The following is a 144,179-nucleotide window of genomic DNA, read 5'->3' as shown; positions in this document are numbered from 1 at the left end:
AGGAGTCCCCGGTGGAAGGGGTTTAGCAGGGACGCGATGCGCTCGTTCAATGACAAATGCTGTCGAGAATGTGGCGTCCGGAAAAGATTCCTGAAGCCAGGTAGTGATAAATGCGCACGGATTATTACCCTCCGCCTTCTCGGGCAAGCCGATGATCCGCAGGTTGTTGCGACGCGTGCGGTTCTCATAATCGTCACATTTCTGCTGCCAGAAGTTCACCTTTTGCTCCAGTTCCTGCACTTTTGTGGGGAGCGGCTGCAGGCGATCTTCCACATCGGAGATTCTATTCTCGGTCTCTTAACTCGATCCCGAATGGCCTGCATGTCATGGCGGAGCAAGCCTATGTCCACCTTCACTTCCTCCAATTTGCCCACCATAGACGTGCGGCAGACAGATATGGCTGTTAGTAACTGTTCAGTCACTTGCTTGAGAGACGGTTCGCTGGTCGACTGCTCTGCCTCCCCAGTTCCAGCTTCCTCTCCCGTCCTCTCTGCCGACGGCGAACGAGATCCGGCGCCATCTTGGTCTTCCACGCGGGCAAACTCCTTGAGTCTGTCCGCTGCAGATTGCGCTCTATTTCGAGCCATATTTGTGTTTCGGGTTTTTCCCGACCTCCTGCCGGCTCGAGAGGTAATGTTTGCGGCAATGAATTCACAGGATAATGTAGAAGTTAGGGGATTTGGGTCCGGAGCTCTCTCACACGCGTCCTCACATATCAACTTCCGGCCACGCCCCCGACACAGCTTTATTTATCTTTTTTAACCATTTTCTTCACCAAAAACACCAAACTCTTATCACCAGAAACCACTTCCAGGAATATGAGAAGCGATATGCCCCACGAAAACCACAGTGGGGAAGTCCGCCTTCTCCTCCGGTCTTAGTAATTTATTTTCACCGACCTCCAGCTGTGACTTAAACCATGACAACTGTAACAGAAAGAAATGTAAGAAAAACCATCATAGAGAAAACAATAAAAGGGGCGGGAGGGTGGGAAAATTCCTGTTGAAGGTGCCGGTGAAAAGAGACAGAGATGTGATAAGCCCTCCTGATTATTAAATCTAGGGGGAGGGACAGGAGAGACCATCTGATCTGAACCTGAGAAAAAGGAGGGGGGAATAAGAGAGTGAACCAAATACTCAAACAGGCAGGCACCATGCTAAAGGAAACACCCCCCCTCTTCAGGATAAACCACAATGCCGGCAGAAGACATGAGAGATTTAACACATGAGCTGCCAACAGTATCTGCAGTCAAAAACGCCCTCGCTATATGCTGTGGCGTTAACTGTACTGCAGATAACTAAAACCCAACCGCTTAACATGTCTTCCCCGCCTAAACTAAATAACGACAGAGGCACATGTTTTGTGGAGTGAGGATCGGTCACAGCTTTATTTATCTTTTTTTAACTATTTTCTTCACCAAAAACACCAAACTCTTATCACCAGAAACCACTTCCAGGAGTATGAGAAGCGATATGCCCCACGAAAACCACAGTTGGCATGTCCGCCTTCTCCTCCGGTCTTAGTAATTTATTTCCACCAACCTCCACGGAGGAGCCCGTGTACTTCTACACGGCGCTCCGACCCCCACCCAACAAAACAAGGCCTGTCATAGCTTTTTGAAGTCTGGAAAGAAAAATGTCCAGGCCAATTCAGGTTGCATAAGGTGTTGGTCGTCCTTCCAGCTGATAAAACCACACACTTACCACCGAATAATATCATTACCACATAACGAACAAAGTGAGAAATCCTCGCATGAACTGTGTGCCATACCCTCTCATTAGCACCTCGGTCTCTGGCACCCTGCCAAGTAACTCTATAGATCAGACCAGACCAGAATAGCTTCCTGAAAGAAAGTAGGGAATCTTTCCCGATTGTCTCTAATGGGGGTTATAAGATCCGCCACCGTTAGCATGCAGAGGTCAATTACCCCAGCGTGAGTTACTAAAACAACCAAGGATCGTATCACTGTACTGACATTAACAGCCTCCGGCGGGACTGGCGACCAACGAAGACCGCGAATGCCACGCCACATGACCTCAAACAGCCGGGAAACCAGGCTTCGTCCACCAGGCCTGAAATCCACTCTGCCCAGCCCAGAGAATGTAGGAATGCCCTAGAAAACAAACCGTGTGGCTATGAGAATCTGTGAAGAAAATAACTATAATATCTCAGGGTAAACATAATAGACAAAGCATGCTGACTTCCACTTACCAATTCATTGTACCTCAGAATCCGGTAAAGCCGCCCTGGCAGCCTCCATGCCTGCCCCAATACGAAACGAATGAGAGCCATACTCTGCGACAGGCATACCCAATGATTTGAGGCAACGGCAGAAAACGAAGCAAGACTGGAAACAGGTGAGGGGGGAGGCATGGCATAAAAACGGAGTGCTATCTACACGAGAGCAATGAACTCTGCAACAGCGCGGACAGGGCAAACTGGACCGAAATACAGTGCAAAGAAAACCCGGCCCATGAGCAAAAACATCGGTTTCTGAACGACTGATACAAACTCACACAGACGAAACGGAAAAAGAGACATCAGCAAGAGCAAGGCCACCTGGGCGGTACCTCAGCTTGCCAATTCTAAACGCGCCAAAAAAAGGCGAGGCAGAAAGCGGCATGAAAAGTAAAACCTCAGCAGGAGAGGAGCAGACCTTGACTAATGACTGGACTAACTGGGTGAGAAGCTGATAAGAAACGGGGCGCCTTACGTTCCTTTCGAAGATATTCTTTCCGCCACCCTCTAAGGGCTTGGCAAACTATGAAAATGTTGTGACGCCCGACCAGCCCCGAAGACTAAAGTGGAAACCAATACCCGACAACCTGTGCTGGGCAACCACCGCTGAAACCCCTGCGGCCCGTAATTGCAACATATAATCAATAATAACTTGAAGCCTATCAGCAACAGAAGTGTGAGCTGGATGGTCAGCCGACAACGCTGCCAGTCCGCCCAAGCCTTACCATAACCAGACCAGGTCCGCGGCGCCACTGAAGCTTGAATAAGGGGCATCAGCTGTTCATTGGTATGTGCCACAGGTGAGTAGAGCACTGAAAAACCCTCCGGTGCCACGTTTGGCACCAATTTATGGATATACGCTGCCAGTGCCCACCCGACCGCAGGAGGCAGGAGACTGGGCGGGCGGGCACTGGCAGCGTAACTTCCTACGTCACGTGCCTGCTCTGCCAACTTTATGAATGAAGCAGGCGGCACGGGCACGTGACATAGTGAGTTACGCTGCTAGTGCCCGCCCGCCCATCCTCCTGCCTGCTATGGTCGTAAGTACAGGCTGCTGGATCGAACATATTCTATAGTTAAACATTGCCTGCAGTTACCGTAGTTACGATTAATACAGTGAGCGGGGCCTGGTGCAATAGAATACAATGACTGCACGGGGCCCCCGCTGCCATTAAAAAACTAGTGTAGATGCCAGCCCCCACCCCCTGTACTGGGGGTCATTCACAGTGGCTGACACTGTTATGGGGAGGATCTGTGGATGACAAATAGCATAAGATGCTATTTATCTGTCATCCACAGATCCCCCTATAGCAGTGTCATGCCATCCACAGATCCCCCTATAGCAGTGTCATGCCATCCACAGATGCCCCCATAACAGTGTCAGCCACAGACCCCCATAACAGTGTCAGCCACAGACCCCCATAACAGTGTCAGCCACAGACCCCCATAACAGTGTCAGCCACAGACCCCTATAACAGTACCATCCACAGACCCCTATAACAGTGTCATCCACAGATCCCCCATAACAGTGCCATCCACAGACCCCTATAACAGTGTCATCCACAGATCCCCCATAATAGTGTCAGCCATAGACCCCTAAAACAGTGCCATCCACAAACCCCTATAACAGTGTCATCCACAGATCCCTCATAACAGTGCCATCCACAGACCCCTATAACAGTGTCATCCACAGATCCCCCATAACAGTGTCATCCACAGATAACCCATAATAGTATCATTCACAGACTACCATTAGTTCAAAGCCCACCAAAAGCACACCTTTTGGTTCAAAATATTTGTTTTCTTATTTTCCTCCTCAGAAACCTAGGTGCGTCTTATGGGCCGGTGCGCCTTATAGGGTGAAAAATACAGTATCTGTATCCGTGAGATAAAATTCAATGCATATTGGTTTTCCAGGATCTCTTCAGGTTTTTTTCTTCTATGTAAATTCATTTTACACAATTAGGTTAACAGGTTTCTTTTAACAATTAGAGCAGAATATATATTAGGACTTTTTTAAATGGAGTTACATTGAACTTAGAATCCCAAAGATAGGGCAGATTAGTAAACCCTGGGAATGATCTAGTCCATTTTACTTCCTATACCTGCAGTTTAAACCCGATCACTGTACCACAATGGGGGCAGGTAAATCTAATTTCTTGGTGCTGTATTACTGAAGTGCAATACATAGTACTGTTGCACACTCCACCTGTGCCTGAAGTAGATGTTCCTTTAGCTACCAGGATGATGTACACCATATATGAATGTTACAAAATTCTGAAGAAGCTGAAGAAGAAAGTGATTCTCTATCTCCCATCAGCTCTGACGTTAATACATAGGACTTGTTTTATCTATTTTAGTTATCTGCTTACTTGTGATTAAAAATGTGATTAAAAGAAAACCTGCCTCTAATTTAAACAGAGATCACCATCAGGATCTACAGCCAGCACTCAAAACTGCTACCAATCTTGCTACACCACTCCGGTTACTAAAATCGAAACCCGGAGGTCTTAACATGAGCTTGCCACAAGAATGGACTTGGCTTCTAGGGTCCCAGGTTGTGTCTGTGGAGTACCACAACAGAAAGCCAGAGAGCTCACAGGTAGTAGACCATTCCAGATGACCAAAAGGAATACCGAAGAGCAGTCAGGTCAAAACCAGAAAATCAGTCTGACAAGAGGTTAATCAGAAGCCAAGTCAAGGTCGATACACCGAGGATATCTATACAAGAATAGGAGATGAGCACTAAGCATAGTAGGACAAAAACCAACCAGAAGACATACAAATCACAGGCAGTGACCAAGAGTCAATGCCTGATTTCAATCCACAGCCAGGGGCGGACTGACCATTCGGGCACTTGGGCATGGACTGAGGGCCTGCGACAGAGGCAAAGGGGGAGGGGGCGCGGTGCGCACTCACACACCTGGCAGCTCTTGTCTCAGCCTGCCAGGCTGTTGTTTCCTGCTGGCCACACATCGCGCTGCTGGCAGTGCGATGTGAGTGTGGGAGCGCGTCATCAGGAAAAAGGTAAGTGTTTTCTATTTTTTTTTTATAAAGCTGCAGACTGGGGGCAACAACTACTGTGAGGGGGCTGTGGGCATAACTAATTTGAGAGGGCACATATCTGTCTTAACTACTGTGAGGGGGCACATAATCTGGCATAACCACTGTGAGGGAGCACATATCTGGGCATATCTACTGCGAGAGGCACATAATCTAGCATAACTACTGTGAAGAGCACATAATTTGGCATAACTACTGTGAGGAGGCACATAATCTGGCATAACTACTGTGAGGGGGCACATAATCTGGCATAACTACTGTGAGGGGGCACATATCTGGGCATATCTACTGTGAGGGGCATATATCTGGCATAACTACTGTAAGGGAGGACCATATCTAGGCATAACTACTGTGAGGAGCACATAATCTGGCATAACTACTGTGGTGGGGCACATAATCTGACATAACCATTGTGAGGGGGCGCATAATCTGACATAACTACTGTGAGGGGGCACATATCTGGACATAACTACTGTGAGGGGCACATATCTGGCCTAACTACTGAGAGGAGGCACATAATCTGGCATATTTACCTAAAGGGGGCACATATCTGAGCATATCTACTGTGAGGGGCACATAATCTGGCGACTGAGAGGCATAATGGGGGCTGAGAGGCATAATGGGGGCTGATGAGAGGCATAAGGGCTGATAATGGGGGCTAATGAGAGGCATGGGGCTCTCATCTGAGGTCTGATTGGGGGTAATTTACATTGGGGTCTGAGCTGAGGTCTGATTTGAGGTTTTATTGGGGTCTTATTTACATTGGGGGTCTGATCGGGGCTGTCAGCTGAGGTCTGATTAACATTGGGGGTCTGATTGGGGGTCTGATTGGGGGTCTGACCTGAGGTGTAATAAAATATATATTTTTTCTTATTGTCCCCCTTAAAATCCAGGTGCGTCTTATAGGTCTCCTGAACTGCAGAGTGGTGCCCACTTCCAGCCCTGAGCCCAGCTGCCCACTGCCCAGAGCACTGATCCTGAGCTGGAGTCTTCAAAACTGAAAGTATTTACAGTAATTCACTGTAAGCTATATTATATATATTACTTTTTTTTTATATGAGTAAGGGTGCTGGGTGGTTAAAGAAAGTGGGGGGGATGGTAAAGAGAAATTCTGTACCAAGTGTAGGTGATGTGGGCAGCGCAATATGTGGGTGTGGCTGTGTGTGGGTTTGACTTGAGGGTGGGCGGGACACAGGGGCCCATAATCTCTTATTGCCCCCATGAGTTGTCAGTCCGCCCCTGTCCACAGCTTAGCCCTCTGATTGGATGCCAAGCCAGAGACCTGACTAGCTGGGTGTCCTGTCTCTCCGATAGGCAAACCAACCAGCTCTTGTATGGTTGGCATGAGAACTTTCCAGAAATGGCCGTGCGACTGGTGCATGTTCCGATCCTGATCTCCTGAGCACCACTGCACGGACTGGAGTGGGAGATGCTGGGTGGAGAGGCAGACACCACAGGATTGGGCCAGGTAATTGACATTGTCATCAGATTATACCCCAATAAAGTATTCCCACCACATTCTTGGACACATTAACAACTTTCTAAATGTCTATTTGTCCTGCAAATGCATATCATGAGTGAGGAAATTCTAAGAAAGATGCAAGAAATATAACTTATGAAAGGCAGAATAGATCAAAAATGCAGGGATTTCTATTTACAGGTGAACTCTTCATATTAAAAGGGAAAGGTTTTACCGAATTGGATATTACCGCAAATAGAAAGTGTTGGTTACTATGACAACTGCACACACATCAATTACCCCCCAAAAAAGACATAAACAGACCGCATAATACATAGCAATAATAATGAGTGAGAGAGATGAACAACGACATGGAAGAATTATCTGAATGTAGTGTCCTTGATGTTTAGCCAATGACATTCATTTTATTTTTGCAATTTGCAAGGTTCCCACAGAGTAACACGCCTGTAATTACTCAGTCAATTGAGTCTTTGATTAGAACAATTCTTGCAGGATTATAAAGACACTTGTCAATGAAAAACTAAACTGGCAGAGCTGCATCTACTGCACAACACGAAGAACATATCTTCAGTATCTTGGGCCTGGGACATGGTTATATCAAACATTTTATCTTCTTTTTTTATAAATTAATGTGTAGAATAGAACTGATGGGGTTAAGTGACATATAGTAACAATTGCATTTTAATGTGTAATATGTAATCTATTAGTGGGGAGTTCTTATTTGTTTCATGTTTTGATGGCGACATATGCAAAATACTTCTGAATGTCCCTTTTCTAGATATATATATATATATATATATATATATAAAAAAGAAAAAACAACAGGCGGCACCACCCTCCAATTTATAGCGTAAAAAATGGGTGCAAAATCCAAGTACGGCAGCAGGTGCTTACCCAGTAATGAAGATACAAAAATCGGACTGCACTCCAAGAAATTCTTTGAAAATCTGTGTTTATTCACCCATCAATGGCAAAGCAACGTTTCGGCTCCAACTGAGCCTTTCTCAAGCATTGGTGAACAGTAAATGGCAGGTATATAAAGGTGTATCACATATACAATCAATTAATCCACATGATTGATACTTTACAAATGGTATCTGTATACAATACATAAGTGAGCAAAAAACGCAAATCATTCATATTACATAAAGTGACATGTGCTTAATCTATTGACAAAATTCCAAATTGTGTCATGTTACATATAAAAATACCGACTGGTACATAATTGGTTGCACCTGTGGCTTATCACCATATCGTTTGAATATCAGCTGCAATAGTAACCATGTGCAAAAAATACAAGGGATTAATGAATTTTAACCTGATAGACGGATGGGGCCCACGTATACTGTAGCGCCGATCGGCGCGTCCTGTGTAATCCAGTGCGCATGTACCAGCCTGTCAGCGTCATCAGCAGGGGACATGTCCAAGTGCCAAGTCGCCACCTACTGATGACATCAGCCGCACCTTGGTAACGCCCATCGATGACAGCAGAAGGCCGCGTCTGCGCAATGACCTAATTGCAGTCCAGCCGCCATGTTGCTTAAGGGAGTCCTCTGTGGGAAATAATTATATTCCTTATCTAAGTGGCCAGGCATCGTTCTACAGTGTCAGTTGCTGTGGTCGCTTACCACTGTATTGCCGGAGGGCAGCGCCACCATCTTTTTCAAAATGATAGACGCAGCTCCAATGTTCCCACAAACAGCCACCGGCACGTCAGTGTCGCTGGCGCCGTGGGAGCATACCCGACTTCACTATGCAACTGCGAGGGTACTCCTCATTATAATAGAACGATGCCCACATGAGGACAATAGCCGGCCACATAGAAGGATGGTTAAGTCGCTCCCCCTTTTTTTTAATATATTGCAGCTGGATGGAACATACGTCTGGATTCCACAAAAATAAAAATAAAAATGTACGTCACAAAACAGAGTCATTTTTCTGGGGCTTGTCATCCACTTTCAGGTTCATCAATCTTCCAGAGTACCTTCGGTATAAGATTTATCTACAGAAACAATAAACAGTGTGTTAGTGACTGTGTGAATCAAAAATTGTGTTTAAATATTACAATATTTCTTTTTTCTCTTTTTTCTATCAATACCGAAGGTACTCTGGAAGATTGATGAACCTGAAAGTGGATGACAAGCCCCAGAAAAATGACTCTGTTTTGTGACGTACATTTTTATTTTTATTTTTGTGGAATCCAGACGTATGTTCCATCCAGCTGCAATATATTAAAAAAAAGGGGGAGCGACTTAACCATCCTTCTATGTGGCCGGCTATTGTCCTCATGTGGGCATCGTTCTATTATAATGAGGAGTACCCTCGCAGTTGCATAGTGAAGTCGGGTATGCTCCCACGGCGCCAGCGACACTGACGTGCCGGTGGCTGTTTGTGGGAACATTGGAGCTGCGTCTATCATTTTGAAAAAGATGGTGGCGCTGCCCTCCGGCAATACAGTGGTAAGCGACCACAGCAACTGACACTGTAGAACGATGCCTGGCCACTTAGATAAGGAATATAATTATTTCCCACAGAGGACTCCCTTAAGCAACATGGCGGCTGGACTGCAATGAGGTCATTGCGCAGACGCGGCCTTCTGCTGTCATCGATGGGCGTTACCAAGGTGCGGCTGATGTCATCAGTAGGTGGCGACTTGGCACTTGGACATGTCCCCTGCTGATGACGCTGACAGGCTGGTACATGCGCACTGGATTACACAGGACGTGCCGATCGGCGCTACAGTATACGTGGGCCCCATCCGTCTATCAGGTTAAAATTCATTAATCCCTTGTATTTTTTGCACATGGTTACTATTGCAGCTGATATTCAAACGATATGGTGATAAGCCACAGGTGCAACCAATTATGTACCAGTCGGTATTTTTATATGTAACATGACACAATTTGGAATTTTGTCAATAGATTAAGCACATGTCACTTTATGTAATATGAATGATTTGCGTTTTTTGCACACTTATGTATTGTATACAGATACCATTTGTAAAGTATCAATCATGTGGATTAATTGATTGTATATGTGATACACCTTTATATACCTGCCATTTACTGTTCACCAATGCTTGAGAAAGGCTCAGTTGGAGCCGAAACGTTGCTTTGCCATTGATGGGTGAATAAACACAGATTTTCAAAGAATTTCTTGGAGTGCAGTCCGATTTTTGTATCTATATATATATATATATATATATATATATATATATATATATACCATTGTTATATATATTCTGTATCAAACAGGTGACTATTCCTTGTTAATATTTAATTGCAGGATAAATAATATACTAAAGACTATTCCTATCCTGGCAACTCAACGCCACTTTGTGGAAGCATTGTGGATTGATGGCAGCCCCACCAGCTTACCAATTCATTAGCAATAGTCAAGTTGGACAATGGATGCCATACACTCCACAGGATACCATAATGGGGTATACAACCTGCAGTCGGGGGTCACATTACCTTCTGTGCAGCCCTCAACCATCTGGTATCACAGACATGCTTACACATGTATTCTCCATATCAGAAAAAAGAAGGGTGGCACATAGTGTGGGAGGAGGGACAAGTAAGTACTAATGGTGCACTGTGTGGCCATCTCTGGGACCCATATACAGTGGAGGAAATAATTATTTGACCCCTCACTGATTTTGTAAGTTTGTCCAATGACAAAGAAATGAAAAGTCTCAGAACAGTATCATTTCAATGGTAGGTTTATTGTAACAGTGGCAGATAGCACATCAAAAGGAAAATCGAAAAAATAACTTCTAAATAAAAGATAGCAACTGATTTGCATTTCATTGAGTGAAATAAGTATTTGAACCCCTACCAACCATTAAGAGTTCTGGCTCCCACAGAGTGGTTAGACACTTCTACTCAATTAGTCACCCTCATTAAGGACACCTGTCTTAACTAGTCACCTGTATAAAAGACACCTGTTCACAGAATCAATCAATCAAGCAGACTCCAAACTCTCCAACATGGGAAAGACCAAAGAGCTGTCCAAGGATGTCAGAGACAAAATTGTAGACCTGCACAAGGCTGGAATGGGCTACAAAACCATTAGCAAGAAGCTGGGAGAGAAGGTGACAACTGTTGGTGCGATTGTTCGAAAATGGAAGGAGCACAAAATGACCATCAATCGACCTCGCTCTGGGGCTCCACGCAAGATCTCACCTCGTGGGGTGTCAATGGTTCTGAGAAAGGTGAAAAAGCATCCTAGAACTACACGGGAGGAGTTAGTTAATGACCTCAAATTAGCAGGGACCACAGTCACCAAGGAAAACCATTGGAAACACATTACACCGCAATGGATTAAAATCCTGCAGGGCTCGCAAGGTCCCCCTGCTCAGGAAGGCACATGTGCAGGCCCGTCTAAAGTTTGCCAATGAACACCTGAATGATTCAGAGAGTGACTGGGAGAAGGTGCTGTGGTCTGATGAGACCAAAATAGAGCTCTTTGGCATTAACTCAACTCGCTGTGTTTGGAGGAAGAAAAATGCTGCCTATGACCCCCAAAACACCGTCCCCACCGTCAAGCATGGGGGTGGAAACATTTTGCTTTGGGGGTGTTTTTCTGCTAAGGGCACAGGACAACTTATTCGCATAAACGGGAAAATGGACGGAGCCATGTATCGTGAAATCCTGAGCGACAACCTCCTTCCCTCTGCCAGGAAACTGAAAATGGGTCGTGGATGGGTGTTCCAGCACGACAATGACCCAAAACATACAGCAAAGGCAACAAAGGAGTGGCTCAAGAAGAAGCACATTAAGGTCATGGAGTGGCCTAGTCAGTCTCCGGACCTTAATCCAATCGAAAACCTATGGAGGGAGCTCAAGCTCAGAGTTGCACAGAGACAGCCTCGAAACCTTAGGGATTTAGAGATGATCTGCAAAGAGGAGTGGACCAACATTCCTCCTAAAATGTGCGCAAACTTGGTCATCAATTACAAGAAACGTTTGACCTCTGTGCTTGCAAACAAGGGTTTTTCCACCAAGTATTAAGTCTTTTTTTGTTAGAGGGTTCAAATACTTATTTCACTCAATGAAATGCAAATCAGTTGCTATCTTTTATTTAAAGTTATTTTTTCGATTTTCCTTTTGATGTGCTATCTGCCACTGTTACAATAAACCTACCATTGAAATGATACTGTTCTGAGACTTTTCATTTCTTTGTCATTGGACAAACTTACAAAATCAGTGAGGGGTCAAATAATTATTTCCGCCACTGTATAGTGGCAGAATGGGGGTCTTTTAGTAGCAGAATGGGGGTCTTTTGATCCCAGTGTAGCACTCCAGTAAGGAGTAGATGAAGTGCAGAGGTAACCACTGACCATGCATGAGTGCAGCTATATTGTAGTTAATGGAAGTAGGAAAACTCTCATCTGTCTAACGAATAGGTGGGAATCCCATAGTTGGAGCCATAATCTATCAGACATGCTATTAAAGAGGTTGTCCCATTACTGTAACTTATCCCCTATCGATACATCCAATTGCTGTTGGCCCCGCTGATTATTATGAATATGGGGGCCATGTTTTCCAGTTGGAATGAAGCAGGGAACATGCATGCTGCTGAGGCTTCAGTCAACTGGGGCTGCTAGAGATAGCTGAGTGCTTGTACTTGACTATCTCAGGCAGTACCACACAGCTGAATGGAATGGTGGACACTCGTATGTTTCTGCCGCTCCATTAAACTTTGGATCAGTGGTGGACCCAGCAGCTTTGTTTTTTTTAGAAATAAATGAGACATGTTCCACCACTTTGACAAATTACTGAGGCATGCTGACCCAGAAGCATTGGTTTTGGGGAGACTATAGTGGCATAAACCAGCACCATACTATTGCACAAGGAGTGCCAAAGAGTTGCAGAAGCGAATGTGGATGTGCTGTGTCACTTGAACAAATTTCGCTTGGGGCTACTCCTAAGGGTGTTATCTAAGTGGCCCCCAGATCACCATGCTTTAAACCCTGTATTAGGATCTGGACTTTGCTGCAGGGGAACCACCAGGATGTTACTTCTTGTAGTAGTCTATGTTTAAGTGAATGCCAAGAGACACTGGTGCAGAGCATTGAGGAATAGGTCAAAACCATAGTCAGACCAAGGTCTAGGCAGGCAGAGTTTGTGCTATTTGATAAACAATCCAAGGTCAATGGGCAGCTCAGGGCCAGAACGGAGATCAGGCAGAAGTTAGACAGTGAATGGGTCAAATCCGGAAAACAGGCAGAAGTAGGTACATGAGCGGGCAAACCTAGAAACAGAACACCTTTGCAGAACGCTAGTGAACTAGAACCTATGGCTCAGGAACCTTCTCACAGGAAAAGGTGCCTAAAGTACCCCAGGCATAGCCAGCCATTGGCTGGGGAAGATCGTGGTGCTTGAATGCTGTCCCATCAAGAGCCAAAGGAAGCAGCTGTGTGTGCCCTACAGAAAGTGAGACGAATTGTGAGATAAAGAAGGAGTCTCAGTTTGCACAGAAGGCGAACAGCGCTGCTCCGGCAGGCAAGCCCAAGAGAGGGACCAGAGCCCTAAAGAACCTTCAGCTATGACCCCCGGAGGAAGTGGAGTGGCAGTGGGCATAGATGGCTGCCATAATGTGAAGGCTTTTTATTACAGAACTGTATTGACTGGACTGTAATATAGGCTCTGTGCACATGGATCTCATCCATGTGTAAGCTGAAATTAATCATTTAGATCCTGACATGTTATTGGATTTAACGCACCCAGTGGTGAGCTGCTATAAAAGGTTATATCACCATTAATGTTGACAGTACGTTGATTAGATTGTTTGATTAGGGGAATCTCATCGATTCTGAGAAAAAAAGGAACCTTTGCTTTTTTATTCAATACTGCACAACACTTGACCACTCATTCAGATAGTTTTACTAATGCTGTGCAATATTTAGGACTGGACAGTGGCTCACATTAACCACCTCCGGACCTCCTAACGCAGATGTGCGGTCCGGAGGTGGCAGCCCTGCGCACGACGACGCATATACGCGTCATCTCGCGAGGGCCGGGATTTCCTGTGAACCCGCGCACACAGGCGCGCGCGCTCACAGGAACGGAAGGTAAGCGAGTGGATCTCCAGCCTAACAGCGGCGATCGCTCGCTGGCAGGCTGGAGATCCGAATTTTTTAACCCCTAACAGGTATATTAGACGCTGTTTTCATAACAGCGTCTAATATACCTCCTACCTGGTCCTCTGGTGGTCCCTTTTGTTAGGATCGACCACCAGAGGACTCAGGTAGGTCAGTACAGTCGCACCAAACACCACACTACACTACACCCGTCACTTATTAACCCCTTATAAACCCCTGATCACCCATGATCACCCCATATAAACTCCCTGATCACCCCCCTGTCATTGATCACCGCCCTGTCATTGATCACCCCCCTGTCAGGCTCCGTTCAGACGTCCGTATGATTTTTACAGATCCACGGATACATGGATCGGATCCGCAAAAAGCATACGGACGTCTGAATGGAGCCTTACAGGGGGGTGATCAATGACAGGCGGGTGATCACCCATATACACTCCCTGATCACCCCCTGTCATTGATCACCCCCCTGTCATTGATCACTCCCCTGTAAGGCTCCATTCAGACGTCCGCATGATTTTTACGGATCCATGGATACATGGATCGGATCCGCAAAACACATGCGGACGTCTGAATGGAGCCTTACAGGGGGTGATCAATGACAGGCGGGTGATCACCCATATACACTCCCTGATCACCCCCCTGTCATTGATAACCCCCCTGTTAGGCTCCATTCAGACGTTCGCATGCGTTTTGTGGATCCGATCCATGTATCCATGGATCCGTAAAAAATCATGCGGATGTCTGAATGGAGCCTTACAGGGGGGGTGATCAGTGACAGGGGGGTGATCACCCTGATTACCCTGATCACCCCCTGTCATTGATAACCCCCCTGTAAGGCTCCATTCAGACGTCCACATGCGTTTTGTGGATCCGATCCATGTATCCATGGATCCGTAAAAAAAAAAATCATGCGGATGTCTGAATGGAGCCTTACAGGGGGGGTGATCAGTGACAGGGGGGTGATCACCCTGATTACCCTGATCACCCCCTGTCATTGATAACCCCCCTGTAAGGCTCCATTCAGACGTCCACATGCGTTTTGTGGATCCGATCCATGTATCCATGGATCCGTAAAAAATCATGCGGATGTCTGAATGGAGCCTTACAGGGGGGGTGATCAGTGACAGGGGGGTGATCACCCTGATTACCCTGATCACCCCCTGTCATTGATAACCCCCCTGTAAGGCTCCATTCAGACGTCCACATGCGTTTTGTGGATCCGATCCATGTATCCATGGATCCGTAAAAAATCATGCGGATGTCTGAATGGAGCCTTACAGGGGGGGTGATCAGTGACAGGGGGGTGATCACCCTAATTACCCTGATCACCCCCTGTCATTGATAACCCCCCTGTAAGGCTCCATTCAGACGTCCGCATGCGTTTTGTGGATCCGATCCATGTATCCATGGATCCGTAAAAAATCATGCGGATGTCTGAATGGAGCCTTACAGGGGGGGTGATCAGTGACAGGGGGGTGATCACCCTGATTACCCTGATCACCCCCTGTCATTGATAACCCCCCTGTAAGGCTCCATTCAGACGTCCACATGCGTTTTGTGGATCCGATCCATGTATCCATGGATCCGTAAAAAATCATGCGGATGTCTGAATGGAGCCTTACAGGGGGGGTGATCAGTGACAGGGGGGTGATCACCCTGATTACCCTGATCACCCCCTGTCATTGATAACCCCCCTGTAAGGCTCCATTCAGACGTCCGCATGCGTTTTGTGGATCCGATCCATGTATCCATGGATCCGTAAAAAATCATGCGGATGTCTGAATGGAGCCTTACAGGGGGGGTGATCAGTGACAGGGGGGTGATCACCCTGATTACCCTGATCACCCCCTGTCATTGATAACCCCCCTGTAAGGCTCCATTCAGACGTCCGCATGTGTTTTGTGGATCCGATCCATGTATCCATGGATCCGTAAAAAATCATGCGGATGTCTGAATGGAGCCTTACAGGGGGGGTGATCAATGACAGGGGGGTGATCAGGGAGTCTATATGGGTGATCACCCCCCTGTCATTGATCACCCCCCTGTCATTGATCACCCCCCCTGTTATTGATCACCCCCCCCCCCCCCGGTAAGGCTCCATTCAGACATTTTTTTTGGCACAAGTTAGCGGAAATTTTTTGTTTGTTTTTGTTTTTGTTTTTTCTTACAAAGTCTCATATTCTACTAACTTGTGTCAAAAAATAAAATCTCACATGGACGCACCATACCCCTCACGGAATCCAAATGCGTAAACACTTTCTTAGACATTTATATTCCAGACTTCTTCTCACGCTTTAGGGCCCCTAAAAAGCCAGGGCAGTATAAATACCCCACATGTGACCCCATTTCGGAAAGAAGACACCCCAAGGTATTCCGTGAGGGGCATATTGAGTCCATGAAAGATTGAAATTTTTGTCCTAAGTTAGCGGAAAGTGAGACTTTGTGAGAAAAAAACTAAAAAAATCAATATCCGCTAACTTATGCAAAAAAAAAATAATGTCTAGGAACTCGCCAGGCCCCTCATTGAATACCTTGGGGTGTCTTCTTTCCAAAGTGGGGTCACATGTGGGGTATTTATACTGCCCTGGCTTTTTAGGGGCCCGAAAGTGTGAGAAGAAGTCTGGGATCCAAATGTCTAAAAATGCCCTCCTAAAAGGAATTTGGGCCCCTTTGCGCATCTAGGCTGCAAAAAAGTGTCACACATGTGGTATCGCCGTACTCAGGAGAAGTTGGGGAATGTGTTTTGGGGTGTCATTTTACATATACCCATGCTGGGTGAGAAAAATATCTTGGTCAAATGCCAACTTTGTATAAAAAAATGGGAAAAGTTGTCTTTTGCCAAGATATTTCTCTCACCCAGCATGGGTATATGTAAAATGGCACCCCAAAACACATTCCCCAACTTCTCCTGAGTACGGCGATACCAGATGTGTCACACTTTATTGCAGCCTAGGTGGGCAAAGGGGCACACATTCCAAAGTGCACCTTTCGGATTTCGCAGGCCATTTTTTACACATTTTGATTCCAAAATGGGGTCACTTGTGGCGTAGTTATACTGCCCTGGCAATTTAGGGGCCCAAATGTGTGAGAAGTACCTTGCAATCAAAATGTGTAAAAAATGGCCTGCGAAATCTGAAAGGTGCACTTTGGAATATGTGCCCCTTTGCCCACCTTGGCAGCAAAAAAGTGTGACACATCTGGTATCGCCGTACTCAGGAGAAGTTGGGGAATGTGTTTTGAGGTGTCATTTTACATATACCCATGCTGGGTGAGAAAAATATCTTGGCAAAAGACAACTTTTCCCATTTTTTTATACAAAGTTGGCATTTGACCAAGATATTTTTCTCACCCAGCATGGTTATATGTAAAATGACACCCCAAAACACATTCCCCAACTTCTCCTGAGTACGGCGATACCAGATGTGTGACACTTTTTTGCTGCCAAGGTGGGCAAAGGGGCACATATTCCAAAGTGCACCTTTTGGATTTCACCGGTCATTTTTTACACATTTTGATTGCAAAGTTCTTCTCACACATTTGGGCCCCTAAATTGCCAGGGCAGTATAACTACCCCACAAGTGACCCCATTTTGGAAAGAAGACACCCCAAGGTATTCTGTGAGGGGCATGGTGAGTTCCTAGAATTTTTTATTTTTTGTCGCAAGTTAGTGGAATATGAGACTTTGTAAGAAAAAATAAAAAAAATAAAATCATCATCATTTTCCGCTAACTTGTGACAAAAAATAAAAAGTTCTATGAACTCACTATGCCCATCAGCGAATACCTTAGGGTGTCTACTTTCCGAAATGGGGTCATTTGTGGGGGTTTTCTACTGTTTGGGCATTGTAGAACCTCAGGAAACATGACAGGTGCTCAGAAAATCAGAGCTGTTTCAAAAAGCGGAAATTCACATTTTTGTACCATAGTTTGTAAACGCTATAACTTTTACCCAAACCATTTTTTTTTTTGCCCAAACATTTTTTTTTTATCAAAGACATGTAGAACAATAAATTTGGCGAAAAATTTATATATGGATGTCGTTTTTTTTGCAAAATTTTACAGCTGAAAGTGAAAAATGTCATTTTTTTGCAAAAAAATCATTACATTTTGATTAATAACAAAAAAAGTAAAAATGTCAGCAGCAATAAAATACCACCAAATGAAAGCTCCATTAGTGAGAAGAAAAGGAGGTAAAATTCATTTCGGTGGTAAGTTGCATGACCGAGCGATAAACGGTGAAAGGAGTGTAGTGCCGAAGTGTAAAAAGTGCTCTGGTCATGAAGGGGGTTTCACCTAGCGGGGCTGAAGTGGTTAAATCATAAATTTGGTTCACCCATAGACATGTGTATCTAACTTTACACCAAGATTAAACTCTATGAAATAAATCATAATCATAGCTGCTAATTGATGCAGTGCCTCAGTTATTTCTTTAAAGCTACCAAGTGGCCTGTCATGATTTATTTGACCATGGAGTGTTTCCTGTCCTTCTTCAAGTCAACTTTATAATATTATATTGTAGCTAATTAAAATCTCTGTTCTGTCTTCATACACATTCCCACAGTGGGCAGTCTGACATTCAGCATAAACCATTTCCTGTCTTCCAAATAAGAGGACTGTTTTCTGTAGTCTAACTTGTTTATTGATCAACAGGATTGTGAATTGGTAAAACTACAAGAATACACCAGTTTCTGACTTGCTTCACCCTGTAACAAACTAGTATTGTATCCCTGTCTTAATTGCTTCACATTTTGTACAGACTCGCTTGTGTACCACTGTACAAACTCTCTTACTGCACCATTGTTTTTGTATACCATTATCTTTGTTACAAAATCAATAAAAAAGATTTTAAAAAGAAAGAAAGAATAGAAATGGCTTGTATAAGTATAAGGCATAACATGTATCATCAGAAAGCATAGAACAGCATGTATTATAACATTTGCATAACACTGAGCATATATCCAAAATGGCTGCCTATACATAGATTGCATGGCTAGCTAAGAGAAATAACTCCCTAAGTAACACTACAACTACTGTACTTAAAGGGAACCTGTCGTGGATATTTGATTATAATCTAACTAATTATATACAATCATTAACTACTAAAAAGTGCCTTAGGGCTCTTTCACACCTGCGTTCTTGTCTTCCGGCATAGAGTTCCGTCGTCGGGGCTCTATGCCGGAAGAATCCTGATCAGTTTTATCCTAATGCATTCTGAATGGAGAGAAATCCGTTCAGGATGCATCAGGATGTCTTCAGTTCAGGACCGGAACGTTTTTTGGCCGGAGAAAATACTGCAGCATGCTGCGCTTTTTGCTCCGGCCAAAAATCCTGAAGACTTGCCGCAAGGCCGGATCCGGAATTAATGCCCATTGAAAGGCATTGATCCGGATCTGGCCTTAAGCTAAACGTCGTTTCGGCGCATTGCCGGATCCGACGTTTAGCTTTTTCTGAATGGTTACCATGGCTGCCGGGACGCTAAAGTCCTGGCAGCCATGGTAAAGTGTAGTGGGGAGCGGGGGAGCAGTATACTTACCGTCCGTGCGGCTCCCGGGGCGCTCCAGAGTGACGTGAGGGCGCCCCAAGCGCATGGATCACGTGATCGCATGGCACGTCATTCATGCGCATGGGGCACTCTGACGTCATTCTGAAGCCCCCCGGGAGCCGCACGGACGGTAAGTATACCGCTCTCCTGCTCCCCACTACTACTATGGCAACCAGGACTTTAATAGCGTCCTGGCTGCCATAGTAACACTGAAAGCATTTTGAAGACGGATCCATCTTCAAATGCTTTCAGTTCACTTGCGTTTTTCCGGATCCGGCGTGTAATTCCGGCAAGTGGAGTACACGCCGGATCCGGACAACGCAAGTGTGAAAGAGGCCTTAGATGTATTCACTTACTGGTGTGACAGATGGTTACCTCATAATATACACACAAAGATGCTGCATGCTAACGAGCTGATTCGAGTCCGGCGTGAGGTCATCGAGTCCAGCGTATATTTAATTCAGAGCTATAGCCACTCCCCTGCCCACCTGCTGCTGATTCCTATGGAAACAAACTGTCATCCAGCAGCAGGTGGGCGGGGAGAGTCAGGAGCTCATGAATATTCATGACTCATCATTATCAGCTGGAGCTTTTCAATACAAGATGTTGGCAGATTGACTGGGTCAATTAAAGAAAGTGACCCAGCATTTTGCTAAGTGAATCAGTCACTTATTTATGTTGCCCTTAGTTAGGACACCATAAAACTGGTGACAGGTTCCCTTTAAACAGCTCTGCATAACATACTGTCCCTGAAACATGAATAAAGGTAGATGTCACTAACCAGATATACTTGCACAAAGATGGTGGAGTTTAACCTCTTAGGGACCGGGCTCATTTTCACCTTAAGGACCAGGCCATTTTTTGCAAATGTGACCAGTGTCACTTTATGTGTGAATAACTTTAAAACGCTTTGACTTATCCAGGCCATTCACATATTGTACTTCATGACACTGGTAAAATGGAGAAAAAAAAAATCTTTATTATTTATAAAAAAATACCAAGATTGCCAAAAATTTAGAAAAATTTGCAAATTTCAAAGTTTCAATTTCTCTACTTCTATAATACATAGTAATACCTACAAAAATAGTTATTACTTTACATTCCCCATATGTCTACTTCATGTTTGGATCATTTTAGGAATCACATTTATTTTTTGGGGATGTTACAAGACTTAGAAGTTTAGAAGTAAATCTTGAAATTTTTCAAAAATTTTCAAAAAACCACTTTTCAAGGACCAGTTCAGGTCTGAAGTCACTTTGTGAGGCTTACCTAATAGAAACCACCCAAAAATGACCCCATTCTAGAAACTACACCCCTCAAGGTATTCAAAACTGATTTTACAAACTTTGTTAACCCTTTAGGTGTTTTCCACAAGAAGTAATGGAAAATAGAGATACAATTTCAAAATTTCATTTTTTCCAGTTACTGATTTTCCATTTTAATATCTTTTTTTCCAGTTACAAAGCAAGGGTTAACAGCCAAACAAAACTCAATATTTATGGCTCTGATTCTGTAGTTTACAGAAACACCCCATATGTGGTCGTAAACCGCTGTACGGGCACATGGCAGGGCGCAGAAGGAAAGGAATGCCATACGGTTTTTGGAAGGCAGATTTTGCTAGACTGTTTTTTTGACACCATGTCCCATTTGAAGCCCCCCTGATGCACCCCTAGAGTAGAAACTCCAAAAAAGTGACCCCATTCTAGAAACTACACCCCTCAAGGTATTCAAAACTGATTTTACAAACTTTGTTAACCCTTTAGGTGTTCCACAACAGTTAATGGCAAATGGAAATTAAATTTCCAAATTTCTATTTTTTAGCAAATTTTCCATTTTAATTCATTTTTTCCAGTTCCAAAGCAAGGGTTAATAGCCAAACAAAACTCAATATTTATGGCTCTGATTCTGTAGTTTACAGAAACATCCCATATGTGGTCATAAACCGCTGTACGGGAACACAGCAGGGCGCAGAAGGAAAGGAATGCCAAACGGTTTTTGGAAGGCAGATTCCTGCTTAGCAACAAAATCTACAAACACCACGAAGAGGGGGGGGGGGGGGGGGGGTGGTACATGATGAAACCATTTATACTGCTAACCATGTGTGATCCATTTCTGTAGATTATAAGGGAGTTTTTGGACAATCGGATTGACACCTCTAGCGGTATCCAGAAATGCTAGCCCTGGCAGATCATCTGTCTGAGCAACCTGTACCTCTATCAACAAGTCACTGAGTTCCCTGAGCTTCTGGTAACCCCTACCCACTATTCTGGAAAAATTATCAATTCTCTTATATAAATCATTTTCTATAGCTTCTATGGACCCATAACACTCATCAAGTCTTTCCCACACCATCTTTAGGCCTTCGCCCGGATAGTTTATGTTAATGTCTCAGATTCTTTTGGTGTGTTCAGCAGGCTCGCTTCCAAGCCACTTTACCAAGAGATCCAACTCCTCACTACAGGAAAGATCTAAGTCTCCTATGGCGTTTGGAAGGAGGCTCGCCATGCCCTGTAGTTCTCGGGGCAATCTGTGAACTTTATAAGTCCTTTGGTAACCAGCTCCCGTTTAGCAAAGAACTTAGCGAAGTCCATGGCGGCCTGGTTAGCACCAATACTACCTGGTGTGTTGTTGTTATGCTGCATGTGTGATGTATATCCATACCTTTTAGGGGTTTCTGGCTTAGGGAAGTCTGTATAATACCATTTTGATGTGAAGGGTGTCCCTTTAAGTCAAAGCAAAAGTTGTAGCTTCTGTTCTGCAGGGCGGCAGTTGTGTTCAGCATCGTATTGTCGCATACCGTCCTGCTGGACGTACTGTGGTTCAAAGTAGGATCTTTCACACTGTATAAGCTGGCTGATATACTGGAATATAGTTGTCATCTGTCTTGGGATGCTGATGGACATAGTCTGAGATGCGCTGTGTTGGATCTTGTTCATCTAGGTCTGGCCCAAGTACTTGGCTGTGTTTCTCGGATTCACTGAACTCTAAAGCTTCTAGGATCTCTGCTTTGACCACTGTGGCTGCCGCTTCTTTCTCTGTGGCAAGTTTTTCCAGTGACACTTCCAGGAGTACTCTCTTCTTTTCCGTTGACGCTTGACGGCATACTCTCTCTTCTTCCAGTGCTGCTCTTTCTTTTGATGCTTGCAGGCGTGCTGTCTCTTCTTCTAATGACGCTTGCAGGCGTGCTCTCTCTTTTTCCATTGACGCATGCATGCAAGCTCTTTCTGTTTCTTGATCTGCTTGCTTTAGCTTTAGTTGCATCTCTTGTGTGGCAAACGAAGACCTTACTTTTGCAGCCTCATCTTCTGCACCAGCGAGAGCAGCCTTTTCTATTATTGAGGACTTGCTAGAGCAGCTTTCTCGAGACTTGGTCCTGTATGATGATGCCTGGCTAGCGGACCTTCTGTATCTTTTCTGGGTGCTTAATGTCTCTGTGGAGACTCAGTCTATGTAGAAACAGACTTGAGAGTGGTCTGGATCGTGCTGCACTTGTTGGGGGCTGCACTCTTACTTCTTGTGACTGTATGGCAGCCGCTGCAATCTTTTACGCAGGACCGTGTGTGTGATGGCGGCTCCGTGTAGTCAGATATCGCTGGTGACTAGCATCTGTTTTACTGTTCTGTCTTCATACACGTTCTCACAGTGTGCATTCTGACATTCAGCATAATCCATTCCTGTCTTCCAAATAAGAGGACTGTTTTCTGTAGTCTAACTTGTTTCTTGGTCAACAGGATTGTGAATTGGTAAAACTTGATCCTGTTTGATCCTGGTTCATCACTCCTCAAAGGGGTTGTCTGACTTCATCAAATGGCATTTATTATGAAGACAAAGTTAATACAAGGTGTTTACTAATGTACTGTTATTTTCCATATTGCCTCCTTTGCTGGTTTGATTCATTATACCATCACATTATGCACTGCTCGTATTCAGGGTCTGCGACCACCCTGCAATCCAGCAGCAGTGGTTGTGCTGGCACACTATAGGAAAAAACGCTGGCCTCTTTGGTGGCCTGGACCATGGGGGCACACTTAGGCACACATGCACAGCAGCTTCCATCCTGGACACCTGGTATCTGCGCTGCTGTGGTGGTCGTAACCCTTGGAAGTAAGTAATATGGACAATCACAATACCTTAGTAAGTGCCTTTGTGTTAACTAAATACCATTTGCTCTAGTGAGACAACCCCTTTAAATAAATAAAAATCATAAACTTTTCATCCTCAAAATATTACAATGAAACTGTCATTAACATTTACCGTATATCAGGGTCAAGAATGATGGGAAAAAATATATTTTTGGAAGGTTCTTATGTTCTGCTGATGTAAAGGCATAAAATCAATAGTTACTATATTTCCCAAATAAAAAAAAATCTTAGATATAATAGAAGGGGACAATTAGAGTTTGAATTTCATATTTTGAAATTCGTTCACGCTTCGTGTGGTGGTAAAAGAAGAACTGCATTATGGACTTTTACCACGGACCATAATGCAATTCTATGACGGAATTCCATTATTTATTCCGTCATAGTAGTTTATGGGCTGCAAAAGGGATCCGGCCCATTTCCGTTATGCAGGAGAGTCCTCTCCTGCATAACGGAAACTGGATTTTTTTGTACTACTCGACGAAGAAATTCGTTCATTTCTAGTTATAATGAAAAATAATGGAATTTGTAAGACGGAATTCAAAACAGAAACCTTTAGAGGCGTTCCATTTTAAACCTTTATAACAAATGTCTATGGGCAAGCATAACGGATCCGTCTGGTTTCCGTTATCCCAGATGTAAAAGCAAGTCCTGATCTTTAGATATAATCCTTAGCATTCAACTTTTATTTTATAATTTATAAACATTTTGTCTTTCTCAGATTTTTTTTATAAATTGCTCAAATAGGCAGACAGAGTCACCCAATTTGATCAAAATGTGTGTTAGGCTTCGTTCACATCTTCACTTCTGTAGTCTGTTCCGGCAGAGGAGCCAGACTATCGGAGTCACTGTATCCAGCATAGCCGCTATTGCAATAAATAGCGGGCACCACAAGTGCATGTAAACGCTAGTGATGCTTCCCATGTCCAAAAAGAAATATGTACAAACAAAGCACAGCACAAATGCAAAAATGGAGCACACCAGGCAAGTAATAATTAAAAAACATCATCATTTTTTTATGCGATCAGAGACTAATTTAAAACACTTAAAATACACAGCATTGATAAGCAACAACTCCAAAAACCACAACCCAAACCTCTGATATCAGCATCACAAAACAGATTGACAAAGTGTCAGTGCTAGCAAAGTGTCTATTGCAGGATGCGCTTAAAAACCCAGGGATAATAAGGTGACATCTATGACAAGAATACTAGAATATGCCAAATCTAATGTATAGACCTGTAACATAAAACATGAAATATAAATAATTAATTTATAATTCATGATGCAAACACAAGCAAAGTAAAAAGCAGCATGACATGAATAGCACTTTGGAAGGATCCCTGCATGCAGCGCTATTTTGCTGCAGAAAGCTGTCCTTTATACCAGAAACCCGCCAGATACCATTATAGGGTCGTACACAGTAACTCCTGTAGTCTGCTCCTCTGCCAGAACTGACTAGCTGATTTACTAAACAGAGATGTGAACCTAGCCTTAGGAGCCTCAAAGTCTTGTAAATATGGCAGTAATGCAATGTAAAATTATTCAGTGTTTGCATATATTATAATTCTCCATCTTTGTGTTTGCATTGACATTTTGGTATAACCTTCTCGTGGATTGTTTTTCAAGAATAACAAAGATGTTCACCTTTTCTTAGTTGACATTTGAACACAATGATACAGTTATATATGGGAATAAAATACAAATAAAGTTTATGAAAGTTAGTAAATAACTGCCGTACCAATCTTCAGGTACTGAATGGCCCACATTTAGTAATATCAGTGCATAAAGTGTGTAAAATGTGTCACTTTAGAAAAATTATCTGTGCCTAGTCTAAGAATAGAATGTGGCGTATCAGTAAATGGCTGTGGATTCACAGGAAAGGGGTGTGACCCAACATGCGACATTTAGCACCAAAATTGCGTCCCAATTCTGGCATTATATTCTGTCTCAAATTAAACAAACCAATAGCTGGAATAGAGTTAGACAGACGTGTCTAATCACGCATCAAATTTATTGATCAAGTTGATAAATTTGGTGCATTTCTAGACAGCTTGTCTAAGAGGGTAATGTATCAAATTGTCTTGTTTGTCCATGAAGTATGCATTTCCAACAAATTGATGAAATGCTTGGGCATGTTTAGTATGGTTTGCCCCATGCCCAGCAGCTATATATTTAGCTTCATTTATGATTGCAACTCTTTGTAAACAAAAAGTACAAATTGAAAGAACTTTTGTAATAAATATCTTTTATAATGGAAGCGGATGTGGATCTGCTGTGCCACTGAACAGATTTGGCTTGGCTTGGGGCTACTCCTAATAGTGTTATCTAAGTAGCTACCCTGGTCTTCATCCTTTAACCCTTATACAGGAATCTGGACTTCACACAGGTTTCCCTCCTGCAAAGGAATGAGCAGCCCAAATAGTGTCTGGTGTTCTTATACAAGGGCCATCATTGTGATGTCATGGAATACTGTGATGTCATGCTTATCTAAATATGCAACTGCCAGTCTGCTGCCATTTAAACTGTGTAAAACCCCTTTAATTGCCTCCAAGACTGAAAACTTCCCACCCATTGGATCCTGAAATAAGCACAAGATCAACTTCTATCTGCTAGATGGGCAGGAATGGTTTATGCTGAATGTCAGAATGCACACTGTGAGAACGTGTATGAAGACAGAACGGTAAAACAGATGCTAGTCACCAGCGATATCTGACTACACGGAGCCGCCATCACACACGGTCCTGCGTATAAGATTGCAGCGGCTGCCATACAGTCACAAGAAGTAAGAGTGCAGCCCCCAACAAGTGCAGCACGATCCAGACCACTCTGAAGTCCGTTTCTACATAGACTGAGTCTCCACAGAGACATTAAGCAGCCAGAAAAGACACACAATGTCTGCTAGCCAGGCATCATCATAAAGGACCAAGTCATGAGAAAGCTGCTCTAGCAAGTCCTCAATAATAGAAAAGGCTGCTCTCGCTGGTGCAGAAGCTGAGGCTGCAAAAGTAAGGTCTTTATTTGCCGCACAAGAGATGCAACTAAACCTAAAGCAAGCAGATCAAGAAACAGAAAGAGCATGCGTGTAGGCGTCAATGGAAAAAGAGAGAGCACGCCTGCAAGCATCACTGGGAGAAGAGACAGCACGCCTATAAACGTCAAAGGAAAGAGAGCAGCACTGGAAGAAGAGAGAGCACGCCTGCAAACGTCATTGGAAGAAGAGACAGCACGCCTGCAGGCGTCAAGAGAAAGAGCAGCACTGGAAGAAGAGAGAGTATGCCATCAAGCGTCAACGGAAAAGAATGGCGATGCAAAAACATGATTTTTCTTTACAACAATGCATTGTGTAAAAGTAGTTAAATGTTAAAGAAAACTATATAAAATTGGTATCCGGTGGGCACAGCATATTGGGCACTAAAATTCCATTTCTGTTGGAAACGTGCAATTTTAATTTTTACAGTCCCATACCTTGAGGGTGTAGATTGCGATATAGGGACAGTTCTCGAGGGTTCCATTTATCATTTCACCCCAGAGCCTCTACAGTTGTTGCCTCAAAGACACTCCTGGGCCCTGTTGTATGTCCAGGAAAAAGATTAGGGCCAAATGTAGGGTGTTTATAAAACCAGGAAGCACTGCATAATAATATGGGGTCTTGAATGACACACTGGCATATACTGGGCACAACATATTGGGCAGTGAAATGACAACATTTTTAATGTTTCACCTTGCACCATCTGCTGTGAATTAATTTAGCAAAACACCTGTTGTGTCAAAATGCTGACTAAACCCATTGCTAAATACTGCAAAGGGGGGGTTTAAAATAGGCTAATTTCTTGGCGGTTTCTTTTTTTATTTAACCTCAGAGCCTCTGAAGTTGTCGGTTGATGCTGTATAAATCACCAAACTAGACCTCAAATGTACATGGTGCTCCTTCCCAGGGGCGTAGTTCAAGGCTCATGGGCCCTGGTCCAAGGGTTCAGCTTGGGCCCTTCCCTTAGTGTTTTGTGGCTAGGGAAGCACATCGCCTTCATGCTGCCTTCGGCAAAAAATTTAGACAGTAGACCCCCCCAACCCCCCATGCCAAATTCTTGACCTAACCCCTTCCATCCAGCCAGTGCTATAACTTGACCAGCATGCACTTTCTATAATACTGGTGTATTTCTATAATACTGGTATCTTCTTATGTGGCACAAGGTTCTTTGGGCCCCCTCAGGCTCCTGGGCCCGGTAGCAACTGCTACCTCTGCACCCCCTATAGCTACGCCCCTGCTCCTTCCCTTCTGAGCCTTGCGGTGTGCCCATACAGCACTTTACGACCACATATAGAGTGTGGTCATATTCAGGAGAAAATAGGTAACAAATTATGGGGTGATTTTTTTCTTGTTACCACTGTTACAAATTGTAAAAATGAAAAACTTGGGCCTTTCTTGAAAAAAATAACTTTCCATTTTCGCAGCCAAGGTTTTCCAAATTCTATGAAATGCCTGTAAAGTTGAAAAATATCGACTCAAATATACCACTATTATGAAGTACAATGTGACAGAAGAAAACATTCCCAGAATGGCTTGGATAAGTACTTTTTTTTTTTCCATTTCAATAGCTACGTATTTTTAAACATAAAAATCCTGCCAATTTCTCCTGGCAACTAACCCTAATAATTGGGGCCAGATCACTTTACTGCAGTTATATAGTATTCTAAACATGCCTGTAATGATAAGGAGATATCACCACTGTGTACAGCAAAGAGAAGACCCACCATTCACAATAGGTGATTATCAAAGCTTATCTATTCTTTCCTTGACCTCTGCACAAGCCAAAGAGCATGCCTAGAAAACTCTCCTACAGAAGTCCATGAGGTCTTCTCATGACCATTGTGTCTATGACCCATATGACTGCCGTGAAGCAATTTTTTTAATGCTGCGTAAATGCTGTTAAGAACAGCTCAGGCAAGATGGCGGTCCCCATAATCACGTTCAAGAAATAATATTTTTTTTAAATCTGCAATCAGAAAAAAAAAATGATTCGATAAAAAGGATACGTGTTACTATATGGTTTTAATTGGCAGATAACATTTTTGGTGACATATTTCCTTTAAGGTGCAAAATGGCAAGGTCATGAAAGGGTTAAGTAAATGACACAAATTTCTCAACAGAACCCTTTATATGACATTTCCTGTAATCTTTTTTACGATACAAAAACTAGATATAAAGCTGCTAAAAATACCTAGAACAATGCCAGCCCTTCTTGAAGCCGGTTTAATGTTGTGCTGTCACTGTAAAGTTAAACTGAAGCGCATTCCTCTGGTTTCCTATGTCACAGAGAAAACCCTCAAACGTCCATGGGTTTAGATGGCCAATTCCGATTATTTTCCCAATAAAGGACTATTGTATATTCAGGAAATTTGTCTGATTGTAGTTTATTATCAGAATATTCCTTCCTGCAAAGGGATCAATTCCAATTATAGTATTATATTAGAGCATTACTGTTCCTGCATTTCTCTAATGTAGTCTTCAACCAGACTGTTATATAATATTAACAATCCGGCCATTACCAATAATGAAAGGCTTCTGACACATTTTTCTATTGCTTTCTCTTACGGCCTGGACATGGACTGCTGCTTAAAGAGCCTCTGTCAGCATGATCAACCATATTAAACCAGGCATATTGCATGTTGGATTTTTCTTATTAAAATTATAGCTTTCTTTTTAGTTTGCAACCGTGAAATATATGGACTTTTACATTTATGCAAATTAAGCAGTTTGAGTACCGAGGGCACCGTCGGACTTGTCCACCAGAGTAAGAGAGGATCCTGCAGCTCTGATTTTATAGTGGGCCACAAAGATCCACAAATTAGGAACTGCCTTTGGCGACAATAAATTGGCACTAAAATATATTTATTTGAATCAAAACCTATGAGACTTTATCGATAATATGGGGGTTGAGCCCCCAGAATAATTTCCTTTAGTGGGCCTGTAACAAGGGATTGCAGTGTGACCTCTTGTTCAGTAGATGGTGGTAGAGCACAAGGGAGGGACTGTGGCCAGAGAAGCAGGAAGTCTGGGCGGTGGAAGCACTCAGTGCTGGGAGGAAGGAGGAGGAGAGTGAAGACAGTAAGAGGCTTGAGCAAGAGAGGAGTATGTTGTGGTGTGATGCTCCTCACACAGAATAGGGCCTATGAGAACTCCGGAGTAAGGAGTACAAAGGAGTCGCTGAGTGCCCCAGTGCAAATAACTAAACACAATTGCCAGTTTAGAATCGGTCCCCTCTGATAGTCTCTTGGTAACAATAGACGTGGTTAGTTTGTATACTGTACCTCCATTGAACATGTAACTGGCATGGAAGCAGTTAGATCATTGTTAGGTAGTAGTAAAGTATACTCAAGAAGAACAGGATTTTTTTTATATGAAAATTATTTCAAGTTTGAGGATGACGAGGGACTGCGATGGGGTCGAATGTGGCCCCACCCTATGCAAATGCATATATGTCATCATTTGAGAATTTACATGTATATAATACCAGTTGGTACTTAAATAATGTCCTCGTTTGGAAGAGATTTATTGATGACATTTTTTGCATATGGGCGGGGTCACAGGAGACCCTGTTGTTCTTCCTCGATCACTTGAACCATGCACATGAAGAGTTACAATTTACACTAGTTCATGACAACCATAAAGTGAGCTTTCTTGACACGATGGTGAAAAAGGATCAATGCGGTATGCTATCCAGAGATTTGTTTAGAAAGGATACGGACAGGAACAGCATTCTTCATTTCTCAAGTTCTCACCCATCGGCGTTAAAGAGGGCTATTCCGAAATCCCAGGATCAGCGAGTGCAGCGAATTGTGTCTGATCCTGACATGCAGCTTATCAGGATTAATGAGGTGACTCAGAGATTTGAACACAGGGGGTATCCCCATTCAATCTTGAGTCAAACTAGAAGATAACTTATTAATCCTGATAAACCAGCTAAAACTAAGTCACCTAGAGTGGCACTGGTGCATAAGTTTCACCCTTATAACCAGAAAATGGATAATATTATACGTAGACACTGGCACTTGTTGGAGAAGGCTTAAACCACCATAGAAGAGTTTAAAAATCCTCCCTTGATATGTAACAAGAAGAATCCTAGTTATAGGGATAAACTTGTACATTCTGATATTGGGAGTACGAAAAAGATGGTGTTAGCAACTCAACGTAGGGGCACATTCGCATGTTTGCACTGTTCTCAATGCTCCCATATAATTAGAGGCTCCACATTCTATCATCCACATAGTGGGCGATCATTTGCAATTGAAGGTTTTTTCACATGTGAATCCACTAATGTGATTTATTTGATAAAATGTCCCTGTGGCTTATTATACAATGAAGAGACTACACAGACGATTAGGGATCGCATTGGGAAACATAAATCTACTATCCAAACCAAGAATTTAATGTTACCTATCCCATTTCATTTTGATCAGTACAAACATGGGATTGCTCAATTGAGGTTTCAGATACTGGAACAGGTTAAAAGACCTAGGAGAGGAGGGGATTTGAAGAAGCTGCTATTACGTAGAGAAGCATATTGGAACCATACGTTGGATACCTTGCACCCCAGGGGCCTTAACAGGGATTATGAGATCATGCATATCTGATATTGTGTTATTTATTTATAACTTTTATTTTTCAGACATGAATTACACGGTGAGGGATCTCATATACCAGGAAATATGAAATATGATTTGTGGTAGATATGCACATATATATATATATACTTTTTTGAAATATGAGACATAGTTTGAGGCATGAACCCTGTTATATAAGTCTTTAATATACTGATTGATATTTTTGCTTGTTACTTACCCCTCCCACCACCTGTGCAGGTGAGGGGAGTTGGTGATGTCATAATGGGAGGAGTTATCTCATGATATATACTTGGTCATTTTGTATACCTGTACCTGTTGATAAAGGCATGCTAGCCGAAACGCGTCCTGGATTGAGGACATCTTTTGATTTGATGTAATAAAACATCATTTACTTGAAGACACGACTGCTGGGATTTTCTTTGAATATTCGTGGAGATCTTCCTATCCCGTTTAACGCGCAATACTGAGTGAGTGCCGGCTGTTTTTTCTTGTGATTAGTCTTGCATGCATGTCTCACCTCGCATGCACCACTACGTGGGAAGAAGAGAGGGATAAAACAAAGCGCTGCTTTGCCATACTCCGCAGTGTTCCCTGCAAGGTAAGGGGCCCAATGGCGTTCAGATTGTTAGGCATCTCGCTTAAGTCCTTCAGTTCTTCTGTGTACAGAGTCTCTAATGCGCTTGTCAACGGTTATTCTAAGTTGACTATACCTGCACTCGTCAGATTGTAGAAGATAAGCAGCTTATGGCTGGGCCGGTACCAGCTAGGGTATCCCTGCTTCTATTGGTTGATGACGTCATCGGCGCAGGCGCATTGAGGATGGAGCGGCCGCCTCTCAGTGCGCCTGCGCCGACTGAATACCACTACGGCGCAGGCGCGAGATCTTGATAGCAGACAGGACAAGCCAGAGGACGATCCTGTTCACTGGCCCTGTCAATCAACATGAGGAGGGGGCGTCTTTAGGATCGGAGGATGCGGCTGCTACCAGCAAGTAGCCGCCCTACATGTTGGTAGCAAGGTAATTTGCATATTTTAAAAGCATGTTTTTAACACAATCTACTGGACCAAAATGATTAATTAGATTATGTATGCATAAATCGCAGTATAGGGATTATAAGTAAACAAAAAAAAAAAACAGTTTAGTAGGGTGACAGAAGCCCTTTAAGGCCAGGCAAGCATCAGGTTAAAAATCCCTGGTTATGTTGACTAAAACATGGTTAACACCACTAATGCTGATAAGCAGGAAGATCGTCTGGAGGCTCCCACAAATTCCACACCTGGTAACTCAGGGACGGCAAATGTTGTCCGGCTCTACACCACCTAAAATTGACAGCCTGAATGTTGACTGCCCCCTTCTAGCAGGTCACGGCTTATCAGACGCGGTAATCAGAACGCTATCGCAGTCCAGAGCATGTACAACAAATAAAGTGTACATCAGAGTCAAGAAGGTGTTTGATCTTTTGATGTGGGAAAAATTGAGTATCTTGTCATTCTCCTACAACTCAGGATATCCCGAATTTCCTACAACAAGGGTTTGACAAAGGCCTAAAGCCAGGTACAATTGAGGTCCATATATCAGCCTTATCAGCTTCATTGGGCAGACAGTTATTCAGAGAACTACTAATACATAGGTTTGTTAAAGCAATCAGAAGAATCAGACCTCAGGTCATAGACCCAATTCCTAGGTGGGACCTTTGTGTGGTTCTGGATCAACTTTGCAGTGTTCCCTTCGAGCCACTGCAGGACTCAGATTTAAAATATGTGTCCATGTAGGTTTGTTTCTTAGTGGCAATCACTTCAGCCAAACAGGTGAGTAAGATACAGGCCCTGGCATGTGCCGAACCTTACTTAATATTTCTGCAAGATAAAGTTTTATTAATGAAATTTTCAGCCTAAGGTTCCATCCTTTGCTAATCTGAATCAGCAGACTGAGTTACCAATATTTTTCCTGGAGCCATCTTCGGAGGAAGAGAGTAGACTTCAGTCTCAGGACATGTGTAAGGCCCTAAAGGTATATGTCCAAAGGACGAATGTGTTCAGTAAGACGGACCATTTGTTTATTTCTCAGTCAGGGAAAAAAAAAAGGGGGGGGGGGGGGGATTGACAAAAGCCTCCTTGTCCAGATGGATAAGGGAGGCTATCACTATGTTATAAGCAGAAGTGAAGTACCCAAGCTATAAAAGCTCATTCAACTCGTGCGATGGCTACATCATGGGCGGAGTAGAATTTGGCTACCATACACCGGATCTGTAAAACAGTGTCATGGAGCTCTTCCAATATGTCTGTGAAGCACTACAGACTCGATATGCAGCAGATGGGCAGAGTGGTAAGAGAGTCCGCGGTATAATGAAAGCCCTCCCTTTAGGATTAATTGCTAAATCCCCATGGGTGCTGCTGCTGAGGGACAAGGAAAGTGTAATTTTTCTTACCGTAAATTCTCTTTCCTTTAGTCCAAAGCAGCAGCATATACTTACCCGCCCGATAAACTAAAATATAGAATAAAATAATTATTGGAACAGACTGGAGTTGTTTATTGTCTCTCTTAGGTTACTTGGAACTACACAGTAGGAGGTTCTAACCTAAGGAGTAATAAAGGATCTGAGATGAATTGATTAATTGACATCTCCCTGTCCTATGTTTCAGGAGGATTAGAAATCCCCATGGGTGCTGCTCCTTTGGACTAAAGGAAAGAGAATTTATGGTAAGAAAAATTACACTTTTATGCTCAGAGGAAGAACTAGGCAATCTCAATTTAGAACCAGATTTACATTGACATATTTCTCAATAAAGTCTATGCATGTATTCATCCTTACCTTCAATCATACTAAATCAAATGTGAAAGCTGGAATAGAATATTTTCATGGGTAATACTATGACAGTAATTTAATTTTGATTGTGAAGTGGAACACTGTACTGAAGGGACTGATACAAATGAGATAAGTCTCTATCCATACTGTATTTTGAGCAAGTAGGAGAGAGACATACAAATGATGTCAAAATGTGTTGTATAGGCAATCATTTAACTTGCCATATATATAGTCAGTGTAATGCATTCAGACATTCAGGTGCAAGCCTTAACCCCTTTGCTACTAGCACTGTACATGTATGGCGTTGGAGCCAAGTGCCAACATGGCAGAAGGCACCATGGCCCGCGGATCTCTGCTGTTTCAGCTAATGACCACGGCCAGTAATAATGCCAATTGCAGTCATTAAAGCCATTAGATGCCGTGATCTGCGGCCCAAAAATAAATAAATGAAAAATATAAAAGTTTAAATCACTCCCTTTCCATAGAATAAAAAAATAAATATATAAATAACAAAAAATATAAACATCATAGGCATCACCGCTTAAAAAAATGCCCATACTATTAAAATATAAAAATATTTTTCCAATACGGCGAATGGCATAACAGAAAAAAGGGTAAAAATGGCAAATTTGCCATTTTTTTCATTGTAATACAATGTGATCAAAAAGTCACACACACTCCAAAATGGTTTCAATAAAAACTACAAATTGTCCCACTAAAAATGAGCCTCCACACAGCTCAGTAGGTATAACTATAAAAAAAAAAGTATACAAAAAAAAAAGTTATGGGGGTCAGAATATAGTGATGTAAAAAATAAAAATAAAAATTTCAAAGTTTGGGCGTAATAGTACTCACAGTTCTGACACTCCTTGCGCCAAACAGTCATGAGAAAGCACACACCTTTTACTCCTTTCTGGGCACTATCAGTTCGTACACAAGTGCAATTTGCCACAGATGTCACTGGTTTCATGGCTGCAGTAGGAGTGAACAGGCACGGATTTCTCTTTGGAGCTGTTATGCTCACACTGTACTTCACTAGCTGACTGGTGTTGTAAGGTACCCAGGAATAAGGAGGTGCAGTATGCAACCATTGGGAGGTCCCCAAATGTCAGACATAGTGCTGCACCTTTTTAGAACAGGTTGTTACACTGACAGTACAAATGCTCCACAAATGATCTCAGCACGATGTGGAAATTCACGCAGATGATCTATCTGCAGTTCAGGTGTGTCTATGCACCATAAGACTTTAACCCTTTAAGGACCCATGACGTACATGTACGTAATTTCTGTCCGGGACTTAAAGACCCATGACGTACATGTACTTCATGGTGATCGGGCGGGTGCAGGAGCTGTGAAGGCCGATCAGCAGCAGGGGTCCGGCAGTCACTGATAGCCGGACGCCTGCTGCATGCGCCAGCATAGGTGAAATCACAGATGCCAGCGCATTAACCCTTGATGTGCCGTGGTCAGCGGGGATTGAAGCTGCCATCGGGTCTCTGTGCTGCTGTGATGGGGACCCGATAGTAGGGAAGGCAGTGTGATGCCTTCCTTAGGCATCGGGGCTGCCTTCCGGGGGAGAGCTTGTGAGATCCAGCCCCCTGGATCTCACAGGCAGGAAGCTGTATTTGTAATACACACTGTATTACAATTACAGCCAATGCATTCCAATACAGAAGTATTGGAATGCATTGTAAAGGGGATTAGACCCACAAAAGTTGAAGTCCCAAAGTGGGACAAAAAAATTAAGTGAAATAAAGCCCCCCCCCCTAATTAAAAGTTTCAAGTTAAAAAAAAAAACTAAATTTAGACATATTAGGTATCGCCACGTCCGTATCGACCGGCTTTCTATCACATGACCTAACCCCTCAGATGAACAACGTCAAAAAAGTAAAATAAAAACTGTGCTAAATAAACTTTTTTTGTCACCTTACATCACTAAAAGTGCAACACAAAGCGATCAAAAAGGTGTATGCCCCCCAAAATAGTGCCAATCTAACCGTCACCTAATCAAAAAATTAGCCCCTACCTAAGACAATCGGCCAAAAAAAACATGATTTTTTTGTTTCAAAAAAAGCTTTTTTATGTTAAATGTAAAATAAAATAAAAAAGTAGACATATTAGGTATAGTGATGTCCCGAACTATTCGCCGGCGAACATGGCTTGTTCGCGTTCGCCGCGGCGGGCGAACATATGCGATGTTCGGTCCGCCTCCTATACGTCATCATTGAGCAAACTTTGACCCTGTACTTCACAGTCAGCAGACACATGCCAATCAGCAGCAGACCCTCCCTCCCAGACCCTCCCACCTCCTGGACAGCATCCATTTTAGATTCATTCAGAAGCTGCTTTCTTAGTGAGAGGAGGGAGAGTTTAGCTGCTGCTGATCTAATAGGGAAAGCGTTAGCTAGGGCAGTGTTCTGTGTCCACAGACTCATCTGCTGTAAGGACAGCGTCCTGACAGCACCCCAAAAAGCCCTTTTTAGGGCTGGTACATCAGTCTGCTTTTTTTTATATATATATATATATATATATATATATTGCAGTTGCCTGGCTGCCGGTGTGTGAGAGGCTGCAGGCTCAGTCACAGACAGTACTGTGTGCACACCATTCATACAGGGTGTCACAGACAATACCTTGCAGATAAAAAAAATTCAATTTATTATTTTTCTGTGATATAATCCCAGTTGCAAGCCAGTGTGTGTCTGGCCCACAGACTGTATTGTGGCCACTTGCTGCTAGGCCACCACTCATACCATTACAGGATGTCACTCACAAATACCTTGCAGATAAAAAAATTCAATTTATTATTTTTCTGTGATATAATCCCAGTTGCAAGCCAGTGTGTGTCTGGCCCACAGACTGTACTGTGGCCACTTGCTAGGCCACCACTCATACCGTTACAGGGTGTCATCTACAAATACCTTGTAGATAAAAAAAAATCAATGTATTATTTTTCTGTGATATAATCCCAGTTGCAAGCCAGTGTCAGGCCCACACAGATTGTACTGTGCCCACTGCCAACCACTTATATAGGGTGGCACGGTACCTTGCACGCATAGTACCACTTATCTAAAAAAAAAATAAAGGCAGAGGCAGGCCACCCCGCAGGGGCCATCGTGGTTGTGGTGCTCCCCATTCGAAAAATCAATTCAATAAATGGACCCTAGACTGAGGACATAACAGGGATTAAACTGATGAGAAGAGAACTACAGAAAATACCACTCATATCGGGTGTGACAGTAAATTGCACGACACAGACGCATTGACCGTGGATTCAAACAAAGGGGAGGGAGCCAGCGTTTTTCTAACCATCTCCCCGTTCGAAAAATCAATTCAATAAATGGACCCCAGATTGGGGACGTAACAGGGATTAAACTGATGAGAAGAGAACTACAGAAAATACCACTCATATCGGGCGTGACAGTAAATTGCACGGCGCAGACGCAGTGACCATGAATTCAAACAAAGGGGAGGGAGCCAGCGTTTTTTTTAACCATCTCCCCGTTCGAAAAATCAATTCACCTTTCCGGGACCCTTGGTGTTGTACGTGGCTGGGTGGAGGAAGAAACCTTCAATGACATCAACGGGACATGGCTAGCTTGGTATCCAACCTTGTGCAAATGGGGAATTTGCGGTTGGGCAAATGGACTGTTTGCGGTTGTTTACGGTACATTAAAAGGGGAGTTTGGTCTGTCAATGTCTGTGAAACGGGCGTAACCCTTACACTACCTGATCGATACAACATCATACCTGATCGTATACACACACTTGATGTTTTAAACCACGTTGTTCAATATATTTTAGGACTGTTATTTGATTTAAAATCCAACTCTGCGTCAACTATGTAATTTTCAATGGGAGTTTTGCCATGGATCCCCCTCCGGCATGCCACAATCCAGGTGTTAGTCCCCTTGAAACAACTTTTCCATCACTACTGTGGCTAGAAAGAGTCCCTGTGGGTTTTAAAATTCGCCTGCCTATTGAAGTCAATGGCGGTTCGCCCATTCGCGAACATTTGCAGAAATTTGCGTTCGCCGTTCGCGAACGGAAAATTTTATGTTTGCGACATCTCTAATTAGGTATCGCTGCGTCCATAGGAACCTGCTCTATAAAAATACCACATGACCTAACCCCTCAGGTGAACACTGTAAAAAATAATAATAATAAACTGTCAAAAAAGCCATTTTTGAACCTTACATCACAAAAAGTGTAATAGCAAGCAATCAAAACGTCATATGCACTCCAAATTAGTTCCAATCAAACCATCATCTCATCCCACAAAAAATGAGCCCCTACCTAAGACAATCGCCCCAAAAATATAAAAACTATGACTCTCAGAATATCGAGACACTAAAACATGATTTTGTTTGGTTTCAAAAATGATATTATTGTGTAAAACTTAAATAAATAAAATAAAATATACATATTAGATATTGCCACGTCCGTAACGACCGGCTCTATAAAAATATCATATGACCTAACCCCTCAGTGTGAACACCATACATTTTTTAAATAAAAACTGCAAAAAAACTGATGAACAACGTCAAAAAAATTTAATAAAAACTGTGCTAAATAAGCCATTTTGTTTGTCACCTTACATCACTAAAAGTGCAACACCAAGTGATCAAAAATGCATATGCCTCCAAAATAGTACCAATCTAACCGTCACCTCATCCTGCAAAAAATGAGCCTCTAAGACAATCGCCCAAAAAATAAAAAAAACTATGGCTCTCAGACTATGGAGACACTAAAACATCATTTTATTTTGTTTCAAAGATATCTTTGTGTAAAACTTACATAAATAAAAAAGTAGACATATTAGGTATCGCCGCCTCCGTAAAAACCTGCTTTATAAAGATCACATGACCTAACCCCTCAGGTAAACACCGTAAAAAAAAAAAATAATAAAAACGGTGTCAAAAAAGCAATTTTTTGTCACCTTACATCACAAAAATTGTAATAGCAAGCAAACAAAAATTCATATGCACCCCAAAATAGTGCCAGTCAAACCATCTTCTTATCCTGCAAAAAATTAGCCCAAAAAATACAAAATAAAATATGGCTTTCAGAATGTGGAGACACAAAAATCGTTTTTTTCAAAAATGCCTTATTATGTAAAACTGAAACTGAAAGTACAGCAGTGGTCATATTTGGTATTGTCTCATCCGCAACAACCTGCTCTATAAAAATAGCACATGATCTAACCTGTCAGATGAATGTCGTAAATAACAAAAAAAAACGGTGCCAAAACAGCTATTTTTTGGGGCACATTTTCCATTTTTATCCATTTTTCCCAGTAACAAAGCAAGGGTTAACAGTCAAACAAAACTCAATATTTATTGGCCTGATTCTCTAGTTTAAAGAAACACCCCATACCGATGTAGTACAGTTAACACTCATGCTTTCTGAGATTTCAGAGATGTGTTATCTACACAAAGCAAACACCTTCAATTGCTTTTCAATGGCTTTTGTTTCAAGATAACACAATGATTTAAAAAATTTGAGTTAAAAGTTTGAGTGCTAACCCTGCTACATCTGTATGTTGTGGTCGTAAACTGCTGTATGGCCACATGGCAGCATGCAGAAGGAAAGGAACGCCATATGGTTTTTGGAAGGCAGATTTTGCTGGATTGATTTTTTGACACCATGTTCCATTTGAAGCCCCCTGATGCACCCCTAGAGTAGTAACTCCAAAAAAATGACCCCATTTAAGAAACCACATCCCTCAAGGTATTCAAAACAGATTTTACAAACTTTGTTAACCCTTTAGGTGTTTCAAATTTCCAAATTTCTATTTTTTGTTACCTTGCCTCACAAAAAGTCTAATATAGAGAAATCAAAAATCATATGTATCCTAAAATAGTCCCAACAAAACTGCCAACTTATCCCGTAGTTTCTTAAAATGGGTTACTTTTTTGGGAGCTTCTACTCTAGGGGTGCATCAGGGGGGCTTCAAATGTGACATGGTGTCAAAAAACCAGTCCAGCAAAATTTGCCTTCCAAAAACAATGTGGCGTTCCTTTCCTTCTGCGCTTTGCTGTGTGGCCATACAGCAGTTTAAGACCGCATGTGAGGTGTTTCTGTAAACTACAGAATCAGGGCCATAAATATTGAGTATTGTTTGGCTGATAACCCTTGCTTTGTTACTGAAAAAAATGAATAAAAATGGAAAATTTGCCAAAAAATAGAAATTCGGAAATTTCATTTCCATTTGCCATTAACTGTTGTGGAACACCTAAAGGGTTAACAATGTTTGTAAAATGAGTTTTAAATACCTTGAGGTGTGTAGTTTCTTAAATGGGGACACTTTTTTGGAGTTTCTACTCTAGATGTGCATCAGGGGGGCTTCAAATGGGACATGGTGTCAAAAAAACAGTCCAGCAAAATCTGACTTCCAAAAACCATGTGGCGTTCCTTTCCTTCTGTGCTCCGCTGTGTGGCCATACAGCAGTTTACGACCACATATGGGCTGTTTCTGTAAACTACAGAATCAGGGTAATAAATATTGAGTTTTGTTTGGCTGTTAACCCTTGCTTTGTTAGCAGAAAAAAATGATTCAAATGGAAAATCTGCCAAAAAAGTGAAATTCTGAAATTTCATCTCTATTTTCCGTTAATTCTTGTGGAACATCTAAAGGGTTAACAACATTTGAAGAATCAGTTTTGAATACCTTGAGGGGTGTCGTTTCTAAAATTGGGTCATTTTTGGGTGGGTTCTATTATGTAAGCCTTACAAAGTGACTTCAGACCTGAAAATGTTAAGATTTGCTTCTAAACTTCTAAGCCTTGTAACGTCCCCAAAAAAGAAAATGTAAGTTACAAAATGATCCAAACATGAAGTATACATATGGGGAATGTAAAGTAATAACTATTTTTGGATGTATTACTATCTATTATAAAAGTAGAGAAATTGAAATGTGGAAATTTTTCGTAAATTTGGTATTTTCCAATTCAATTTTTGACTCAATTTTACCACTGTCATGAAGTACAATATATGACGAGAAAATCTCAGAATGGCCTGAATAAGTAAAAGCGTTTAAGTTATCACCACATAAAGTGACACATAAAGATTTGCAAAAAATGTCCGGGTCCTAGGGATTCTGTCACCTCGTTTTCGGTTATAGGGCTGCGGACATGCACGGCTAGATCACCGCTATCATGTCCGCAATATACCGGTCCTATAGGGCTGTGTCCTTTTATTTTGTTTAAAAAATGATTTTAGAGATATGTAAATGAGCCTTGTAAGGTGCCCAAGGGGCTGTACGAACCTTCCTGGTGCCCAGCCACGCCCCCCTGTGAAGGAGCCCAGCACCGCCTATGTCCTCCGAATCTCCTCCTTTCGTCACAGTTAGATTGCCTTAATCTCGCAATGCGCGAGCTCACGCATGCGCTTTGCCGGTATAGTGTTCCTTCCCTGTGCGCATCGCAAGATTACGGCAATCTAACTGTGACGAAAAGGGGGAGATTCGGAGGACACAGGTGGTTCTGGGTTCCTTCACAGGGAGGCGTAGCTGGGCACCAGGAAGGTTCGTACAGCCCCTTGGGTACCTTACAAAGCTCATTTCCATATCTCTAAAATCATTTTTTAAACAAAATAAAAGGACACAGCCCTATAGGACCGGTATATTGTGGACATGCTAGCGGCGATCTAGCTGTGCATGTCCGCAGCTCTATAACTGAAAACTAGGTGACAGAATCCCTTTAAGGTGAAATATGGCAGGGTCATTAAGTGGTTAAACTCCTTAACAAGGGCTATCGAGGCTAAAGGGCCTGATAGACAGCAATTCTCCACAGACTTCACTAATCATCCACTTAGCATATTGCACACTACTATGAGGTTTCAGCTAAGCTAGCTCCTTTTTCCAGACTAGGCAGAGCTAGACTGACCTAAGTTACACCTAACTCCTCCTACCTTATGGAGAGAGGGTAAACAGCCATATCTAGTGGGCTGCAGGTTACAGCCTGTTAACTCCATACTGGACTTTTATATAATAATGCAATCACGGTTTAATCACAGCAGCATATAGGTACAAATGCACATGAAAAACTCATTTTTGCAGTGTACTGCTGTTTTGCAGTAGAATGCCACACATATAGATTAACATTTAACTTTAGAAAAATTCTGGAAAAAAGCTAAATTGGCTAGTCTTATGACACCATAATCTGACCAGCCCACCGTTATTGTTTCCTGAAGAGCCAATGGCCAATTTATGTAGTGTAGACGTTCGAAGTGGTTTTCAGGGATTTTCCTCATGAAGGCCTTTACTTAGGCCACCAACCCCCCGCCAATTAGCTATTTGAGGAGGCCGCTGCATTCATTGGAGCTCTGGTGAGCACCACAGCCTCCTCACATCATACCAAGCAGAGCGCCATGACTTGTTTAGCGGCTGTGCTTGGTATTGCGTTAAACAAATCCCAGCGGGTGCTTGTAATAGTCTTCAAGGCTTTATTACTTCATTTCCAATAATACATATAACATGGACGCGTTTCAGCTCGTCCAGCTTTCATCAGCATAAACATAAGAAATACAGGGTGGGCCATTTATATGGATACACCTTAATAAAATGGGAATGGTTGGTTATATTAACTTCCTGTTTGTGGCACTTTAGTATATGTGAGGGGGGAAACTTTTCAAGATGGGTGGTGACCATGGCGGCCATTTTGAAGTTGGCCATTTTGAATCCAACTTTTGTTTTTTCAATAGGAAGAGGGTCATGTGACACATCAAACTTATTGGGAATTTCACAAGAAAAACAATGATGTGCCTGGTTTTAACGTAACTTTATTCTTTCATGAGTTATACAAGTTTATGACCACTTATAAAATGTGTTCAATGTGCTGCCCATTGTGTTGGATTGTCAATGCAACCCTCTTCTCCCACTCTTCACACACTTATAGCAACACTGCAGGAGAAATGCTAGCACAGGCTTCCAGTATCCGTAGTTTCAGGTGCTGCACATCTCGTATCTTCACAGCATAGACAATTGCCTTCAGATGACCCCAAAGATAAAAGTCTAATACGTTTGATGTGTCAGATGACCCTCTTCCTATTGAAAAAACAAAAGTTGGATTCAAAATGGCTGACTTCAAAATGGCCACCATGGTCACCACCCATCTTGAAAAGTTTCCCCCCTCACATATACTAATGTGCCACAAACAGGAAGTTAATATTACCAACCATTCCCATTTTATTAAGGTGTATCCATATAAATGGCCCACCCTGTACATCTACATCCTTATATAGCAGTTCCATTCACATGTTCAGTGACGTCAGACGCCCATCTAGGGGCGGTAAATCACATGATCTCAATAGTAACCACACGTCATTTCCTAGTTACAAAATAACAATTCACTCTATCCACCTTCACATTTCAACAAGTTTCATCGCTCAATCTCCCAACTAAGGTTTCAGGTATTAGAACAAGTGAAACGACATAGGAAAGGTGGGGATATTAAATCTCAGTTATTGCGGAGAAAGGCATATTGGATACACACCCTAAGTACGCTACACCCTAAGGGGCTTAATAGAAAATATGAGGTGATGAGGATGTAGGCTGCGATATACATAGATTTTTATGTCTTTTCACTTGTCTTGCAGATAGCGAATCAAAGATGAAATATGAGCTGCAACAAGCTAAGCTTTTGTTTATTATTATTTATTATGGATGGAGTTAATTGTTATTTTGTAACTAGGAATTGACATGAGGTTACTATTGAGATCATGTGATTTACCGCCCCTAGATGGGCGTCTGAGGTCACTGAACATGTGAATGGAACCGCTATATAAGGATGTAGATTTATTTCTTATGTTTATGCTGATGAAAGCTGGACAAGCTGAAACGGGTCCATGTTTTATCTATTATTGGAAATAAAGTAATAAAGCCTTGAAGATTATTACAAGCACTCGCTGGGATTTGCTTTACTCACACTGTGGTCTTGTGTCCTTCCCGTGCGGGTGCGTCCTGGGTCCAAGTGCCGGCTATTCTCTGGACTTGTGCTTGGTATTGCAGCTCAGCTCCTTTCACTTGAATGGGACTGAGCTGTGCCTAGTACATGTGACCTATAAACGTGATTGTCACTGGCCTAGGAAGAGGCCTAAGAACTGGCTGAGCTCTGTAGCCTCATCAAACAGCTGATCAGCAGGGGTGCTGAAAGTCAGACCCCCGCCGATCTCATATTGATGGCTTATCCTGAGAGGTCATCAATAAGAAAATCCAGAAAAAAAAATCCCTTTAAACAATGCCTTATCTGAAAATTAGAAAAATAACAGGTAAAGTAGATGAGCTTGGCACAACTCTGAAGTGTCTTAGAAATATTAATAGTTGTAATCAGCTCGCATCAAAGTTTGTGTAAGGAAAAAGGTAAATCCCTTTTCCCTCAGCCGTAGTCAGAGACAGACCCACGTGTTACCATATTGATTGAATTCTTGCTGAGCACTCCTCTCCTCCCTGCTCAGTCTGTGTCTTTTATTTACTAACAAAAGGTGTAAAAGGGGCTGGCCCAAGACAAGGATACAGGAAGTGATGACATACAGGAAGTGATGACATAGGAAGACAAGACACCATCATTTAGAATAACCTAGCTAGCTAACAAACACATGTATACTATAACCTACCATTACCACTGGAGCTAATTTTATCCAGCCTTGCTCAGTGATTAATGCCAGATAAAATTACTATGATCTTCATGCATGTTTATTTACGGGACAACGTCATTATCTCCAGCGGCTGATCAGGCGCACTAGAGACAACAAACGCACGTTCCTTTCATATATTGTTCTCTTAACAAATGCATCCACGCCAAGCCAATAAATCTGCGTCTTGCGCAGGGGCCCTAGCCGGCGTCCATACATGAGCCAACAAAACACTGCTCTGCTGAACACATCAGTCTCCCCGGCCCACAGCCCAGTGCTTAGCACATGACAGGACATACTCAGGAAGATATCCACTCCAATGGTTTACCCTGACACTGAGAGACATGATGACAATACACAATATATTAAATACACATCCTAATAAAATTTCCACAACAGAAGCCCCATTCATTTTTTTCTTAAATATTTGTATGTTCCACAAAAAGTATCATGGGTCTTTAGCTTAGGTAGAATACTGGCTCTCCTTAAACAGACCAGCCCTGTATGGAGACTTACAGGCAATTCTCCATGGGAAAAAAATATGCAAAGAGGTATCTTCCAAGGAAAAAGAACCATCTCACCAATGCCACCTTGTGGAAGTGGCTCCCTTTGAGTCAAGATGGTTCCTCTTTGCATTTGGTCTTCAACCCAACAACCATATTTTTTTCAGTGGATCCTCCATTAGGGTCCATTCACACGTCCGCAATTTCGTTCCACATTTTGCGGAACAGAATTGCGGACCCATTCACTTCTATGGGGCAGCACGATGTGCTGCCCAGATCCAGAATTGCGGACCCGCACTTCCGGGTCCGCAATTCTGTTCCCCCAAAAAATAGAACAAGTCCTATTCTTGTCCGTAATTGCGGACAAGAATAGGCATTTTCTATTAGGTGTCGGCGATGTGCAGTCCGCAAAATGGGGAACGCACATCGCCGATGTCCGTGTTTTGTGGATCCAGGGATCCGTGCGTCCGCAAATCACACACGGGCGTGTGAATGGACCCTTACAGGTGCACATTATACAGACGTATCTTATTTTCACCTATTTACATTTCAACTTTCAAAGAATAACTACTGGGAGAACTGGAAAAGGTTACCTTTCTGATTACCTGCCAAGTGTACTTTTTTCTGTATAATTTAGTTATCTTCAAAAGAGCATGGTGATTGATATTTCACATTTCCTGTCAGATAGTCCCAATGCATTTTTTTATTGAAATGATTTATGATCGTTGGGTCACACATCTGGGTTTTTGGAGGTCACAAGATGGAACTCAAAGTCAATTCTGTCATGGGAACAAAAAGGAAAGGTGACTAAAGTTAAACCAAATGAGTGAAAAATGAAAATGCAAATGTTCTCATTAAAAATAAATGATTTGTTAATATTTTAGCAGTATTTCCTGTAATTTTCCTGAATAATATACAATATATTAGACTCTTTGGTGAATGGAGAAACCAGTCTAGCTATTCTGAATCTTGTTAATAACAACATTCTCTATGTAGTTAAAAGGGTTATCCCATGAGTACTGTAAAAAAAAAAAAAAAAAAAAAAAAATCAGATATCATATAGTACATAACAGTCTCTGTTAGAAACAGCCCTGTACCTCACATTCATTTCAAGCTGACAGCTCTGTGGGTGTGCACTTTGAGGGGGTATTTCTTTTCTGCTGTAGCTAGTGACAATTGAAGGACAGAACTGAGCATGTATTTCAACCTCAATGAGCAAGACAGAGCATTTAGAAAAAGGACAAACAGAAGGTGGCGCTATACAGATACATTTCAGTATTTAACTCAATAGTATACCACATTTTTAATTATATGGAATTACAAAAGTTTTCAGGTCCATGTGCTGGTTTGAAAGATGTAGAATTTTTTTGGGTGGGACAACCCCTTTAAGTTAATTCTTGCAACAATTTTTTACTTTAGATAAATTATTAAATTATCTTCTTGATTTCAAGTGTAACTGTCATTTTTATTTATTTTATTTGCTAGTTTATTAGAGCTGGGCATGTATACCTGAGTTAGTCTGTTAATGATTGTCAAAAGATCTGTAATTACCTTATAATAACAGCTTTCATTAATGTCCTCTGTCCCTTTCCACTGCTCCCTTAAAAGACAGTTGCTAGGGCTTGTCTGTCTCTGGCTAAAAAGACAGGAAGACGGAGGGGCGGTCCTTCACACTGCATGCCTGCATTAGACTTCAGAGTGAGGAGGCGTGTCTCTCAGTAATCCAATCTGATTGGCTAGCAGGGAGCTGCTGGCTACAGCAAGTGTGTATGGGAAGTGAGGGAAAGCAGTTTTGGCCTCAGAGAACTGGCAGAGGAGCCATCTTAGAAGGTCTTCATATTGTAAATGTTTAGACAGCTGTAACTAAGGGAAAATACTCAAGAAAAACGATATGTGAAGAAACTAAAGATTGCTTTATGCATAATGCTGCTGCAAGCAGTAACATATGCTAAAATAGATTTTTTTTTTATAAAAACATGACAGTTACCCTTTAATATGAGTTGCACCTTGTCAATAGAAAAAGAAATGGAGGAGAGGCATTTTGCTGACATTCATTTCCTTCTAATTTTGTGAAATTGCCTTGCATGATATGTACTTTTTGGTGCACTTTTATTTTTATCTGATATTTTTGATGCAGTTTTTGATTTTTGACATCTACATAGATACAGATAGTTATGATGCAGTTTTTGATGTTTTTTTTCTTCTATATCTATATTTCTTTTTTTAAATCACGGCAAAATATTTTGGTGCATGCTGCCTAAACCTCTGCCTGGTTTTGAAGCAGGATTTCTTTGCACAAATTAAAGGCTTTGAGGGACATTCTTAAAAACTGGTGCACATAAAGTGGAGCATTCACTGACAGCATATTTCAGCTCACGTCTTTCAAAGGTGCTTTGAAATTAAAAGAAGGAACCCGATTGTTTGCAGTGGACCACTTTTCATTTGCAACAGTTTTCATAACTCTTGCTTCAACGTCTGAAAAATTATTTTTCTTAACCAAGCTAAGGTTTAGGTTGCAAGCCAATGGGCTAGCTGCGGTGCAATCTTTGATGTGCCCATAAAACTTACAGCAAAAAATATTTTTGCTGTAATTTAAAAAACAAAAAAATCAAAAACTATACCAAAAAGGAAGTATAAATACAACTTTCAATGCAATTAAAGGTGTTTTCCATGAATAATATTTTCCTTAAAAGGAGTCTGTCTCTGGGACCCACTTCTAGTTCCAGAACGAGGTTCCCAAAAGCCTGGCATGTTCTCCATTCACTTCTATGGGAGTTCCGATAATAGCCAAGCAAACTTGGCTACTTTTAAAACTCGCATAGAAGTGGTGAAAAGTCCCAACTCTATGGGACTGCCGAAAATAGCCAAGCCAGTGCTCGGCTATTTTTGGGTCTCTTTTAGAAGTGAATGGAGGGTGACAACGCTTACTGGTGCTTTCTCCTTCACTTTGTGAGGTCTGTTCTGGAGATAGAAGCGGGTCCCAGAGGTGGGACCCGCACCTATCTGACATTGATGCAATATCCTAGTAATATCCCACCAGTGTCTGAGATGAGACAATCCCTGTTCTTGAAACAGCTACCTGTGGATAGATACTGTATATAGCTTAACTGTTTCCCCTTGTTATTTTCATAGGCTTGGTAAAGCGGTTATCTGTTTTTTTTTAGGAGGAAACCAGATAAACTGGGTGTCATGTTCTAGCGAGGGTCCAACTGACCCCTAGAACATCTCACATTGAAGCATACACCAAAGTATATATACACCAGAGACATAACAGTGAGTAGGAAACTGGATCAGCAGATAATGAACCAGTGGCAAAAAATACCACTGGACCAAGTGTACCGGTTTGGCTTGGGGTCAAACCCAGAGAGCAGAAACCAAGGGAGCCCCCTTCTTCACAGAGCTGCAGATGGTAGGGATGAACTTAGCTGAGGCTCACTGGTTGCACCTCCAGGATGGTCCTGGTGCACTTGGCCACTTACCTGCCGAGACTGCTGAAAGAAACACCAGCAGTCCACACAACAACAACTGGAACCCCGGCACATGTACTGGAACCCGAACACCGCACGGGACACAGTACAGAAAACATACACTGAAACCAGCACACCAGTAACTGCCTGAACCCCCATGCCGAAAGGATGCATGCTGGTCTCAGGCCGACCTGCTCACGGACTTGCTGTTCTCCCTCCCGAGAACCCAGGAGCTCTCTCAGCAAAGGCACAGACAGGGGAATGTCTAGACTCCATGCAGGATGATACAAGGCAGTAACAGACCAAACACTGAACAGCCAACTAGACATGACACATACATAAAAATGTCTGGACTCAATGCAAGATGACTCATAGGAGTCACAGACCAAACACCAACCCGGAACATAGAACCCACATCGGACATAGAACCAGGAAAGGCAGGAAGACCAGGTAATCATGATGTCTTACTATGTGGCCACAAAGACTGTGCAGAAGGAAACCCAGGTAAGGTGCATAGCTCCAGCACCAACAAGGCTGGAGAACAACTGACACCCTTGCTTACAGCAACAGGATAAAAAAGCACCTAGAGCAACATCCAGACCAAGACCTTAACCCCACAAGAACCAGACAGGGAAAGGAACAAGCATACAAGGAGCAGTAAACGCACAGGCTTCCAAAAGTACACATCGCCCCTGGCAACCAGCATACATGGCATTAACCCCTTTGTGCTATTTGACGTGTATACTCACCATGGAGCACTGTTACTTGGTGCTTCGCTCCATGATGAGTATACACGTCATGGCTTCAAATTGTCACTATGTCTGCAGATATGGTGACAGCACTGAGACCCCGGCTGTTACACACAGCCAGGGATCTCAACTAACCGGCCCAGGCCCAATGAGGGCGGTCCCGGGCCAGTGATCGCTGTGATTGGCTAGTCTGTACAGACTAGCCAATCACGCGATCCTAAGCTGAAAGTTTCTGATCCCCACAGCCGCAGGTCCTGATGTGCCCCCCTCCAACAATTTCAGTATGGCTGAGCGGGCAGGCGGGCGCCCCCCCCCCTTCCTTTCCCCATTTTCAGGATGGCCGAGGCCATTAGCAGAGTGTCAGCATATACAGCTGACACTCTGCTTGAAACAACCGACATCGGTGCTGGCACTGATGTCAGCCGTTTAACCCCTTCCACGCTGCAGTCCATAGGGACCGCTGTATGGAAGGGGTTAAGAGATGGAGGGAGATTGCCAGCTTGCCATGGTATAGCTGATCAGGCTCCATCTAAAGGCAGGAGCCTGATCAGGCTTACTGTGAGTGACAATGCAATTCAGTACTCTATAGTGTGTACTGCAGCGTATTGTAAACCACCAGGCCCACTGGATTGTTAAGAACCAAGTGGGTATGGGTAAAAAAAAAAATCCCACCTCACTTCCCAAAAAAACTTATTAAAAGAGATCAAAAAAGTTGTCACCTCAACCTGAAAAAAAAGAGCCCCTACATGAGACAATCGCCCTAAAAATGAAAAAAATATGGCCTTCAGTAAATGGAGACACAAAAACAGTTTTCTCTGAAATGCTATTATTGTGTAAAACTTAAATAAATAAAAAAGTAGACATATTAGGTATTGCCGCGTCCGTAACAACCTGCTCTACAGAAATATCACATGACCTAACCCCTTAGGTGAACACTATAAAAACAAAAACAGTGCCCCAAAAAAATTTGGGGGTCACCTAACATCACATAAAGTGCAACACCAAGAGATCAAAAAGGCGTATGCCCCCCAAAATAGTACCAATCAAACTGTCACCTCATCCCGCAAAAAATGAGATCCTACCTAACCTAAGACAATTGGTCAAAAAATAAAAAAGCTATAGCTCTCAGACTATGGAGACACTAAAACATCATTTTTTGTTGTTTCAAAAATTCTATTATTGTGTAAAACTTAAATAAATAAGAAAAAGTATACATATTAGGCATTGCCACATCTGTAACGATCTGCTCTACAAAAATTTCACATGACCTAACCCCTCAGGTGAATATAATAATTTATAAAAATAAATAAATAAAAACTATGCTAAAACAAACCATTTTGTGGTCACATTGCCCCATAAGGTGTAATAATAAATTATCAAAAAATCATATGTACCCAAAAATGGTACCAATAAAAATGTCAACTCTTCCTGCAAAAAATAAGCCCCTGCACAAGACGATCGGCATAGAAATAAAAAAAATATGGTGTTCAGAAAATGGAGACACAAAAACATACCATATTTTTCGATTTTTAAGGAGGAAAATAAGAGGTGTGCTTTTGGTGGGATTTGAACTAATGGTGGTCTGTGAAAGACACTATTATGGGGGATCTGTAGATGGCACTGTTATGGGGGCATCTGTGGATACGCACTTTTATGGAGGATCTGTGTATGGCACTGTTATGGGGATCTGTGGATGACAGTGCTATGGGGGGCATCTGTGGATGACACATACAGTGGATATAAAAAGTCTACACACACCTGTTAAAATGTCAGGTTTCTGTGATGTAAAAAAAATGAGACAAAGATAAATCCTTTCAGAACATATGCAACCACATTATTATTATTTTTTCCTTCCCTCCACTTAAAAGATTTCAGTTTGTTTTTCAATTGAGTGGTATAGTTTATAGGTGACATTAAAGGTGGAAAAAGTTCTAAAATGATTTATCTTTGTCTAATTTTTTTACATCACATAAACCTGACATTTTAACAGAGGTGTGTAGACTATTTAGTAGACATAATAGATATTATTGCGCCCGTAACAACCTGCTCTATTAAAATAGCACATGATCTACCCTGTCAGATGAATTTTGTAAAAAATAAAAAATAAAAACGGTGGTTACCTTGCCTCACAAAATACGTAATATAGAACAAATAAAAATCATATGTACCCCAAAATAGTACCAATAAAACTGGCACCTTATCCCCTAGTTCCTAAAATGGGGTCACTTTTGGGGAGTTTTTACTGTAAGGTGCATCTGGGGGTTTCAAATGGGACATGGCATCTAAAAACCAGTCCAGCAAAATCTGCCTTCCAAAACCATACGGCGTTCCTTTTCTTCTGCGCCCTGCTGCCGTGTGCCCTTACATCAGTTTACGACCACATGTGGGGTGTTTCTGTAAACCACAGAATCAGGGTAATAAATATTGAGTTTTGTTTGGCTGTTAACCCTTGATGTGTTAAAGAAAAAAATGGATTAAAATGGAAAATCTGCCAAAAAGTGAAATTTCATCTCCATTTTCCTTTAATTCTTAAAGCTAAATTCTTAAGGTTTAACAAAGTTAGTAAAATCAATTTTGGGGTCATTTATGGGGGGGTTCTACTATTTTAGCCCCACAAAGTGACTTCAGAACTGAACTGGTCCTTAAAAAGTGGGTTTTGGAAATTTTCTTAAAAATTTTAAGAATTGCTTCTAAAATTCTAAGCCTTCTAACGTCCTAAAAAAATAAAATGGCATTTCCAAAATGATGCCAACATAAAGTAGACATGTGGGGAATGTTAAGTAACAAATATTTTATGAGTTATCACTTTCTGTTTTAAGAGCAGAGAAATTGAAATTTTGAAAATTGCTAATTTTTCAAACTTTTTGGTAAAATTTGGGATTTTTTCATAAATAAAGGTGAAATACAGTACAGACCAAAAGTTTGGACACACCTTCTCATTCAAAGAGTTTTCTTTATTTTCATGACTATGAAAATTGTAGATTCACACTGAAGGCATCAAAACTATGAATTAACACATGTGGAATTATATACTTATATATATCAAAAAAGTGTGAAACAACTGAAAATATGTCATATTCTAGGTTCTTCAAAGTAGCCACCTTTTGCTTTGATTACTGCTTTGCACACTCTTGGCATTCTCTTGATGAGCTTCAAGAGGTAGTCACCTGAAATGATCTTCCAACAGACTTGAAGGAGTTCCTAGAGATGCTTAGCACTTGTTGGCCCTTTTGCCTTCACTCTGCGGTCCAGCACACCCCAAACCATCTTGATTGGGTTCAGGTCCGGTGACTATGGAGGCCAGGTCATCTGGCGCAGCACCCCATCACTCTCCTTCATGGTCAAATAGCCCTTACACAGCCTGGAGGTGTGTTTGGGGTCATTGTCCTGTTGAAAAATAAATGATGGTCCAACTAAACGCAAACCGGATGGAATAGCATGCTGCTGCAAGATGCTGTGGTAGCCATGCTGGTTCAGTATGCCTTCAATTTTGAATAAATCCCCAACAGTGTCACCAGCAAAGCACCCCCACACCATCACACCTCCTCCTACATGCTTCACGGTGGGAACCAGGCATGTAGAGTCCATCCGTTCACCTTTTCTGCGTCGCACAAAGACACGGTGGTTGGAACCAAAGATCTCAAATTTGGACTCATCAGACCAAAGCACAGATTTCCACTGCTCTAATGTCCATTCCTTGTGTTCTTTAGCCCAAACAAGTCTCTTCTGCTTGTTGCCTGTCCTTAGCAGTGGTTTCCTAGCAGATATTTTACCATGAAGGCCTGATTCACGCAGTCTCCTCTTAACAGTTGTTCTAGAGATGTGTCTGCTGCTAGAACTCTGTGTGGCAATGACCTGGTTTCTAATCTGAGCTGCTGGTAACCTGCGATTTCTGAGGCTGGTGACTCGGGTGAACTTATCCTCCGCAGCAGAGGTGACTCTTGGTCTTCCTTTCCTGGGGTGGTCCGCATGTGTGCCAGTTTCTTTGTAGTGCTTGATGGTTTAAGTGACTGCACTTGGGGACACTTTCAAAGTTTTCCCAATTTTTCGGACTGACTGACCTTCATTTCTTAAAGTAATGATGGCCACTCGTTTTTCTTTACTTAGCTGCTTTTTTCTTGCCATAATACAAATTCTAACAGTCTATTCAGTAGGACTATCAGCTGTGTATCCACCTGACTTCTCCACAAGCAAACTGATGGTCCCAACCCCATTTATAAGGCAAGAAATCCTACTTATTAAACCTGACAGGGCACACTTGTGAAGTGAAAACCATTTCATGTGACTACCTCTTGAAGCTCATCAAGAGAATGCCAAGAGTGTGTAAAGCAGTAATCAAAGCAAAAGGTGGCTACCTTGAAGAACCTAGAATATGACATATTTTCAGTTGTTTCCCACTTTTTTGTTATGTATATAATTCCACATGTGTTAATTCATAGTTTTGATGCCTTCAGTGTGAATCTACAATTTTCATAGTCATGAAAATAAAGAAAACTCTTTGAATGAGAAGGTGTGTCCAAACTTTTGGTCTGTACTGTATGTTGACTCAAGTTTATGACTATCATGAAGTACAATGTGTCACAAGAAAAAGGAGAACTGGAGAGGCGGTGTGGCATCTTTTAGGCAAGTACTTACCTAAAGTAGGAACACAGGGATTGTCCAGTTTCTCAGTGAAAAGGTAAAGGTAAAAGGTCAAACACTGACTCATAAGGAGCCTCGGCCAGAAGGAGACGCACTGCTCTCTTTCTCTGGCAGGTACCTTTTTGCATATTATTTTCCCATAGAATATTGCCACTGTCTCTATACACAGCTGGTCTCCTAAAAGGGGTTATCCTTTGAATGTAAAACTCTTTTTTTGCTCACTTATGTGCAGGACTTTCTTTATATTCTGTGGGTGCGCAGCAGCATACATGAGACATTCAAGCACCTGCATCTCCCAGGATCCATTGCAATTAGCTTGTGTAAGGCCTTATTCACACAGTCAGTGTTTGGTCAGTGATTTCTATCAGTGATTTTGAGCCAAAACAAGGTGCGGCTCTAAACACAGAACAGCTGCAGATCTTTCCATAATACCTTATGTCTGTGTAGCCTCCACTCCTGATTTTGGCTTACAATCACTGATGGAAATCACTGACCAAACACTGATGTGTGAATGAGGCTTAACACCTTCATCCTTTGCATACAAAATAGCCCTTCATATGTAGCCACAGAGATACATACTGTATGGTATGCAATCTCCTCCACTGTCTAGAGAGAGATATGACTATATATTTGTATGAATTTAGATATAGGGATGAATGAATGAAAGGTGTCTTGACCGCTTCTCTATAAGATCCCTATACTGGCACTGATTGGAGGGGAGCAGGAAGCAATTGAGCGTGTTAGTCCATCGGATCCGCTCAGAATACATCAGTTTGGCTACCTTCAGTCTCCATTCTGCTCTGGAGGCGGACACCACTGCTTGCAGCGTTTTGGTGTCAGTCTGATGAAACTGAGCCAAACGGCACAATATGGCACAATAGAAAACTGATGCGTCCTCTATTGACTTTCAATGGTGTTCAAGACAGATCCGTCTTGGCTATGTTAAAGATAATACAAACGGATCCGTTCTGAACGGATTCAGACGGTTGTATTATCTGAACGGATCCGTCTGTGCAGATCCATGACGGATCCGCACCAAACGCGAGTGTGAATGTAGCCTTTACTGTACCGAGTTCATACAGAGTTTATTGGCACTGATTTTGCAGCGTTTCTGCCTCAAAATCAGCTTCAAATCAGCTCCAATAACGCCTCAAAACAGCCTGCCATTCATTTCAATAGGAAGCAGCAGTTGCTTCCCTTTTACACTTGTGAAAAAAAAGCGTGCAAAAAAAGATTCATGTCCTTTCTTGGGACAGAGTGAGTGCTGAATCTCCCATTGAAATAAAACCGCTCCATCAAAGTCCATGCATTTATTTTTTGTGCAGATCTGCTTCAAATCTGCATCAGAAACCTCAAGCTAAAAATTCAGCTCTGTATTGAAGTGAACGCTTTTTTTCAGACTGAAAAAAGACACGTGTATTCCGCGTTGATTTTTTAAGCACGTATCTCAAAATGAATCGTGTGAACTGGCCCTAAGAAGACAATTATATTGTCCATACTATAGGTTATTATCAGATTTGCAATTAATAATGAGTGTTGTGGGTTACTGCTCAGTCTCAGTTTTACATTTCACATAACAGCCATCATAGTTCATATAATGTATTAGGCTTTGTACCAAACCCAAAGAGAACAGTTTGTACTTTCTTTATCAGCAGCTTATACCCTTTTTATCATAGATTCCAAAATTCCTGAAAGTTTTTTTTAACAGGAGACGTAGGACCGAGCAGATGCTATACAGTATGCCAACCTGTGCTTACACATACAGTTTTTCTAAGCCCTGACAGTGGTTACACACACAGCATTTTTTTTTTGGGGGGGGGGGGGGACGTCTGAGCCAAAGACAGAAGTAGATTCAAGAGGAATGGGAAATATAAAGGAAGGACTCATACTTCCTCCTGGTGGATCCACTTCAGCCTCTGGCTTGAACAACTGCAGTGGCAATTTAAAAAAAATATGTTTGGGCCTATTTATCGAAGATTGGCATTTGCTACGCTAGTGTGAAAGTACCCTTAGACAGAATGGAACTCACCATTCCATTCTCCCGCCTTTGGGCAGAAGTGGGCCAGTCCTGCTTGCTACCAGAAGGAGGGGTGGCAATTCTAGTTTATTCTGGTTCAGACTCCATGTTGGAGCTGACAGGACACTAACCTATTCCTGAAACTAAGTCAGACTAAAGAGTGGAGTGCAGCATAAAGAAGGAATCAAAGTTACTAAGCTAGCTTGTCAGCACAGCAGAGAGAAAGCGATAAAGCAGAGTTGAGTTTGCCTACCAGTTCATGCTAAAGCCTGCTGGAACCAAGACAAAGCCTGAAAACTGTTTAAAGAAACGTTTATTCAAGTAAAGCTGTCATTGAACTTCATCTCAAGGTCTGGACTCAAGTTATTCTTTCAAATCCTTTAATTATTCCCCCTTTTTATTGCTTCGGAGCCAAACCCTAGGGTCCACCGGTATCCAGGTAAGAACACCGTGACACAGATGAAGAGACATTTAGGCTGCACTACACCACTTGGCATTCCTACTAAACCTGGGACGCGATAGAGGGGCCCTGGGCAGAGACGGCACGTTGCACATTCACATCAGTGCTATAATTTTTCATTCTTCTGATCCGCTATTGGAGCAAAGAACAGAAATAATGTAAGTGCCAGCACATAACTGACATGAACAGAAACTAACAGATCCCATTGATCTGTTTGGAAGAACATTTTTGGGGGGAGAAAAAAATCCTGCATATGGGACTTTTATCTCCGCTATATTTGACAAACTCTGTGACGGAGGCTCCTGACAGAAACTTGACATAGCCTAAACCTCCATCAAGTGTCCATCACTTTGTTCAGCAAGAATGTGAATGTGAACCTATTCTTGCCATCAAAATAATAGATTAATGGATGGTTTTCTTTTTTGTGTGGCGCTATTGTACATACCTTTCATTATTTCTATTTATGCTGCTGTTTTAATTTTCTTACATGAGGTGTTGAGGGCCCCATCTTATTTTAATATGGGGCCCTATGGTTTATAGTTACATCCCTGAAAACATTGACAGAGCTTCACCATTTGGATCCATTATACAAGTAATCCATTGTAGTACAATGGCTGATCTTCTGCTACTGTGAATAAAGCATTGCAATGCTATTTTGACCATCTATATTCAAATGCGATCATCAAGACTCTAATGATACATAACCCTAAATGTCATTGTATTGATATTGCCCTACTAAAGGTCACTTTTATGACCTTCTAAGTGGTGTTAAAAATGATTCAGGTTGTATAGAGAGGTCTGTATTCTGAGTCCTTATATATGAGTAGGGAAATATTTAAACCCATTAAATGACCTTTTAATTCACACGTTTAATCTCTTTCTTTGCTCAATTTATGCAGTTTGAAGTTTAAAGACTTTTTATGGCTCATTATCTCCATGTGAAATAAAGGGAACACAGGAAAGAAGAATTTCCTGAATTCACCGCCGTAGGTTGTGGAACTGGCTTAATACCTGGGAAAATCTTAAACAGACTGGATCTCATCCTTAAAAGGAGTTGTATCAGTGGCTGTAACCCTCAATTACAATGGAGTGACTGATCCACGGCGCTAGGCTTTTGGCAGACTGGAAGTATACTTGAGGCTATATTGGCTGATAGTTGTATGTATGTATCCACATTACACAGGCACCATTAACACCAGGTTGAACTTGATGGATCTTCGTCTTTTTCAGCCTTGTATATAATTATAATAAGATAGATTCACTACTCACAAAAAGTTAGGGATATTTGGCTTTTGGGTGAAATTTATGTAAATTCAGGTCTGGAGAAAGTAGAGGCCACTCCATTTGAGGTACCCCAGTTGCTAGGTGTCGTCTTGGTCTCATGATGTCAAAATGTGAACAGCATGATGAGGAGGACTGTTTAAATACCAATTCTAATTGAACCATGACATTTATTGGGCAATTTATGGATCAAACACCTGAATTTTGAGGTTAAGCTCCTTGTTAGAGAGCAGCAAGTTGTGAAAAAAGTACAGAAACATTGAATAGGTGGACATCTGCATTCAAAAGTTTAGAGAAGGTCACATAAATTTCATGCGTAAAGGTTATAGTCTGTTTTAGGTTCATCCTAAAATTTCACCCACAAGCCAAATATCCCTAACTTTTTGTGAGTTAGAGTATACATAAGTTTCATGTGGTGTGTGAAATTGTAAAACTTTTGAAAGTGCATAAGGAGTTCCACCTAGCTGTAACAATGTAACAGTAATATGAACATTATACTGTAACTATCAAGTTAGGCTACTTTCACGCTAGCGTTGTTAGAATCCGGCAGGCAGTTCCGTCAAACCGCGTGCAAACGGATATCTTCTGGTTTCAAACGGTATAAGGGATCCAGTATTAAAAATTTTCAAAGATCTAAAGAACCAATTTCAGATGCAAATTGTACAGTGGCTATACACGTCTTCGAGCCAGACAGCGCCATCGCTATTGGGAGCATCCGATCACTTCCGACAGAATGAGAAGGGGAGCATTTGAAGGTCTGTTTCCCGAACTGCAGAATCATTCGGACAAGTTTCTTAACTACCTACGATGAGCGTCTCCAGTTTTGACGATCTGCTACAAAGGGTGTTTCATCGCTTCGAAAGACAGGACACCATTTTCCATCAAAGTATTTCACCTGCAGAACGGTTAATGCTTACCATAAGGTAATTATTAATTATTACATTTTTATATTTTGCTAGTAACTGCTATTTTTGCATAATTTTTTAACGTCACTTTTTCGGGTTCAAAGCTGAATCCAGACATATTTTCTATATTTGATACTGTACTCTACCCAGCGCATCTCTTGATTGGGCAGGCCTAGGGCTTTGGAGGCTCTCCATTAGTATTGTTGACTGTGACTTCACCGGCTCCTATGGTCAGGCTTTACCCCTATTTCGACCATTAGAGACGTTGACTTCACTGTGAGCAATGCTAGCCAAAAACATACACCTATCGTTCTCCATGGAGAGCCCATTCTATCACTGGATTTCCTAAAAATATCCTTTGCCCTGTGAGAATGACCACAGAACAAAGGAAAGCATTTGAGCATTTAACGGTGGTATGGCCAGTTTAACCTCTTCAGGACACATGACGTACCGGTACGTCATGATGCCCTGGTACTTAAGGACACATGACGTACCGGTACGTCATGTGTTGTTCCGATCACTGCCGCCCGGCTGGCAGTGATCGGAACAAGGTGCCTGCACAAATCATTGAGCAGGCACCTAGGCTAAATGCGCGGCGGGGGGGGTCCCGTGACCCCCCCATGTCGGCGATCGCAACAAATCGCAGGTCAATTCAGACCTGCGGTTTGATGTGCTTTTTGCCGTTTCTGATCCCCGCGGTCCCTGACCGCGGGGATCAGAAACTTTACAATGCCCAGAATATATATGTTCTTCCTCCCCCTGCACCCCTGAATGATATTTAGTGGGTGGGTGGTGCAGGGGGAGGGTTGCGGGCGGTGCGGGAGGCGGGCGATGCGGCAGGCGGGATCGCTATCCCCCGCCCGCCTCCCCTTGAATAATCGTTGGTTTCTAGTGGGTATACCAGGGTGCCAGCACATTGCTGGCACCCTGGTATAAACGGCTGACATAGTTGATGCGATGTCAGCCGTTTAACCCTTTCCATACAGCGGTCCGTACGGACCGCTGTATGGAAAAGGTTAACAGCGCAGGGAGCTCCCTCCCTCTCCGATCGGGGGGCTGCTGTGCCTTTGCAGCCCCCCGATGGGAGAGGGAGAGAGCCCCCAGACAGCCCCCCGACACCCCAGTCCTCACCCTTCCCCGTCTGTGAAGTTGTGGCAGACGGGGAAGGTTCCCATGGCAACAGGACGCCTGCTCAGGCGTCCTGCTGTCCATGGTGCTGAACAGATCTGTGCTGAAAGCATAGATCTGTTCAGTGTAAGTAAAATACAGTGCAGTACCCTATATAGAGTACAGTACTGTATTATACAGACATCAGACCCACTGGATCTTCAAGAACCAAGTGGGTCTGGGTAAAAAAAAAAGTGAAAAAAAGTGAAAAAAAAGTAAAAATCAAAAAACACATTTATCACTGATTAAAAATGAAAAAAATTAAATTCCCTACACATGTTTGGTATCGCCGCGTCCGTAACGACCTGATCTATAAAACGGTCATGTTACTTTACCCGAACGGTGAACGCCATAAAAATAAAAAATTAAAGACTATGATGAAATAGAAATTTTGCCCACCTTACTTCCCAAAAAAAGGTAATAAAAGTGATCAAAAAAGTCGCATGTACGCCAAAATTGTAACAATCAAACCGTCATCTCATCCCGCAAAAAATGAGACCCTACATCCCCCAAAAACTGAAAAAACTATGGCTCTTAGACTATGAAAACACTAAAACATCATTTTTTTGGTTTCAGAAAATGAAATCATTGTGTAAAACTTACATAAATTAAAAAAAAGTATACATATTAGGTATTGCCGCATCCGTATGGACCGGCTCTATAAAAATATCACATGACCTAACCCCTGAAATAGAAATTTTGCCCACCTTACTTCCCAAAAAAAGGTAATAAAAGCGATCAAAAAATCATATGCACCCCAAAATAGTGCCAATCAAACCGTCATCTCATCCCGCAAAAAATGAGACCCTACTCAAGATAATCGCCCAAAAACTGAAACAACTATGGCTCTTAGACTATGGAGACACTAAAACTTTTTTTGTTTTAAAAATGAAATCATTGTGTAAAACTTACATAAATAAAAAAAATTGTATACATATTAGGTATCGCCGCGTCCGTGACAACCTGCTCTATAAAATTACCACATGATCTAACCTGTCAGATGAATGTTGTAAATAACAAAATAAAAAAAACTGTGCCAAAAAGGTATTTCTTGTTACCTTGCCGCACAAAAAGTGTAATATAGAGCAACCAAAAATCATATGTACCCTAAACTAGTACCAACAAAACTGCCACCCTATCCCGTAGTTTCTAAAATGGGGTCACTTTTTTAGAGTTTCTACTCTAGGGGTGCATCAGGGGGGCTTCAAATGGGACATGGTGTCAAAAAAACCAGTCCAGCAAAATCTGCCTTCCAAAAGCCGTATGGCATTCCTTTCCTTCTGCGCCCTGCCGTGTGACCGTACAGCAGTTTACGACCACATATGGGGTGTTTCTGTAAACTACAGAATTAGGGCCATGAATAATGAGTTTTGTTTGTCTGTTAACCCTTTCTTTGTAACTGGAAAAAATATATTAAAATGGAAAATCTGGCAAAAAAGTGAAATTTGGAAATTGTATCTCTATTTTCCATTAAATCTTGTGCAACACCTAAAGGGTTAAAAATGTATGTAAAATCAGTTTTGAATACCTTGAGGGGGTGTAGTTTCTTAGATGGGGTCACTTTTATGGAGTTTCTACTCTAGGGGTGCATCAGGGGGGCTTCAAATGGGACATGGTGTCAAAAAACCAGTCCAGCAAAACCTGCCTTCCAAAAACCATACGGCGTACCTTTCACTCTACGCCCCGCTGTGTGGCCGTACAGTAGTTTACGGCCACATATGGGGTGTTTCTGTAAACGGCAGAGTCAGGGCAATAAAGATACAGTCTTGTTTGGCTGTTAACCCTTGCTTTGTTAGTGGAAAAAATGGGTTAAAATGGAAAATAAGGCAAAAAAATGAAATTTTCAAATTTCATCCCCATTTGCCAATAACTCTTGTGCAACACCTAAAGGGTTAACGACGTATGTAAAATCAGTTTTGAATACCTTGAGGGGGTGTAGTTTCTTAGATGGGGTCACTTTTATGGAGTTTCTACTCTAGGGGTGCATCAGGGGGGCTTCAAATGGGACATGGTGTCAAAAAACCAGTCCAGCAAAACCTGCCTTCCAAAAACCATACGGCGTACCTTTCACTCTACGCCCCCGCTGTGTGGCCGTACAGTAGTTTACGGCCACATATGGGGTGTTTCTGTAAACGGCAGAGTCAGGGCAATAAAGATACAGTCTTGTTTGGCTGTTAACCCTTGCTTTGTTAGTGGAAAAAATGGGTTAAAATGGAAAATTAGACAAAAAAATGAAATTCTCAAATTTCATCCCCATTTGCCAATAACTCTTGTGCAACACCTAAAGGGTTAACGACGTATGTAAAATCAGTTTTGAATACCTTGAGGGGTGTAGTTTCTTAGATGGGGTCATTTTTGGGAGGTTTCTATTATCTAAGCCTCACAATATGACTTCAAACCTGAACTGGTCCATAAAAAGTGGGATTTTGAAGATTTCAGAAAATTTTCAAAATTTGCTTCTAAACTTCTAAGCCTTGTAACATCCCCAAAAAATAAAATATCATTCCCAAAATGCTACAAACATGAAGTAGACATATGGGGAATGTAAAATCATCACAATTTTTGGGGGTATTACTATGTATTACAGAAGTAGAGAAACTGAAACTTTGAAATTTGCAAATTTCTGAAATTTTTGGGTAAATTCGGTATTATTTTGTGCAAAAAAAATAATTTTTTTGACTTCATTTTACCAGTGTCATGAAGTACAATATGTGACGAAAAAACAATCTCAGAACGGCCTGGATAAGTCAAAGCGTTTTAAAGTTATCAGCACTTAAAGTGACACTGGTCAGATTTGCAAAAAATGGCCTGGTCCTAAGGTGTAAAAAGGCTGTGTCCCTAAGGGGTTAAGGTCCCAAACAAGGCCAACCAAATTATATAGCTTACAGATATTTGCTCATTTTTATTTACACTCTTTTTTTATTTTCTTCTCATAGATTTCTGGCAACAGGAGAACCTTTGAAGTCCCTCCATTATCAGTTTCGTCTAGGAATATCCAGTTTCCTCCTTGATTGTTAAGGATATGTGCCATGCTTTGTGGGAAGCAGTTGGATGCAGAATTTATACCACATCCAAGTAGGCAACAGTGGATTAAAATTTCAGAAAAATTGTGGGAGGTGTGCCAGTTTCCTAACTGTCTTGGGGCAGTGGACGGGAAAAATATACGTATTATTAAGCCCCAAGGCACTGGTTATGAGTACTTTAACTACAAAAAATATTTTTCAATTATATTAATGGCCATCGCTGATGCCCAGTACCGATTGTGGCAATCGATGTTGGTGTCAGGAAGCCGGGGACATCATCTCTCCCCGGGGTCGGATGGTACGGAGTGTGGTACGGGCCTCCCTTCAGCCTGGCAGACCCACGGGCACCCCAGCAGCTACTGCGCAGGCCGCGCGATTGGTGCGCGTACGCAGTACACAGGCTGCGTGCGCAGTCTGGGGACGCACGCGCAACGTGCATGCGTCCATTTAGACATTAGCTGTGGGCCTTGCTGGGGGAGGTTCCCGGCCCACACACCTCACCTTCACCTGCCATTGGCCAGCGGGAGAGAAAGTCTCCTGGTCGCCTCGGAGACCGGGAGGTGGACTCTCCCCCCCCTAGCTATAAAAACCTGACCAGAGCCTGGCTCAGTGCTGAGTTATTCCACCTTATGGTGATATATACGAAGCCTCCTAGGTGCCTTGTTCGCTGTTTCCTGCTGACTTCCTGTGTACCGGCTTGGACTGGCCACCTCTTCTGACCCCGTACCTCCTGCTTCAACCTTGGATTTTGCCTGACTACTCTTTTGGATTGTCCTTTGGTACCTCGTTTTCTGGCTGCTACCTTCCAGTGGGTTCCCTCCTCGTTGTTCTCCCTCAAGCTCACCTGTCAGAGCTTAAAAGTTGGGGCTTATGGCCGAACCAATGATTCCATTATCTTCAAAAATTCTGACATGGGGCGAAGGCTATGCAATAGACAATTTGATTTTCCAACACCTCAACCTTTACCAGGTCCTGATGCTCCCCACATGCCCTTCGTGTTGGTTGGTGATAAAGTGTTTCAGATGTGTGACAATCTAATTAAACCTTATTGCAGCCGTGGATTAAATCGGAGCAAACGCATATTCAACAACAGCCTGACTAGGGCCAGAAGAATGGTGGAATGCGCATTCGGCATTCTGGTGGCTAAATGGCATTTTTTACAAAATGGCGTTTTCTTAAGAAATTTTGCAATCAACACTAATCCTAAAGTCAAAGATATTGCAGCCGTCTCACTGGCCCACAAGCAAGAAGCAGTAAAGGGATCATGGGTACTGATGAAAAAAAATCTAGAATATTCGCGATTACGAACATATAGCACTATATTCTAGATATTTACGAATTCTCGAAGTGTCAAGATTTGCAAAAAATTAGCGATTAGAATATTCGCTATTAACACTAGCGATGATGTCACCGCGCTCAACTAGAAATCATTCAACTCGAAACTTTTGATGAGGTAGTAAAGGCATGTGTGGTGTTACACAAGTACCTCCTATTGAAAGTTTTGGACCAAGGACCACTGTAGCAGTTTCCCGGATGAGAGACTCCTTTGCTGAATATTTCTGCTCCGCTGCAGGAAGCGTGGACTGGCAGGACCAAATGATTAAAATTATTTGTTTTTTGTTCATGAAAAATGTATGTAATTTATATATATACTCCACCTCTGCAATTTTTTCTTGGCCGGGATGCAACTCCTACAGACGATGACTGCGAGAAAAAAAAAAAAACATATTTAGAATAATGGCAAAATATTACAGTAGGGCTTACTATAATCCAACTTGACATACCGTATCATGTTGGAGACGTCGGCGAGGAGGAGTGCTCCTGGCCTCACTTGAAGTAGATACAGTGCCTTGCAAAAGTATTCACCAGGGTTAGGTTATAAAAAAATATCCAAATCTTTGATGATCCCCAGGAGCACCATCAAATCTATCATAACCAAATGGAAAGAAGATGGCACAACAGCAAACCTGCCAAGAGACGGCCGCCCACCAAAACTTATGGACCGGGCACGGAGGGCATTAATCAGAGAAGAAGCACAGAGACCTGAGGTAACCCTGGAGGAGCTGCAGAGTTCCACAGCAGAGACTGGAGTATCTGTACATAGGACGACAATAAGCCGTACGCTCCATAGAGTTGGGCTTTATGACTGAGTGGCTAGAAGAAAGCCATTACTTTCAGCAAAAAAACAAAAAGGCACGTTGTGAGTGTGTGAAAAGGCAAAATGTATGGTGGAAGATGTTCTGGTCTAATGAGACTAAAATTGACCTTTTCGGCCATCAAAGAAAACGCTATGTCTGGTGCAAACCCAACACATCACATCACCCAAAGAACATCATCCCCACAGTGAAACATGGTGGTGGCAGGATCATGCTGTGGGGATGTTTTTTAGCAGCCGGGGCTGGGAAACTGGGCAGGGTTGAGAGAACGATGGATGGTGCTAAATACAGCGATATTCTTCAGAAAAACCTGTACCACTCTGTGCGTGATTTGAGGCTTGAACGGAGGTTCACCTTCAGCAAGACAATGACCCCAAACACACTGCTAAAGCAACACTTGAGTGGTTTAAGGGGAAACATGTAAATGTGTTGAAATGGCCTAGTCAAAGCCCAGATCTCAATCCAATAGAAAATCTGTGGTCAGACTTAAAGATTGCTGTTCACAAGCGCAAACCATCCAACCTGAAGGAGCTGAAGCAGTTTTGCAAGGAGGAATGGGCAAAAATCCCAGTGGTAAGATGTGGCAAGCTCATAGAGACTTATCCAAAGCGACTTGGAGCTGTGATTGCCGCAAAAGGTGGCTCTACAAAGTATTGACTTTAGGGGGGTGAATAGTTATGCACATTGACTTTTTCAGTTATTTTGTCCTATTTGTTGTTTGCTTCACAATAAAAAAAAAAACATCTTCAAAGTTGTGGGCATGTTCTGTAAATTAAATTATGTAAATCCTCAAACAATCCATGTTAATTCCAGGTTGTGAGGCACCAAAACATTTAGTCATGTATGTCTATTTAAAAATAATAATAATAATATTTGAACTTTACACACGACAAGCAGACCCATGTAAATATGACTTACTTTACAATTATGGAACTTTTTTATTTTCTGGCGGGATGTCTGGCGGCCTGTCAGGCGGGCTGTCTGGCGGCAGGCGTACAGACTTGCTTTTTTTCTAAAAAATTAATACGAGGAGTAGTTATATTCTTGTACCTATGACTACTACTCCTAGCATCCCCTATGTACTTATACTACCTGCAGTCCATACGCAATAGTACAAAGGGACTGCAAGTAATATAAGTACATAGGGGATGCTAGGAGTTGCAGTACCTAGGACTACTTCTCCTAGCATCCCCTATGTACTTATACTACCTGCAGTCCCTATGCAATAGTACATAGGGACTGCAGGTAGTATAAGTACATAGGGGAGGCTAGTAGTCCTAGGTACTACTACTCCTAGCATCACGTACGTACTTATAACATACAGCTCCTATGTATAAGTACATAAGAGCTGCTTATATTTCATTTTTTTATTGTTGCACAAAAAACAACTTTATACTCACCTTCAATGGCGTGCTGCCGTCTCCCTCACAGGCTGGAGCAAAGAAGCAAACAGGAAGCTGCGAAACCAACTCCTCCCATATCCCGGTCGGAAAACCAGATTCAGCAACGCAGCAATTTCCGGAACACTTGGTACCGGATCCAGCATTAATACATCTCAATGGAAATTAATGCCGGATCTGGCAAGTGCGACATTGTTCCAGTGTTTTGGCCGGAAAAAAAAATGCTGCAAAACTGATGCGTTTTTGAGACCCTTTACCAAATTTCAATACCGGAGAAGAATAACGCTAGTGTGAAAGTACCCTTAGGAAATGAGTGGATTCTCACTGCAGCTGAAAAATCCATTACAGGTATATGTCAGGAATGCATCTGACATATACTGCAAATGCAGTGTGAATGCACCCTAAATTAACTGAGCAGCGACAATTCAGTAAATGTAAAACAGACTACAGAAAAAGTAAGGATTGCATAGTATAAAGTAATTTTTCCCTCCTTCCTCCATGTCGTGTACAGATTTCCAATGTATAGTTTGAAATTTATATATAATGTACATTAATTCAGTCCCATTGCCACAGGTGTATAAAATCCAGCCACTAGCATTGCAGTCGGCCTTTAAAAACATCTGTCAAAGAATAAGCCTTTCTAAAGATCTCCTTGAAGCGTGGTCCTGTTATAGGATATCACCGCTGCAACATGCCAGTTTGTGAAATGGTGAGTGGAGTTACTGCAAAGTAGGAATTACAGCAATCCACCTACGAAGTGGCAAGCCACCTAAGGTTACAGAGCGGGTTCACCAAATGTTGAGGCGAATAGAGCATAAGTCACCAATGCTCTGCTGACTCAATAAGCACAGAGCTCCAAACGTTCCAAGCCATTAACATTAGCACTAGAGTTAAGCGATCCCAGACTTTTTCCCTGAAGATCGGGTTGGGCGTTCGGGTGATTTTATTATTTTCCATTATCACATGGTTATAACGGAAAAAAAATAACATTCTTAAGACAGAATGCTAAATAAAATGGCCATTGAGGAGTTAAAAATATTTTTTTTTAAACTCACCTCATCCACTTGATCACACAGCCGGTATACTCTTCTCTCTTCTTTCTGCAGGACCTGCAAAATGACCTGCAATGACCAGTGATAAGCAGCATTTGCGATATTTCGCTAATATTTGGGCGAATATTCATCATATATTCGCGAATTCGAGAATTCATGATCTCCAGTGATTATTTTCTTGATTGCAAAAATCGGCAATCTGAAAATTCACAATAAAAATTTGTGATACGAAATTTTGCAATCAACACTACTCCTAAAGTCAAAGATATTGCAGCCGTCTCACTGGCCCACAAGCAAGAAGCAGTGAGGGATCATGGGTTCTGATGAAAAAATCTAGAATATTTGCGATTACGAACATATAGCACTATATTCTAGATATTTACGAATTCTCGAAGTGTCAAGATTTGCAAAAAAAAATTGCGATTAGAATATTCGCTATCAACACTAGCGATGACGTCACCACGCTCACCATATGGTGAGCGAGGTGACGTCATCGCAGGTCCTTCTATCTTTAGCATCCGGCACCTGAAGTCAGGCTGGCCACACGTTGTGGGGACAATCCATGAGGGACTTGGTTATCGACACTCTCTGGATCCTGGTGTTTTGTATCTTTATTATGTGCCTTATCTTTATCAAGTGCCCTTAATATACATCTGCGTAGCCAGCCTCCTTCATGATAGATATTTAAATAGATATTTATTGAAAGTTTTTCTGTTATCCGTCACCTTATTTTGAGCTTTATTTGGTTTAGCCTATTGCGGCTTTTTCCCACACAACCCCCTGAAGAACCCTTTTTCTGGGGAGAAACGCATTGGGGTATAAGGGAAATGTGCACTTACTAATTAGTGTGAACCAGGGTATTGCAGGGTAAGAATGAGGATAGGGGGTCTCCAGTCTTATACTAGGGAAAGATATTCCCCCTTCAAGAATTTTTGTATTGCCCACCTCACTACTCTTACATGTTTGCGTACTTGAAAATACTGTTAAGAATACACAGGAAAACATATAGCTGATAAATCTGGACCTATGTGTTTAGGTCGTTTAATGTGATTTTATTATTTGAAAAAGAAGTGACTAATAAAACGTAACTTTTAATATATAAATAATTTTAAAAAAATTGGGAACTAGTTGCACACTCTCTTAAACCGTCAGGCCCCAAATATAGACAAATAAGTCCAGATGGACCAAAAACAAACCAGATATAGATACCGGTATATAGAGAACAACAAATAACCCTGTGTAGCATATGTAGGGTGGACTGGTAAATTATGGATGATTCTTACAGGTCCATTGGTTCAGCAGTGTGTGGACGTGGCTTCAAATCAGGATAGGTGTACGATGGTTCTGTCCTGCTAATGCCATGCCTTTCTCTTTTGTCTAACGTCACATCGGTCCATAGGATTGGCAGGATATGGACGAGGCTCAGAGACAGGTTGCATCAGTTGGACTTCTGTCTTGTTGATGCTAAAGGCGTTGTTTTTCGTCTGATGTCACACCTGGTGTATATAGGCAAAGGGCCTAGTCCTGAACTGATCCTAGTATGCCCTACCCAGGTTATCAGACCCTAATGACCAACTAATACGGAGTCATCACCCTGAAAAGAGTGGCCCCGTCCAGAACCTTTCCCTACTACAGGGTCGTAGACATCCCTACCACTGTACAAAAATATATTTTGCTAGAGGGGAAACTGCGCCAAATAAAAATAAAAAAGGAGAAAAAATTGCACCAAAAATTGTGCAAAGAAGAAACAAAAAATCTAAATAGAAAAAAAGGTATAGTGTCCCAACGCGTTTCATTCAATTCTAGCCCCAGATTTATCAGGGGACACGGGGCTGACGTGCACTATACAGGAATAAACACTGTATAACACTGTGGTGCTGGGAACCTCACCAAAAATACGTATAATAACAAATACCGCATTCCTTGATAAAGATGAGAAGTGGAGGTGTAGATGGCCCAGCATAGAACAAATTACAGGAGGCACAGTGTCAAAGTACCTACCCGGTATCAAGGCTGGCAGCGTGCAAGTGGCAGCGCTGACCTCATCCGAGAAAGGGGACACTACCTGGTCACAGTGTCCTGGCTTGGTACACTGTGTGTTCAGCAAATACCTGTGGGCCGCGTTAGGTTGAGGTTTAATTGTATCTGGGGGTCCCGAGACATCAGCGCGTCAACACGTCATCCGGAGCGTGCATCTCACCTTCATCCGGAGCGTGCGCACTGCGATTGCGAGAGGTCGAAGGGAGGCGTGATCAGGAGCACCCTTGTTCCAGGGTGTAGCTCCGCCTATGTAATGAATTACAAGGAGGGCGGCACTATAGTTGAGACCGAGACCTCCCCTTTCAATTTAAAGCCCTATCAATAGTCATGGGCTAAATATTAATGGCCGTTGTATAGTTACTTTACAAACGCTCCAGGCAGGAGTTGGACATTTATAGGCTGGCTATAAATGTCCAACAGGTCACAACAAAGAGAATAAATAAAATGATAAATAATAGTATGGTAATGTAACCAAAGAACACATGGAAAAATCACTAAATAAATCAAATGTGATGTTAAATAAACTAAGGTATAAACAGATATCTCAAATAGGGATGAGCGAACTCGAACTGTATAGTTCGGGTTCGTACCGAATTTTGGGGTGTCCGTGACACGGACCCGAACCCGGACATTTTCGTAAAAGTCCGGGTTCGGGTTCGGTGTTCGTCGCTTTCTTCGCGCTTTTGTGACGCTTTCTTGGCGCTTTTTGAAAGGCTGCAAAGCAGCCAATCAACAAGCGTCATACTACTTGCCCCAAGAGGCCATCACAGCCATGCCTACTATTGGCATGGCTGTGATTGGCCAGAGCACCATGTGACCCAGCCTCTATTTAAGCTGGAGTCACATAGCGCCGCCCGTCACTCTGCTCTGATTAGCGTAGGGAGAGGTTGCGGCTGCGACAGTAGGGCGAGATTAGGCAGATTAACTCCTCCAAAGGACTTGATTAACTGATCGATCTGCAGCTGTGGATCATTGAGCTGCTGATCCTCAATTGCTCACTGTTTTTAGGCTGCCCAGACCGTTTGTCAGTCACATTTTTCTGGGGTGATCGGCGGCCATTTTGTGTCTTGTGGTGCGCCAGCACAAGCTGCGACCAAGTGCATTTAACCCTCAATGGTGTGGTTGTTTTTTGGCTAAAGCCTACATCAGGGTGAAGCTGTCACACCAAGTGCATTTAACCAGCAATAGTCTGTTCATTTTTTGGCCATATACAAAATCAGGGGCAAGCTGCGCCTGTCACCAAGTGCATTTAACCCTCAATGGTGTGGTTGTTTTTTGGCTAAAGCCTACATCAGGGTGAAGCTGTCACACCAAGTGCATTTAACCAGCAATAGTCTGTTCATTTTTTGGCCATATACTAAATCAGGGGCAAGCTGCGCCTGTCACCAAGTGCATTTAACCCTCAATGGTGTGGTTGTTTTTTGGCTAAAGCCTACATCAGGGTGAAGCTGTCACACCAAGTGCATTTAACCAGCAATAGTCTGTTTATTTTTTGGCCATATCCCAGTCTAATTCTGTCACTAAATCCATACCGGTCACCCAGCGCCTAAATACTAGGCCTCAAATTTATATCCCGCTAAATCTGTCCTTAGTGCTGTAGCTGGGCGAGTTATTTAGTGTCCGTTCAAGCACATTTCTTGTTCTGGGTTGAAATACAATTCCCAATTTAGCAATTTCATAATTTAGTGGTTTCTGCTATATCAGAGCTATTTGAAATCTATCCCTAAAAGGGTATATAATATTCAAGGTGCACATTGGGTCATTCAGAATAACTTCACACACACCCGCTACTGTGTATTTCCAAGTCTAATTCTGGCACTAAACCCATACCTGTCACCCAGCGCCTAAATACTAGGCCTCAAATTTATATCCCGCTAAATCTGTCCCTAGTGCTGTAGCTGGGCGAGTTATTTAGTGTCCGTTCAAGCACATTTCTTGTTCTGGGTTGAAATACAATTCCCAATTTAGCAATTTCATAATTTAGTGGTTTCTGCTATATCAGAGCTATTTGAAATCTATCCCTAAAAGGGTATATAATATTCAAGGTGCACATTGGGTCATTCAGAATAACTTCACACACACCCGCTACTGTGTATTTCCAAGTCTAATTCTGGCACTAAACCCATACCTGTCACCCAGCGCCTAAATACTAGGCCTCAAATTTATATCCCGCTAAATCTGTCCTTAGTGCTGTAGCTGGGCGAGTTATTTAGTGTCCGTTCAAGCACATTTCTTGTTCTGGGTTGAAATACAATTCCCAATTTAGCAATTTCATAATTTAGTGGTTTCTGCTATATCAGAGCTATTTGAAATCTATCCCTAAAAGGGTATATAATATTCAAGGTGCACATTGGGTCATTCAGAATAACTTCACACACACCCGCTACTGTGTATTTCCAAGTCTAATTCTGGCACTAAACCCATACCTGTCACCCAGCGCCTAAATACTAGGCCTCAAATTTATATCCCGCTAAATCTGTCCTTAGTGCTGTAGCTGGGCGAGTTATTTAGTGTCCGTTCAAGCACATTTCTTGTTCTGGGTTGAAATACAATTCCCAATTTAGCAATTTCATAATTTAGTGGTTTCTGCTATATCAGAGCTATTTGAAATCTATCCCTAAAAGGGTATATAATATTCAAGGTGCACATTGGGTCATTCAGAATAACTTCACACACACCCGCTACTGTGTATTTCCAAGTCTAATTCTGGCACTAAACCCATACCTGTCACCCAGCGCCTAAATACTAGGCCTCAAATTTATATCCCGCTAAATCTGTCCTTAGTGCTGTAGCTGGGCGAGTTATTTAGTGTCCGTTCAAGCACATTTCTTGTTCTGGGTTGAAATACAATTCCCAATTTAGCAATTTCATAATTTAGTGGTTTCTGCTATATCAGAGCTATTTGAAATCTATCCCTAAAAGGGTATATAATATTCAAGGTGCACATTGGGTCATTCAGAATAACTTCACACACACCCGCTACTGTGTATTTCCAAGTCTAATTCTGGCACTAAACCCATACCTGTCACCCAGCGCCTAAATACTAGGCCTCAAATTTATATCCCGCTAAATCTGTCCTTAGTGCTGTAGCTGGGCGAGTTATTTAGTGTCCGTTCAAGCACATTTCTTGTTCTGGGTTGAAATACAATTCCCAATTTAGCAATTTCATAATTTAGTGGTTTCTGCTATATCAGAGCTATTTGAAATCTATCCCTAAAAGGGTATATAATATTCAAGGTGCACATTGGGTCATTCAGAATAACTTCACACACACCCGCTACTGTGTATTTCCAAGTCTAATTCTGGCACTAAAGCCATACCTGTCACCCAGCGCCTAAATACTAGGCCTCAAATTTATATCCCGCTAAATCTGTCCTTAGTGCTGTAGCTGGGCGAGTTATTTAGTGTCCGTTCAAGCACATTTCTTGTTCTGGGTTGAAATACAATTCCCAATTTAGCAATTTCATAATTTAGTGGTTTCTGCTATATCAGAGCTATTTGAAATCTATCCCTAAAAGGGTATATAATATTCAAGGTGCACATTGGGTCATTCAGAATAACTTCACACACACCCGCTACTGTGTATTTCCAAGTCTAATTCTGGCACTAAACCCATACCTGTCACCCAGCGCCTAAATACGAGGCCTCAAATTTATATCCCGCTAAATCTGTCCTTAGTGCTGTAGCTGGGCGAGTTATTTAGTGTCCGTTCAAGCACATTTCTTGTTCTGGGTTGAAATACAATTCCCAATTTAGCAATTTCATAATTTAGTGGTTTCTGCTATATCAGAGCTATTTGAAATCTATCCCTAAAAGGGTATATAATATTCAAGGTGCACATTGGGTCATTCAGAATAACTTCACACACACCCGCTACTGTGTATTTCCAAGTCTAATTCTGGCACTAAACCCATACCTGTCACCCAGCGCCTAAATACTAGGCCTCAAATTTATATCCCGCTAAATCTGTCCTTAGTGCTGTAGCTGGGCGAGTTATTTAGTGTCCGTTCAAGCACATTTCTTGTTCTGGGTTGAAATACAATTCCCAATTTAGCAATTTCATAATTTAGTGGTTTCTGCTATATCAGAGCTATTTGAAATCTATCCCTAAAAGGGTATATAATATTCAAGGTGCACATTGGGTCATTCAGAATAACTTCACACACACCCGCTACTGTGTATTTCCAAGTCTAATTCTGGCACTAAAGCCATACCTGTCACCCAGCGCCTAAATACTAGGCCTCAAATTTATATCCCGCTAAATCTGTCCTTAGTGCTGTAGCTGGGCGAGTTATTTAGTGTCCGTTCAAGCACATTTCTTGTTCTGGGTTGAAATACAATTCCCAATTTAGCAATTTCATAATTTAGTGGTTTCTGCTATATCAGAGCTATTTGAAATCTATCCCTAAAAGGGTATATAATATTCAAGGTGCACATTGGGTCATTCAGAATAACTTCACACACACCCGCTACTGTGTATTTCCAAGTCTAATTCTGGCACTAAACCCATACCTGTCACCCAGCGCCTAAATACTAGGCCTCAAATTTATATCCCGCTAAATCTGTCCTTAGTGCTGTAGCTGGGCGAGTTATTTAGTGTCCGTTCAAGCACATTTCTTGTTCTGGGTTGAAATACAATTCCCAATTTAGCAATTTCATAATTTAGTGGTTTCTGCTATATCAGAGCTATTTGAAATCTATCCCTAAAAGGGTATATAATATTCAAGGTGCACATTGGGTCATTCAGAATAACTTCACACACACCCGCTACTGTGTATTTCCAAGTCTAATTCTGGCACTAAACCCATACCTGTCACCCAGCGCCTAAATACTAGGCCTCAAATTTATATCCCGCTAAATCTGTCCTTAGTGCTGTAGCTGGGCGAGTTATTTAGTGTCCGTTCAAGCACATTTCTTGTTCTGGGTTGAAATACAATTCCCAATTTAGCAATTTCATAATTTAGTGGTTTCTGCTATATCAGAGCTATTTGAAATCTATCCCTAAAAGGGTAGATCATATTGAAGGTGCACATAGGGTCATTCAGAATAACTTCACACACACGCTTCTGTGCATTTCCAAGTCTAATTCTGTCACTAAATCCATACCGGTCACCCAGCGCCTAAATACTAGGCCTCAAATTTATATCCCGCTGAATTTGAATACAATACATTGGGCCAAATAATATATTTGTTGTTGTGGTGAACCATAACAATGAGAAAAACATCTAGTAAGGGACGCGGACGTGGACATGGTCGTGGTGGTGTTAGTGGACCCTCTGGTGCTGGGAGAGATCGTGGCCGTTCTGCCACATCCACACGTCCTAGTGTACCAACTACCTCAGGTCCCAGTAGCCGCCAGAATTTACAGCGATATATGGTGGGGCCCAATGCCGTTCTAAGGATGGTAAGGCCTGAGCAGGTACAGGCATTAGTCAATTGGGTGGCCGACAGTGGATCCAGCACGTTCACATTATCTCCCACCCAGTCTTCTGCAGAAAGCGCACAGATGGCGCCTGAAAACCAACCCCATCAGTCTGTCACATCACCCCCATGCATACCAGGGAAACTGTCTCAGCCTCAAGTTATGCAGCAGTCTCTTATGCTGTTTGAAGACTCCGCTGGCAGGGTTTCCCAAGGGCATCCACCTAGCCCTTCCCCAGCGGTGAAAGACATAGAATGCACTGACGCACAACCACTTATGTTTCCTGATGATGAGGACATGGGAATACCACCTCAGCATGTCTCTGATGATGACGAAACACAGGTGCCAACTGCTGCGTCTTTCTGCAGTGTGCAGACTGAACAGGAGGTCAGGGATCAAGACTGGGTGGAAGACGATGCAGGGGACGATGAGGTCCTAGACCCCACATGGAATGAAGGTCGTGCCACTGACTTTCACAGTTCGGAGGAAGAGGCAGTGGTGAGACCGAGCCAACAGCGTAGCAAAAGAGGGAGCAGTGGGCAAAAGCAGAACACCCGCCGCCAAGAGACTCCGCCTGCTACTGACCGCCGCCATCTGGGACCGAGCACCCAAAGGCAGCTTCAAGGAGTTCCCTGGCATGGCACTTCTTCAAACAATGTGCTGACGACAAGACCCGAGTGGTTTGCACGCTGTGCCATCAGAGCCTGAAGCGAGGCATTAACGTTCTGAACCTGAGCACAACCTGCATGACCAGGCACCTGCATGCAAAGCATGAACTGCAGTGGAGTAAACACCTTAAAACCAAGGAAGTCACTCAGGCTCCCCCTGCTACCTCTTCTGCTGCTGCCGCCTCGGCCTATTCTGCTGCTGCCGCCTCGGCCTCTTCCTCCGCCTCTGGAGGAACGTTGGCACCTGCCGCCCAGCAAACAGGGGATGTACCACCAACACCACCACCACCACCTCCGTCACCAAGCGTCTCAACCATGTCACACGCCAGCGTTCAGCTCTCCATCTCACAAACATTTGATAGAAAGCGTAAATTCCCACCTAGCCACCCTCGATCCCTGGCCCTGAATGCCAGCATTTCTAAACTACTGGCCTATGAAATGCTGTCATTTAGGCTGGTGGACACAGACAGCTTCAAACAGCTCATGTCGCTTGCTGTCCCACAGTATGTTGTTCCCAGCCGGCACTACTTCTCCAAGAGAGCCGTGCCTTCCCTGCACAACCAAGTATCCGATAAAATCAAGTGTGCACTGCGCAACGCCATCTGTGGCAAGGTCCACCTAACCACAGATACGTGGACCAGTAAGCACGGCCAGGGACGCTATATCTCCCTAACTGCACACTGGGTAAATGTAGTGGCAGCTGGGCCCCAGGCGGAGAGCTGTTTGGCGCACGTCCTTCCGCCGCCAAGGATCGCAGGGCAACATTCTTTGCCTCCTGTTGCCACCTCCTCCTTCTCGGCTTCCTCCTCCTCTTCTTCCACCTGCTCATCCAGTCAGCCACACACCTTCACCACCAACTTCAGCACAGCCCGGGGTAAACGTCAGCAGGCCATTCTGAAACTCATATGTTTGGGGGACAGGCCCCACACCGCACAGGAGTTGTGGCGGGGTATAGAACAACAGACCGACGAGTGGTTGCTGCCGGTGAGCCTCAAGCCCGGCCTGGTGGTGTGTGATAATGGGCGAAATCTCGTTGCAGCTCTGGGACTAGCCAATTTGACGCACATCCCTTGCTTGGCGCATGTGCTGAATTTGGTGGTGCAGAAGTTCATTCACAACTACCCCGACATGTCAGAGCTGCTGCATAAAGTGCGGGCCGTCTGTTCGCGCTTCCGGCGTTCACATCCTGCTGCTGCTCGCCTGTCTGCGCTACAGCGTAACTTCGGCCTTCCCGCTCACCGCCTCATATGCGACGTGCCCACCAGGTGGAACTCCACCTTGCACATGCTGGACAGACTGTGCGAGCAGCAGCAGGCCATAGTGGAGTTTCAGCTGCAGCACGCACGGGTCAGTCGCACTACAGAACAGCACCACTTCACCACCAATGACTGGGCCTCCATGCGAGACCTGTGTGCCCTGTTGCGCTGTTTCGAGTACTCCACCAACATGGCCAGTGGCGATGACACCGTTATCAGCGTTACAATACCACTTCTATGTCTCCTTGAGAAAACACTTAGGGCGATGATGGAAGAGGAGGTGGCCCAGGAGGAGGAGGAGGAGGAGGAGGAAGAGGGGTCATTTTTAGCACTTTCAGGCCAGTCTCTTCGAAGTGACTCAGAGGGAGGTTTTTGGCAACAGCAGAGGCCAGGTACAAATGTGGCCAGCCAGGGCCCACTACTGGAGGACGAGGAGGACGAGGATGAGGAGGAGGTGGAGGAGGATGAGGATGAAGCATGGTCACAGCGGGGTGGCACCCAACGCAGCTCGGGTCCATCACTGGTGCGTGGCTGGGGGGAAAGGCAGGACGATGACGATACGCCTCCCACAGAGGACAGCTTGTCCTTACCCCTGGGCAGCCTGGCACACATGAGCGACTACATGCTGCAGTGCCTGCGCAACGACAGCAGAGTTGCCCACATTTTAACCTGTGCGGACTACTGGGTTGCCACCCTGCTGGATCCACGCTACAAAGACAATGTGCCCACCTTACTTCCTGCACTGGAGCGTGATAGGAAGATGCGCGAGTACAAGCGCACGTTGGTAGACGCGCTACTGAGAGCATTCCCAAATGTCACAGGGGAACAAGTGGAAGCCCAAGGCCAAGGCAGAGGAGGAGCAAGAGGTCGCCAAGGCAGCTGTGTCACGGCCAGCTCCTCTGAGGGCAGGGTTAGCATGGCAGAGATGTGGAAAACTTTTGTCAACACGCCACAGCTAACTGCACCACCACCTGATACGCAACGTGTTAGCAGGAGGCAACATTTCACTAACATGGTGGAACAGTACGTGTGCACACCCCTCCACGTACTGACTGATGGTTCGGCCCCATTCAACTTCTGGGTCTCTAAATTGTCCACGTGGCCAGAGCTAGCCTTTTATGCCTTGGAGGTGCTGGCCTGCCCGGCAGCCAGCGTTTTGTCTGAACGTGTATTCAGCACGGCAGGGGGCGTCATTACAGACAAACGCAGCCGCCTGTCTACAGCCAATGTGGACAAGCTGACGTTCATAAAAATGAACCAGGCATGGATCCCACAGGACCTGTCCGTCCCTTGTCCAGATTAGACATTAACTACCTCCCCATAACCATATATTATTGGACTCCAGGGCACTTCCTCATTCAATCCTATTTTTATTTTCATTTTACCATTATATTGCGAGGCTACCCAAAGTTGAATGAACCTCTCCTCTGCCTGTGTGCTAGGCCTAAATATATGCCAATGGACTGTTGCAGTGGTGGCTGACGTGAAGCCTCATTCTCTGCTATGACATGCAGACTGATTCTCTGCTGACATGAAGACAGATTCTCTGTTACGGGACCTCCCTCCTCTGCCTGGGTGCTGGGCCTAAATATATGCCAATGGACTGTTGCAGTGGTGGCTGACATGAAGCCTGATTCTCTGCTATGACATGCAGACTAATTCTCTGCTGACATGAAGCCAGATTGTCTGTTACGGGACCTCTCTCCTCTGCCTGGGTGCTGGGCCTAAATTTATGACAATGGACTGTTGCAGTGGTGGCTGACGTGAAGCCTGATTCTCTGCTATGACATGCAGACTGATTCTCTGCTGACATGAAGCCAGATTGTCTGTTACGGGACCTCTCTGCTCTGCCTGTGTGCTAGGCCTAAATATATGCCAATGGACTGTTGCAGTGGTGGCTGACGTGAAGCCTCATTCTCTGCTATGACATGCAGACTGATTCTCTGCTGACATGAAGCCAGATTGTCTGTTACGGGACCTCTCTGCTCTGCCTGTGTGCTAGGCCTAAATATATGCCAATGGACTGTTGCAGTGGTGGCTGACGTGAAGCCTGATTCTCTGCTATGACATGCAGACTGATTCTCTGCTGACATGAAGCCAGATTGTCTGTTACGGGACCTCTCTGCTCTGCCTGTGTGCTAGGCCTAAATATATGCCAATGGACTGTTGCAGTGGTGGCTGACGTGAAGCCTCATTCTCTGCTATGACATGCAGACTGATTCTCTGCTGACATGAAGACAGATTCTCTGTTACGGGACCTCCCTCCTCTGCCTGGGTGCTGGGCCTAAATATATGCCAATGGACTGTTGCAGTGGTGGCTGACATGAAGCCTGATTCTCTGCTATGACATGCAGACTAATTCTCTGCTGACATGAAGCCAGATTGTCTGTTACGGGACCTCTCTCCTCTGCCTGGGTGCTGGGCCTAAATTTATGACAATGGACTGTTGCAGTGGTGGCTGACGTGAAGCCTGATTCTCTGCTATGACATGCAGACTGATTCTCTGCTGACATGAAGCCAGATTGTCTGTTACGGGACCTCTCTGCTCTGCCTGTGTGCTAGGCCTAAATATATGCCAATGGACTGTTGCAGTGGTGGCTGACGTGAAGCCTCATTCTCTGCTATGACATGCAGACTGATTCTCTGCTGACATGAAGCCAGATTGTCTGTTACGGGACCTCTCTGCTCTGCCTGTGTGCTAGGCCTAAATATATGCCAATGGACTGTTGCAGTGGTGGGTGACGTGAAGCCTCATTCTCTGCTATGACATGCAGACTGATTCTCTGCTGACATGAAGCCAGATTCTCTGTTACGGGACCTCTCTCCTCTGCCTGTGTGTGTGCTGGGCCTAAATATATGCCAATGGACTGTTGCAGTGGTGGCTGACGTGAAGCCTGATTCTCTGCTATGACATGCAGACTGATTCTCTGCTGACATGAAGCCAGATTGTCTGTTACGGGACCTCTCTCCTCTGCCTGTGTGTGTGCTGGGCCTAAATATATGCCAATGGACTGTTGCAGTGGTGGCTGACGTGAAGCCTCATTCTCTGCTATGACATGCAGACTAATTCTCTGCTGACATGAAGACAGATTCTCTGTTACGGGACCTCTCTCCTCTGCCTGGGTGCCGGGGCCTAAATATCTGAGAATGGACTGTTCCAGTGGTGGGTGACGGGAAGCCAGATTCTCTGCTATGGAACCTCTCTCCAATTGATTTTGGTTAATTTTTATTTATTTAATTTTTATTTTAATTCATTTCCCTATCCACATTTGTTTGCAGGGGATTTACCTACATGTTGCTGCCTTTTGCAGCCCTCTAGCTCTTTCCTGGGCTGTTTTACAGCCTTTTTAGTGCCGAAAAGTTCGGGTCCCCATTGACTTCAATGGGGTTCGGGTTCGGGACGAAGTTCGGATCGGGTTCGGATCCCGAACCCGAACATTTCCGGGATGTTCGGCCGAACTTCTCGAACCCGAACATCCAGGTGTTCGCTCAACTCTAATCTCAAATAAAGTTTATTGAGACCATAGGGATTTGATGCATTTAATTTGAAAATCCACCAACTCTCTCTTTGTAGAATGTGTCTCTCCCACTGACCTCACTGTGGTGACCTATTGACACGTTCAATCCCCTTGAATGTGATAGCAGTCACACGTCCTTCATGCATCATAGGGACGTGTCTAGCAACTGGGGTCTCCCTACTGCAGCGTATGTCATTAAGGTGTTCACCCATGAGATGGTGATACTCTCTATGTGTTTTCCTTACATATCTAGCACCACATACACAAGTTAGCAGATATATGATTCCCGTGGTGCGACAGTTAATAAAGTGGTGAATGAAGTGAACATCGTCTGTCCCTTCACCAGTGTATGAAACTGCAAAAACTGCAGCTGCCACACCTGAAGTATCCTTTCACTGGCCTGTCAAGCCACGTACGTGGTCTATCTGGTAGGGTGTAGTGACTATGTACAAGGTGGTCTCTATCTCAGACTCATCTCCCTTCTGTATGTAATAGCTGGCTGGGGACTGTGGGGATTTGCTCTGGTAGACAGGCTTGCGGACGCAGTACAGAGGCAATGACAACGCCTTTAACTTAAATAGTGCACTGTTTTATTCACACAGACGTAAAGTGACAAAATAATAATTTCAAGAAAAACAGTCACCTTGAGTCTGGTGTTAGTTCACACCAGACTGCAGCACATAAGTCCTTGAAGAAAGCAGTAGTCCATGTGCTTCTGTCCATAAACAATGTAGCAGGCTTAGTCAAGGCCCAAACCCTCAAGCTCCAACACCCAGACTGCCAGCACTCCACTAGCAGATGGAGGATTATCCACACCACCTGAACATGCTGGCTGGGTTTTTATATTCCAGCCAAAACCCGGCCTGGAACCGTGGGGAACAGCCACCCACCCTGCTCTTTGGCTGCTCCCAATAAGAACCGGCCCGGATTGGCTTTACAGCCATTCTGACAGCTGAAGTATCAGACTGCACTACAGAACTATGTAAAGTGAAATGGCCGGCACTGCTCTGTAAAGTTGCTCGGCGGTGCACGTGTCAACGGGCAGGCATCCCAATGTTACAGCTGTAAAGGAAGGACCGGCACTCGCACTGGTTTCTTTATGCAGAATTTAATTTCAGTCACTTATTCATTCATAGTGACGCGGCGTTTCAGCACTAACATGTGCTTTCATCAGACTATACAAACTTATCCTCAAGACATGTCTTAAATAACAGAAAAAAGAAAAAAATAGAGGAACTGACGTCATACCACTGGCTCCTCCCCCCTGACAAGATACAAGGATAGATAAGAAAGCTCCATGTGTCTCCATTTTTAACAATGAGAGGAGTCCCATGATTAATTCCGCTGGAAAATAAAACAAAAAAAATTTTTTTTATATATAACATCATATCAAACCACTTATATTGTACTCTCGGTTCAAGCCTTTTGGATCCATCGTTTGTAAACGATGGATCCAATATGCTTCTTTTTGCAAGAGTAATTTATTTCGATCACCACCACGGCGAGGTAATGGTACACCCTCAATCACCTGGTAACGTAATTGTGCTATTGTGTGTTTCTTCTCATGGAAATGATAAGGTATAGGGAGCAATAAATTACCCTTCCTGATGGTGGACTTGTGTTTGCTCAACCTGTCTTTGATCCTCATAGAGGTTTCCCCCACGTATAATAGTCCACAGGGACATTTTAGAATGTATACGACGAATCTGCTGTCGCACGTGAACACACCTCTTATGGGAATTCTCTCCCCAGAATGTGGGTGTGAGAGATAAGACCCCTTGATCACGCTTGAGCAATTCACACAATTCAGACAAGGGAATGTACCCTGTCTGGGAGAAGATAACACGCTCTGTCTCAAATCTCGCTTATTGCTACCAATGTCGGCTCTGACTATTTTATCCTTGATATTATCAGCCCTTTTAAAACACATCATGGGGGGTCTTTGAAATTCCTCAATCTGAGGGTATGATTTTGAGATTGTATGCCAATGCTTATTGACAATGCCTCTTAGTTGTTGGGTCAATGGGTGATATTTGACCACCAGTGGGATGCGTGATTGCTTCACTGTCTTGGTTTTTTCAGGAATGTCTACCTTCTTTCTCTGTTCTTGTAGGAGTGGCCTAGGATAACCTCTGGCTAAAAAATTTTTCTCCATTTCTTCTAGCCTAGTTTCACGGACTTCAGTATTGCTAACAATTTTCCTGACCCGCTGAAATTGTGAAAAGGGAATCGATTTCTTTGTAGAGACCGGATGACTGCTGGAGAACGCAAGTAAGCTATTGCGATCCGTCTCTTTTGTAAACAGATCAGTATATAGTCGACCCTCTTTCCCCTTCAGGACCCATGTGTCTAGAAAAGAAATTTTATCCATGTCTTGATGCATGACAAATTGTAGCTCCGTCCAGATTGAGTTCAGGTGCATGGCAAACTCCGTGAGGGATCGAATGTCACCCCGCCATACGCAAAAAATGTCGTCGATGAAACGGCGCCAAAAGATACAATGCTGTGTGTACAGTGGGTCAGGATAAACGAAATGACTCTCAAAATATGACATATAGCTGTTTGCGTACGGCGGCGCAACATTCGATCCCATCGCGGTCCCGCGGCGCTGTTGGTAAAAAGAATCTTGGAATAGAAATTAGTTCTGTTCAAGCACTATATTCAAAAGTGATAGAAAAAAATATTTTTCTTTTTTTACATATGTGCTAACATCTAACAGTTCTGCAACGGCTGCAAGTCCCTTTTCGTGCGTTATGGAAGTGTAGAGACTGCATACGTCAAATGTGACTAATATGCAGTCCCCATCTACTGTCAAACGGTGAATCTCAGATAAAAAATGACCTGTATCACGTATATATGATGATGACATTTGAGTCAAAGGGGTCAACACTTTTTCTAGAAAGATTGCTGGACGAGAGAGGATGGAGTCAGTCGACGCCACAATGGGTCGCCCTGGGGGAGTGGTCATAGATTTATGTACTTTGGGTAAGGTGTAAAACACCGGAGTGATTGGGTACTGATTAATCAGGAATTCTCCTAATTTGGCATCGATGACTCCATCCTCTTTGGCCCTATCAGCAACATTCTGAATGAGACCTTTAATACGAAAAACCGGATCAGTGTCTATTTTTTGATATGTGTTGATATCTCTCAATTGATTCAGGATTTCTGTTATATAGTATTCCTTATCTAGTACAACTAGGGCACCCCCTTTATCTGCGGGCTTAAAGATAAGAGAATTGTCATCCAACATGTGTTTGAGTGCAGATGTTTCCTCTCTATTTAAATTGTTTCTAATTTTAAAGCCCCCTTGTCTAAACTGTAACAATAGTGTATCCACATCTTTTTGTACCAGGTGAATGAAGGTCTCCACTGGGTGGTGTGTTTTGGGAGGCATAAAATTACTCTTAATCTTAAGATTAAATTGTTTAGCTGTTAGTGAACTACAGTCTGTGGAGACATACTGGTCAGTGTCCTCCTTCTCCTTATGGAAATGGGCTTTAAGTCGCATATTGCGATAAAAGCGTTGCAAGTCCATGTCCAGAGTGAATGTGTCCAAAGTCCCTGTGGGACTGAAAGACAGGCCTTTCGCTAACAGGTTCATTTGCACAGGAGTTAAATTCTTAGAAGATAGGTTCAATATTAAGTACTGTTGCGTACCTGTGAGCGTGTCTTCCTTGGAGCTTCTGCCTCGTGCGTGGTGGCGCCCGGCTCTCCTGGTATTGGCTTTCTTATTCCTCGTCGCTTGGCTAAAAAAGGCCCTTGAATTCCACTTGTAATGTCGCTCCCAGAACCAGATGATCCTGAACCGGTCCTGCGCTCTCTTCTGTATGACGATTGAATCGCTGCGCCTGAGGCATCCTGCCATCTGTAGACCCGGTGCATGCTGTAACATTGGGATGCCTGCCCGTTGACACGTGCACCGCCGAGCAACTTTACAGAGCAGTGCCGGCCATTTCACTTTACATAGTTTTCTGGCTTTTTGGACACGTGCACGCTCAATTCCTATATCCTCAAATGAATACCTTTGCGTATACAGATGATGAGGCAAGAGATATCGTGGCACAGATTACTGCTTCATCTGACTTCCTGAAGATTTCTCCAGGTGAATTACGGAGCAGGAGCTTGACAAAAGAAGCAAAACATCTTGTGTCATTGGAACTACACGCAGCTACCTTAGCTGAATACCATCGTACCCAGAAAATACCGCGGGGTCTGAGAGTTAACCTCAGACCAACGTTCTTCTGCAACAACATTGAATATTGTACGCGGTTTGCGAACATTTTAAATAAATGCTCGCTGGATATAATAGTGTTAACTATTGAATACCTCACCACAGCGATCAAGGAGTGCAGTGCAAATATTGCGGCAACAAAAGAGCAGCTGAGAGACTGTCTGAAGCCGGAGGATCTGACATCTCTCCAGGAGCAACTGGACAAACAATGCAGCGACCTCAAAAGCAAGATAGAGGCAACAAAGAGATCCAAATACCTGAGGGACACGGAAGACTACAGCATGCACCGGGTCTACAGATGGCAGGATGCCTCAGGCGCAGCGATTCAATCGTCATACAGAAGAGAGCGCAGGACCGGTTCAGGATCATCTGGTTCTGGGAGCGACATTACAAGTGGAATTCAAGGGCCTTTTTTAGCCAAGCGACGAGGAATAAGAAAGCCAATACCAGGAGAGCCGGGCGCCACCACGCACGAGGCAGAAGCTCCAAGGAAGACACGCTCACAGGTACGCAACAGAACTTAATATTGAACTTATCTTCTAAGAATCTAACTCCTGTGCAAATGAACCTGTTAGCGAAAGGCCTGTCTTTCAGTCCCACAGGGACTTTGGACACATTCACTCTGGACATGGACTTGCAACGCTTTTATCGCAATATGCGACTTAAAGCCCATTTCCATAAGGAGAAGGAGGACACTGACCAGTATGTCTCCACAGACTGTAGTTTACTAACAGCTAAACAATTTAATCTTAAGATTAAGAGTAATTTTATGCCTCCCAAAACACACCACCCAGTGGAGACCTTCATTCACCTGGTACAAAAAGATGTGGATACACTATTGTTACAGTTTAGACAAGGGGGCTTTAAAATTAGAAACAATTTAAATAGAGAGGAAACATCTGCACTCAAACACATGTTGGATGACAATTCTCTTATCTTTAAGCCCGCAGATAAAGGGGGTGCCCTAGTTGTACTAGATAAGGAATACTATATAACAGAAATCCTGAGTCAATTGAGAGATATCAACACATATCAAAAAATAGACACTGATCCGGTTTTTCGTATTAAAGGTCTCATTCAGAATGTTGCTGATAGGGCCAAAGAGGATGGAGTCATCGATGCCAAATTAGGAGAATTCCTGATTAATCAGTACCCAATCACTCCGGTGTTTTACACCTTACCCAAAGTACATAAATCTATGACCACTCCCCCAGGGCGACCCATTGTGGCGTCGACTGACTCCATCCTCTCTCGTCCAGCAATCTTTCTAGAAAAAGTGTTGACCCCTTTGACTCAAATGTCATCATCATATATACGTGATACAGGTCATTTTTATCTGAGATTCACCGTTTGACAGTAGATGGGGACTGCATATTAGTCACATTTGACGTATGCAGTCTCTACACTTCCATAACGCACGAAAAGGGACTTGCAGCCGTTGCAGAACTGTTAGATGTTAGCACATATGTAAAAAAAGAAAAAGATTTTTTTCTATCACTTTTGAATATAGTGCTTGAACAGAACTACTTTCTATTCCAAGATTCTTTTTACCAACAGCGCCGCGGGACCGCGATGGGATCGAATGTCGCGCCGCCGTACGCAAACAGCTATATGTCATATTTTGAGAGTCATTTCGTTTATCCTGACCCACTGTACACACAGCATTGTATCTTTTGGCGCCGTTTCATCGACGACATTTTTTGCGTATGGCGGGGTGACATTCGATCCCTCACGGAGTTTGCCATGCACCTGAACTCAATCTGGACGGAGCTACAATTTGTCATGCATCAAGACATGGATAAAATTTCTTTTCTAGACACATGGGTCCTGAAGGGGAAAGAGGGTCGACTATATACTGATCTGTTTACAAAAGAGACGGATCGCAATAGCTTACTTGCGTTCTCCAGCAGTCATCCGGTCTCTACAAAGAAATCGATTCCCTTTTCACAATTTCAGCGGGTCAGGAAAATTGTTAGCAATACTGAAGTCCGTGAAACTAGGCTAGAAGAAATGGAGAAAAATTTTTTAGCCAGAGGTTATCCTAGGCCACTCCTACAAGAACAGAGAAAGAAGGTAGACATTCCTGAAAAAACCAAGACAGTGAAGCAATCACGCATCCCACTGGTGGTCAAATATCACCCATTGACCCAACAACTAAGAGGCATTGTCAATAAGCATTGGCATACAATCTCAAAATCATACCCTCAGATTGAGGAATTTCAAAGACCCCCCATGATGTGTTTTAAAAGGGCTGATAATATCAAGGATAAAATAGTCAGAGCCGACATTGGTAGCAATAAGCGAGATTTGAGACAGAGCGTGTTATCTTCTCCCAGACAGGGTACATTCCCTTGTCTGAATTGTGTGAATTGCTCAAGCGTGATCAAGGGGTCTTATCTCTCACACCCACATTCTGGGGAGAGAATTCCCATAAGAGGTGTGTTCACGTGCGACAGCAGATTCGTCGTATACATTCTAAAATGTCCCTGTGGACTATTATACGTGGGGGAAACCTCTATGAGGATCAAAGACAGGTTGAGCAAACACAAGTCCACCATCAGGAAGGGTAATTTATTGCTCCCTATACCTTATCATTTCCATGAGAAGAAACACACAATAGCACAATTACGTTACCAGGTGATTGAGGGTGTACCATTACCTCGCCGTGGTGGTGATCGAAATAAATTACTCTTGCAAAAAGAAGCATATTGGATCCATCGTTTACAAACGATGGATCCAAAAGGCTTGAACCGAGAGTACAATATAAGTGGTTTGATATGATGTTATATATAAAAAAAAATTTTTTTTGTTTTATTTTCCAGCGGAATTAATCATGGGACTCCTCTCATTGTTAAAAATGGAGACACATGGAGCTTTCTTATCTATCCTTGTATCTTGTCAGGGGGGAGGAGCCAGTGGTATGACGTCAGTTCCTCTATTTTTTTCTTTTTTTTCTTTTTTCTGTTATTTAATACATGTCTTGAGGATAAGTTTGTATAGTCTGATGAAAGCACATGTTAGTGCTGAAACGCCGCGTCACTATGAATGAATAAGTGACTGAAATTAAATTCTGCATAAAGAAACCAGTGCGAGTGCCGGTCCTTCCTTTACAGCTGCACTACAGAACTGACACTTCAGGAAAAAAAATCCGGTTCTTACCTCACCGAGGCCAGGAACCTCGGTGACACGTATCTTCCGTCAATGACGGCTCCTTGTTCTTTCTTACATACCTCCCCCCTTTGTTCAACCCTGAGGGGGTAAACACTTGTCAGACAGTGTACGCGGGACAGGGCATCCGCGTTTCCTTGTAACCTGCCTGCCCTGTGTTCCATGGAAAACTTAAAATTTTGCAAAGATAAGAACCACCTGGTGACCCGAGCATTCCTCTCTTTGGCCTGGCTCATCCATTTCAGGGGGGAGTGGTCGGTCACCAGACGGAACCTTCTCCCCAAAAGGTAGTAGCGGAGAGACTCGAGTGCCCACTTGATGGCCAGGCACTCTCTCTCCACTATACTGTACTTAGTCTCAGCTGGGGTGAGCTTCCGGCTGAGGAAGACAACGGGATGCTCCTCCCCGTCAATATCTTGAGATAGTACAGCACCGAGACCTACCTCGGAGGCATCGGTCTGCACTATAAACTCCCTTTTGAAGTCGGGTGTCACCAAAACCGGGGACCCACACAGGGCCGACTTCAAAGCGGAGAAAGCCTTTTCCGCCTGCTCATTCCAGTGGACCGTTACTGACTTGCGTCCCTTCAAAAGGCCTGTCAATGGTGCAGCGACTGTAGCAAAATTGGGGACAAACCTCATATAGTACCCCACCATACCCAGGAACGACTTTACTTGCCGAGTAGTGACAGGTCGGGGCCAATTCCTAATTGCCTCAATTTTGTTCACCTGAGGTTTGATCATTCCCCAGGTACTTGGTCTCTTCTAACCCTATTGAGCACTTTTTCGGGTTAGCGGTTAAGCCAGCCTTCCTAAGGGAGTCCACTACAGCCTGTACTTTAGGTAAGTGACTTTCCCAGTCGGTGCTATGGACAACGATATCGTCCAGGTACGCCGAAGCGTACCAACGATGTGGACGGAGTACAAAATCCATTAACCTTTGAAACGTGGCGGGAGCGCCATGTAGACCAAAGGGTAATACCTTGTACTGATACAGCCCCTCTGGCGTGACGAAAGCCGTTTTTTCTTTGGCAGCCTCCGTCAAGGGTACCTGCCAGTACCCTTTGGTGAGGTCCAACACAGAAAAATACCGGGCTTGGCCCAACTTTTCAATAAGCTCATCCACTCGGGGCATGGGATACGCGTCAAACTTGGACACCTCATTAAGTTTGCGGAAGTCATCACAGAACCGCAACGTCCCGTCTGGCTTGGGTATTAATACTATCGGACTGGCCCACTCACTTTTTGACTCCTCGATGACACCCAGCTGGAGCATTAGCTGAACTTCCTCCGTGATGGCTTGTCGCCGAGCCTCGGGTACCCGGTACGGTTTTAACCGGACTTTCGCCTGAGGCTCAGTGACAATGTCATGCCGGATTACAGACGTGCGTCCAGGGAGGTCTGAGAACACATCCGTATTCCGACTAATGAACTCCCTGGCTTCCTGAGCCTGTTTAGAGGAGAGGCTGTCAGCAATTTTCACAATTTCACTCGAAAAAGGCATTGAAGCTACCAAATCACTTCTATTATCACACTCGCAGTTATCCACATCAGAACAGGAATTTTGCATACAACTCTTGTCATTGGTCCTCAATGAGAATCACTTCTTATTTGGCGACCAATTCTACGTACAGAAACGCGGTACCGCGATGGGGGCCAATATGGCGCCGCCTTACGCAAATACCTACATGACTGATTTTGAAAACAAATTTGTATACACTCATTCACTTTACCAACAGCATGCAAAAATATGGCTGCGCTTCATAGATGATATTTTCATTATATGGGATGGACCCAAAATCCACCTAGAAACACTCTACGACTATCTCAATAACATCTACCCGGAATTAGGTTTCACTATACACATTGACAACAATGAAGTCAGCTTTTTGGACACACTAGTAAAAAAAGACACCAACAATCAGCTCCAATTTGATCTATATACAAAACCAACCGACAGGAACAGCCTACTTCACTATTCTAGCTGCCATCCCCATACCACAAAAAAGGCGATCCCACTATCACAGATCACTAGGGTCGAACGTATAGTCTCAGACTCAACAACACGCTCACTACGAGTCTCCGAAATGAGCACAAAATTCATAAACAGGGGATACCCACCGGAGTTAACAAAACAGAAAAACAAACCATTACCAAGAATACCTAAGATAGACGCACCTCGCATCCCCTGTGTCACCACATACCACCCTCTCATGCCCAAGATACACAGTTTAGTGCACCAAAACTGGTCCATTCTACAAAACGCGTACCCAACAGTACAAGAATTCAAAAATCCCCCACGGACGTGTTATAAAAGCCCAAATATACGAGACAAACTCATTCGGGCGGACTTCGGAGGGATCCAAAAGACCCCCAAACAACGTTTCCTACAGAATCCCAAATATGGAACCTCCCCATGCTTGCACTGTGGTCAGTGCTCCAATATCTTGAAAGGCGACCGGATTACACACCCGGTAAACAGGTAAACAGTTCCACATTAAGGATTACTTCACATGCGACTCATCCTTTGTCGTTTATATGATAAAATGTCCATGCAGCCTAGTTTACGTCGGAGAAACCACCCAACACATCCGTGATCGCATCTGTAAACATAAATCGACAATACGGACCAAACAATTACTTTTACCTATACCGGCACACTTTGAAAAATACAAACATCAAATCGCACAACTCCGGTTCCAGGTCATTGAACAGGTACACCAACCAAGACGCGGCGGTAACAGAATTGCACTTCTACAACAAAGGGAGTCTTATTGGATTCATAAACTGGACACACTTGAACCGAAAGGTCTAAATAGGGAATGTGACTTTCGTATACTATCATGATTATAATTTACTGTTTGTCTCTCCGTTCCAGGCTCGCTAATGGGGACTAGGCGAACATGGGTGAGATTAAAAAAACCCTCAACCTCCTTCCCCCCCCCCCCCTTACCTTCCCTCCCTCCTCCCTCCCTCCCTTACCCTTTCCTCACCCTTACCTTCCCCTATCCCATCTCACCCCATGCTAGCAAAAAATGTTTTCCAGATTCTTATCTCCAGATCATAAATTTCCACTGATTTACTATCTGTCATTGCTCATCATGATATCTTCCCTTCTGTATCTACTTATATGCCTTCTTACTCTGACCCTTGATGTAATTATTGAATGATGTACTAATAGATTGTATCACCACAGAATTGTATATATCAAACGGAGCAATGACCTAAAATTGCAGTATCACAACCACCCTTATCCGTCCAGACCATTACTATCATCTTCTGACATGTACCACCCCTGTTTGCGCTTCCCTCCTCCTTGGCACCTCACTCATTTTTGCCCACAATTATTGCCCTCACCGGAACCACAGGCAGAGAGCGCATGCGCGCGTATTACGTCATGACGCACGCACCTCCCCGCGATGGCCCTGATGTTAGGAGCGCTCACTTCCCATACACGTGACATGCTCACGTCATCATTGAGCGCCCCGGCCTGATTGCTCACCTCCGGCGCGTGCGTCCACTCCCCAGTACGTCACGCGACAGCGCCGTCCAGTACCTTAAATAGAGCGCCAAACCCAGAGACAATCGACATCCAGCGCCTGCCTCCTGACCCTGCCTACAGGTATGCTAGTACGCCTAGACACTATACCAATTGAGACCTAGAGAGTATTTGCCATATATGACTAAGACCTTATTAGTGATATGTAACCATTTGGACCTGACTTTATCTCCACTATGGCATCTGTTTAACCATATCTCTCACGGCCAATTAACTGGGCAATAGGATTTTCGTTTTTTAACCCTTTCCTGTGATCCTCACACCCCCTTTCCCATTATATATTCCCTTTTAGGACCCAAACGAAATAAAAAAAAAACCCTTTTTTTAAATGTTTTTCTCTTAATGACTATGATCCTACAGAATATCTATTATACTCCAAAACTTGCTGTAATTACATCATATGCACGTTATATATTTCTCTAGAGCCCGCTGAAGAAGGTCGTACAGACCGAAACGTTCGGGAATTATCTGATATGGCACATACTTACTATATGTAAATGAATTGCACTGGATGTACATGAACGATATTCTGTATACTAAGAATTAAAATGTGAAACTTCATTTTGCAAAAAAACTTTTGGAGTGCCGTGGATTTAACTTATATAGCAATTTTTACTGTGACAGCCGCTTCCCCTGCTTCAGACTGAGGGGCCGAAACCGCTTCCCCTAGGAACCCTGGTCGTGGGCTGCCTTCCGTACAGGTTTCCCTTTCCTTCCACGGCTTGAGCAGATTCACATGGTACACCTGCTGCGGCTTTCGCCTCCCTGGTTGGTGTACTTTGTAATCTACCGGTCCAATTTTTTCTAGTACCTCGTAGGGCCCCTGCCACCTAGCTAGGAACTTACTATCAACAGTCGGTACCAGAACCAACACCCGATCACCCGGGTTAAAGTTTCGGACCCGAGCCTGCCGATTATAGACCCTACTCTGGGCTCGCTGCGCTGCCTCCATATGCTCCCTAACCAGAGGTAACACTGTTTCCATCCGTCCCTGCATCTGGGTGACATGTGCGGTGTGGTTTGTTGTTCCCACGCCTCTTTGGCGACGTCCAATAAACCACGAGGGTGTCTGCCGTATAGCAGTTCGAAGGGCGAGAACCCGGTAGAGGCCTGGGGCACTTCTCGCACTGCGAACATGAGATAGGGCAGAAGAAGGTCCCAGTCCTTCCCATCCTTAGACACCGCTCTTTTCAACATATTTTTTAGCGTCTGGTTAAACCTCTCTACCAGGCCATCCGTTTGCGGATGATACATGGATGTCCGTAACTGTTTTATTTGGAGCAACTTACAGAGTTCCCTCCTGACCTTGGACATAAATGGGGTCCCTTGGTCAGTTAGAACCTCCTTAGGCAGACCCACTCTAGAAAACATTTCCATTAACTCCTTAGCTATGAGTTTGGCTGACGTATGACGCAGTTGCACCGCCGCCGGGTACCGTGTGGCATAGTCGAGGATGACCAGGATGTGCTGGTGCCCTCTATCTGACTTCGGTACTTGGCCTATGAGATCCATAGCGATCCGCTCGAAGGGAACCTCAATAATCGGGAGAGGGACCAGATGACTGCGGAAATGTGGCTGGGGGCTGGTTATCTGGCAGGTTGGGCAAGACTTGCAAAACTCTTCTACCTCTCTGAACACACTGGGCCAGTAAAACCGCTGTAAAATCCGGTCCTGCGTTTTCTGCTGGCCCAGGTGTCCCCCCAAGAACATGTTGGTGGGCTAATTCCAACACGAGCTTGCGATATGCCTGGGGCACCACCAGCTGTTCAATATGTTCACCCCGTAGTTTATTTACCCGGTACAGCATCTCCTGTTGAACCACAAAACGGGGAAACATAGATTCGGCCCTCGGTTGTTGCGGCTCACCCTCAACTACTATCACATTTTCCCAGGCTCAAGATAGAGTTGGATCCTGGTGTTGTGCTGTGCCGAAATTATCCCCAGAGACATTGAGGTCTGCCAGCTCAGGACCCGGCGGCAAATCCTCTACGTCTCCCACCATCACACTTAACGGGGTTGTCTCCCCCTCTTCCACCGAAGTGGCGGTCACCCCTACTGCTGGTCCTTCTGACTCAGGTTCCACTCTGCTAGGGGTACATCTGTCTCTCGGGTAACTTTCGTATCCGGCCAGAGTGCCGGGAACCCGGGGAAGTATCTCCCAATTATCAATTCATATGGTAGCTTTGTGGCGACGGCCACCTCATGCATCCACCTGCCGGCCACCATTGACAGAGAGACCAGGGCGGTGGGATACTCCTTTAAGTCCCCATGTATGCAGACAACGCCGACTCTTCGGCCAGTATACTCAGCCGGCCGCACCAGGGCAGCTCTTACCAGGGACACCAGGCTCCCTGAATCCAGCAGAGCCACCGCCAGAGTGCCCCCCACTTCCACCTGGCACAGGTGGCTATTGTCCATAGTCTCTGAAGTTCCTGTGGCACACAACATTCTGGCATATAATGAGTGGCGGAAGCCATAGTTGGTGTCCATGGGTTCCCCCCGATGGGGACAGTCGGCCCTTATGTGTCCAGGCTCCTGACAATGCCAGCAGACCACCGGGTTTGGGTCGGCAGGGGGTACATCCCGGGCGGGCCTAGCTGGCACCGGCCGCCGGGTCTGGGGTGGAGTTTTCCGGGGTTTGACTGGCCCCCTCCCAAAAGAACCCCCCTGTAGATTTCTGGTGGCCTCATAGCGCTCCACCAGGTCGACCATCTCCAGAGCATTATTCGGAGACACCTGGCCGATCCAGTGCTGGAGAGGGTACGGCAAAGCCCTCCAAAACACATCCGCCAACAGCCGATCCAACATAGCAGTGGGAGTCAACACGTCAGGCCGCAGCCATTTTTGCAAACGGTGCAGCAGATCATAATATTCAGCCGGGTTCAGCCGGGTTAAATTCCCACTGATGCACCCTCTGGGCCCGGACCAACACATTCAGCCCGAGTCTCGCCAGGATCTCACCTTTTACTGTCGGGTAGTCGGCCGCCTGATCATCGGGGAGATCAAACAATACTTGCTGGGGACCGGACGCCAGGAACGGAGCAACGACCTCAGCCCACTGGTCTCGGGGTAACTTTTCCCTCACGGCCACTTTTTCGAAGACCGCCAGATAGGTCTCGACGTCATCCCAGGGGGTTATCTTCGGAATCGCCGCACGGACAGCTTTCCGGGCATCGTGGACATTCTGGTACGCTCCTGACGCTTGTAACGCCATCACATGTTGCAATAGCAGCTGGTTCGTTTCTTGTTGCTGCTTGTTAGCCTCCCTCTGCTGCAAGTTAGCCTCCACGAGGGCCTTCACGACCGCCTCCATTTTGTCAGGGGATACGGGTCGTAACGTTGCTGGCTTAATGTAGGACATGCACTTGTGCCCGGATAAAACAAAAACTTTTCGGCCTTCAGGCCTGCCTCACTGCGCTTGCCCGCATCCGACACCAAATGTGGGGATTTGCTCTGGTAGACAGGCTTGCGGACACAGTACAGAGGCAATGACAACGTCTTTAACTTAAATAGTGCACTGTTTTATTCACACAGACGTAAAGTGACAAAATAATAATTTCAAGAAAAACAGTCACCTTGAGTCTGGTGTTAATTCACACCAGACTGCAGCACATAAGTCCTTGAAGGAAGCAGTAGTCCATGTGCTTCTGTCCATAAACAATGTAGCAGGCTTAGTCAAGGCCCAAACCCTCAAGCTCCAACACCCAGACTGCCAGCACTCCTCTAGCAGATGGAGGATAATCCACCCCACCTGAACATGCTGGCTGGGTTTTTATATTCCAGCCAAAACCCGGCCTGGAACCGTGGGGAACAGCCACCCACCCTGCTCTTTGGCTGCTCCCAATAAGAACCGGCCCGGATTGGCTTTACAGCCATTCTGACAGCTGAAGTGTCAGACTGCACTACAGAACTGACACTTCAGGAAAAAAAATCTGGTTCTTACCTCACCGAGGCCAGGAACCTCGGTGACACGTATCTTCCGTCAATGACGGCTCCTTGTTCCTTCTTACAGGACTTACAACATCCATTAAATCTGGATCCATTCGGAGAGTGTCCAAATGATGGTGGAAAATGTTTCTGAACTCTGTCGCAGCTACATTGAAGGTTCCTATCAATCTGATCACGTGAGGTGTGGTCTGGCCAGATCTACAGGTGGGGTGCAGTAGAGAGGTGCGTGTCTGTTGCAGTGTTCGCTGGTAGGATGTACGTAAAATCCTGTCCGGGTAGCCCCGTTCTCGAAACCTAGCTCTAAGGTTCTTAGCATGATGTATAAATTCTGTATCTTCCGAACAGTTACGTTTCAATCTCAAATACTGTTCAGTGGGAATACCTCGTTTAACTGGTATTGGATGGTTACTTTACCATCTTAGTAGTGAATTTGTTGCGGTGGGCTTCCAGTATATGGTACTTTCTAAACCTTCGTGATTGTTTTTACGGATCAGTATGTCCAAGAATGGTAGGCAGTCATTGATTATCACAGATTTACAGAGTTCATATTCAGTTTTGTGACGAAATCCTCAAACTCTGTCTCTGTCCCGCTAAAAATGACAAAAATATTGTCAATAAAGTGGGACCAGAGAACCACATTGTTAAGTCCCTCAATGGGGATGCCTCCATAGATGATAGTCTTCTCCCACCAGCCCAGGAGCAGATTTGCGTACGATGGCACACAGGAACTGCCCATCGCAGTACCCCTGAGCTGGTGGTAGAAGTGTTGATCAAAGAGAAGGTAACTTCTACAGAGTATAAATCTTAAGAGTTCCAGAACAAAGGTGTTATGTGCTTAGAACTGTTGCCCTCTTGCTTTCAAAAAATAGGCAGATGCATGTAACCCTGCCTCATGTGAGATCGAAGAGTAAAGTGGCTCTACATCTATTGAGGCTAGGAAAAATCTGGTTTTACTGTAATCCCCTCTATCTTAGTAAGGAGGTCACCCGTGTCCCTAATATAGGAGGGCAAGCTTTGTATAAATGAGCGTAGTATTTGATCTACATATACTCCACAGTTTAGTGATAGACAACCTTTTAATGGGGTAGTGCCCTTGTGTACTTTGGGGAGACAGTAAAAGGTTGCAATCACTGGGTTGAGTGAATATAGGTAGTCAAATTCCTCCTCACTAATCAAACGGTCCGTTTTAGCTTTCATGAGGATTCTACGTAGTTCTTTCTGATACTCTTTAGTAGGATCAGTTGCCATGATTTCATATCTGTCACTTAAAATGTCCAGGCACATTTCCTTATACCTAGACGAGTCCATTAATACAACATTTCCCCCATTATCTGATGGTTACATTTCCCCCATTATCTGATGGTTTCACTGTTCACAAATGGGTAGATCTGATGGATCTATCCATTTCAATATTTTTTTATTCCTCTGCGTTCTTCCATGCCACAGTTGACTCTAAAGGGAGTGGGATCAAGTTTGGCTAAATTTGTCATTGTCTGTTTGATAAAAAAAAAAAGTCTATACACGTTATGTCACCCTGGGGGGGCATCTTACAACTTCTATTTTTCAGTTCCGTAAAGGGTCCTTCCCCTTCTATATTTCCGATGTCTTATCCAGGCTGTAAAGAAGTTGAACATTTTTAAGAATCTCCACCGGTATGCCCAGCTCACGACTCTCTCTCTCTTTTGTAAGAGTTTGAAGTGCTTATGCCACCTCAATTTGCGAGCAAACAGGTGCAGATCCTTGACCCAACAAAACAAATCAAATCTAGACGTAGGGACAAATGACAGGCCTCGTCTAAGTATTTTATTCTCTGCTGGAGTAAGTGCATGGCTAGACAGATTAATTACTAGGTTGTCCTCAGTAGATGTTATTGTGTCGCTGTTGGTTGAGTACGCCGATTGCGTAGTGGATAATGTGATCCCTCTTTTGTGTGTGGCGACCTCCTCTTCTTCTAAATCTGGATGACCCTCTACCTGTACCTCTTGTTCTGGATTCTCTGACTCTCTCAGTATCTGAAACCTCTGTCTCGGTTGAAGATAGATCTGATCTTTTTTTTTTTTTTGAGTAGTACTAGGCTTATTGAGAAAAAGATAAGCTCTATTCGCTCTAAAATCCTGTAGGTTCTTGGCAAACTGCCTGTGCTTACGTTCCTTCAGGTGATATTGGAAATGTTCAATGGTGTTCTGTAGATGATTTTCCTTGTTACTAAACTCAGGTTCTTCACTGAATTTCTTAGTTATTGCTATCTGTTTCTATCATCGCTTTTCTGCTTGCTCTAATGTAACCCTTTCTTCCTCCAGTAAAAGCTGCATAAACCGAAGGGATCTGTTAGGCTACTTTCACACTAGCGCTTGATCGGATCCGTTCTGAACGGATCCGATCATATTAATGCAGACGGAGGCTCCGTTCAGTACGGATCCGTCTGCATTAATAACTTAGAAAATTTTCTAAGTCTGAAAGTAGCCTGAGCGGATCCGTTCAGACTTTCAATGTAAAGTCAATGGGGGACGGATCCGCTTGAAGATTGATATGGTGTCATCTTCAAGCGGATCCGTTCCCATTGACTTACATTGTAAGTCTGAGCGGATCCGCTCGCCTCCGCACGGCCAGGCGGACAGCTGAACGCTGCAAGCAGCGTTCAGCTGTCCGCCTGGCCGTGCGGTGGCGAGCGGAGCGGAGGCTGAACGCCGCCAGACTGATGCAGCCTGAGCGGATCCGCTCCATTCAGACTGCATCAGGGCTGGACGGAGGCGTTCGGGTCCGCTCGTGAGCCCCTTCAAACGGAGCTCACGAGCGGACCGACGAACGCTAGTGTGAAAGTAGCCTTAGTTGCTTCCCTCTCCCATTTCTTCATGAGTTCAGAGTTTCTGCAGCGATTAGCCGGAGTGAGAGTAATGCGCAGACCACGGGGTGCAATGCCCTACATAATGTAATATTCCAGACCTTGCAACTCCCACCAGGAGATAATACAGGGAGTGCAGAATTATTAGGCAAGTTGTATTTTTGAGGATTAATTTTATTATTGAACAACAACCATGTTCTCAATGAACCCAAAAAAACTCATTAATATCAAAGCTGAATATTTTTGGAAGTAGTTTTTAGTTTGTTTTTAGTTTTAGCTATTTTAGGGGGATATCTGTGTGTGCATGTGACTATTACTGTGCATAATTATTAGGCAACTTAACAAAAAACAAATATATACCCATTTCAATTATTTATTTTTACCAGTGAAACCAATATAACATCTCAACATTCACAAATATACATTTCTGACATTCAAAAACAAAACAAAAACAAATCAGTGACCAATATAGCCACCTTTCTTTGCAAGGACACTCAAAAGCCTGCCATCCATGGATTCTGTCAGTGTTTTGATCTGTTCACCATCAACATTGCGTGCAGCAGCAACCACAGCCTCCCAGACACTGTTCAGAGAGGTGTACTGTTTTCCCTCCTTGTAAATCTCACATTTGATGATGGACCACAGGTTCTCAATGGGGTTCAGATCAGGTGAACAAGGAGGCCATGTCATTAGATTTTCTTCTTTTATACCCTTTCTTGCCAGCCACGCTGTGGAGTACTTGGACGCGTGTGATGGAGCATTGTCCTGCATGAAAATCATGTTTTTCTTGAAGGATGCAGACTTCTTCCTGTACCACTGCTTGAAGAAGGTGTCTTCCAGAAACTGGCAGTAGGACTAGGAGTTGAGCTTGACTCCATCCTCAACCCGAAAAGGCCCCACAAGCTCATCTTTGATGATACCAGCCCAAACCAGTACTCCACCTTCATCTTGCTGGCGTCTGAGTCGGACTGGAGCTCTCTGCCCTTTACCAATCCATCCACGGGCCCATCCATCTGGCCCATCAAGACTCACTCTCATTTCATCAGTCCATAAAACCTTAGAAAAATCAGTCTTGAGATATTTCTTGGCCCAGTCTTGATGTTTCAGCTTGTGTGTCTTGTTCAGTGGTGGTCGTCTTTCAGCCTTTCTTACCTTGGCCATGTCTCTGAGTATTGCACACCTTGTGCTTTTGGGCACTCCAGTGATGTTGCAGCTCTGAAATATGGCCAAACTGGTGGTAAGTGGCATTTTGGCAGCTGCACGCTTGACTTTTCTCAGTTCATGGGCAGTTATTTTGCGCCTTGGTTTTTCCACACGCTTCTTGCGACCCTGTTGACTATTTTGAATGAAACGCTTGATTGTTCGATGATCACGCTTCAGAAGCTTTGCAATTTTAAGAGTGCTGCATCCCTCTGCAAGATATCTCACTATTTTTGACTTTTCTGAGCCTGTCAAGTCCTTCTTTTGACCCATTTTGCCAAAGGAAAGGAAGTTGCCTAATAATTATGCACACCTGATATAGGGTGTTGATGTCATTAGACCACACCCTTTCTCATTACAGAGATGCACATCACCTAATATGCTTAATTGGTAGTAGGCTTTCGAGCCTATACAGCTTGGAGTAAGACAACATGCATAAAGAGGATGATGTGGTCAAAATACTCATTTGCCTAATAATTCTGCACTCCCTGTATGTTCCTTATACAGTCTGGTCAGTTCAGAAAAGGCTCAATTTAATGTTGGAGTATATTTCTTCTGGAAAAATGTGTGTTAAGAAAAAAAAACGCTTTGGCTTTAGTTAGCCATAAATTTTTGTCAAGACCTGCAGTCAGAAAACCAGCCATGTCCTATTCAACAATGATAAAACTACGAAATGTGTCCCTCTGAGGGGGTACAAAATGTACCACCCTAGGTCTACCGCAAAGGAATAATTAGATGTACGATGGTTCCGTCCTGTTGATGCCATGCCTTTTTCTTTCGTCACATCAGTCCATAGGATTGGCAGGATATGGATGAGGCTCAGGGACAGGTTGAATCTGTTGGAATGCTAAAGGCGTTGTTTTTTGTCTGATGTCACACCTGGCGGATATAGGCAAAAGTCCTGGTCCTGAACTGATCCTAGTATCCCCTACCCAGGCTATCAGACCCTAATGACCAACTAATACGGAGTCATCACCCTGAAAAGAGTGGCCCCGTCCGGAACCTTTACCTACTACAGGGCCCTACTACTGTACAAAAATGTATTTTGCTGGAGGGGAAATGGTGCCAAATAAAAAGAAAAAAGGAGACAAAATTACACCCAAAATTGTCCAAAGAACAAACAAAAAATCAAAATAGAATAAAAGGTATAGTGTTCCAACGCACTTTATCCAATTCTAGCCCTAGATTTATCAGGGGACATGGGGCTGAAGTGTACTATACAGAAATAAACACTATATAACACTGTGGTGCTGGGGGCCTCACCAATGAACCCTATGGTCTCAATGAACGGTTACATTTTGGATGCTTTATTTGAGATATCTGTTTATACCTCGGTGTATTTAACATCACATTTGATTTATTTAGTGATTTTTCTGTGTGTTCTTTGGTTACATTACCATACTGTTATTTAACATTTTATTTATTCTCTTTGTTGTGACCTGTTAGTCAGATAGCCATCCTATAAATGTCCAACTCCTGCACGGAGCGTTTGTAAAGTAACTATACAACGCCCATTAAAATATAGGCCATGACTATTGATAGGGCTTTGAATTGAAAGGGGAGGTCTCGGTCTTAACTATAGTGCCGCCCTCCTTATGATTATTTATTACATGGGCAAGGGTGCTCCTGATCACGCCTCCCTCGCAGTGCTCACGCTCCGGATGACGGTGAGACGCACGCTCCGGATGTTGTGTTGACACGCTAACGTCGCGGGACGTGGGATGAGGCGGGATTGCCCAGATACAGTTAAACCTCAACGTAACGAAACCCCCAGGTATTTGCTGAACACACAGTGTGCCAAGCCAGGACACTGTGACCAGGTAGTGTCCCCTTTCTCGGATGAGGTCAGCGCTGCCACTTGCACGCTGCCGTCCTTGCACGCTGCCGGGTAGGGATTTTGACTCTATCCCACCTGTAATTTGTTCTATGCTGGGCCATCTACACCTCCACTTCTCATCTTTATCAGGGAATGTGGTATTCATTATTATACATATTTTTGGTGTGGTCCCCAGCACCACAGTGTTATATAGTGTTTATTTCTGTATAGTACACTTCAGCCCCATGTCCCCTGATGAATCTGGGGCTAGAAATTGATGAAATGCATTAAAACACTATACCTTTTTTTCTATTTTGATTTTTTGTTTGTTCTTTGCACAATTTTTGGTGTAATTTTATCTCCTTTTTTTTTTTTATTTGGCACCGTTTCCACTCCAGCAAAATAAATTTTTGTACAGTGGTAGGGATGTCTAGGGCCCTGTAGTAGGAAAATATTCCGGACGGGGCCGCTCTTTTCAGGGAAATGACGCCGTATTAGTTGGTCATTAGGGTCTGATAGACTGGGTAGTGGATACTAGGATCAGTTCAGGACTAGGCCCTTTGCCTATATACACCAGGAGTGACATCAGACGAAAAACAATGCAACCTGTCCTTGAGCCTCGTCCATATCCTGCCAATCTTATGGACCAATGTGACGTTAGATGAAAGAGAAAGGCAAGGCATCAACAGGACGGAACCATCGTACACCTATCCTGATTTGAAGCCACGTCCACACACTGCTGAACCAATGGACCGGTAAGAATCATTCATATTTTACCAGTCCACCCTACATATGCTACGCAGGGTCATTTGTTGTTCTCTATATATCTATATGTGGTTTGTCTTTGGTCCATCTGGACTTTTTTGTCTATATTTGGGGCCTGACGGTTTAACGGAGTGTGCAACTCATTCCCTAATTTTTTTTTATTATTTATATATTAACAGTTAAGTTTTATTAGTCACTACTGCTCTTTTTCAATTAATTTAATTATTCCTTTGCCTTAGACCTAGGGTGGTACATTTTGTACCCCCTCAGAGGGGCACATTTTGCAGTCTTTTAATGTGACTTTAATAAAGATTGTAGTTTTAAAGGTCCTTTTTGATTGAGTGTACTTTCTGAGTGTTTTGTGACTTAAATTGAATAGGGATTACATCATTTAGGAGTTAGATGTTTTAAGCCTTACATCACCAAGCACAATGGCAGGCATCAGATGGAGTGGTCTAAATCATGTCACCACTGGACTCTGGAGCAGCTGAAACATTTTCTATGGAATGATTAATAAAACATCTCTATCTGGCAGTCTGATGGATGAGTCTAAATTTGCTGAATGCCAGGAGAACCTTACCTACCTGACTGCATTGTGCATTCTGTAAAGTTTGGTGGAGGAGGAATAGTGCTATGGGGTTGTGTTTTGGTGTGCTAGCCTAGGCCCCTTAGTTCCAGTGAAGTGTAATAGTAATGCTTCAGCATACCAAGATGTGGACAATTGTATACTTTCAACTTCATTAGCCCTTTTCTGTTCCAGCATGACTGTGCCCCAGTGCACAAAGGAAGGTCCATATAGGCATGGTTGGGTGAGTTTGGTTTGGGGGAACTTGACTGGCCCACACAGAGCCCTGACCTCAACCCCACTGAATACCTTTGTAATGAACTAGAAAGGCAATTAGGAGCCAGGCAAAATCTGGTGGTCTAAAAGGCAAAAGATGCTCAAAACCCCAAATGCTGTAGCAGATTTCTGACCGGGGGAGCAAATCCTGCCCATGTGATCCGTTGCTAACAGCGATCCCCAGCAAAGATGCATACAATGGAGGATGCCGGCAGCGGACCACATGTACCACAAAGACATCCTACACAGGTCTTAAAAGCAGAAAATGCTCAATACTCCATATGCTTTAGTGCATAACTAACTGGGGGAGCAAGTCCTGCACATGTGATCCGTTGCCAACAGCAATCCCCAGCAAAAAGTGCATTCAATGGAGGATGCCCGCAACGGACCACATGTAAGACAAATGTGCGGATGGGGCTTATAAGAAACAGAAAAACACTGAAAATGGTGTACTACAATGGTGAATGCAATTGACAATATATGGCTAACCCCTGACACTGATATTAAAATGAGACTTTCACCAATATATTCTTATATCAACAACATACCAGAGCCTGCGCACCTCATCAAGGTTTGAATATGCCTTAATTTTGATCTATGGGTAACATTTAGGTGCACCTGTGCAGCCTGCATCACATGAGCCAGTCATAGGTGGGACTTACAGCCTCCTCCCTCCTCCCTCCTCCCATTATATGTGTAACTGGGAGCTGCTGGCTGTGTGTCAGACTTTATGCACCTATCATAAACTGTCCATACGGCATAGGTAGGCTAGCGTTAGGTCCCGTGCCATATTGAGAGACCTTGACTCCGGTATGTTGTTGATATAAGAATATATTGGCGAATATATGGGTTAGCCATATATTGTCAATTGCATTCACCATTTTAGTGCGCCATTTTCAATTTTTCAATTAGAAACCAGGCCCTCTGGTCCAACATCAGTGTCTAACCTATCAAATGCTTTTCTGGATTAATAATAAAAAAAAGTCCCACAGACATTCTCCAAAAACTTGTTGAAAGCCTTTCAAGAATAGTGAAATGTTTGTAAAGGTAGACTGTATGACTAGGACTAGGTGCTTGATTTTATACATATGGGACTAAATCTCGGGTGAGATTCAGTAGCTTCAGAACAGTTCCTACAATATGACTACCATATTATTGCCTTCTATATTTAAGAATATAACTGCTGTAATACTGCTCCCATCTTACTAATTCGCACCAAAGGAGGGAGAGATAGAGAGAGAGAGAGAGTCAGAGAGAGAGAGAGACACTCTTACGATAATCTGCTCAACTCTATAAGGCCCCTCTCACACAAGCAAGTTTTCCGCACGGGTGTGATACGTGAAGCGAACGCATAGCACCCGCACTGAATCCTGTCCCATTCCTTTCAATGGGTCTGTGTACTTGAGCGTTTTTTTCTTTTTTCACACATCAGTTCTGCGTTGTGTGAGAATCGCAGCATGTTCTATATTCTACATTTTACATGCAGTCCTCGCCCCTAGAAGTGAATTGGGCTTCAGTGAAAAACGCATTGCATCCGGATGTAGTACGGATGCAATGCGTTTTTTATTGAAGGTTGCTAGGAGATGTTGTTTGAAAGCCTTCAGTTTTTTTTCACGCACGTGAAAAACGCATCAAAAGTGATTGCACCCCTACAGAAATAACTGAAACACCGAACACAAATGCGGACAAAACTGACTGAACTTGCGAGTTTCACTGAACGCACCCTGAACACATCCTGACACAATCCGTATCATTCTTGTGAAAGAGGCCTAAATTTGTTTTCTGGATATCAGTATATACAAATTTTCTGGATCATGGTATATTTTACATTGGTTCAGTTTTTTTGAGCATTCAATTTAATGAAAACACAACGAATAAACTGAAACAGGCAGATTTTCAGCTGATCAAAAGTTTAGGACCACACCTCCCCCAAAAAACTAAACCCCCCCCCCCAAAAAAAAACAGAAAGCCAACTTCCAAACATGAACTCAGTAATGAGTAGCTCCGCCGTTATTGTTTATCACTTCAAAAATTTGTTTCGGCATGCTTGAAGCAAGCGATTCCATGAGGTGAGTGGGAACATTTCTCCAAGTGGTGAAGACGGCCGCACGAAGGCCATCTACTGTCTGGAACTGTTGTCCATTTTTGTAAACTTCCCTTGCCATCCATCCCCAAAGGTTCACAATTGAATTAAGATAAGGGGAACACGCAGGATGGGCCAAAAGAGTGATGTTATTCTCCTGGAAGAAGTCCCTTGTCCTGGGGGCATTGTGTACTGTAGCGTTGTCCTGTTGAAAACCCCAGTCGTTACCACACAGACGAGGGCCCTCAGTCATGAGGAATGCTCTTTGCAACATCTGGACATAGCCAGCGGCCGTTTGACGCCCCTGCACTTCCTGAAGATCCATTGTTCCACTGAAGGAAAAAGCACCCCAGACCATTATGGCGCCCCCTCCACTGTGGCGTGTAGAAAACATCTCAGGGGGGATATGCTTGTCATGCCAGTAACATTGGAAACATCAGGACCATCAATGTTACATTTTTTCTCATCAAAGAATAAAACTTTCTTCCACCTTTGAATGTCCCATGTTTGGTGCTCTTTTGCAAAGTCCAAACGAGCAGTTCTGTGGCGTTCAAGGAGGCGAGGTCTTTGAAGACGTTTCTTGTTTTTGAAGCCCTTCAGTCTCAGATGCCGTCTGATGGTTATGGGGCTGCAGTCAGCATCAGTATGCAGGGCCGGCCTTAGGTGTTCAGGCGCCCTGTGCGAGCTAACCTTGTGGCGCCCCCCCCCCCCCCAAAAAAAAACAAAAAAACACTGCTTGTTGCTGGCATCATGGCATAGGCTGGCTGACTATCCAACCAAGTAGTTACCAGCCCTCACACCCCAAAGGCCGGTGTAATGTTATACTTCCCTAGTTCGTGAGATTTCCCTACCCTCGTCACTTCCGGTCGCACCGGACATGACGTGAGGAGGTGTGCAGCGCCGCGCAGGCGCACAACGACAGGTTAGGGAAATTTCACAGCAGAGTGCGCATGCGCCAGGAGCCTCGCCGGCGGTTAGGGTAGGGAAAAACTATGGGCCAATGCGCAGGCGCAGTGATCGGATGGATGTTCTCAGCTGAACACCGGCCGACACTGCGCATGCACCGGGAGCCTCACCAGCGGTTAGGGAAGGGAAAAATTACGTACGGGCCAGTGCTTTTTCCCTACCCTAACCGCTGGTGAGGCTCCCAGCGCATGCGCAGTGTCGGCCGGTGTCCAGCTGAGAAAATTCGTTTCCAATGTAGTATTAATAACTAAACAATTAAATAATAAACATATTGCATTGTCTACTTACCACCAGGACAATAAGATGATCTGGACTCTGGCTGCAGTCTGGCTCTGGGGACTCCATTGTCACTCTCTTTCCCCCCCCTCCCTCTCTTGTCACTCTTCCACCCCCCCTTCCCTTGTCACTCTCATTATCCCCCCTCTCCCTTGTCACTCTCATTATTCCCCCCCCTCTCCCTTGTCACTCTCATTATTCCCCCCCCCTCTCCCTTGTCACTCTCATTATTCCACCCGCCCTCCCTTGTCACGCTCATTATTCCCCCCCATCACTCTCATTATTCCCCCCCCATCACTCTCATTATTCCCCCCCCCATCACTCTCATTATTCCCCCCCCATCACTCTCATTATTCCCCCCCCCATCACTCTCATTATTCCCCCCCCATCACTCTCATTATTCCCCCCCCCCCATCACTCTCATTATTCCCCCCCCATCACTCTCATTATTCCCCCCCCATCACTCTCATTATTCCCCCCCATCACTCTCATTATTTCCCCCCCATCACTCTCATTATTTCCCCCCCCATCACTCTCATTATTTCCCCCCCATCACTCTCACTATTTCCCCCCCATCACTCTCACTATTTCCCCCCCCATCACTCTCACTATTTCCCCCCCCATCACTCTCACTATTTCCCCCCCCATCACTCTCACTATTTCCCCCCCATCACTCTCACTATTTCCCCCCCCATCACTCTCATTATTTCCCCCCCCCCATCACTCTCATTATTTCCCCCCCCCCATCACTCTCATTATTCCCCCCCCATCACTCTCATTATTTCCCCGCCCCATCACTCTCATTATTCAGACATCCCAACCTGCAAAAACTCATTTCAGGGAGGTGCACTTCTCATTTCAGGGAGGTTTTTTTTCACGAACTTTTTATTACATTTTCCAAACATATGAAGTATCTGCACACTTTTCTCTATGGTGTGGAGGACCGGGCTCATTACTCTGCCCCAAATTATCATATTTATATATATGATTAAAGCATCCAGGGGGTGTGAATTTAACACTGGGGTAAATAATATAATTAAAATGGAGGGTTAAATGTGTAAATGTATTTAAAAAAAAAAAAAATGCATCTCTTTCAATAGTTCTATAGCTACTGAATGAGACAGAAGAAGGGATGCCTTTAACATATATATCTCCTTGAGAAGCCAATTTGACCCTAAAGGGTTAATTCAACCTGTGATCTAAACTCTGTCCTGTCACTTCTCTTATCTCTCTGCTCTGCTATCTGACTGAGATAAACCTTTCCGGGAGATATCGTTTCACATGCGGGTGTCAGGGAGCCGCTATCTAATAGCGGGAGACTCCCTGAACCTCCGGGAGAGTTGAGATCCCTGCATTATTTCCCCCCCATCACTCTCATTATTTCCCCCCCCATCACTCTCATTATTTCCCCCCCCCATCACTCTCATTATTTCCCCCCCCATCACTCTCATTATTTCCCCCCCCCATCACTCTCATTATTTCCCCCCCCATCACTCTCATTATTTCCCCCCCCCATCACTCTCATTATTCCCCCCCCCATCACTCTCATTATTCCCCCCCATCACTCTCATTATTCCCCCCCCCCATCACTCTCATTATTCCCCCCCCCCATCACTCTCATTATTCCCCCCCATCACTCTCATTATTCCCCCCCCATCACTCTCATTATTCCCCCCCCCATCACTCTCATTATTTCCCCCCCCCATCACTCTCATTATTTCCCCCCCCATCACTCTCATTATTTCCCCCCCCCGCCCATCACTCTCATTATTTCCCCCCCCCCCATCACTCTCATTATTTCCCCCCCCCATCACTCTCATTATTTCCCCCCCCCCAATCACTCTCATTATTTCCCCCCCCCCAATCACTCTCATTATTTCCCCCCCCCCAATCACTCTCATTATTTCCTCCCCCCTCCCCCCTTGTCACTCTTTCTACTCCCACCTCCACCTCTAGTGTAGCGTGGCCGAGCTCTGTTCGATCCGCGGTACAGGAGCATTTGTTTCCTGTACCCGGCCGGACTGACAGGAAGTGAGCACTTCCTGTCAGTCCGGCCGGGTACAGGAAACAAAAGCTCCTGTACCGCGGACCTAACAGAGCTCGGCCACGCTACATTAACAGGCGCAGGCAGGATTCTTTAGAGCGGCAAGCGCTCAGCCTCAGCCACTCTTTTGCAAAGTCCAAACGAGCAGTTCTGTGGCGTTCAAGGAGGCGAGGTCTTTGAAGACGTTTCTTGTTTTTGAAGCCCTTCAGTCTCAGATGCCGTCTGATGGTTATGGGGCTGCAGTCAGCATCAGTATGCAGGGCCGGCCTTAGGTGTTCAGGCGCCCTGTGCGAGCTAACCTTGTGGCGCCCCCCCCCCCCCCAAAAAAAAACAAAAAAACACTGCTTGTTGCTGGCATCATGGCATAGGCTGGCTGACTATCCAACCAAGTAGTTACCAGCCCTCACACCCCAAAGGCCGGTGTAATGTTATACTTCCCTAGTTCGTGAGATTTCCCTACCCTCGTCACTTCCGGTCGCACCGGACATGACGTGAGGAGGTGTGCAGCGCCGCGCAGGCGCACAACGACAGGTTAGGGAAATTTCACAGCAGAGTGCGCATGCGCCAGGAGCCTCGCCGGCGGTTAGGGTAGGGAAAAACTATGGGCCAATGCGCAGGCGCAGTGATCGGATGGATGTTCTCAGCTGAACACCGGCCGACACTGCGCATGCACCGGGAGCCTCACCAGCGGTTAGGGAAGGGAAAAATTACGTACGGGCCAGTGCTTTTTCCCTACCCTAACCGCTGGTGAGGCTCCCAGCGCATGCGCAGTGTCGGCCGGTGTCCAGCTGAGAAAATTCGTTTCCAATGTAGTATTAATAACTAAACAATTAAATAATAAACATATTGCATTGTCTACTTACCACCAGGACAATAAGATGATCTGGACTCTGGCTGCAGTCTGGCTCTGGGGACTCCATTGTCACTCTCTTTCCCCCCCCTCCCTCTCTTGTCACTCTTCCACCCCCCCTTCCCTTGTCACTCTCATTATCCCCCCTCTCCCTTGTCACTCTCATTATTCCCCCCCCCTCTCCCTTGTCACTCTCATTATTCCCCCCCCCTCTCCCTTGTCACTCTCATTATTCCACCCGCCCTCCCTTGTCACGCTCATTATTCCCCCCCATCACTCTCATTATTCCCCCCCCATCACTCTCATTATTCCCCCCCCCCATCACTCTCATTATTCCCCCCCCCATCACTCTCATTATTCCCCCCCCCCATCACTCTCATTATTCCCCCCCCCCATCACTCTCATTATTCCCCCCCCCCATCACTCTCATTATTCCCCCCCCCATCACTCTCATTATTTCCCCCCCCCATCACTCTCATTATTTCCCCCCCCCATCACTCTCATTATTTCCCCCCCCCATCACTCTCATTATTTCCCCCCCCATCACTCTCATTATTTCCCCCCCATCACTCTCACTATTTCCCCCCCATCACTCTCACTATTTCCCCCCCATCACTCTCACTATTTCCCCCCATCACTCTCACTATTTCCCCCCCCATCACTCTCACTATTTCCCCCCCATCACTCTCACTATTTCCCCCCCATCACTCTCATTATTTCCCCCCCCCCCATCACTCTCATTATTCCCCCCCCATCACTCTCATTATTTCCCCCCCCCATCACTCTCATTATTCAGACATCCCAACCTGCAAAAACTCATTTCAGGGAGGTGCACTTCTCATTTCAGGGAGGTTTTTTTTCACGAACTTTTTTTCACGAACTTCAGACATCCCAACCTGCAAAAACTCATTTCAGGGAGGTGCACTTCTCATTAACAGGCGCAGGCAGGATTCTTTAGAGCGGCAAGCGCTCAGCCTCAGCCACTCAGGCGGCGCAGAATGAGGGGCGCCGCCAGCCACCCCCAACTTATATAAGCAACTTTTTTTTTTTTAAACCGCAACGGGCGCCGGGAAAACATAAGTGCCGCCTCGCCTGCCCATATTACATTGCGGGCTGTCGGCCGCCCGGCGCCCCTGTTGCTATGGCGCCCTGTGCGGCCGCACAGCCCGCACACCCCAAAGGCAGGGCCCTGTCAGTATGAGCCTTAATTTGGGTCGAGGATCGTCCAGTGTCTTGACGGACAGCCAATTGGATCCTCCGGCTCAGTGCTGTTGAATTTTTTTGGGGTCTTCCACTTGACTTTTTTGTTCCATAACCCTCAGGATCATTTAAGAAATTCCAAATGACTGTCTTACTGCGTCCCACCTCAGCAGCTATGGCGTGCTGTGAGACACCCTGCTTATTCAGTTTAACAACCCGACCACGTTAAAAAAGGGAGCGTTTTTTTACCTTTGCCATCACAACGTGCGACTACCTGACAGAAAATGACAATGAATCCACAAATATGATTTTTTGCCATTTTTCAAGTGGTCTTAAACTTTTGATCAGGACTGTATATAGTAAGGGTGGCTTCACACGTGGTGAGCCTGCTGCAGAGGATCCACAGAGGATCATCAGGAAAACCAAAATAGGCTGCTTTTCTCAGCGGTATTGCTATCAGGATGGCAGGAGTCCACAGATGTTTTCACGCTTCATATTGCAAAGTTTAAAATCCGCAGTTAAAACCCACAGCATACATTGATATGCTGCAGACTGACAACCCGCAGCACACTTCAGTGTACCCTGCAAGTATTCTCCAGTGTGCCGACGAGACTTGTAAAATCTCAACTACAATGCTGGCACTGTAAAATTCTGCAGATTTGCCCCACACAAATCCACAGCATTTATGCCACATTTGAACATACCCTAACAGAAGCAACTTTACCAGGTACCTTGACAAATATAAAAACATTTAAGTATATATTATATACTGTTTATCTGCATCACTACCTGGAATTCATAGCCTCCACTAAGCTTTCTTGACGGTGCTTATTTTGGGCATCCCCTGTGGCATGGAACAAAGAGAGGAGCTGATGTGGACAAGTCAGGAGCGGAATCAGGTTCTAAAGAAAGACACAGAGGCCTGGAAGAAGAATAAAACTGTTCCATGTTGACTACCCTGACAACTGGAAGAGACCAAAGGACATTGACCCTTCTGTCTCCTAAAGCATTAATTGACAGGACTACCAGAGTTGCATAAGTTGAAGGAAGTTGCTAATTAAAGGAATGGGGCCATCTGAAACTCAAGAAAACAGGGACAGTTAGCTACTTCTCTTAGCAGTGCCATGGTTGCACCAAATTAATACACAGGATCTACAACCAGATAAAAGTTGACCTGGAGGCCTAGTTCCTGCCAGTGATGTATGTGTACTGAAGCTCCACTGGACCATGAAAGTCAAGCAGGCTTATGGACATGAGGAGCAGGATCACAACCAGGTGTTGAATGTCAAGTATTTATCAGCGGACCCCATTTTCAAGTCTAAAAGAGGGTATAAGCTAATGTAATATACTAATAGAAAATGATAAATAATAATTATAAAAAAGATATATACTATAAAAGATATAATATAAAAATAGGCGCGAATATATAATATTAAATAATAAATAAATATATATATATATATATATATACATATCTCTATATGTCAATAGAAAATAATTTACCAATGCATGAACAATCCTTAGATAGCTAAATCAATAAATAAATGGATTAATACAAGATTAAGATGAACTTACAGATCCTAAAAAGATAAAATAAATTAGATTAAATTAATTCTTGCTATTGTAAGATAGCGGATAAAACTAATACCGTATTTTTCGCCCTATTAGACGCACCGGCCCAGGAGACGCACCTAGGTTTTTGTGGAGGAGAATAAGAAAAAATATATTTTTAACCAAAAGGTGTGCTTTTGGTGGGTTTGGAACTAATGGTGGTCTGTGGATGGCACTATTACTGGGGATCTATGAAGGACACTGTTATGGGGGGGATCTGTGGATGACAGATACTGTTATGGGGGATCTGTGGATGACGGACACTGTTATGGGCAGATCTGTGGATGACGGACACTGTTATGGGGGGGATCTGTGGATGACGGACACTTATGGGGTGATCTGTGGCTTGCACTGTTACAGGGGGATCAGTGACTGGCACTGTTACAGGGGGGATCTGTGGATGGTACTGTTAGAGGGGGGATCTGTGGATGGCACTGTTAGAGGGGGGATCTGTGGGTGGCACTGTTAGAGGGGGGATCTGTGGGTGGCACTGTTAGAGGGGGGATCTGTGGGTGGCACTATATGTGCCATTCACAGACCCTGCACCCCATAACAGTGCTATCCACAGACCCCCCCAGCCCATAACAGTGCCATCCACAGACTCCCACCCCTTAACTGTGCCATCCAAGGATGTTCCCCATAAAACTTCATCCACAGATCCCCCCTCCGCCGCTCCAGTATACAAATATAAAATGTCTTATTCAATTAAAAGTGATTAAACATGCCCCCCAACTCCTAATATTACCGTACATCCTAACACCTTCTGTAGAACGCAGGCGGCCGGCGCGTCACTCACTGACGTCACTTGCGCCGCCTGCTTCATTCATAAATTAGGCGACGCAGGCACGTGACATCAGGGAGTTACGCTGCCGGCCGCCCGGCTTGACTGCCTGCGTTCTACAGAAGGTGTTAGGATGTACAGTAATATTGAACGTGGGGGGCATGTTTAAACACTTTTTATTGAATAAGACATTTTATATTTGAATAGTGCAGCACTGGAGCGGCGGGGCTATAGTACAGTGACTGCACCGCCCTGCCGCTATTGCCGGCCCCCAGCTCCCCCCAGTCCCTCCCCGCTTGCTCGTACATCGCAGGGGAGAAAAAGTGCGTCTTATGGGGCAAAAAATACGGTACTTGAATAAACATTTAAAATGCACTTTATATTTCATATAAATGCAGAAATAATGCTGATATAGTTGTATGCAAAATCAATTCATTCTTGCTATTAGAGTATAGCAGATAAAACTAACGGTTGAGTGAGCTATTAGAGTGCACTTTGGTTAAAAATTGTATACAGATATTTGATATAAGTGCAGAAAAAATCTGAGAATGATTGTATACTCAATTAGATATCTATGTGTGAACCTATGTTTCAGGGATGCAGGTGAAAATGCTGACTGGAATGAAAGGGGGATATGATAAATGCATGAATAAATAGGAGAAGACCGACCACTATGGGTTTATAGGAACATTAAAGGTTCATGCAAGCAGGGGCGTAACTAGAAGTGACTGGGCCCCACAGCAAATATTTGTAAGGGCCCCCCTCAGCGCGCTTCGCACCTCCCTCCTCCTGTGTAAACCCCACTCCTTTGGCACAGTGTAGCGGTATACTGTATATTGTGTGGCACAGTATAGAGGTATACTGTATATTGTGTGGCACAGTGTAGCGGTATACTGTATATTGTGTGGCACAGTGTAGAGGTATATTGTGAGGCACAGTGTAGCGGTATACTGTATATTGTGTGGCACAGTGTAGCGGTATACTGTATATTGTGTGGCACAGTGTAGAGGTATACTGTATATTGTGGGGCACAGTGTAGAGGTATACTGTATATTGTGAGGCACAGTGTAGCGGTATACTGTATATTGTGTGGCACAGTGTAGAGGTATACTGTATATTGTGTGGCACAGTGTAGCGGTATACTGTATATTGTGTGGCACAGTGTAGAGGTATACTGTATATTGTGGGGCACAGTGTAGAGGTATACTGTATATTGTGAGGCACAGTGTAGCGGTATACTGTATATTGTGTGGCACAGTGTAGAGGTATATTGTGAGGCACAGTGTAGCGGTATACTGTATATTGTGTGGCACAGTGTAGCGGTATATTGTGAGGCACAGTGTAGAGGTATACTGTATATTGTGTGGCACAGTGTAGCAGTATACTGTATATGCCAACCCCCCTCCCCCCCCAGGTGCCAGTATCAGGTGCCAACGCCCCTCCCCCCATGTGCCAGTATCAGGTGCCAACCCCCCTCCCCCCATGTGCCAGTATCAGGTGCCACTGCCAGTATCAGGTGCCTCCCGCTCCCCCATGGCAGTAACAGTCGGGTATTAAAAAATAAATAATAAACACTTCTACTTACCTCCATGTCAGCGATGCGATGCAGCCTCTTCCTGTGTCCCGTCTTGTATTGGGTCCCGCCCTGTATGTCCTTATATGGAGTCAGTGCTTGTATTTCAGAAAAGAGTCTGCTGGGATTTGAACCCACGACCTTCTGCTTCAGAGGCAGAGCAGCTAACCACTAGACCATACCAGCTGCCTTGCTGCTGACTGAAAAAATATGAGACTTCTACTGTTATAGCTGGCTAAGTGTACATCTATACACATGGCAGCTGCTCATATATAGAGATATAGCAGAGCTGAATGTGCTGAGACAGCTGTCATATACAGATATAGCAGTATCTCAGATATATCTCTATATGACAGCTGTTCCAGCACACTCAGCTCTGCTATATCTCTATATATGATAGCTGCCCCAGCAAACCCAGCTCTGCTACATCTATGCATATGACAGCTGCCCAAACACACCCAGCACTGCTATATCTCTATATGACAGTTGTCCCAGCACACTCAGCTCTGCTATATCTCTATATATGTCAGCTGCCCCAGCAAACCCAGCTCTGCTACATCTATACACATGACAGCTGCCCAAACACACCCAGCACTGCTATATCTCTACATGACAGCTGCCCCAGCACACTCAGCTCTGCTATATCTCTATATATGATAGCTGCTCCAGCACAACCAGCCCTGCTACATCTATATATCTCTAAGTATTGCTATACAGTAGATAGATATATAGAGATATAGCAGAGCTGAGTGTGCTGGGGCAGCTGTCATGTGTATAGATGTAGCAGAGCTGGCTGTGTTTTGGCAGCTGTCATGTGTATAGATGTAGTAGAGCTGGGTTTGCTGGGGCAGTTGTCATATATAGAGATATAGTAGAGCTGAGTGTGCTGGTGCAGCTGTCATGTGTATAGATGAAGCAGAGCTGGGTGTGTTTGGGCATCTGTCATGTATAGATGTAGTAGAGCTGGGTTTGCTGGGGCAGCTGTCATATATAGAGATATAGCAGAGCTGAGTGTGCTGGTGCAGCTGTCATGTGTATAGATGTAGCAGAGCTGGGTGTGTTTAGGCATCTGTCATGTGTATAGATGTAGTAGAGCTGGGTTTGCTGGGGCAGCTGTCATATATAGAGATATAGCAGAGCTGAGTGTGCTGGGACAGCTGTCATATAGAGATATAGCAGTGCTGGTGTGTTGGGGGCAGCTGTCATGTGTATAGATGTAGCAGAGCTGGCTGTGTTTCGGCAGCTGTCATGTGTATAGATGTAGTAGAGCTGGGTTTGCTGGGGCAGCTGTCATATATAAAGATATAGCAGAGCTGAGTGTGCTGGGACAGCTGTCATATAGAGATATAGCAGTGCTGGTGTGTTGGGGGCAGCTGTCATGTGTATAGATGTAGCAGAGCTGGCTGTGTTTCGGCAGCTGTCATGTGTATAGATGTAGTAGAGCTGGGTTTCCTGGGGCAGCTGTCATATATAGAGATATAGCAGAGCTGAGTGTGCAGGGACAGCTGTCATATACAGATATAGTAGTGCTAGGTGTGTTTGGGCAGCTGTCATGTGTATAGATGTACTTTCCTCCCCCTCCCCCCAGTCAGTTGTAATGCAGCCTTTATGGCTGTGAGGGTAAATGCTTTGCCATTGATTCACTGATAGATTGGAGGTTGTGGGTTCGAATCCCAGACCAGGAGACTTTAGCAGTCTAATCTTAGTAAGATTAGATCACACTAGCTGCTGCTGTGAAGCGGCCCTGAACACGATATTTAACTAACTTGAAAATAAACTGTCACACACGCTGCTGGGGTGCCGGGCCCCCTTGGCAGCCCGGGCCCCGAAGCAGCTGCTTCCCCTGCAGTTACGCCACTGCATGCAAGAAGGCCGAAGATAGACCCGTTTGCCTGTGGGGCTGCAGAGAGAGTACATGGCCGTACGCTGCCGGCACGTGGGGCATCTGTATCACTGTGCGCTCGCAGCACGCGCTGTTGGTGGAGGTTTAAAAATGCAGCGGGATGGAGCGGGAGCCAGGAACGCTTAGTGAGCAGCGTCACTGGCCGGGTGGAGCTAATCGGAAGCTGGCTGTAGCGCTCACTGAATGGAGCGGTGCAGCTAATGATTAAACCAGGGAGATGGAGGCTGCACTATAATACCCCCATAGATGATGGCATATATAAATGGGCAAGAAATAAGAGAAAATTACTACACAGTCCTCACTCAAGGGGAATTAGTGGATGTCTGGATGTGTGAAATGAAATGAACATAATACATATGGCATTGAGTAAAGGGGGGACAGAGGGAATGTGTATATATTTGAACCATAGGATCTTTTACATCATGGATGTCAAACTCATGGCCCTCCAGATGTTGCAAAACTACAACTCCCATCATTCCCTAATAGCTGTAGTATGCCCAGGCATGATGGGAGTTGTAGTTTTGCAACAGCTGGAGGGCCACGAGTTTGACATCCCTGTTTTACATTATATATATTTTATATAATTATTATTTATAATTTTCTATTAATATATTACGTTAGTTTATACCCTCTTTTAGACTTGAAAAAGGGGTCCGCTGAACCCCGAAACGCGTTGTCTTCTAATAAATACTTGACATTCAACACCTGGTTGTGATCCTGCGCCTCATGTCCATTAGCCCACTGGACTTTTATGGTCCAGTGGAGCTTTAGTACAATTGTTTACTTAGCTGGTGGTCTGGCTCCCGCCTAAGGAGATTCTGGACTCAATTGACAGCACCAACCAGCTACCTTTCCCAGTTGGCCTTCATTGTGGTTGCGCCCAATATTGGTGCAACCAAAACAGGTGAGTTTAACGAAACCCGCCTTTCTCTGGAGGAAACTGTTGATTAGACATACCCACCCTATGAGCGCCTTTCTCTCCCTGTGGCCATTTTATGCAGTGATGTATGTGGGAAGCTTGAGGGAGGCCATCTCAGACACTTAGAAATTGGTTGACTGCATTAGCCAACTCACTAAAAGAGTCCTAGTTTTGATTTTTTTTAACTTTCTGCGTAGGTGGAAAAAAAGTGAGGAAACAAGGAACAGGAGAATCCCTGGAAACCTATGCTATCCTGGTGCAGGACAGTCTATACTGTAGCATGGGCTGCCCCATAATTCCTGCAGGGGAGGAGGGTTAAGAGGAGCCATGGACACAGCCTCCAAAGGGCCAGATGACACAGAAACACATTGCTGCTGCTTGAACAAAGTAGGAGGGACAGGACAAACGGGTAGGACCTCTAAATCTCTACCTTTGCACACCTGGAGACATAGCAGGGACCATAGTACAAAAAACTCTGTACCCACAGCAAGTCTTTAAAATACAGGTAAGGCATCCCAGCACATATGTCACTTGTTTCCATAGGTCCAAATTCACTTGACAGAAGCCAAAACATTGTCTTTTTGTCCTTAGTCAAGTTCATATGTCAGAATGCTTTTAATAACTGCATAGAAAGACTGTGCTTTTCTATGCCGAGTCAACCTGCACAAAAATGTATACGTCAGGAGCAGCTATCAATACCTATGTTTCATGTTGACTACTGTGACAATTGGAAGAGACCAATGGATGCTGAGGTTTCTGCTGACAAGACTATCAGAGCTACATGAGTTATATGTAGAAGTTGAAGAGATTGCCACTTTGAGTATCAGATCCATTTTCTGCTCTAGGAAACCCTGAAGTGGCTAAGACAGTCAACTACTTCTCCTGGCAGTTGCATTGTTGCAATACATGGCATACCAGAAGAGGGAGCCTGAAGAAAGCTCATACAGTGTCCATAGGCTCTATAACCAGAAGGTTGACCAGGAATTCCAGTAGGCAAGCAGGGCTGCTCTCTAGATAGTCTGAGCAGGAAATTGGATACCTCCATTGGACAACTCACCAGATGAGCCCTAGTTAAGGGGGGTTTACATGTTGGGTAGGTGGAGATGTACAGAAACTGAGGAAGCAATACTCAGTCACTGAAAACCTGTGCTACCCTGTAGGGAGCAGTGCCACCAATTCTGTAAAAAAGAGGTAGTTGTCTACAGTGCTGGCGCTTAGTCTCATCTCACCATGGAAGCGATGAAATGGGGCGAGCCCTTTAAGTATTTAAGTAGTTCTATTTTGAGTTTTGCCATGAAGCTTTCATCAAATATAACCACAAATTTTACCCTTTGCATTGCCAACTGTAAAATCTAAAGACCGGTTTTAAACTGGTTATCCGGCCTAGGAGCCGACAACCCCAATGGTGGCAGCCTGTGCCCAACTAAAAAAATAAAAATAAACAACTCACCTGTCCGCAATCCCGCAGTTCGTGAGGTGCTGCCCTGTTCCTGGCCATTTCTGGTTCCTGCAGGGCCAGAAGTGGCTTGGTCCCGTGACCACTGCATGCAATCACTGCAAACCCCCCAGAGCCTTGGGCTCATGCCTTGTTATACCCTCCATCTTCTCAGTTCTGCTCCATTAAGGCATACCTGTGATTGGTGACTGCAGCTAAGTTGCATGACCTACTTCCAAACGACTCTGCCCAATTTTTGTAAAAGTGGCAAAAATTCCCAAAACTTGTGCGCAAGTGGAGTGTGCAACAAGCAACGTATGCATATATGTGTATGTAGTGGTCAGTCAATAAGGTGTTATCTGTGCCACCATAAAATGTTTTTCCACTTCTGCTTTACCTTTCATTGCTTTTTTTTCTGCAACCTATGCACAGTGTTTTTGGAGGGGAAGGTAGCCGTTTCACTTTCTGGGTGTACCCCTACTTGTGGCCAAAATTCGGATGCTAAAATGGGGCCCTTTCACTGCCACGTCAGACTGGCCGAGCTGAAATATTGACATTTGTGCTTGGCAGCTTTAATTTGATATTTTTCTTATTAGTCTGCAGGTAAAGAGGTACAGATTTATTTCATATTATGCAAGGAACATTCAGCCTTCATATAGCTGCCATGGACTCTAGATTGAATCAGCAGAGAGCAGGTGGCATTTATTTGAGATAATCATTCAGCTTTGTCATATTTATATCACTTGCTATTGATAAATGCATAATTGACTGTCAAGGTGCAAATGAAACATTATATGCCTTTGCACATTTCATGTGGATTTACAGAAATAAACAAGCATCAACCACAAGGTCTCCTGCGATGAGGACACATCCATGTATTAGTATAAAAATGAATGCATTGTTCCTGTTATAAAGCATAATGTTTTCTTTTTTATGTATTCCCTTATCTTCTAACAGAAATTTACTTACTGGCATTTAGGTTATAGATACAAATTGCAGTGATTCGCAGTATTATTATCATGAGGGAAGCCCTAACTAATGTTTCCACTTCTGGGAGTTATATTGGCGCCGCTGCTCCACTCTCACGGTCAGGCACACTCCAGTCACCCACTCGCTTTCTCTTTTAGGTTTGGATCTGCCATCTGCTATAATGTCCCTGTGGCAGGCCTATCAGCTGGACTCTTCTGTTCTGTCTCCTCTGGCAGGCAGCAGCCTGCCCTTGCAGGCAAAGACTTTCTCCTCTGCCCGTAGGGCATGCACGCATGCTTCCTCCTGCTCTTAAAGGGCCTGAGCGCACACTCTAATTCACATCAGCCTATGGCTGGCCACCTTTGGATACTTAAAGCATCTTCTCCTATGGAAGAGTGCTTGAACAAAAGGTTACCAAACTTGGTGTGCTGCATTTGTTTGTCTGCCTGTGTACTGACCTATGTCCGTTTACTGATTTATTACACTCTGCTACCTGACTTGACCTGTGCCTGACCTTTATATTTATCCTTCGTTACCTGCCATGACCTTGGACCATTTACAGTATTGTACGGAGTCCGTCAGCCCTGACCTCGGCCTGTCTCTGTCTATGATTTTGCCTGTTCTCTTAGTGCTCTGCACCGATGTCTGTGACCACTATGGTTCAGCTGTCAACACATAGACAACAAATCACAGTTCTGATAAATATGGACATCAGAAGTCCAAAATCGTCAATAGTGTCGTTGTATTCAAAGAAGTCACAAAGCACCTTCACCAGTATAAAACGTAACCTTTAATGGTATTTGGTAAAAATACCCCAATTTGTGCCTAAAATCTCTATCCACTTAGGCTCGGTATATATGGACTATTGCAGGGGAAAGGAAAAATATCTGACCCTCCAGCTTGCCCTATAATCTAATTAACCCTGCCTACAAAAATGGAATAGCTGCCCCGATAGGGGAGATGCCGTGTCAGGAACCTCCTAATTACCCTGTATGGCCCTGACAAGGGATAGATACCACCACCTACAAGAACCCACTATACAGTGGCGTACCGCCCATAGAGGCAGACCACGCCATTGCTATGGGGCCCGCGGCACTGGGGGGCCCGTAGCGCAGATAAGGCCCCGCCCACTCATGACCTGCAGCCGGCTATGCGGCTGCTTTTCTCCCCAGGGCCCCCCCCCCATGTTTAGCTGAATCGCCTCCCAGAGGCGCGGCTAAGTCCTCAACACCCGCCCCCCTCCTCAGCGCCGCGCTCTGCAAACACCCGATCCTCCTCTCGTCGGCGTCCCAAATCCCGCGCAGGCGCAGTGCCGGCGATTGCCTGCGCCTGCGCTCTGATAATACGGCTGAGGGCAACAGCTTCAACATCGTCACTGGGCATGCGCCTCAGTGATTGCCTGAAAACACTTACATGCTAGGGTTAGTGAAAAACATACTTGCGTGTCAGCAACAATATATGTTAAGTTCTAGAATATACTTGCTCCAGCATTAGTTAGATCTTAGGTATTGGCATTGGTGGTGCAGTGGCTGCCTCCATGATGGATAGTCTGGTGCACTGTATATTGTTGCTGACACACAAGTATGCTTTTGATTATGGTACTTTCACACTAGCGGCAGGGGACTGCGGCCGAGAGGCAGCCAGACTAAAAGTACTGCATGCAGAACTTTCAGTCCGGCCTCCTCTCGGCGTGCGCTGCCGTGCTGCCGCCGTAACTCCGCCCCCGCCCCATTATAGTCAATGGGGATGGAGTGGCAGTCCGGGGGCACACGTGAACTAGCAGCAGGACAAATTTGACAGGCTGTTCACCCGCCGGAACAGCCTGCCGGAGTCTCCTGCCGCTAGTGTGAAACTAGCTTTACCCCTATATGAGCAGCATGTAAGTGTTTTCAGGCGATCATCTGCTGAATATATAGCTACTGATTGAGGTTTGAATTTGATGCAATTTAGTGGGGGAAATATCTGTATACCTTCCCTATATGCATGGTAACTGGTAAGTTCCTCAAGAGTATTTGCTATATGCATAATCTGCATCTCAAGTGGATCTATTGGATCCATGCTCCAGCACCAGATATGAGTCATCCATTATGGTAAATTAACTATTGCTACAGTGGTTCTTTCTGGTTAATATATATGTGACCAATGGTTTTATGGGCAATTATTTACTAAAATAATATCCATATATTAAAAAAAAATGTTTTTCTATTCCCTGAATTGAGTCAAAAAGGATAAAAATGTATGGTTAGTCCCCTGATAAACTGATAACCTGTAAAATGTATCAAGAAAAAACAGGGTGTAGGCTGTTACATCATGGATACAGTGTTATATATACCAACTTACTGGGCAGACTGATATATATATGGAGTTTGTGTGAAACTATCATTTATTGATAAAATTATTCATCTTTTTTGATGTACCGTATTTTTTGCTTTATAATATGCACTTTTTTTACTCCAAAAGTGGGGGGGAAATGGCCCTGGAAGCGCTCATTAGTAACGGAGGACCATGAAGCGGTGAAGGCTCTGTATTCAACGCTTCCTGGTCCTCGGCTGTCAGCTGTGCTGTGGCTGCGCACAGCGTGAGGGCGCTCTGTGACCTCACGCAGTGTACGTCTGGCCACAGCACAGCCATAGCAGGAAGAAGACAGAGGTAAGTGTTTTTTGTTTATTTTTTTATTTGTGGCATGCGGCTCATAAATGACATGGGTGCTCATAATGGGGGCTAATAAATGGCATGGGGGCTCATAATGGAGGCTCATAAATGGCACTGGGGCTCATAGATTGCATTGGGGGCTCATAAAAGGCATGGGGGCTCATAATGGAGGCTCATAAATGGCACTGGAGCTCATAGATCGCATGGGGGCTCATACATGGCATGGGGGCTCATAATGGAGACTCATGAATGGCACTGGGGCTCATAGATGGCATGGGGGCTGATAAATGGGATGGAGGGCTAATAAATGGCATGGGGGGCAGATATAAGGCATGGGGGATGATCGGAGGCATGGGAGGCTGATCTGAGGTGTTACTGGGGTCTTATTAACATTGGGTGTCTGATCTGAGGTCTGATCGAGGGTCTTATTAACATTAGGGGTCTGATTGGGGCTCTCAGATGAGGTCTAATTAACATTGTTTGTCTGATTGCTGGCCTGATCTGAGGTCTAATGAAAAATATTTTTTTCTTATTGTCCTACTCTAAAACCTGGGTGCGTCTTATCATCGGGTGTGTCTTATAAAGCGAAAAAATACGGTACATTTAGACCATTGACATTTGACACCTGACAGTTGTATGGTGGGTCCCTGTAGGTGGTGGTATCTATCCCTTGTCAGGGCCATACAGGGTGATTAGGAGGTTCCTGACACGGGATCGCCCCTATCGGGGCAGCTATTCCGTTTTTGTAGGCATGGTTAATTAGATTATAGGGCAAGCTGGAGGGTCAGATATTTTTCCTTTCACAAATACCATTAAAGGTTACGTTTTATACTGGTGAAGGTGCTCTGTGAACACACAGACTACTCCAGGAGGTAGCAGCCTTTTGGTTCCCCTGTATATGGGTTAAATGGTGAATACCATGGCACTACCTTAGGATTAACCTAAAGTCAAACTTGTTGGTTGACACAATGGTTCCACACCCACTGCTGTAACACCAGGAATCCATACTAACTTAAAGGGTCTGTCTGTGCTAGAGATATTGATGACATCTTCAGGATAGGACATCAATATCCAATGGTGGGGATCCAACTCCAGGGACGCTCACTGACCAGCTGTTTGAAGGGCTATGGCTCTTGTGCCAGTGCTGCATACTCTTTAGTGTTTACCTGCACGCCATCTCCCTTGTAGCAGCAGCATTAGATAACTACAGGTTCCTCTTCCATTCACTTGAATGGGATGAGCAGCTGTAATTACACTGGACTGCATTCAAGAGAACGCAGAGCTGGCACAAGCATCACAACCCCTTCAAACCATTAATCGATGGGAGTGCCCGAAGTCGGACCTTTGCCGATCTGATATTGATGACCTATCCTTGGATACATCCTAAGGATAGGTCATCTATATCTCTAGCCCAAACAACCCCTTTAATATTGAGGGTCTGTTATCAGGATTTTTCCAACACCCCACACCCCTGTTGATCAGCTGTTTTGCAGTAGCTGTGGTGCCTAAAAACTGTGCCAAAGCTACACAACTACAGCTACAAAGCTACACAGCTCTATCCACTGTGTTGTGGATGCAGACGGTTACTGCTCCCATTAAAGCGAATGTATCACGACCGGCGTGCCTATCACATACGTGACACAGGGGGAGGGAAAGAGGAAGGCCCTGTCCAAGGGAGAGGGAAAGGTGGTGACCCCTATCTCACCTTGAGGCTGGCACCTGACTGCCCTGACGTCCCTAGACGGGTTCCTCACCCGTACGCCGATCACGTGCCTAAAACCCTGGCTTTCCCTAAGATGAGCCCTAGATAGTGAATAGGCCGGTGGGAACACTAGTCCGCAACACTAGCTCTAAAGGAAAACACCAAGGGGAGGACAGACAATACAGACAACATATAATCCCAGGTGGGCGACAACAGAAGACAACAAAAAGCCCAACAGGGATCCGGAGGATAACACTCTGAAACAACAACCAGGATTCACAGCTCCAGTGGGTCAGTATAGAAGTCCAGGCTGGAAGCTCTATATCTGGCAACCAGAGAAGTGAGAGAGGAGAATATAAGGAGGTTGGGAGTGCTGGACAAGGAACAGCTGAGGAGAAGGAGCTACGGATCCCTGAGTGAGACAAAAAGGGTTGCAAAGCAAACACAGAAAACTATCATTAAGAAACAACGTGATCTTTAGACATAGAGCACGCAGCCACCCGCTGCGACTTCCTGACCCCGGGTATAACAGAGTCAGACTTGGCTCTTGACACCCTCGTGACAGAATGGGAGCAGCACTGCAGTAACCAACTGTATCTACAACTGTATCTACAGTAGTTCTGGTACCAACTTCTGGCACCTTAGCTACAGCAGAAAAAATCATTGTCAGGGTTCAAGGTGTAATAATCCCTCCAATAGCATATTGACAACCTATCCTGAGGATAGGTCCGCAATATAAATGTACGGTAAACCCCTTTTACAATACAGCTCCCTATAGCACCCCATAAAAATTAGGATCTCCAAAAGTACTTTCAAAGTGTAATCCAGAACCACCTGTGAACATGAGAAGAAAGAGTTGAACTGCAAGGAATAGATTTATGAACCATACTATATGCCATATGTGCGCTAAATAATGGGCACTAGTATAGGCCATGTTTGTGATGCTAATGTATTAGTATGCAAATTATCACTCCACAAGAAAAAATTAAAACTCTAGTGCCTATAGGTAGCTATCTTGTAAGTCAATGTCTGACCCATGAAATAGCGCTCAAATATGACCAGGAAAATCCACCAAAATAGAGCCACTCATCTATAGACAGCAGTTTCTGATATTTTTTGCTCCTCAACACGACAGAGTAGGTTTCTTGTTGACTGGGTGATTTGCACTCTTTGTTCCTAAAGATCATTGTAGATAAAACTCTCGATATTAGCTGTATCTTCACAAGGAGAACTAGTACCTTCCGAACTACTGTTTTAGGATATTGTCCTACGTGGCTTAAGTAAAGTTTTTTTTTTTTCAGGCAATGGATATTGATGACATATCCCCAGGAATCACTATTTGTCTTAAGATCAGAGAAATTCAAATTCCGAAAATTGCAAATTGTTAAAAAATTTCTATAAATGTTTTATTTATTTTTATACATATCAACTCAGGTTCACTACTAACGTGAAGTAAAATGTGTCACGAGAAAACAGTCTTAGAAATGCCTGAATCAGTGAAAGCGTTCCAGAATTATTACCAGATAAAGTGACACTTGTCAGAGTTGAAAAACGGGGCCTCGGCATTTGGTCCAAACTGGCTTTTGCTGGAAAGAGTTAACTCCTTTCCAGTCAGTTAGGTATGAGAGGGGGGCATTTCAAGCTTGAGTATTAGGCCCTAAAATATATAATTAGAGATAAGCAAAGTTTTGAAAAATTAGATTTGGCTGCTTCTCCGAATTTTGTTAAGAAATTCCATTTGTTGCAAATTGCTTAGTCACGAATCGCTTTACATTGTATTTAGCGGGCGCAATGACAGGGAACGGCATTTGCACTGCCCCTGTCATCTAACCCCTCAGATGCTGCGTTCAACGCTGATTGCGGCATCTGTGAAGCAGATTCAGCTGCTAAGGCTTAAAAGAAATTACACCTTTTTTTTAACTTTCAGCCACCATTTTAGAAAAAATTGATTCATTACCACGAAGTGCGAGGAAATTCGGCTTCATGCCGAATCAAATTTTTTCTGAAATTTGGATATTTCAATTCGCTCAATGCTAGATATAATGCTACAAGATGAAAATCAGCAATGTAATAGCATTACGTGAAACATGTCTATTGGAATGGTACAAAAAGATGAATAAAATAAAAGGAAACTTTACAAACACATAATATGTTTCTATTCAGACAGTTGTGATCTATTCGACATCCTGGCAATCAGGAGCTGAAAGGATGCTACTAATATCATAGCTTTCACTTCACTGCCATCATTGAAAAGACACTCTTACAATGGCGCAAAATCAAACCCATATCTAGAATGTGCTTGAGATGTGTTCACCAATGAGAGACATTAGGGTACCGCCACGCAGTCAGGTTTTCTGCATGCAGTTTTGGAAGCCAAAACTAGAAGTAAATAAATAAAAAAAAGAGATGTTGTATATCTTCTCTCCTTTTATGATCCACTCCTGATTTTGACTTCCAAAGCTGCATGCAGAAACCTGACCGTGTTGCCATACCCTAAGGGTCCATTCACCCGTCCGTAAAATGTGTCCGCACCCGTTCCGCAATTATCCGGAACGGGTGCAGACCCATTCATTCTGTATGGGGCAGGAATGGATGCGGACAGCACACAGTGTGCTGCCCGCATCCTCATTTCCGGAGCGCGACCCCGAACTTCTGGTCCGCGGCTCTGGAAAAAAATAGAAAATGTCCTATTCTTGTCCGCGGACAAGAATAGGCAGTTCTATGGAGGTGCCAGCCGGGTGTATTGCGGATCCTGCACACAATGTGGATTACATTCGCTTTTTCCACATGGATTTTCGTGCAGAAAAAATGCAGCATAATACAGTAACAGCAAAGTGAATGAGATTTTCTTTCTGTGTGGAAATTGACCTGTTGTGTGGATTTTAAAATCGGCAACAAAAACATAAAAATCGCCCCAAAAAAGCACCAAAACCACAATAAATTGTGTGGATTTATATGTATTTTTGGTGTAGCTTTCCTGAGTATTTTTATGTGGATTTTTTTTATCTGTCATTTTATATATGATTTTGTTATTTCTTTAAATCTATAGAAACCAAGTGATGAAGACAGTGCATGATCAATATGGAATGCAGTAGATAATAACACCAAATGAGTATAGTTAGAGGGGGATCATAGTGACAGCTGTTTATTTAGAGCTCAGTGATGAGCTGCAGCATGGCATTTTGCTATGCTTTTCTATTTTATTGTCTATTTCTTTGTATTTGAAACAAATAATCTGCGTTCCCAAGCCTTGTCTGATAGCCGACATGATTGTTCTCTACAACCATGTATAATTTCATGTTTTATTCTGTGTTCAAAGAATAGATACAGAAATATGAAATATCAGAAAAAAGCAATAAGGATACTAAATAGAGATGAGCAAATTGATTCAAAACTAATGAGACTCATTACGAATTTCACAAAGATTCATCTGTCAAAAGATTTTTTAAACAAACCCCGTAAAAGCGCCATTATGCTGTGAAAATTAGTGGGGAAAACAAGAGGAAGGAAGAAGATGCAGGATCATATGACCCTGGGAGGGTAGACGAGGGCTTGCCCTGATTGGCTCAGAGGCTGAAAGACAACATTACCAGTTAATCAGTGGGCAGTATTCAGACAGCTTTTTCTCCTGAGATTGTGTCATGGCTGTGTCTGCCAAAAAAACAATTGCAGACACAAGCCAGTTACTAGGGGCACTATAAGGAGAGAATTGGAAACAGAGTCCAGCAAGAAACTCATTTTTCTGTAGGAACAACCAGCCATCTTTATTTATTTATTATTTTTGTAAAAAAAAGTTTCTACCGTTTACAGCAAGCATGTCAAACTCAAAGGCTAACATGGGCCAAAAAAACTAAATTTAAGTTTATGTGGGCCGCATAAAAAAAAAACGCCTGGCCGTGCGGATCCGTCCAGACTTACAATGGAAGTCAATGGGGACGGATCCGTTTGAAGATGACACAATATGGCTCAATCTTCAAACGGATCCGTCCCCCATTAACTTTCAATGTAAAAGTCTGGACGGATCCGTTCAGGCTACTTTCACAGTTAGAATTTTTTTTACAATATAATGCAGACGGATCCGTTCTGAACGGATCCACCGTCTGCATTATATGAGCGGATCCGTCTCAGACGGATCCGCTCTGAACGCAAGTGTGAAAGTAGCCTTAGGGGCGAGAACCTGGGATCTTTCATCCCTTGTCCTATTCAGCTCTATCAGGGTGAATAGGACTTCACACTGTCCCTGCTGCTCTGTGCATAGTGCACACAGCATCAGGGATGTTACCATGGCAACCAGGGCTTCTGTAGCGTCCTGGCTGCCATGGCTGCCATGGTAACTGATCGGAGCCCCAGGCTTACACAGCTGGGGCTCCGATCAGAAGCTGCCACTGCATCACCAATGAGGGGGAGGGGAGAGGTCCCTGTGGCCACTGCCACCAATGATTTAAATAATGGGGGGGTTGAGAGGGGCTGGCGCACTGTGCCACCAATGATTTTAATGGGATGGGGGGGTTGAGGGGGGGGGGCACACTGCACCACCAATGATAAATTACCCCTTTATACAGGAGGCGGGTACTGGCAGATCAGCAGTTAACCCCTCAGGTGCGGCACCTAAGGGGTTAACTGCCTCTGATCGCAGCTCCCTGTCAGGGGCAGGGTGCCGGCAATGCGATTCTGCTGCCGGCACCCGCCTCCTGTATTGTGTTAAACTTCTTTCACTATCAGGCCACACAGAGCGGCGCCCAGTGATGTCTCAGCACTCACCATTAGTCCTGGGCGCCGCTCGTTCGACTGCAGTGCTCCATTACTGTCTCCTGCTCCACATGCTGCTGATTACTATCGGAGCGATGGGAGGAGACATCAGCTTCACTAGTGGGCGTTCCTTCTTCCTGGCTGTAGCGCTGTCCAATCGCAGCGCAGGGAGAAGGAACGCCCACTAGTGAAGCTGATGTCTCCTCCCATCGCTCCGATAGTAAGCAGCATGTGGAGCAGGAGAGGAGACAGTAATGGGGCACTGCGGGCGAACGGAGCGGCGCCCAGGACTAATGGTGAGTGCTGGGCGCCGCTCTGTGTGGAAATAGTCCAATCATTGGTGGCGCAGTGCGCCCGTCCCTCCTCCCCCCCCCCCCCCCCTTTATTCTCATTGGTGGCGCAGTGCGCCCGCCGCTCCTCCCCCCCTCTATTCTCATTGGTGGCGCAGCGCGCCTGCCACTCCTCACCCCCCCCTCTCTTCTCATTGGTGGCAGCGGCAGCAGCACAGGGGGAGGGAGGACAGCTTCCTTCTCCCCGTGCTGCTGAGAGAACATGAGCGCGCCGATAGCAGCGCGCTCATGTTCAGAAATACTTGCCGGGCCGCAAAGATATTCATTCATTCATATTCATAATGCATTTCAGTGCATTATATCCATTTTATTGAATGCATTGTATATTACTGTACGGTACCATTCAGATTTATAGCAAAAACAATACTGCAATAAAGCCATTAGTATACCTCTGTTACTGAACATGTTGTATATTACTGCAAGATACCGTTCAGTGTTATAGCAAAAGCATTTTAATGCAGTAATGCCATTAATATAACTGAGGTATGGAATGTGTTGTATATTACTACAAGATACAGTTCAGTGTTACAGCAAAACAGTTTACAGAAAGAATTGCATTATTACAATTGTAAATTGTCAATACCAGTGTTTGTAGAAGAGGAGGGACATTTAACTGCACCTTTATCTTTAATACGTCACTGACCTTTCAACAAACTTTGCGTTAATCAATAGTATAGTGTGTGTACATAAGGAGTAACACTATTTCTGGCAATTATATCACTTTTATCTGGCAGATTTTCTCTGTGCTAGTTGAACATCTGGTTTGCAGTTCTCTCAGAGATGGTGAGTGGAGACTAGCAGCCATTCACTGCATACACAGAAAGTAGAAGAGAATATCCTTCCTAACCTTCTCTTATTCACTCTTTTTCTCTATTTGTATTCTTAGCTCCTGCTCGCTCCTCCCCCTCCCCTCTCTATAGATTTGCATTAACATGTGTAATATGATACTCCTATAGAAATGATCCATCCTGAATGGGAAAAAGCATTTTTTTACAGTGAAAAGAAAAACAATTTGCGGGGTGGAGGTGACTGGTAAACAGCTGATAACAGGGGAGCTAGATATTTCTCACTGATTAAACATATTACCAAGTTTCTTGTAGTCACTTTCACTATTACTTTATGCAAAGTTGTGTGAAAGTTAGCGACCATTAAAAGTTTCTAGTATCATTTAAAATTATGCAAAACAAAACAGTGACTTTTCATTTATAAGCCTCATAATAAAATGTCCATTAAACGACAGAGTGGAAAATTAAAGAACCATGCCTCATCGTCCAAATTTCAGGATGTCGGTATTAGTGCAAACAGCAGTTGCAGAGCCAGCCATCCGGCCAGTAGTAATAGTCTTCAGTTCTCCCTGACTTTGAGAAAAAAGAGGATTATATTGTGGACTGGATGGCTAACTCCTCCTCTCATTCACAGCAGAAGGATGTGGATGCACCTCTGAGTCTGACACTGTGCCTTGGAGCTAGGAGTTACAGCGTTCCTCCTGCTCCTCCTGGTGGCCCCAGAAAAGGCTGCATCATCTCTGTCTTCACTGCCCTCTCCTAGTGGGGCCTTTTTTTCCCTTAAAAGGGGCAACAAAACCCTTATGTACTATGGAAGATACTATGGAAGATACTCCGAGTAGTCTTACTGTTGATGACTTGTGTGAGCAGTGTCAGTGTCATCAGGAGATGCCCACAATTACATATCACAGTCAATGAAGGTGAGGACTATAATGAGGAATGTGTGTTGGACTGAAATGGGAGCCAGATAGGGGTGCTGAAAAGTAGGAGGAGACATCAGAGAACATCAGAGAAAAAGGTTGGTTGGAGTGGCAGCAATAAAGAGTGGAGGTATCAGACAGCCAAAACCTCCAAAAGAACTGGCAAGGCCAGATCTGTATCTATTGTGGTCAGCTCGGGAACTGGTGATGCTGCTGATACTGTCGGCTCAGGCTCAAAACGTGCCAGACCTAGGCCAAACTTGGCTGTTGATAGCTCTATATGAGTATATACCGTATGGCAAGACCACAAAACCACATCCATATGCAAGATTTGCAGGTTTAAAATAAGCTGTGGGCTTTCAGACACAAACATAGGTACCAGAACTATACTGTAGCACATGAGGCGGCATTACCGGATACAGTGGAAAAATAGAACCGGACAGCATTCTAAATCAAAACAATTCTGCCCTCCTCAGTGGCGTGCCCAGGTTGTTTGGCACCTGGGGCGGGTCATTTCTCTGCCCCCACCCTCAATACTTGACCACATACCTCTTACATCCAGGGATATCTCCTGTCATGTAGACCCTCTCTTTCCTCTTCTCCTCCGTTAGACCACCATGAGAAATTCTTTCAGCCGCATCTCGTCTCTACAGATTTTGTAACACAGACACGTTAGATTTCTAAATTTTTCCATCAACCTCCCCATCCTGGTGTCCCCACAGTGTCATCTTGCTGTCATCCCCAATACTGTGCCCGTTGTGCCCCCCAATGCCCCAGGTACTATACTGCTGAAAAAATAGTGACCCTAATAGACATAATTGGGGTCATTTATCAAACTGGTGTAAAGTAGAACTGGATTTCCAAAAGAGCTGTCAAATATGAAAGGTGGAATCTGATTGGTTGCTATGGACAACTAAGTGTCACGGCTGAGGATGGGGAAAACCCTCAGCCGTGCGATGCCAGAAGATGTTAGGCTGCTCAGCCAGGACGACAGGATTAGGGAGCAGGTCACCTCCTAAAGCGTCCCTAACTTGACCCTAACTCCTAGCTGCATGGGCCGACCTTGAAGGTAGGAGGGCCCATGCTCAGGAACCTCGGATCCCTAACTCACCCTCCGACCGGTCCCTGAACTAGGTGTCAAGGTAAGACGGCCTGTTCCTTCTGGACACGGAGGAACAGGGGTCTCACTGGCCAAGCTACAAGGAATGGGGAAACACATACAACATACAGATATGACAGGCGAACTACTAGTTCCACACGTACCTGTAACAGCCACGCTGACTGGAACCCATGCATGCACTACTAATGTCCACAGAACAACTAGAGGACACCGCACACATAACACACAGGTAACCAGGACATCCGTAGTTGCAATAAACAGAGACAAAGGAAAACATCAACTGAATATCAAGACATAAACTACACAGATAAACCTAAGAGTCACAGTTTGTTTGTTTATGACCACAAGGGTGGCCCCCACTGGCAGATGGAATGCACAGGAGGCTGCTCCAGCTAAGCATGGCTGAAGCAACCCACTGAGACATGCCAAACACAGAGGCTTTATAGGCCTAAGTGGCCACACCCACACAGACACACCCAGTGTCTCACACACACAGAAAGGGAGTTAACCCTTCCACCACCAGGGAAGGGAAAACACCACTTAAAGGGGAAGTGCACACAATACAGGGAGCGCAGAATTATTAGGCAAGTTGTATTTTGAGGATTAATTTTATTATTGAACAACAACCATGTTCTCAATGAACCCAAAAAACTCATTAATATCAAAGCTGAATATTTTTGGAGGTAGATTTTAGTTTGTTTTTAGTTTTAGCTATTTTAGGGGGATATCTGTGTGTGCAGGTGACTATTACTGTGCATAATTATTAGGCAACTTAACAAAAAACAAATATATACCCATTTCAATTATTTATTTTTACCAGTGAAACCAATATAACATCTCAACATTCACAAATATACATTTCTGACATTCAAAAACAAAACAAAAACAAATCAGTGACCAATATAGCCACCTTTCTTTGCAAGGACACTCAAAAGCCTGCCATCCATGGATTCTGTCAGTGTTTTGATCTGTTCACCATCAACATTGTGTGCAGAAGCAACCACAGCCTCCCAGACACTGTTCAGAGAGGTGTACTGTTTTCCCTCCTTGTAAATCTCACATTTGATGATGGACCACAGGTTCTCAATGGGGTTCAGATCAGGTGAACAAGGAGGCCATGTCATTAGATTTTCTTCTTTTATACCCTTTCTTGCCAGCCACGTTGTGGAGTACTTGGATGCGTGTGATGGAGCATTGTCCTGCATGAAAATCATGTTTTTCTTACCTTGCAGACTTCTTCCTGTACCACTGCTTGAAGAAGGTGTCTTCCAGAAACTGGCAGTAGGACTGGGAGTTGAGCTTGACTCCATCCTCAACCCAAAAAGGCCCCACAAGCTCATCTTTGATGATACCAGCCCAAACCAGTACTCCACCTCCACCTTGCTGGCGTCTGAGTCGGACTGGAGCTCTCTGCCCTTTACCAATCCAGCCATCTGGCCCATCAAGACTCACTCTCATTTCATCAGTCCATAAAACCTTAGAAAAATCAGTCTTGAGATATTTCTTGGCCCAGTCTTGATGTTTGAGCTTGTGTGTCTTGTTCAGTGGTGGTCGTCTTTCAGCCTTTCTTACCTTGGCCATGTCTCTGAGTATTGCACACCTTGTGCTTTTGGGCACTCCAGTGATGTTGCAGCTCTGAAATATGGCCAAACTGGTGGCAAGTGGCATTTTGGCAGCTGCACGCTTGACTTTTCTCAGTTCATGGGCAGTTATTTTGCGCCTTGGTTTTTCCACACGCTTCTTGCAACCCTGTTGACTATTTTGAATGAAACGCTTGATTGTTCGATGATCACGCTTCAGAAGCTTTGCAATTTTAAGAGTGCTGCATCCCTCTGCAAGATATCTCACTATTTTTGACTTTTCTGAGCCTGTCAAGTCCTTCTTTTGACCCATTTTGCCAAAGGAAAGGAAGTTGCCTAATAATTATGCACACCTGATATAGGGTGTTGATGTCATTAGACCACACCCCTTCTAATTACAGAGATGCACATCACCTAATATGCTTAATTGGTAGTAGGCTTTCGAGCCTATACAGCTTGGAGTAAGACAACGTGAATAAAGAGGATGATGTGGTCAAAATACTCATTTGCCTAATAATTCTGCACGTAGTGTACATAAAACCAAGTGCACACATACACACATACCAAACGCAACCACATGCACAACATAGCAAGCTGCCATGACACAGCACAGACTGCTATGCTGCCACATACATACTGTTGCCAGCGGCAACCACAGGTGAGGCAAATACCACAGCCCTCACCTGTGATTGACAACCAAACCAAAGACCGCTGTAACGGACCGTTTCCGCAGACAAGGGGTTAAAATCCGTTTAGGCGATATGCCCCTTTCTGAGAGACAGGCACAGCTACTGCAGAACACCAAACTCCCGAACTGGATACAAAATAGCACTCCAAACTGGAACCTCGCGAATAGCTGCTAGCAGATGAACAGGAAAAGCATACAATCAGCTTCTGGCAATCAGTCTCTAACAGCATACAGGGAATTCCCCCCAATAACGAGACAAGGCTCTGTGTTGAGGGTCAAGCAGTGGTCTGACATGCTGGCACACCCAGCCTGGTTTTTATTACAGTTGTTGCAAATACAGGACAGATACAACACATCCGCACAATGCATCATGGTTTCCTCCTTTCTGTCCCGGAGACAACCGAGAAGTAATCCAATTATCTCTCAGGACAAAGGGAAATCGCCAATACACATGTGGAGACAACAGGACAGAAATCACCATTTAAACACACAATGGGACAATGGAACACACCCACACAAAATCCTCCCCTCTGCCGGTGATGATTATTGAACACAATGGCGAATATATTTATCAAAGGCACAGAAATACAGTTTTATAAAACATATCACAAGAACCCCAAAACATGCAATAACCCCATAACCAATATATCCTCAGAACTGGGGGATCTGGGTGAACCACATATCCAAAATTCACCCACATCCGTTCAGTTTGAAAGATACAGTTTTATGCCAGTTACACCGAAAATATACAAGTTATACAGAAAATAGTCACTAATAAATGTGTCCCCTGTTTGGTAGTTTCAAACTACTGAATGATGTCTCTGTGCACCAAATACAGGCAAGATAGCACCGTGTTGAAAAGTCAGAACAGTGTCTGTGAGCTAAAATGGCCGCTATCTATTGTTCTCACTATGTGCTTCATCCATTGTTCTCACGATGGGAATAGTAAAATCCAAGCAAGTAAGGCAAATGATGCAATCCAGGGACAGAGGGCTCAGTCCCAAGTGCCTTGAGACCCAATAACTTAAGGGACCATAATCCCAGGGCAGGAGGCTGGCAAACAGCCCCCTCCAAAACACCGTGGCGAGGTTGGTTTCGCCACAACCGCTGACAACCGCATGCGGTTCAGGAGTCACGACCATAACCCCAAATGTCCCTTAAGTGTCTACAGCAGCTATAATGTCCCCTATAGTGCCCCCAGTAATAATAACACCTTATATTGTGCGCCAGGTAATAATCCCTGTATAGTGTCCCCAGAAATAATAGAAAGGCCCCTACAGTGCCTCCTTAATAGCAAGGCCCCCATGCTGCCCCCACACAGTAATTTCCCCCATACTGCCCCCCACACAGTAGTGTCCACCACAAGTTAATTTCCCCCACACTGCCCCCACACAGTAGTGTCCCCCCACGCTGCCCCCACACAGTAGTGTCCCCCACACAGTAATTTCCCCCACACTTCCCCACACACAGTAGTGTCTCCCCATGCTGCCCCCACACAGTAGTGTCCCCCATGCTGCCCCCCACACAGTAGTGTCCCCCACACTGCCCCCACACAGTAGTGTCCCCCACACTGAGTGTCCCCCACATTGCCATCCCTCCCATAATAAATTGGCCCCCCACTGTGTCACACAGTATCCCACCATATTCCCCCCACGTCCTCCTGTGTGCACCCCCCTCATGTCCCCCAAAGTTGCCACATTATAAAATAAAAGTTTGCCCCCACACGTCCTCTGTCCTGTGTGCACCCGGCCCCCTCATGTCCCCCAAAGTTGCCACATTATAATATAAAATAAAAGTTTGCCCCCACACGTCCTCTGTCCACCCCGGCCCCCTCATGTCCCCCAAAGTTGCCACATAAAAGAAAAAAGAAAGAAACCCTAAAAGCTAAATACTTACCTGCACTTGCTTGCAGAGTCAGGGCACTGTGCTGCTGAGTCCCGGCACATGGGCGCGCGATGACATCATTGTGTCAGCGGGTGTCAGCGCTTCAGCAATGAGCGCTTCCATCTGTATTGCTTCTGGGCCTGCTGGCCCCCCCCGTTAGAGCCGGCACCCGGGGTGCACCGCCCCCCCCGTCCCCCCCCCCCCCCCCCGGGCACGCCACTGGCCCTCTTGTCTTATTTGTGACAGCCAGGCCATATCGCCAAGCAGTACATAGTTTTTGTCATTGTTATCAGCTGATTCTTCTCATGTTTAGATGACTCCTCCTTGTCTTCTGCTTCAACATGATGCATCCATAATGGAATGTGTAGCCATAAAAAAACTTTGCAACCAGAAATTAGCTTGTGTGCAAGCTGAACTCCCACTTGGCCAAGTTGTTGGTGGTCCAGTTACTGCCATACCACTTAGTTGCTGTAAATGTGGCATAATTCTGTGTTTTCATAATAATGTAATTCTTTTAAAAAATGTAATCCTTCTATATGTCATCAGTCGAACTTTTGCCCTTACTTTTGCCCTTACTTTCGCCCTTAGTATCTTTTTTTGCCCTTACTGTCGCCCTTACTTTCGCCCTTAGTATCTTTTTTCGCCCTTACTTTCGCCCTTAGTATGTTTTTTTGCCCTTACTTTTGCCCTTACTGTCGTCCTTACTGTCGCCCTTAGTATCTAATTTCGCCCTTTAACCCTTACTTTTGCCCTTACTTTCGCCCTTACTGTCGCCCTTAGTATCTATGTTTACCATTACTTTCGCCCTTATTTTTGCCCTTACTTGCGCCCTTAGTATGTTTTTTTCACCCTTACTTTTGCCCTTAGTATGTTTTTTTAGCCCTTACCTTCGCCCTTACTTTCGCCCTTAGTATGTTTTTTCACCCTTAGTATGTTTTTTCGCCCTTATTTTGACCCAAACTTTTGCCCTTAGTATGTTTTTTCCGCCCTTACTTTTGCCCTTAGTATCTTTTTTTGCCCTTACTGTCGCCCTTACTTTCGCCCTTACTGTCGCCTAAGTATCTTTTTTTGCCCTTACTTTTGCCCTTACTTTCGCCCTTAGTATGTTTTTAATCTTTTTACTGTTTTTAATCACCCTTACTTTTGCCCTTAGTATGTTTTTTTAGCCCTTACCTTTACCCTTCCTTTCGCCCTTAGTATCTTTCTTCGCCCTTAGTATCTTTTTTCGCCCTTATTTTCACCCAAAATTTTGCCCTTAGTATCCTTTTTTCGCCCTTGCTTTCGCCCTTACTGTCGCCTTTACTGTCGCCCTAAGTATCTTTTTTCGCCCTTACTTCGCCCTTACTTTCGCCCCTTACTGACGCCCTTAGTATCTTTTTTGCCCTTACTTTTGCCCTTAGTATCTTTTTTTCGCCCTTACTTTTGCCCTTACTTTCGCACTTATTTTCGCCATTACTTTTGCTCTTACTTTCGCCCTTACTGTTGCCCTTACTATCTTTTTTCGCCCTTACTTTGCCCTTACTTTCGCACTTATTTTCGCCATTACTTTTGCCCTTACTTTCGCCCTTACTGTTGCCCTTACTATCTTTTTTCGCCCTTACTTTCGCCCTTACTTTAGTCCTTAGTATCCTTTTTTCGCCCTTACTTTTGCCCTTACTTTCGCACTTATTTTCGCCATTACTTTTGCCCTTACTTTCGCCCTTACTGTTGCCCTTACTATCTTTTTTCGCCCTTACTTTCGCCCTTAGTATCCTTTTTTCGCCCTTACTTTCGCCCTTACTTTCGCCCTTACTTTCGCCCTTACTTTCGCCCTTACTGTCTCCCTAAGTATCTTTTTTCGCCCTTAGTATGTTTTTTTCACCCTTACTTTCGCCCTTAGTATCTTTTTTCGCCCTTAGTATCTTTTTTCGCCCTTAGTATCTTTTTTTGCCCTTACTTTTGCCCTTACTTCCGCCCTTAGTATGTTTTTTTCACACTTAATGTCGTCCTAAGTATCTTTTTTCACCCTTACTTTTGCCCTTAGTATCTTTTTTTTGCCCTTTCTTTTGCCCTTACTGTCGCCCTTAGTATCTAATTTCGCCCTTTTGCCCTTACTTTCGCCCTTACTGTCGCCTTAGTATCTATGTTCACCATTACTTTTGCCCTTATTTTTGCCCTTACTTGCGCCCTTAGTATTTTTTTTTCGCCCTTACTTTTGCCCTTAGTATGTTTTTTTAGCCCTTACCTTCGCCCTTAGTATGTTTTTTCGCCCTTATTTTCACCCAAACTTTTGCCCTTAGTATGTTTTTTTCGCCCTTACTTTCGCCCTTATTTTTGCCCTTAGTATCTTTTTTTGTCGTTACTGTCGCCCTTACTTTCACCCTTAGTATCTTTTTTCCCCCTTACTTTTGCCCTTATTTTCGCCCTTATTTTTGCCCTTATCTTCGCCCTTATTTTCACCCAAACTTTTGCCTTAGTATCCTTTTTTCGCCCTTGGTTTCGCCCTTACTGTCGCCCTTAGTATCTTTTTTCGCCCATACTTTCGCCCCTTACTGTCGCCCTTAGTATCTTTTTTTGCCCTTACTTTCGCCCTTAGTATCTTTTTTGCCCATACTTTCGCCCCTTACTGTCGCCCTTAGTATCTTTTTTTGCCCTTACTTTCGCCCTTAGTATCTTTTTTCGCCCTCACTTTCGCACTTATTTTCGCCCTTACTTTCGCCCTTACTTTCGCCCTTACTTTCGCCCTTACTGTTGCCCTTACTATCTTTTTTCACCCTTACTTTCGCCCTTAGTATCCTTTTTTCGCCCTTACTTTCGCCCTTACTGTCGCCCTAAGTATCTTTTTTCGCTCTTACTTTCGGCCTTACTATGTTTTTTTTGCCCTTACTTTCGCCCTTAGTATCTTTTTTCGCCCTTAGTATCTTGTTTTGCCCTTACTTTTGCCCTTACTGTCGCCCTTAGTATGTTTTTTTCACCCTTACTGTCGCCCTAAGTATCCTTTTTTCACCCTTACTTTCGCCCTTATCTTTTTTTGCCCTTACTTTCGCCCGTATCTTTCTTTGCCCTTAGTATCTTTTTTTGCCCTTACTTTTGCCCTTACTTCCGCCCTTAGTATGTTTTTTTTCACACTTACTGTCGTCCTAAGTATCTTTTTTCGCCCTTACTTTTGCCCTTAGTATCTTTTTTCGCCCTTTCTTTTGCCCTTACTGTCGCCCTTAGTATCTTTTTTTCTCCCTTACTTTCGCCCTTACTGTCGCCCTAAGTATCTTTTTTTGCCCTTACTTTCGCCCTTAGTATGTTTTTTTAGCCCTTACTGTCGCCATTACTGTCGCCCTTACTTTTGCCCTTACTATCTTTTTTTGCCCTTACTTTTGCCCTTATTTTTGCCCTTAGTATCTTTTTTCGCCCTTACTTTCGCCCTTACTTTCGCACTTAGTTTTTTTTCGTTCTTACTTTTGCCCTTAGTATCTTTTTTCGCCCTTACTTTCGCCATTACTGTCGCCCTTACTTTTGCCCTTACTATCTTTTTTTGCCCTTACTTTCGCCCTTAGTTTTTTTTCGTTCTTACTTTTGCCCTTAGTATCTTTTTTCGCCCTTACTTTCGCCATTACTGTCGCCCTTACTTTTGCCCTTTCTATCTTTTTTTGCCCTTACTTTTGCCCTTAGTATCTTTTTTCGCCCTTACTTTTGCCCTTAATGTCGCCCTTAGTATCTTTTTTCACCCTTACTGTCGCCCTTACTTTTGCCCTTACTGTCGCCCTTTCTATCTTTTTTCGCCCTTACTTTCGCCCTTAGTATCTTTTTTCGCCCTTACTTTCGCCCTTAGTATGTTTTTTCACACTTACTGTCGTCCTAAGTATCTTTTTTCGCCCTTACTTTTGCCCTTACTTTTGCCCTTAGTATCTTTTTTCGCCCTTACTTTTGCCCTTACTTTTGCCCTTAGTATCTTTTTTCGCCCTTTCGCCCTTACTTTTGCCCTTAGTATCTTTTTTCGGACTTTCACCCTTACTGTCGCCCTTAGTATCTTTTTTCGCCCTTAGTATCTGTGGCGGAACCCGCCTCGCCACTGGGCATTGGAGAGGCCTGGCTGACCGCCTCCTACCTGCTGACTATGGCCCCTGGTGATTTGGTACGTTTGAATGCAATATTTGGGCATGTGGTATTTTATATTGCTGCTACTGGCCCTTTAATGGCCATCCGTGGACATGTCTGACTTTTAGGAACAATGCCCCTTTAAGACTGTGTAGCAGATTGCATTCAGGCTGTCTTAAATACTATGTATGTTATTATGTGTTCGGTTGAATTGTATATGTGTATGCCAGGGTTCAAGTTAGTCCATTACGTTTGATAATTGTATTTTGTGGATTGCGTCTGAGACAATGCTTATTGTGTTGGTTAATTACATCTCAGACAATGCTCATTGTGTTTTGTTTATTGCGTTACAGACAGAGGGAAGGGGATTTTGTGTACAATTGCTGGGAAGGTTTAAATACTGTAGATACATATGATTGGCTGTTTTTGCAGAGCCTGTGGGTGGTACCTTGTTGGAAGATGTGTATAAATCAATGCTTGTGTTAAAATAAAGGGAGTTCCTGTTTTAACCCTCAAGGTGAAGTGTCGTCTCATTCTTGGGGGAGGATTTATTGCATGATGTCCCAGTTTGACTGCTAGGAGTGAAAACCTATTTGTATGGTTCGGTGATTGTGGTGTCTGCCAGAGTGCTTGAAGCCTCAGAAAAACGCTAGGCGCATCCGTAAACAGAGGTACTCAGTCGGGGTGCCAGGTGATCCGTTACAGTATCTTTTTCTCCCTTACTTTTGCCTTTACTTTCGCCCTTAGTATCTTTTTTCGCCCTTTCGCCCTTATTTTCGCCCTTACTGTCGCCCTGAGTATCTTTTTTCGCCCTTACTGTCGCCCTTACTGTCGCCCTTACTTTCGCCCTTAATATCTTTTTTCGCACTTTCGCCCTTACTGTCGCCCTTAGTATCTTTTTTCTCCCTTACTGTCGCCCTTACTTTTGCCCTTAGTATGTTTTTTCGCCCTTACTTTTGCCCTTAGTATCTTTTTTCGCCCTTACTTTCGCCCTTCGTATCTTTTTTCGCCCTTACTGTTGCCCTTACTTTCGCCCTTACTGTCGCCCTTAATTTCGCCTTTAGTATCTTTAGTATCCTTAGTTTTGCCCTTACTTTCGCCCTTAGTATCTTTTTTGCCCTTACTTTTGCCCTTACTGTCGCCCTTACTTTTGCCCTTAGTATGTTTTTTTGCCCTTACTTTTGCCCTTACTTTTGCCCTTAGTATCTTTTCTCGCCCTTACTGACGCCCTTACTGTCGCCCTTACTTTCGCCCTTACTTTCGCCCTTATCTTTCTCTAAAAAATTACTCATCATTGTGGAAATGTGGCGCAGTTCTGTCTCTTCACCAAAATTTAATTCTGCTCTATGATATTTGTACTTCTGCCCAGCTGTTTGTTTTTTTATAAAATTCTTAAAAATTGTATCGTTTTCTAAATGACCCCAAGGACTTCTGAGGAGGCAGATTGGAACACTGGTTGTTTGCGCTCACTGTACTGTCTTGTCCAGCCTTCAGTGTCATCTCAGAGTATTCTGCGAGGTAGGTGGTGTTGTCACCAAAATGTAATTCTGCTGAAAGGCATTGGTACGTCTGGCCAGCTGTCTGTAAAAATTGTCTTATTTTAGAAATGTTGTGCAGTTCCGCCCCTTCACCCAAATTTAATTATTCTCTATGGCAGCAGTACTTTTGTCCAGCTGTCTGTAAAAATTGTCTAATTTTCTAAATGTTGTGCAGTTCCATGCCTTAACAAAAATGTGATTTTGATGTATGATATTTGTACTTCCATCCAGCTGACAATTTTAAACACCATCTGCCTTCAATAAAGGGCAATTTTTTAAAGATGTCTAGAATGATAAAGTATAGCACATGCAACGGTGCAGTGTGTTTTTAAACACGCTGTTTGTTAACATCAGCCATGCATTTGTCCATACTTTATATGTCAGTGTCATTATTTGCTGTCGCGTTAGGGTACTTTCACACTTGCAGCAGAGTGATCCGGCAAGCAGTTCCGTCACCGGCGAAACGTATGCCAACTGATTGCATTTTAAGACTGATCAGGATCCTGATCCTTCTTACAAATGCATTGCAAGAACGGATCCGTCTGTCCGTTTGTTATAGGGACAAACTGATCCGTTTTGATTTTTTTTTCAAATATTTTTTTGGTCTGCGCATGTGCAGACCGGAAGGACGGATCTGGCATTCCAGTATTTTGAATGCCGGATCCGGCACTAATACATTCCTATGGAAAAAAATGCCGGATCCGGTATTCAGGCAAGTGTTCAGTTTTTTTGGCCGGAGATAAAACCATAGCATGCTGCGGTTTTACCTCCATTCTGAACAGTCAAAAAGACTGAACTGAAGACATCCTGATGCATCCGGAACGGATTGCTCTCCATTCAGAATGCATGGGGATAAAACTGATCAGTTCTTTTCCGGTATAGAGCACCTAGGACGGAACTCTATGCCGGAAAAGAAAAACGCTAGTGTGAAAGTAGCCTTAAAGAGCGTAAAAGGGGGGAAGGAAGGAAAGAGCAAAAATTTGTAACAAAAAAGAGATACAAGATATAAAAAATCCTGAAAGAGTCCCAGGAAACCTCAAAAGTGTCTTATCCCAATTTTCAGACCAATTGGAGCATATTTGATTCCTGTAGAATCAATTTGGCCACATCAATTTTTATTTTTAATTTGACAAATCGGACACAAAACGAATTTTAATAAGTTCGCTCATCTCTAATCCTAAATTATCTTGGGATATCCAAATAGATTAATATCCTATACACCTTATGGGTAATAACTGCTAGACTGGTGAGATTCCCAACCACTAAGGACCCCTAATTTTGCTAGAATAGGGACCTCAGTGCTCTCATCCTCCATCCAGGGGTTGGACCCTCACTGATCTGAGCTTTATTGCCTCTAATGGAGAAGTTATAAACGGTATACACTAGAATACGTTTAAAAGCTAATTGATTTGTTGTGCAATTATTATGTATAGGTTAGACTGGAGGGAGCAGGTAAACTCAGATGACTGACACCCCATCACTGTCCCTGAGCATTGTATTTACTTGTATATGCTGATGTCTAATAGTAGATCTCAGAAAAGTCTATGGAGGTGATTAAGACTACCCATCTCCTATGTCCCACTCAGGGAAAAGTCAGCCTAAATTTGTAGCGTTAGCATTGCCATGACTACTAATCCGTAGAGTACCTTCCATTGAGGCAGACCATGCAACTGCTAAGGGCTCAAAGAGAGGGAGGCCTAGCATTGAACTCTTCTTTCCGTTCCTGACATGAAAACATGCCATTTTCATGCAGCTGTCACTAGGGGGAGATCAATACAAAGAGAATTTTACAGCTTCCGTTGGATTCAATGGTAACTGTTTGAATACCATTACACTGAGTTTCCCTCAGAGGTGGCTTCAAAGAGACAATTTCAGCTGGAACTAAACCTAGACTTTTTGTAGCACTTGTAATTGATGGTACAAACTGTTTTGTAAGTGTAGGTTACATTTACTAAGTGTTGGGCCAGATGTTTTGTGGGAGGAACTACATTTTGGCCAGATTTAATTATAGGACTTTTTGTTAAAATTCACAAAAGAAGTTGCAAGTGTAATTCAGTCTCCTGGTGGACTACAAACTGACTGATCTTGGATTGTCTGATTAGAAGAATGGCATGTAGTAATTTTGTACTGCAAATGAAATTGGACATCACTTTAACAACCTTGGGGCGGCATACAATTTCTACACAATGTAGACAATGTATGACATTAGGCTACGAGCCAGAAGTCCAGCTACAGGTGTTCCACTAACATCACTCCACCACTCTCAAAGGCTATGTGCTTGTGCACAACAAGATGGCAGTGGAGGCTGGAATGGAGGACTGTTCTCTTCAACAATGAGTCCCAATTTTGTCTCGGATGCAATGATAGCTGGAGATTGGTCTGGAGACCATTTGGACAAAGGCAAGAAGCCTACATAAGGGAACATCACAACCATCCTACTCCTGGGATTATGGTGTAGGGTGGCATAGTCTATGGTAGCCAAGACTTCATTTTAGGTACACTAAGATGTTTTGAATATTTTCTTTCCCTTTTTTTTTATCATTTGCATATCATTCACTTGTCTATCAAAACTGTGATTTCCATAATTCCATGATTTTTACTGCTTGGTGTTGCAGTTTTCATGTTGAGGAGTTTAATTCATGTGACAGATTTACCAAATGTGTGCGCCATTTTGTACATTTGTTGCAAAAATTGGCTTAAAAAGAAACTGACACTTCCAAACAACAGTGAAAAATTTTGCATATTGATACAGACAGTCTAATACTTGGACAGACAGTCTAATACTGTACCATAATTATA

This window comes from Bufo gargarizans, chromosome 4 (assembly GCF_014858855.1).
Source record: "Bufo gargarizans isolate SCDJY-AF-19 chromosome 4, ASM1485885v1, whole genome shotgun sequence".
NCBI lineage: Eukaryota > Metazoa > Chordata > Amphibia > Anura > Bufonidae > Bufo > Bufo gargarizans.
This window is presented reverse-complemented; position numbering follows the sequence as displayed.